We start from the raw sequence: 114,426 nt of genomic DNA on the forward strand, positions 1-114,426 counted from the left end.
CCTTAACCTCATCTCCTTCAACATCCTGCTCACTCCTCAGTCTCCAGGTGCACTGGTCTCTTTGTTGCTTCTCAACCATGGCAAGGGCATGGTGCCTCCACAGAACTCTTGGCACCATTTCTACAGGATATCTCCATTGTCCCATTTCTGTGAACCTACAGATCGAGACATGAAGACCCAGCAAGATAAAATAGCACGTCCTAGGTGTCAGAATCAGAATGAAAATATAGATAGGTACATCTGACAAAGCTGTTTGTCTGGCCCCATGTTCCCCTGTCACCAGCAGATGCATAATTCATTGAAGCATTTAAAAATACTTATTTAGAGCTAGGCACGTGGCACATGCATACACACATCCCAAGACTTGAGCAATGGAGACAGAAGGATCGGGAGTTAAAGCCAGCTACATAGCAAAGTCAGGGCTAGCCTGGGCTACACAAAACGTTGTCTCAAAAAAAAAAAGGCAAAACAAAAAAATGTATTTAGTAGCTACTAAAACCAAGAGCTGTTATTGGGGAAAAGAGTTTCTTATCTTAAAGAGCTTATGTTCTACTGAGGAAAACAAAAAGTGGCAGCTATCGAGTGATGGGAACAGTAAAGGCAGCTGGGGACATGGGACGTGGTGGTATACACCTTGGCCAGGTAATTAGGAGAGGCCCTTGGAATTAGCAGAATTAGTCCTGCTATAAAACTTTGTCCAGAGGGGTTGGGGATTTAGCTCAGCGGTAGAGTGCTTGCCTAGCGAGCGCAAGGCCCTGGGTTCGGTCCCCAGCTCTGAAAAAAAGAAAAAAGAAAAAAAAAAAACAAAAAAAACAAAAACAAAACTTTGTCCAGAAAACCACAATGCTTCTGACTTCCCAAATGCATCCTCGTCCACTGCAGCTCACCCCACTTCAACTTTGATTTGCAGGGTGCTCTGTGGTGTCTCTTCCACGTTTTCTACCCTCTCCAGTGTCTTCGCCAGTATATTCGATAGTAAAATCCACCAAGTACATCTCCAATGTTGCAAAATACACTTATTCTAAGATGCTTTTCACAGGTTGGCACACACACCTCAGAAGTCAAGTAAGCCTCTGCTGGTAGTTGCTACCAGACTTAAGGTCCAGCCCTTCTACTTTTACCCTAGGCTATTCAAATGATAAAAGTCCTTTAAGTAGTATTAAAATTTATACAACTAAGCCAGGCGGTGGTGGCAGTTGCCTTTAGTAAGAGTTGCCTTGGTCACGGCGTCTCTTCACAGCAATGGAAGCCTAACCAGGACACTAAGTTAAGTCTCCATCACCAGAAGTCACACAGTGAAAGAAGAAAGCTCTAGTGCGGAGGAATCTGACACTCTTTTGGCCTCTGGCACCAAGTGTACGTACACATGGTGCACAGACATACAGGCAAACCCATAAACGCTAAATGAATTGAAATTTTTAAAAATTAGAAAGAGTAGCAATGATCACAAACTCATTCTCTGATATAAAGTGCATCATATGTGAGGTAAAAAAAATACAATTTTGTCGAGACAAAATATACACACACATTGTGTGTGTGTGTGTGTGTGTGTGTGTGTGTGTGTGCACGCATGTACCATGATTTTATAGTAAGGCTACTGTTGTGTTGTATTGTTTTTTGTTTTGCCTGGCTAGTACTGATGAAAAAATATTAGAAATGTCCAAATGATTTGTTTAAAGAAAATAACCTAGCCTCGTATAAAGGATCCCACTCACTTATACATTGCGTCAGGGAGTTCCCACGGCCACAGGGATATAGTCCTCCCCTGGGATCCGATCTAGGTAGGGTGTCCCTCTCACCTCTGTGAGGGAAGGCCAGCCTCCAATAGGACAAATACCCTGACTGTTTCTGGACTATGAGGAACCCAATGAGAGAAGAGCCCTGATCATGAACAAACTCCTATCTCTTCTGTCTCTGTGGACAAGCCCTAAGTAACTGTACACGTGGCAAACAGCAAAACTACTTCCCTTTTAGACTGGTGATACATTTTCAGGCCTAGCCACCTCCAGTCTGGCCTTCCAATCCCTAGTCCTTCTCACCAGTATTCATGGCATGCCTCAACCAGCTGGGTTTACACCCCCTTCAACCTACATGACGGACACCTTCTCACTCCTTTCCAAACCCACCTAGTTGTCTCTCCCATGGCCCACCTGTTGAGAACTAGCATGTCTGAACCTTGGGTCCATTTGCATCTCTGAAACTCCAGAGGCTCTTATTGCACTCTGAACCCCAAGTGCCCTGCCCAGTGAGACTGTACTGCACTCAGTAAATGTCCCCTGAAAGCGTGGGCTATCCCCATTCCTAGCCAATTGCTAATAGCCACTCCTGTCACCATTGCTCTCAGGACCACCTTGGTTACTTCTCAGTTGCTGTGATGAGACACTCTTAGTGAGACCACTGTCTTACAATCTGCCCTATTGGTAATGGGCACAAAAGGAAAAGGCATAATAGAAAGTCTCCAGAATGCAAACAGGCAGATCACTGAGCTGGGGGGTTTCTGGAATATTGGCTATCTACCTCTGATAGATATGAATGTTTCTCAATATTGGCTATCTACCTCTGATAGATACGAATGTTTCTCACACTTCCTTGTTTTCTCTAACAGCTGCCTATGTCTCTTCTGAATTCTCTTTCAAGAGCACAGTAACAGACTGCTGCAGAAATCCAGACCACAGAGAAATGGAGAACTCTGCCGCATAAAAGCAAGGACTAACACTGGGAGTTTTAGTTCAAATTTCAGGGCTCAATTGCTTATCTCTCCAACTCTTTAGACCTCACGGCGTGGGACTTCTTTGCCTTACCTCAGACAGTGGCTGTCTTGGCTGGTGTGCATCTTAGTTAAGGGTTTTACTGCTGTGAACAGACACAGTGACCAAGGCAAGTCTCATCCATGACATTTAATTGGGGCTGGCTTACAGGTTCAGAGGTTCAATCCATTTTCATCAAGGTGGGTGCATAGCAGCATCCAGGTAGGAGGAGCTAAGAGTTCTACATCTTCTTCCGAAGGAAGCCAGAAACAAACTGGGCATCCTCAGGCAGCAGGAGGAAGATCTCCAAGCCCACCCCCACAATGATACACTTGTTCCAACAAGGCCGTGCCACTCCCTGGGATGAACATATGCAAACCTTCACAGTGTGACAGCTGTAATGCTTCACCAGGTCCTTTAAATTCAAGGGCTTCCTACTGAAGTCTCAGCAGAATCATAAACACCAGTCTTGTGCTTGTGCTTGTGCCATTCTCTCTCTCTCTCTCTCTCTCTCTCTCTCTCTCTCTCTCTCTCTCTCTCTCTCTGTAGAATTCTCATGTAGAGGTGATTGACATTGTCCCTACAGTGCTACATCACATTTACAAAAGTTACCACTTTTCCTACATGAAGCTACCTGGTTCACAGACGGGAATAGGTGGCCAGACAGAGACTATGGATCTGGACCACTTGAGGTATATTCCGCATCAGTCCAAAAGCTGAGTAAATTGCCCTCACTAGGATTTCCCAGCTGGAGGCAAGAGTGAGACTCATTATGACATAGATTCTGCCTATTCTTCCAATGTAACCCAGACCCAGTCAGCTACCTACAGAATTGGTTTTCCAGCCCACTCCTCACCCGGCTAAGCACACCCAGCGGGCAGCTTGGCTTCCACTCTAGTTTGTCTTAGTTCTCAATTGCACCCTCATTCATTCTCAGCTTATGTTATGTTAAGGCTTCACAGCCATGATTATGGAGTCCAGAAAACAAGCTGCGGTCCCCTCCACAGGAAAATCCTGAACTGTTTTTTTTTTTTTTTAACCAGGCCACCCACTGAGGAATTGTTTAGTCCTTGCAGCCTATTTGCAACAGTAGTCAAGCTATAGAAGGCACTCAAGCATAGAAATAACATTAGAGAATGTGCTAATAGACTTCCTTAAGTCACACAGTGGAATTTAAGGCTCCCAAATACCCCTGAGGTAAGTAGTGTGCTAACCAAGCCTGTTAGCATCAAGTGACATTTACATGCTAGGATGTAAGTGTTTGTTCACCAGGACTCACTGCCCGGTAGGTTCTTCCCCAAAGAACTTGCCTGGAGCTCAAGGGGGCGGTGCAGGGTCACAGTCAGTGTGAAGTCCGGCCTTCATAAGGGCCCCAGGTCTCTTAAGAAAAGCATAATCCTGTCAGACAGACAAGAGGGACGGCAATGATTTGGAAGAACAACACTGCTGTACTTAGGAAATATGCTGCCGACATCTGTGTTGTATAAAATCTCCCGTATGCCAAGCGGCCAGACGTGCAGTCTCCTGTCTCTATTTAAATTGTTCAAAGTGTAACCTGGGGCCCGGGACTGAACAAGAGATTGAAGGATGGCAGCTTAAGTGGAATGCACAAGTCCGGGTGTGTGTAAGTCAGTAAGTCTTCCTTTCAAGGATGGCCATTTTTCGAACACTATAGCCCGGGCAGGACAAACACCATTAAAGAGCTTTTCTTCATCAATCTCTTAAGTGTGCAGAGTGATTCCTCTCTAGGAAGGCATATTATTTCTGTAACAGCACAAGTCTCCGTAGATTCATCTGTCCAGAGTTAAGACTCTCCATGACCAGAAGCTTAAAGCACCTATTTCTTTGAGCCTTTTGAAAATCTTGGGGTGACACCCAGGTAGAAGCCAACTACAGGCATCGCCACATCCTTGTGAGTAATTAAGAGTCTCTTTTCTGGATTCTATGATGTAATTTTACAAGCTTCCTTTTCTTGCTCCCTGGAATTCCAACATGTTCCACTACAGCCTATATTTTCAAAGAGACCTCTAAGACTATTCCTAGACAGAGGTCTCCACATAGCTCAAGAACCCCAGTTTCTATTTCCGCTCAAAAATCCAAATGTGATTGTGCTGGGGCCTCCTTGGTGTCTTTTTACTAGAATCATCTGTCTTTTGAAGCTGACCTGTTGCCCAGAAAGGCAACTTCCTTTACCCAGTCCAGCACTGTACCTGGATGCCCTGCCATCCCAGCACCACAGCCAAGTGAACGTGTCTCCCAGTGAGGAGAGAGCTATAGGAACAGAGTGTGAGTAGATTCCAGAAGGCCAAATGAGACTTCAGCAGAGGGTCTGTCCTATGACAGAAGTAACTAAGAAACTTAAAGCTGTTAAGTTCTCCCTGTTTGGGACTTCTGCCATGGTCTCTGCTACAACTGCACTAGGTTATTGCCAAATAATTGGTTACTGGTGATATATTATCACACAGTATACACAGCTTGGTCTAGCATTACTCCATGGGATGAAATTATAGGAGCCATTCCTCTCCTCAAGCCAAATGGGATAGAGAGAAACAGAGGACGAGAAGTTTGCCTGTGCACCCACAGAATGGGAGCCAGACACACTGTAGGAACCAGAGCTGTGAACAAAGAAACGGTGACTGGGAATTCCATAAAGGCTCCTGTCTTCTACCTTCAGTTTGGAATGTTCTTAGCCCATTTTATGTTGGGTAGACTTTGGTGAACAATAAGTTTGGACAGCCATGTTTGGCGAATAATAACGTAACATCACATGCTGATAAGCAGCACATGAAGAAGAGGTCAAACATGAGGCACGGTCTTACTTTACAACAACCTGCTCCTCTTTATAGCAGCTGATACTGTCCCTTCAGACACACCCATGACCTTACAATCTCTCCCATAAAGCCCCACCTCTTAACCACTTCACAACCTCACAGTATTGTTATGTCAGGGACCAAATTTACAACACATGAACCTTTGGGAAAATATAATACAAAACCATGATGGAGATTTCCCAGTTTTGGCCACAGCATCTCAATCCCTGAAACACAGACCCTACAAGTCATAACAAAAGGACATCCATTCAACAGATGGAGAAAAAGACAGAAAAATCTTCAGTATCTTGTTTAGGGTCCACTCACAGTGGAGACTAATACGAACAAGTCCCCTGTCAGGTGACTCCTCAGTAGGGTGCAATATTACAGAACACATCTGCCCAGAGGGAATTCCAGTTATGAGTTATCTTTATCCCCTGTGTGGGCAAAAACAGCATAGCCTCTGAATTGTGGCCTTGTCTCTTCCTGTCTCCTAGAATGGTGAAGGAGGGAATGAGCAGATCAAACAAACAAACAAACAAACAAACAAATGAATGATAAAACATGATCCTGGGGCTGGAGAGATGTCCCAGCAGTTTGGAGCACTGGCTGCTCATTCCAAGGACCCAGGTTCAATTCCCTGCACCCCTACGGCAGCTAACAACTGTCTGTAACTCCAGTCCCAGGGTATCTGAAACCTTCTGGTCTCTAAGGAATACAGCTGTACATGCAGACAAACACCTATACACAAAAATTAAAAATAGCTAACAGACAAACAAGATCCATGGTTGGCACCCGGCCGTGGGTTTCATTGTGAGTTTTGTTGCTTGGCTTTTATCAGGTATCATCTGTCTCTTCATTTGAGAAGTCTACATTCTTCCCAGAGTTGGATTCTGGGGTGTGTTTAACATTCTAAGAGCCTGAAATGGCAGCGACCACCCCAGGAGTCTCCGCCAGGATTCTTGTGCCCCACCTTCATTGCTAATCAAGAAAGGCTAAGAGACCAGCACTACTCCAACAAGCCTCAGAACCCGCTCCTACTTCATACCTCAAAATACTTGAGAGCATGCTGCTTCCATTCAGATCTCCCAGCCTCTTCCTCCAATGCACCACAAAATTCCTAGCAATGAGCTCTTTGCTGTGGTTGGCAGATGGGGAGCATCAACCTAACAGCAGCACCGGATCATGTTGTCCAGTGACAGTGTCACCTGCATGCAACTGGATCCCTCCACTGTACTGGTTTACAAGGTTCTGTGAGTGGCACTGGATGTTTAGTAAGCAGACACCCATAGCTAATTATATATATAAACTTTTAATTGGAGGGATAAATTAACAAATTAATGCAAGAAGTGTCCGTTGATAAAGACTTTAGTGACACCCTGGAACATGCAGTTGGTGTTGTACTGTTAGATCAGTAGCTTCTCTTGTGCATTTGGCTTCCTCAGAGCACATAATGGAAGATAATTAGTATAGAACAGCACCTTTAGCTCTAGCAGTAATGATCTTGCCTGTTCTCAGACAACCCCACCTCCAGTGGGATGACTTACCGAGGCAAAGCTTATGTCTTTTAAGTTGAATTTGCAATCTGTAAACCAAATATTAATTAGCAAAGGCCCTTGTGTTAAGAAATAAACAAGTTTTCTGAGAGGATGGAAGCCGAGTCTCTGTGGCACTCAAAGGCTTTGCTCTTCTCAGTGGGTGACTTTCCTCCTGAGTTGTAAATGTGTGAACTCAAGAAGTTTCACACCTATTCACGCTGAAATCACCTAAAATAAAAGGCAGATCTTGATGAGATGTAGCTATTTTGACCACAGAAAGAGATATTTTTAAAGGGAGACACTTGTGTTACCAGTCTATTGAAACAATGGACTCCAGACCATTGACATTTCCCCGTGACTCTCATGCCTTAAGGAGGAAAAAGCTGAGACTCGGTGCCAGCCAGAGGAGGACCTTACCTCTTCTACATCAAGGGATTCACACAGTTCTGACCACTCTTCAGACCACCTTACAGGACATAGCTCTGGCCTCCTATTTATGCCTAAACATTGTGTTCCGCTTCCCAAGGTGACCACACCGAATGTCTTTCTCCACCTTTCAGCATTACTTATCACCTTAATTGGCATATTGAGCATGAGGAACCACATTTAGCTGTAGAGAAAGTTTAATCCAGGAACACCCAAAGACCTTCTGGGTCTCTGTGATCTAGCTGGCAAGCAGACATACTCTGGATTACAGTATGATCTGGCTGGAATACAGACACACTCTTTTTTTTTTTTTTTTTTTTTTTTTTGGTTCTTTTTTTCGGAGCTGGGGACCGAACCCAGGGCCTTGCGCTTTCTAGGTAAGCGCTCTACCACTGAGCTAAATCCCCAGCCCCAGACACACTCTTAGTACACACCTTTAAATCTCTAACAACAACGGTAAGGTTAGTTTGTAGAAGGAAGCAGCCATGTTTGAAAATGACATCTAATTGAGGGGCAGACAAAGTGACAAACCAGAGAAAGATTTGACAGAATGAGTCGGAAATAGGATACGTCCAACTCTCACTAGAACGGCACAGGAAAGAGAGGTGACTTTAAAGAACGGCACAGAGTGAGTCAGGAAAGGAGGGGATCTCAGTTTAGAGCAGTTCAAGGTTCCTGCAGTCAGAGGCAGTTTTTCCAAGAGGAGCAATTCAGTGAGAGGCTGAAAGAAGCCAATTTGAATCAGTCAGCTTGGACAGGAGCCAGACAGCTTGAGTTGTATCATCCAGAGCTCAGAAAGAATTAGAAAGGATGAGCTTATTCAGAAGTGAGCCTCTAAGACAACAATTACATCTTGTGAATAAAAGGTACATTTACAGTTAGCCTTATTGGGACTGCCAGAACCTGAGGTTTTTGGTTTTTTTTTTTTAAACGTTGTATTCTTTGTGAATTTCACATCATGTACCTCAATTTCTTTGTACCTGCCCTCTGCCCTTGCAATCTCCCACCCCCAACAAAAGAAAAATATAAATGGGGTAGATGTTAGGTTACCCCAAAGCCCTGAATCTGGGCCTGAGTGATAGCTGAGTTGTTCAGTGTGCCAACTCGTCTGTCCACACCACCAGGGAAAGCTCTCCAGCACTGCCTGGGCTACAGAGCCTGAACTTTGACCCTAAAGTTCCCAACAATAATTTTGGAATATTGGGATAGAGAGATTTCTTTCTAGATAAAAGCATTGGCTGTGTGAGCAGAGGACCTGAGTTTAAACCCTCCACAACCACATAAAAGTCAAACATGACAATGTGGGCAAAGAGGTAGGAGAATCACTTACTAACTGTGAGCCTAGTCCAGATTCAATGAGAGATCCTCAAAATGATAAAGGAGAAAGAAAAAACAGGGTACCATGCACAGGTGCACACATGATTGTTTATACACTACACACATTTAACCACATGCTCACGCATCCCTCCCTAAACACACACAACAGTCTTGGATTGTCAAGCCATGAAAAGAGACATTACATTTGCATTCTGAATTGCTTACAGCAAGTCAGTCCTGAGTGGACCAGATGGAGAGAGAAGATGGAACTGACCCACGAAGCTTTCATGTAATTTCAGCAGCTCTTTCTCTCCACTTCAAGCAATGTCAATTGCTTCCTCTCTATTCAGTGATGCAGACAAATGAGTGGTTGGGGTCTATAGACCCCAAAATTTGACCATTGCTAAGTCAGGGCACCTTAGGATGATGGTCCATCCTTTTTCTTTTCTCCTCCTCCTCCTCCTCCTCCTCCTCCTACTCCTCCTCCTCCTCCTCCTCCTCTTCCTCCTCCTCCTCCTCTTCTTCTTCGTCAGTTTTGGTGTCTTTTGAGTTGCTTGGATTCTATTGAGCCATTTGGCAAACTGCCATTTTATGTCTAGCCTTATCTTTTGGGACTCTTTCGAGTTTTGGGTTCTTTTGAACCATCTGTGTGACCATTATTTGTGTGACAGGCGTCAGTGGCTTGAAAGATCTTTTGAAAGAATCTGGGGGTTCTGGTGAGCTACTTGGACATCTGCTGCTATTGACCAGGAAGCCAGAATTGTGTTGGGAAGTATCTTCAAGGGGCACTGAGAAAAAAGGTGCTAAAAGACATTGTGATTGTGTAACCATGAAAAATGTTACGTCTGTGCCTTCTTGGTGCACTTCGGAAGCATTATAACTGACTAGTCTTTTTTTTTTTTAACTATTTTTGCTTATCCTTTGAGAATTTCGTATGAGTATAAAATAATGCATTTTGTGGCATTTATTCTTCACTCTCACCCACCTTCAAATTCTCCAGGACTAATTTTCTCTTGTGTTTCTTAAGAAGCTCCTGAGTCATATGCACTTGGGAATGGGGTCACCTACTGAAGCATTGCCAACCTACCAAGGACTACACCCTTAAAGAAAACTGACTTTCCTTCCCCTAGCAGCTGCCGACTGTCAATATTTCCTCAGCTAGGGCTGGGGCTAATGACCCCCTCCCTCATCCCGCTGGGATGCTGATTGGCTTGATCTTAAGCTGGTTGTGTGGAGGCACAGATGCTGTGAGTTCCTGAGTGCAGTGGTCCGCATGTCCGGGAGACACAAGTTTTCCTTCCTTGACTCCTGGCTCTTTTAACCTTTCTTTCTCCCCTCTCCTTCATTGTGTTCCATGATCCTTTGGGGGCTTATGAACTCCCCAGACTCAGCTTCCAGAGACACTTCCAGATGTTAAACCAAAGCCAGATCCAGAGTAGGACCTAAATCCAGAACCCGAGCCAATCAGATCCAGGGCCTGAGTTAGACTCTGATGGAGAATGGTGGCCAGAAAAGTGACACAGGAGATGGTCAGTGGCCCAGAGTACATGCTGACTAACTTACTTTAGCTCCAGATCTAACTTCTGTGGACACTGCACTCTAAATACACACACACACACACACACACACACACACACACACACACACACGACCACAGTGTTGCCTACTGCCAAACAGATTACTATGCCTGTCACCCATCAAAATGGTGTTACAACTAATGGAAAGAGAAAAATATTCCATGAGAACAGCAGGCTAAAGGCATTTGTGACCACTAGGCCAGCTCTATCTATAGAGGATACCATAAGGAATTCTTCAGACTGAAAAAGAGACTCCAGGGGGTAAAAATGATACTAGAATAGTAACTAAACAAATAAGAATTAGGATGATAATACACTACAAAATTTTATTTAAGGTAGGAGGCTAGAGAGATGGCTCAGTGCTTAAGAGCATGTACTGCTCTTGCAGAGGACCTGAGTTTAATTGGCAGTACCGGGGTTGGGCTACACACAGCCAGCTGTAACTCCAACTCCAAGGGGACCTGATGCCCTTAGCCTCCACAGTCATGTGTACTTATGTATATGTACACACACACACACACACACACACACACACACACACAGAGAGAGAGAGAGAGAGAGACAGACACACACACACAGACACACAGACACACATGCACACCATACTAAATAACAAAAATAAATCTCTTTTTTTTTCTTTTGTTTTTTTGAGACAGGGTTTCTCTGTATAATAGCCCTGGATGTCCTGGACTCACTTTGTAGAGCAGGCTGGCCTTGAACTCATAGAGCCCCCCTCCCCCCACCCCCGCCTCCCCAGTGCTGGAAGTAAAGATGTGTGAGTTTATGCCTGGCCTAAAAATACATCTTTTTACAATGCAGGAATTATTACCTGCCTTTCAGTAATAATTCAAATATTAATGATCTTAGTTTCCCAATCAAAATACATGGACTAGCAGACTGGTTTGAAAGCAGGAACCAAGAGCTATGGAGATGGCTCAGCAAATCCTGTCCTGTCCTGGTTGGTTTCAGGACAACTTAAACCAAGTGCTAGAGTTCTCTGGGAACAGGAACCTAAATTGAAGAGAAAACCAAACGAAACAAACCTCCCCCATCAGATCGCCTGTAAGCAAGGCTGCAGGGCACTTTCTTGGTTCACAATCGATGTGTGAGGGTGCAGCTCACTGAGGGTGGTGCCACCCCTGGGTAGGTGGCCCTGGGTGGCCTAAGAAAGAAGGCTGAAGCTAGTAAGTGGGAATCCTCTATGCCTCCTGCTTCATTTCCTGCTTCCAGGTTCCTGCCTTGAGTTCCTGCCTCCGTTTCCCTCAGTGACGGGGGGGGGGGGGTAGGAAACCAAATAGCCCTTCCTCACCAAGTTGCTTTCTGTTGTGTTGTCTTATCCCAGCAATAGAAACCCCAACTAAGACAGATGCTTACTGTAAAGACTGATGATCTGTCATCATCAGTATGTAGAGACCCATATAGTGGAAGAGATTCATATAACTGTCCTCTGCCCACACTTATATGCTATGGCTTTCAGATGTGTGCACACGTCTACACACCACACACGCACGCACACGCACACACACACACGGCGGGGGGGAGAGAAGAGAGAGAGAAAAAGGGAGAGAGAGATTGGTTGATAAGGAAGGGAGATCTTTCCATCCTTCAGCATCTTCCTCTCTTTCTTCAGTGTTTTAAAGTTTTTACTGCAAAGGTCTCTCATACCCTTGCTTAGAAGGTTTATCCCACAGCATTTTATTTTGTTTTAGACTCTTTTGTGCTTTTGTGTTTTCTGATATTCTCCTTTATTATTTATTATATAGCATATAGGAAAAACTACCCTTTTTTGTATCCTGCCACTTTGCTGATGTAGGGATTGTGATCCCCACATACATATATTTTACACACACACACACACATGTATATTCATATATATCCATATATAATCATATATGGAAATAGGACACTTTGATTTATTTTCTTATTTGTATCCCTTTTATTTTCACCTCTTGTCTTATTCCTGGCTAGGCACTATAGTAAATAGAAATGTAGAGAGTTGGCATGCTTAATCTTAATCTTAGCAAGAATGCCAAGGACCTTAACACAAGACCTGAAACAAGTGGGAAGATACAGGCACCAGTGAGAACTTCCGAATAAAACTTTAGTCCTTGCGAAATAAGAATAACGGCCTATAAGCGAGAACTTACAAAATCACAACATTTTTTACAACAAAAGAAACTGTCAGTCATGTAAAAGTCAACCTGGTGAATGGGGGAGAATCTCTGCCAGATATACATCCCACAGAATTAATATGCAGAGCAAACAAGCAACAAGAAAACGGACAATTCAATCATGAGGAGGACCCAGGCAGTGTCAGGAGTAGGCTACCTTCCTACAAGGTGCTGGTCAGGGAGGTCCCTAAAGTCCCCAAATGGTTCAGAATAATTGCCTTTGCTACTGGTTACCAACGAGAACTCGATAGTAAGACTGTATTGCTGGGGTTGGGGATTTAGCTCAGTGGTAGAGCGTTTGCCTAGCAAGCGCAAGGCCCTGGGTTCAGTCCCCAGCTCCAAAAAAAAAGAAAAGAAAAAAAAAAAGACTGTATTGCTGAAGACGACACACATCTTGGTCACGGATTACAAAGAAATAAAGCTGAAACTGGCCTGGAAGTTTCCTCCCCATTAGCTAGCCCTCGTGGTGCACCAGTACAACTGACTACCCAGGCAAGATATACCAACTGGTGCAGTAGCAACCAAGTTTGCTTCATGGGTGAGCAACCACTTTCCGGTTGTATTTGGAACCAATTCTGTGGAGGGAATTCATACTGTAAATCTGGTCAAAAATCCCATGATTGGGAAGGTCATAGGACCTAGTGGGGAAGCTACTGATGCTGTTTTGGTAAATAAATATCATGTACCCATCAAATTGAAATTAATTAAGTGGGACTTTTATAGGTCCATGTCCCTCTCTGCTGCTGGATTAATGTTCTTAAGATAACAGAAAACAAACAAACAAACAAACAAAACAGCAACAAAACCCAACAACAACAAAAACTCTCTACAGGACTGTTGAGCTACTGAACCTCCCTGTCCCAGTCAGATTCCTCCTTGGAAGAGTATTTTTTGCTGCACTGTGTCTCTGATCAATTCCTTTTTAAGGGATAGAAAAACCTGGAATCCCTCTAGGGGAACCCTCTAAACTCCAGTATCAACTGATACCCATAAGAACCTTGGTACCATTCTGGTTCTGCAGCTTTGCCATTACACAAAAATAGTGGTTCTCAAAGCATCCAGATGAACCGTCCCTAAAGGCGAGCAGCACTAGGGAAAGCTACTGAATGAAGAAGCGGATGACTTCAGTAGGGACAGTCATTGTTGGCTCAGGTCCAAGGTGTAGATTCCAAGACCCAGGAGGGCTAGCGGAGCAATCACAAAGCCGATGGCTTGATGCTGAGTGCAGGAGGGGGATAGAGAGGAAAGCGAGATGATTCCATTGCCTGCCTTTTATAATCTTCATTTTAAACCAAAACCCAGATAACTTACACCTTCGTCCCAGTCAGGGACTCAAGACACTGGGAAAGAGCCCTGTCACATCGCTCACACCTTCCCTGGCTGTCATGCAAGTGGTATCGTTGTCAGGGGATGAGCCTGCAGTTCCTACCCCTCTAGGGCCCTCATGTATAAGTGATGTCTGAAACGTGAGGCCACACTGTCCTTGGCAGAGAAGACAGAGCGGAGGAGTGTCTGGATAGATTGACGTGCTGCAAACTCATTGCTTCCTCCCCATCTTTCTCCCGGACAAAACCTACCTCTACCTTCAACCTCTGAGGACCCCAGCTGCTGTCAGGTCCGAGGAAGAGGCCAGTGACCATGACAGCATGAAATTACCCCAGGCGGGCAGTATATGAAGACGTCAGCCAGTGTGAGGACCTTGAAATTCTGGTGACCATGAGCCCCCAGTTAAAGAGCCTGGATGGGGAAGGTGAGTCGTCATCTTCATCCTCATGGGTCTTACTTACCAGGCCTCTTGGCACAGTAGAAGCAGTCTCAAGAGGCACGGAAAGGCCCTGCATTTGAGTTCAGATCCTGCAACCTGAGCTTAGCAACTTCAGGATAGCTAGCCTCTTCCGACCCCCGATGGGATGAGGGTGGTTGTCACTTCCTTGCAGGACTCCTGGAGGAACTGAAAATCACCTGGGCAGAGAGTCACGCAGAACCACATTAACGACCTAGCTAGAGCTGGCCACCCATCTGCATGATCCTAAAGGTCACTGTTTGCAGCTGTCTCTCCTTAACAATTCTCACGCACTGTGGCTATCTGTTTTTCTGTTGCATGGGGGAGAAGACGGGAGAGTTCTGAACTTAAGGTTTTTCTAAGGTATCAGGAAAGTGTTGGACTGAGAGCAGCAGCTTGAATAAAGTAACTGGCAGCACCGAGTTCCAGTGTGCAGGCTACCATAGTGAAATGGGGCTGCTGCCAGGTGACTTTCAGAGGGCAATTTGCCTTCTTCCTGTCCTTGGCCACATGGTAAAGAGAGAAAGCCATCAGAACAGCTCTCATGTGTGGAGGATAGGGTCGAGGGGGAGGTGCGGTGTGAAGAAATGATGGGTTGCTGGGTAGTGTGCCAGGCTGATGTTAGCTCTAAACTCCAGCTATTCGTCCTACTCTCCTTCCTCTTTCTTCACCCCTCGCTCTCACCCCCGCCCCCCCCCCTACTCCCTCCCCAGACCCGGCCCCGTCCCCGCCCTGCTCCCGCCCTCTTCCCTTACTCAGTAACTCGCCTGAGTCCTTTCTGGGAAGCAGCCAGTTTAACTGGGGAAGAGGCATTTGCTGCTCGGCCTCTGCTTTAACCAGGATGCTCCCAGAACTAGAGACACACTGAGCTTTGCCTTGGTAAGCTAAGAACATTCATTAGCCCAGGGATTAAGGCAGCACCTAGAAGGTGCTACAGCCAGGGTCTCTCTCCCTCCCAAGGCGCCTTCTAGTCTCCCACACCTCCCCCTGGAAGATGACTACAGCATTTCTGTGAGTCTGTGAAGAAGCTAGCCAGTCAGTCCTAGGAGAAGCTGAAGAGGCCATAGAAGCTACAAAGAAAGATTCTCCTCCATTGCCAGGACTTCGGTTTCTTGTGTCAATTAAACATATCTGACACTGAGGATTGTGCTAATAAGTGCTTAGGTCCTGCCTGCTACCTCCACTTCCTGGTCTCCTTGCAATTACAACTGCATCCCAAGTGATGGGATTACAGCCACGTGCCCCTGTGCCCAGCTCCTTAGAAATATTTTGAAATACTTAATTTGTATAATCATTTATATGTTAAAGCCAATCACATAATCTCCTTTAATCTTTTGAATTTGAATTTTTTCATACAATATATTTTAACTATGTTTTCCCATCCCCCAAACTCCTCTCAAATTCCTCCCACCTCCCTACCCACTCAACTTGATGTTCTTTCTCTCTTTCTAGCTCCCTCTCAAAAAATAAAAAAAATAAATGAATATCAAAACTAACTAGAAAAGCCCAATAAGACTGAATATACCGAAACAAAACAAACTGAAACAAGTACACACACACACTCACACTCACACACAAACACACACACTCACACACACACTCACACATTCACACACAAACACTGACACAGTCACACACACTCACACACACTCACACACACTCACACTCACACACATTCACACACAAACACTGACACAGTCACACACACTCACACACACTCACACACACTCACACTCACACACACACTAACACAGACACATACACTCACACAGACACACTCACACACACGTACACTGACACACACAAACACACATATACTGACACACACTCACACACACATACTCACACACACTCACACACACATACACTCACACACATACACTGACACACACCACACACACACACACACACGGAGCTCATCATTTTGCGTTGGCCAACTTCTCTTGGACATGGGATCTGCCCTGGAGTGTAGTAGATCTATTCAGTGACACTCCGTCGGAGAAGACTGATTTTCCCTTTCTTAGTAGGTATCAATTGCAAATCATGTCTTAGTTTATGGCTTAGATCTCATGTCTACATTTCCTCTCAGTGCTGGGATCCTGTCTGGCTTGAACCCTTGAAGATCTTGCATATGTTGCAACGGTCTCTGTGAGTCCTGTTGTGTCTAGACGACAATGTTTCCTTGCAGTCATCTATCCACTCTGGCTCCTACAGTCTTTCTTCCTCCTCTTCCTCATACATCCTTGAGCCTTGAGAAGAAGGGTTTGAAGAAGACATTTAGAACTGAGTGCTCCAAAATCTCTCAGTCTCTGCACAGTGTCCAGTTGGCCTCTGTGTGGACTCCCATCTACTGCAAGAAGCTTTTCTGTTGTGGACTAAGTGAGGCACGAATCTATGGGTGTAGCAGTATGTCACTAGAAATCATCTGTTGCTATGTCCCTTTACCAAAATAATAGCACCGGGCTTTGCCCCAGGCCCATGACCTGTGTAGCCTCAGGGTAATGGCCACGTTAGCAGCATTGTGCCATCCCGTGGACTCCATTGTTTAGAAGTGGTCCGTTACCCCTATGACATCCATGCCACAATTGCACCGATATGTCTTGCAGGAAGGCTGCTGCTTTAGGGTGCGAGGTTTGTCGCTAGGAGATACTGATGATTTCTTCTTACCTGTGGCAGTGCAGAGTACCTTACAGGTCTACAAACTTTATTTAGTAGGATTGATGTTTCCAGTTAGGCAACAGCTCTACTTCTGTGTGTTGGACGTTAGTGAGCATATTCAGCAGTAGGGTCTTACCATCAGGTTGTAGAGAGCAACCCGTAGCCTGTAGTGTTTGGGGAGTTCTATGGGACCTCTTTGGCCAAAGATCCCACAAGATGTAGCCCGTTTCTGTCATTCAGGGTTTTACTTGGTGGCATAAGAGATCTAGTTTGTGGCATCATCTCCCTATTGTTTGGTGATTCCACTTACATTCCTTTCATAGTGCATGTACTCTAGGAAGTGTCTACAGTGTGGGCTTTCACATGGCTTTTTAAAAGGCCTTTAGCTTTAATTGTCCCTCCCATATTCTCTCCTGTCTCCTTCTTTCCCATTCCTCTCCCTATTTAACCCTCCTACCCTGGTTTCCTCTTTATCTCTCCATAACACTATACTTTATTTCCCCTTCCTTGGCAGAGCCTCTCCTGCCTGCTGGTCCTAACCTCTGTGGTTATTCAGATTGTAACGCATGTACTCCAAGCTTAAATACTAACATCCACACGTAAGAGAAAAATACAGTATTTGTCATTTGGGGTCTGGGTTACCTTCTTCAGGGTGATTTTTTTTCTAGCTTCATCCATTTACCTGCAAGAGTCATAATTTATTTTCTTCCTTGATAGTGAGATTGCTGCTTGAGTGCAACAGAAGAGAGGATTCTTTCTAATCCAATCTGTTATTCTGTGTCATTTTGTTGGGGAATCGAAACCATTAATGCTGAAAGTTATTAGTGAGCCATATCTATTGATTCCTGTTATTCTGTCCTCAAGGTGTGGGCATTTCCCCTTCCTTAAATTTACTGTTCTTAGATGAATCATTCCGGTGTCCTTGGATCTAGTTAATCTCTTTAGATTGAAGCTTTTCTTCTAGTGCCTTCTGTAGAGATGGATTGATAGAAATTGCTCAAATTTGGTTTTACTGTGGCACATTTCTCTTTCTCCATACACTGTGATTGAGAATTTTGCTGGGTATAGTGGTCAGGTTGCAGCATGAGGAAGATTGAGAACTGTTGAGCTGAGACTCTGAGTCTACAGAGTCTGAAGTCACCTGGGAGGTGGGAACCTAAATTGAGGGATTTCTCCAGTCAAATTGGCCTGTGGGCATGTCTGTGGGGAACTGAACTGTCTTGATTATTGACTGACAATAATCCTATGGGGAGCTATCCCTCAGGTACGTGATCTTGGGTGGTATAAAAAGAAAGTCAGCTAGGAGCCTGGTAGAGAGCAAGCCAGTCAGCATTCCTCCAAGGCTTCTGCCTCAGCTCCTGCCTTGAGAGTCTCCCCTGACTTCCCTCAGTGACAGACTGTGACCTGGAAGTAGAAACCAAATGAATCTTTTCTTGTACAAGTTGCTTTTGATCAGTATTTATCGCAACAGCAAGAAAGCCAGCAAGAACAAAACATAAGCTAGCTTACTCATTTCTTTTCTTTAAAGATTTACTTATTTTATTTATATGAAATATGAGTACACTGTAGCTGTCTTCAGACACATCAGAATAGGGCATCGGATCCGATTACAGATGGTTGTGGTTACTGGGAATTGAACTCAGGACCTCTGGAAGAGCAGTTAGTGTTCTTACCCACTGAGCCACCTCTCCAGCCCTAGCTTACTCATTTCTTAACATAAATCCCTTTCTGTAAATGAAATTGTAAGGCAGTTGTATGATGTGTATTGTTTGGGGCTGAAGATGAGAGAGAGGTGCTAATATGTTTAAACTTAAAGTTGTAGATATTCTGACCCTAAATAACACATTTTACTTATTTTATATTTCAAAATCTTTGAGAAATCTTTGGGAAACTGATCATTATCTCGGTAGATAATTTTAGATTTATTAGTTGTGTTGCCATTTCTTGATTTTTAACCACCACGTAATGAAAAGAAGAGGAGGGGACTCTGTCCCTTCCCTTGTCCTCACTACGGGCCTCGTTTTCTTCCCTCAATGCTTCCATATGCTTTCCTACCAAGAGCATTTCACACAGTAAAGGCTGGTGATTCCATCAGGGAGAAACAAGAACATTTTGAAACATGCCCAGAACATTATGTTGTCTGTCCCGGCTGTTTTTATGTCAGCTTGACACAAATTAGAGTCATCTGAGAGGAGAGAACCTCGATTGAGAAAAATGCCTCCCTAAGACCAGCTGTGCAGCTTTTTCTTCATTAGTGATTAGGGAGGAGGGCCCAGGCCATTGTGGGAACCAAAGATTGGGTCCTTTCCCACCCCCTGCTTGCCTTGCACTGGGCTTTTTAAGCCCGTTTTTTCTCTTGCTTCCATAGTTTCTTGAGATCAAAGGACAGACAAAGGGCTGCATGGAAGCAGTTCTCTTACACTTTAAACAGCATCTGGGACTTATTTAACCCATGTGGTAAGATGCATAAAATGAAAAAGACTGTCATAAAGGAACATAGAAGAGGGACTCTCATAAGAGCTTCAGAAACGAAGGCCTAAGGCTCTAGGGAGAGTTGCACTTTTATGAACAGTTATATTGGAGAACAGTAGAGTATGGGCTGATGTTGAACAGACATGGGAAAGTCTGTCTGCCCAGCTTCTTCTTCTTGGCTTCTCTTTTCCTAATATTGTAGAACTGGGCACTTCTACATCAGGGTAGGTCTCCTGGAATATGAAGGAAGGTCAGAGAGCCAGCACCTGTGGGTTCTCAATTTTCTTCAACATAAAACACTCAATATGCCAAGGCGCTGCATTTGAGGGCATCATGTTCTGAGCTCAACAGAGCTAGCAGACTCCGGGAAGCATGTTGACTTTTTGCTGCCCAACCCCCACAGGGGGTGATGCTCTCTCAGGCCGAGTCCTGTAGAGCCACCACTGTCTATATTCTGCTCTTACAGATGACAAGTCAGCAAGGAGACCCACAAGGAAACAAACCTCCATAGCTGCATGTCCCCAAGATGGGCACCGAGCCCAGTCTAGCCGGAAGGATCCTGCTAAGGGTAGCCCCAGACCAGGGTCTTCCCGGAAGAAACAGATGGAGCATGGAAGCTATCAAAAGGGACTGCGGGGACAGAAACCATGCAAAGTGGAGAGGCCTTCCCAGGGGAGGAAGAAGGACCGGAGAACTCCCCTCACGGAGCGGAGAACACCTCCAAGGAAGGAAAGGGAGGTTCTGAGGAAGGAGACAGGCAAGCATCTGAGAAAGCCCAGGTGTGCCGTAGCTCTGCTCAGCTACTCCCTTCCTGTTCCTGGCAGGGTTGGTTTTCACGTTGGGAGAGAAGTAGTCACTGCTCTTGCTCCTACCTCTCCAGACCAGCAGAACAGCCTCTATACACTGTTTTGTTAATAGCAGCTCCTATTGGGAGCGAAGTTCTGGGTGTGGGAGGTGGCCCCAGCATGGGGAGGAGATGAGCGCTCAAGGTTCCTGACTTTCAGCTGGGAACTTCTCTATCGCTCCAGAAGAGACCAGCTAAAATTCATGAATAATGAATACAGATAATGAAGCCATTTGGAAATCACACAGGGATGATACACACTCTTTCCTCTGTGTGCGTGCACCCTTCTCTGTGGGTGTTTGGGTAATTGATTTGGAGTCCTTTGCTCCACTCATATATGGGCGGCAGTTGTGTATATAATAGTAGACAGACAACTTATGAAATTAATGGATCAGGTTTCCTTCCATTCAGTGATTACTGATTTTGATGGCTTCTCTGGCACTCATTAGAGATTGTCTATGATTTACTCTCTTCTAGGGACATTTGGAGAATCCCTTATGATTATGGATGAGGGAGGCTTTTGAAGCAGGTGTGAGAATGAGAATGAAGGCAAACTCTTGATCTTCCTTCTGGGTTCCTGAATGCTTTCTCTGCTCAACAGAGTTAGTTAGGGCCAGAGCCTGGACCCTGACATATTCAATAAGAGAAAGAGAAAGGAGATGTATTAAGTGTGACCACTTTGGGGGATGAACAAAGACATTTGATAGCCACACTCCAAGTCTCTCTTGATGCCCCAGCGTGAAGTTTAGGTTTAAATAAAGAGCAGAAGATATGTATACTGAAGCAGTCCTGGCCAAGGTATGGTCCTGCTCAACATCTGTTCCGGGTCCAATCTCTCCTGCAAGGTGGTCTGACAAACTGTTAGACCTGTGTGAAATCTCTTTCTGTATCTCCTCTGGCTGGCCCAGGGTTCAACCTTCTCCTTCTCTCAGCATGAGATTCCTTGGAAATTCTAATGGGGTGCATTGTTCCAATAATCTTATAACCAGAGAGATACAGTGTTTCATTCCAGGCTACAGAAATGGCTTAATGGTTAAGAGCACTTACTGCTTGTTTTTCCAGAGGACACAAGTTCAGTTCCCAGCCCCTGTGATGAGAAGTTCACAAATGCTTCTAACTCCAGCTCCAGGGGATCCAGTGCTCTTTACTGGCCTCCTTAGGCATCATATTCAGATGCACACGCCACATACTAACACATTGATTTGTGTTCAGAGTTGTACTACTATACAATAGTAACAGGCCTTAGCTCTCACGCACTGGAATTATAATCAAATGCTACCCTGCCTGGCTTTTTCTTTTGGTTGTTGCTTGTTGTGCCCAGGATTGAACCCAGGTCCTTTTGTATTCTCAGCACATGCCTTACCGTTAAGCTACACCTCCAATGAGTTTGAACACATCGATTTCCCTTGTGTATCTTATATTTTAGAAGGAACCAGTACTCTAAATGACATGTACAATATAAGGCGCTACAGATGAGGACTCAGTGGTGCCAATTTTAGTTGACTGACATGACAGGGTTAGAAGGATAAAAAGACTCAGTTCCCCAGATGCTGATTATCTAGCAGGAAAGATGAGACTCAATTAAGACAAGGCAGAAAGCAATGTGCACCCAGGACAAGATTTGATAGTGCTGTACTGCTGGGGCCCTGAGGCATCTAGTTTCCTCTACCGAGAAGGTGAGCATTTCAGTATCTGCAGAAAAAGAAAAATGGAATTTAAATAAAGACAACTCCATCTAGTGAGGGAAAATATAGTACAAAGACTCCAAGACAGTTGTCACTGGGAATGTGTGAAGTATGACCAAAAGTGCCAATGGCTAGGCTTGCCAGATCCCTTAGCATGCTAAGATTTCTTTATTTCCAAGAGGTAAGAAGCTAAAACTCCAAGGTTTTTGTAAACTCGTCTCTAAAACCAGAATTAGCAGTAGTCCTGATTACTCTCTTCATAAGCACCATTAAGGTTATCCAGACATGACGTCTTAGCATTCTACTGCTGTGAAGAGACACCATGACCAAGGAAACTCTTATAAAAGCTTATTTAATTGAAAAACTCATCTAATTGAAAGCTTGCTTACAGCCTCAGAGGGTTAGTCCATGATCACCATGGCAGGAAACAGGCAGGTGTTGCTCTAGGGCAATTGGTGAGAGCTTACATCCTGACCCACAGACAGCAGACAGAGAAAGAGAGAGGCAGTGGGCCTGGTTTGGACTTTTAAAACCTCGAAGCCCACCCACATTGACACACCTTCTCCAACAAGGCCACACCACCTAGTCCTTCTCAAATAGTTCCGATAATTGGGGACCAAGCATTCAGATATATGAGTCCATGGGGGCCATACTCATTCAAACCACCACACATAACCTTTCCTTTCACCTACCCTGTCAGCTACTGTGTCTCTTTATCACTGAGGCTGCACTGAGCACACACAATCATTTGGATCCTGTAGCAGCTGGGCAGGTAGTATTACCAGGGCATGGGGAAGGGCATAGCATGGGGATTCTCTCCAGAAGTTCTCTGTAATTGTGTTAGCCATTGCAGTAACCATTAGGCATTTGAAATATGACCAGGGAGGAGGAAATGACTTTCCAACTTAATTTAATGTAGCATAATTTAAACTTGACATTAATACAACCAGATTGACATAGTGAATTTATTTAACTTGGACAGATATAGTTTTGAAACTGACCTGAACTGGCTTTGGAATCAAAATATTTTGTTAATGATATCAACAGCAAAGAAAAATAACCATATACCACTTGATTTGGAAGCATGTCTAAAGGAATTTGTGTGTGTGAATCTACTTTTTCAAGTATAATTTTACAAACTATAAGTACAGAGCAAGAATATATAATGAAAATTTGATATCTCGATTGACATGCACTATAAATGAAGAATGAACATCAGGTTGTGAAGACAGAGCCAAAAGACTATCAACAGAATATTCTGATGATTTTACATTGATTATGTTAAAAAATATAATCTGATTGAATTGTGTAAATTATTAAATTTTTCCATTTCATGTCACCATTTAAATATGGCTCTTAGAAAACTTTAAATTAGAGTTTCCCAATTTCGTGAACTTCGGGCTGATCTCTGGTGTGTCAGAGAGCACCTCATGCATTTTTGCAAGACCATAGATTCCTGGTCTTGCTGACTTATCTGTAACCTGAACCATAGCCTGGCTCTGAGTCAGCATCCTCAGCCTAGGAAATACCTGCTCTGGACCCTTCGCTGACCAGGAGGACTTCTTTGAGTTCCTTTCACTGACCCTGGCTAGCATCCGGGCTCATGGATAGGCACGAGCTATTCTGATTCAAAGTTCAATCTCATATAATCTGGTACATCTCAATTTCGCTGGTCATTCTCAGTGTCATATTATAGTCAAAACCATTTTACGCAATATTGATACAAGAAAAATCAAGGTCTCCTCTTGGGGCTCCTAGCCTCATTAATAAAAGTACTTAAGAAGAGACTCAAATGGAAACTCAAGGACAATTCTGTGAAGGTTTAAAATAACTGCAGGGTAGGCCAGCTGCTGCCCAGAAAATGGAGGCAGAAAGGGGGAATCTATTGCATTTTGACAGTACAGAATCCAGATACATGGTGGACAGTCATGTGGTGGGGAGGAGGGCTTTAGAGAAAGCATAAGAAAACCCAGAATGGGTAAGCCTAGAGTGCTAAGGAAAGCATGCATGGAAAAGAGGAAGAAGAAGAAGAAAAGAAGTTATGCTTTTCTGGGTAACTCAAAGAAACAAGCAGATTACAAGGTACCTGACTGTAGCCTGGTGAGCTACTATCCTGGGAACCTGGTCCAGGGAGGAGAGGCAGGGGCCATGTCTTATTGAAGGACTAATTATTCTGCCCATCTCTTTAAAGGTGAGCCCACCTTCCTAAGGGTGGTTCCTAGACCAGGGATTGACCCTGCCCAACCGGAATGTTAGGTCTCCACCTAGGTCAGAAATGCTATGAATTTGAACACTTGAGAATCCAGGGGAGGAACATTACTAAGGGACAGCGTGCCCTCATTAGACCATAAAAAAAATCGCATTTCTTCCTGTTCAGTGTAGGATTAAGCTCTAAATTCTGAATAGTGCCATAGTGGTGTAACCTCAGCCCTCTCGCTACTTGAGGACTTTACTGCCTCTTAAAGTGAGACTAATAATTGTGGTCACAGTTTATCATTTTCAACAGGGACTCTTAAAATAAAAAAATATGCTACGCTCTTCATATTTATGAATGATTTATGAAGGACTTTCTCAGACTTTAAATTTGTAATGAAATCATTTAAAATAAATAAAATAAGGTTTTGAGGTGATTAAACAAGAGTATTAGTGTGTGTTTTAGGGCTTCCAGTACTGCCTTTATAAGCACCATGACCAAAAAGCAAGTCGGGGAGGAAAGGGTTTACTGGCTTATACTTTCATATCAGTCCGTCACTGAATGGAGTCAGGACAGGAGCCTTGGAGGGGTGCTGCTTACTGGCTCCCTCCCCATGGCTTGCTCAGCCTGCTTTCTTATAGAACCCAGGACCACTGGCCCAGGCATAGTTTGCGTCTATTGCTATGAAGAGATAACATGACCACAAGAACTCTTATAATGGAAAGCATTTAATTTGGGGCTGGCTTACAGTTTCAGAGCTTCAGTCCATTATGAGAAACATGGAGGTGTGCAGACAGCCATGGTGCTGGACAAGGAGCCTAGAGTTCTGCATCTTGATCCCCCTGGCAGCCAGGAGAGAACAATGTTGAACTTCTGAGACTTCAAAGCCTGGCAGTTTAGTGACACATTTCCTCAGCCAAAGCCACACCTACTCCAACAAGGCCATACCTCCTAAGAGTGTCCTTCCCTATGGGCCTAGGGGGAGACATTTTTACTCAAACCACCACACCAGGGACAGCATCACCCACAATGGTCTGGCCCCTCCCCAATCAATTACTAATTAAGAAAATGCCTTTCAGGCTTGCCCACAGCCCCATCTTCAGGAGGCATTTTCTCTAGTAACGAACTATAGAAATGATCCCTGAAAGTATAGTCTTCAGGAGGCATTTTCTTAATTGAGGTTTCTCAGATGACACTAGCTTGTGCCAAGTTGACATAAAACTATCCAGCACAGTGCATGTGTATGGGGGTGGATGCCCTGGACACATTTGAAGGTCATAGGACAGCTTTTTGAAGTCGATTCTCTCCTTTTGCCTTAATATGGATTCCAGAGATGAAACACAAGTCATAAGGCTTGCACGGCAAGTGCTTTGCCAAGTTAAGCCATCCTGTCAGCCCCGAAATCCTACAAGGAATGAATGAATGAATGAATGAATGAATGAATGAATGAAATTACATTAAAAGTGTCTCAACTTTTATTTCTATTGGACACCACTGTGCTAGAGAGTATATGGGTGGAGAACTCAGAGAAATCTGGTTTGGGAAGGCAACCTAGTCATACCTTAGACTACAGGACAGTTTTGGTCTCCTTTAGCTGGTAGCAGGAGCCACTGCCAGTTTCTGGTGGGGCCAGGCTCGCTCCAGCCTGTGGGTGTCAAGGCGCCTGCCCATCTTTCCTGTGAATTCCTCCCCTGTCCACACCCTTCTAACTCACCTGTGTCAGCCATGGCTCTGCCCGTAGGACTACTTCCTTGGCCTCCAGTGTCTCCACTAGAGAGTCCCTGTCAGAAGAGGAGTTGGCTCAGATCCTGGAACAGGTGGAAGAGAAAAAGAAGCTCATCACTACCATGAGGAACAAACCCTGGCCCATGGCGAAGAAGCTGAGGGAACTCAGGTGAGGGAGCTTCGGAATGAGCTTCTCCTGCACAGGAGGCTCATCTCCTGCAGAACGGGGGAGGGCCTTCCTCTTCTCTGCCCCAGTGAGACAGAACAGGAGAGGAGATTGGCTCTTCCAGCCTCCCTACTGCAAGCACGGCACAGACTTGCCAGCATCGGTCTGTGCGCAGGCCTTCAGTCACTTATAACCATCTCTCCCACGCCCTGCCGCACGCGCTGGTTCTCACCCTCTCTCATAACCCAACACAGAAATGCCCTCCGAGGAAGCTGACTGTGACGTCCCTTCTAGGCAAGGGCAACTGTCTTGTCTGCTTTCAGCACCCACAACCTCCCCTCTCAGCTGTCTCTTGCACTAATGGCTTGTACAGCAAGTGGAAAGGTCTGTTAGCATGTCTCTGTGTCCTAAGGCAAGGCCACACTGGTAATGGTGCTCCATTGGTTTGGGTTTGAATTGTGGTACCGCTCCCTACTTGTGCCATTTCCAACTCACCCTTAACCTTGAATTGCATATGAAAGGCTGACATATCAAAATAACTTTTTTTTAAATTCTTGAATGTCTGCATCAGTTTTGAACTAAACCAGAACTCACATTGCATAATTTCTGGTTATCTACTAGAAAAGCCCCCACCTCCACCCCCACTCCCACCCCCGTGCGCCTCGACTTTGCTGCCCCACATCTGGCCTCCATTTTCAACAACAGCGACTTACTCAAACACAAATTAGTTCATGCTTGGATTAAGCTCCTATTGTTATGGAGAGTGGTGTGGGAGTCATGTCTTGACATTATTTATTTCGAAAAACAAAGCAAAGATTCTGGCCACATTGACAAGGTATGGATCCTGACAGTGGTTCTAACAAGCAGAGTTAACCGCTGCAGGACAAGTTAGTGGGGCCCCAGCTCCCTGCGGTGTCCCCTGACTCCTGCTGCAGAACTTCCTGACATACTAGAAATCCCTCACATCTGTACTGTGGGATACAGTCGTCACTAGCCACATGTGACTCTTGGTCTTGGTCACTAAACACACCTAGTGTGACTAACTGGACTCTTGGGTTTTTTTTTTTAAACTTATTTGAATGTATGTTCAGCATAGTGATAGCAACATCTGTGTAATTGAAAGTTGCTGAGAGCAAATATTAGAAGGCTCTCACTACTAAAAAAAAAAGCTCAGGATTTAATATGTTGATTGGTTTGATGTAGCCATCAGTGTATATACCATAAATAGATACTTTTTTTTTGCCAATTTAAAACTGTGTGGACAGCGGGCTGGCTCCTTCCAGGAGTTCCTCTCCCTGTCCTACAGGCTGGGTTTTTCCTCCTGTACCAGTGTCCTTCTCACAGAACCTTGTACTCATGTACAGCCTAGACACAGCTTCCATTAGCAACAGGAAGAGCATCACTGAGACACTGGAGGAAACGAGGTCTCCAGAAGGCTCAAGTTTCACAGTTCCTGTTGTTGGCAGGGTTGGCAGTGACTACGTCTCCCTCATTTTCATATCTCTGTGTCAAACAGTAGGTCTTGCATGTCCGAACCTCCTTCCTTTTCCTTCTCTTCCCTCCTCCAGCAGGCCTTACTCTAGGCTTAGGCCTCAGGTTTTCCAGCCCCTAAGTTTCCAGCATCCTCCGTGGGAAAACCAAAGTGCTGACTGAATCTTATACACCCACTGAGTCTCAGCCGAGTGTCCCTTCTGGAGGGAAGCCCCTGTCACCCCTTTCTGCATCCAGGGCTACTCTAGCCAGGATCTGCTTAAAGATCTCTCCATCTCATGAGATAGAATGTGCCAGTAATTAGTAACTCCAGAGGTCTCACACTCAATTGTCTCAAACCCAAGATTAGACACAATTCCACAAACAAAAGCATACAGCCTGAATGCAGAAAGGGGTGACAAGGACTACCCTAAAGAAGGGACACTTGGCTGAGTCTCACTGGGTGTATAAGATTCAGTCAAGTGGGGTTCACTTTGCTGTTCCCACAGAGGATGCTGGAAAAGTGGCTACCTTTCTTTCACTAGAGGAGACTTATTCCCGCTTCCTGCCCATTAGTCAGGTCTCAGCTCCTTCAAACATTTTGATTCATCCTGCCACAGGGAGGCCCCTTCTTCACCCTCCTTCAATGGCACAACTTTACTCGGGAGCTGGCCTTGGTGGGGAGGATGACCTTAGCACTCATTTCTGACTGACTCTGTCCCAGCCATAAGGCAGAGTTCTGACTGAGCTTATTCTGTTCTGATGAGGAAACTGTTGGAACCCCTGAAGAGGCACTTCACAGTTACCACGGTCTCCTTCAGTCATCAACTCCTGCTTCCTGCTGTCTTCAGCCCAAGAAACAAGGGAGCACACAGTACAAAAATCTGAAGTGTGGCTTTTTCTGTCAACAGCTTCAAGACCCATCCCATATGGAGACACTGGGTGTTTACTCTCAAGAGCCACCTCTTCAGTCATCTGGAGATGGTTGACACAGACAGCTGCCAAGGCTGACAGGCAGGCCTGTACCAAGGCCTTGGGTAGTTCTCTAGTATCCTCTGAGGGAACACTGAAGTGTGATGAATCCTACCTGACTGAATCTCATTCACACAATGAGACTTGCCCAAGTGTCCCCTCTGCAGGGAAGTTCCCATCATTCCTTCCTGCATTCAGGCTATATGCTCTTGTTTGCAGAACTGTGACTAATTACTATTTGCTGAACATTCCCTAGATGCCAGATCCTACTCTTTTAAGTACAGTGGACATAGCAATCCCATTTTCTCAAAACATCCCTGTGACAGAGGCACTATTATATTCCCAGTGTACCGACAAGGAAACCGAGTCTCAGAATCACCAAGTAATTTGCCCAATGTTTCATAACAAGTTGAGTGATCCAGTCTGGATTTGAACACAGAAACTCTGGCTCTAGAGCCTATACCGTTAATTACTTTTCTGGATTTACCGGATGTTGTAGAATGCAACCCCTTGGCTGCTGCATGACTCTGCCACCAGCGAAGTCTCTGTCCTAAGACACCAGGCACAGCCAAGGCAACTTATAGCATGGTTTCAGAGGGTTAGAGTCCATGATGGCAGAAATGAGGAAGCCAGCAGCTGGAGTCCAGCCCAACAGCTCACCTCTTGAACCATAAGCAGGAGACAGAGACACCCCAAAGCCTGCCCCGCTTCTGCTCAGTGACACACCTCCTCCAACAAGACCACACCTTCCCAAATAGTTCTATTAGCTGGGGACCAGGTATTCAAACATAGGAGCTCATGGAGGCCATTCTCATTCAAACACCACAATCTCCAACCGCAGCCAACTTCCTAGAGGCTACATCCTCTTTTTCAGAAGTGCTGCTATGGGCCTCAGCCTCTGACACACTCATGAGGCTAGCTGGCCCACGCATAGGGACTAGAGACTGTCTCAGGATGACAGGGTACAAAGAACAATGACAGCAAAGCTGAGTGAGCGTTGCCTCCTGCCCCATCTAAGAGGCTCCTTAGTCACTCACACTGGCCCCCTTCTCCTAGCCTTTCAGCTTCACATGCCCTGTGGGATTGCTCCACAAATTCAAAATAATATCAAGGGCCCTAGACAGAATCCATAAACAGGAGTCATTGTTATTATTAAAGCTTGAACATCTTTTGTGTTCAAGGTCAAGAGACTATGTTGAATCCTGAAAGATAAGGTTGGGAATAAAGATGAGTCAGAGAAGCATCTGGCATCATGAACAATGATACAAGGTAGCAAGCGCTATCTGCATATGAAGGTCTGGCGCCCAGGAGTTGATGTTATTTCAATCCTAGTCAGGTGGTTCTTGCTTCATCAGAAGACTGATGTCTTAAAAAATGACCGGAACTGGGTCTGAGAGTGTAGCATGAGAGTTTGTGCCTACTATATAGAAGGCCCTAAGGTTAAGTCTCAGCCAGTGTGAGATTTGTTACAGAAGCAACTGCTCAAGGGAGGAAAGGGTGATTCTGACTCACAGCTCCAGAGGCATCAGTGTATCAAAGGAAAAAAGCAAAGTTGCTGAGGGTGGCAACCAGAGTAAATCCAAAGGCTGCCCCTGCAGCCCTGCTTCAGCCAACCGGCTCCTCTTAAAGGCTCTGCAATTTCCTCTAATAGTACCACCAGCCAGGAAACAAATACTCAAAATGTGAACTTGTAGGGGTCCTTTCAGACTCAAATCACGGCGTTCCCACCACAATTAAAATTCTATGGGACAGCAGGATGTCTCAGCTAGTAAAAGTGCTTGCCACACCGGCCTGATACCCTGGTTTACATCCCCAGAACCCATAGCAGATGGAGAACTGACTCCCCAAAAGTTGTCCCCTGACCTCCACATATGCACAGTGACACACATATATCCATGTACACACACATATCTACAATTTAAAAAATAAAAACAAAGTTTTTCTGCTTTTAGTCTCTCTGACTTCTATCCTTTAACTCTATCTATCTATCTATCTATCTATCTATCTATCTATCTATCTATCTACCTACCTACCTATCTATCATCTATTTACTGTTTTTGGTTTTGTTGAGACAGGGTCTCTTCTATGTAGCCCTGGCCCAGAACTCACAGAGACAGGCCTACAAGCATGTCTCTACCTCCTGAGTGCTGGATTAAATGTTTGTTTGTGCCACCATGCCTTGTGAACCTCCTTTTTCTTCCTTCCTTCCTTTCTTTCTTTCTTCCTTTCTTTCTTTGTCCTTTTTCTTTTTTCTTTTTTTTTTTTTTGAGACAAGATTTCTCTGTACAATCTTGGCTATCCTAGAACTCACTCTGTGAACCAGGTTGGCCTCAAACTCACAGAGATCTGCCTGCCTCTGCTTCACAAATACTGGGATTAAAGATGTACACCACCACTGCCCAGTTGAACCTCCCTGTTTTAATGTTGCTAAACTTCACTATACCTGTCATGTAATCGTTTGCTCACATATGCAACACCAAGGGGCAAAGTCTTGGAGAAAATTGACAAAACCCTGCCTATCAGTATCTACTCTATGCCTGCTAGTGCTGGCGGTAGGAAAAGTTCAGTTGACAAAATGCCCTGATTCATAACATTGGCATTGCAACTAAGGGTACAAGCGTGTAAAGCTTTCGACCTCACCGTCTAGATTTCAGGTTTAACTCTTGTGTCTCCTTACCCTCTGCTTTCTTTTCCTCCTGACCAGGGAAGCCCAAGCCTTTGTGGAGAAGTATGAAGGAGCCTTGGGAAAAGGCAAGGGCAAACACCTCTATGCCTACAGGATGATGATGGCTAAGGTATGTGTGGTCTTCAGACAGCAAACTGTGGGGAGAGCCTGCTCGCCATGGGGACATGGGAACCACCACAAACACCTGGCAGCCTGACAATTAGCACCCCCTACCCTTAGTGGTGTGAATGTGAGGTTCAGTAGAACATTCGGGGTCGTCCAGGGATGGAAACCAGCTACCTCTTGCTAATTATTCCATATTTATCCGTGGGGCTTCCACATGTATGAGATTTGTTTTCTCTCCAGTAAATAAGCTCAGAGAATGACTGATAGTGCACATGACACCATTTATTTTTGTATCCAGCACTCGAATCAAGGCATCTTGATTTGGTGAAAACACAGCCAGGCTGTTGAGTTACCAGACTCAGTGAATAACCAGTGTCCCCATAAAGGGTGGCCAGCTCCCCTTTATTGAGCTGCATTGGAACCGGCTGCAAGGGGCTGGTGTTTTACGTGGGTCTTATTGAGTAGCCTTTCTTTTCTGGAGTCAATTACCTCTGATTTAAAAGCTGTGGTCCCTCATCCACTTAGTCCCTACATGGCCTGTCTTGGGGCTGTTATGATGGGCAACCATTTGACATCATGACAGCTCTGGCTTTCCCCTTTTTCTTTCTTTTTTTTTTAAATCTCTTTTCCTGCTTATGATTCCACATTCATTCTTAAAATCACTTTGACAAATTCCAAAATGGGTCATTAAATTTTTGATTAAAGTTGTAACTATTTTAATTAACACATAAAAGCATTAAAAAGTATTAAATAATTAAATATTAACAGTGTACATTATATGACATTTTAACCAGATTAAATAAATTTAGCACATCTTTATGGTGAAAACTTTGTAGTCTTTTCTTGTAGCCTTTTGCAATATACACAGAAAGCTGGTTTCTATAATCTGTTAGCTGTGTAACTAGCTCTCCAGACATCTCGCTTCGGTCTAACTCAGTACCCACTGATTAACCTTTCAGCCTCTCTCTCTCTCTCTCCTCTCTAAACCTTGCTCTCCCCAACCATCACTCTACTCTCAAGACTTGTAAGTTCAATTCTTTAAATTATACATGTGAGTGTGAAATTATTTTAAATTTGTGGTTTGACTTAATATATTTACTCTCTGCATCTAGAATACTGTTTCTCAAGCTTTATTTTATATCTTTCAGTAAAGTTTGTCATATAGATTTTCCACATTTTTAGGTTTATTTCGACATAGCTTATATCTCACTTTTGTGAATGGTATAATTTTTATTTATATAATAGCTAGTTATTAAGGTATGTGGATAAGTGTTTGTATATTGGTTTTATAACTAGTGCGTGTGTGCATGTGTGTGTGTGTGTGTGTGTGTATTTGTGTATGTGTTTTACAGGAGATGGAGCCCAGAACCTCAGACATGACTGTGGCAAACATTCTCCCACTAATCTTTGCATTCGCTTATTGATTCTGTCTTCTTAATCAGTTTCTATTGATTATGTAGGCATCTTAGGGTTGCCATCCTATGGAGGCATTTTCTCAACTGAGTTCCTCCTTTCACATGACTTTAGCCTGTGCCAAGCTAGCATAGCACTAGCCAGCACCGCTGATCCCTTGTCACCTTGACACACAACACATCTCTCTTAAGTAGCCCATTTTCTTTCTCACTCATCCCCGAGATTACAAATTAATATCTACATCATATTATAAAACATTTCACAAACTAAAAAAGTCCCATAGTCTTTACAAATTCAGATACTTTTAGAATTAGGTCTCTTCAAAAATCCAAAGTCTCTTTAAAAATCTAAAGTCTCTTTAAATTTCAGAGTCTCTCAACTGTGGAGTCCTGTAATATCAAAAGGTTAAACGCTTTGTTACTTCAAGAGAGAAGAACCAGGGTGCAGTACAATCTGAACAAAGCAAAATCATACTCCAACTGTGTAAATGACTCCTTGTCCAAGGTCTGGGATCCACATAAGTTTCCTTGGATCCTCCAGGGGTTTGAGTCACTGCTCTAGCTCCTCCCTCTGCAGCCCATACAACTTGTCTACTACACTCAGTCAGCTCCACTACTGTAGCCCAGCCGTGGCTCTCTTGTACTTTTACCAACAACCTCTCCTGGGCTCTTTTTGGGGACTCTAGCCCTGTCACACAGTGCCAAGCCTCAGCAGGTGTCCATAATCTATCTCTTCATGGCCCAATTGAGTCTTTATTTTTTTTCTTTCCATAATTTTTTATTCATATTATTTCCCAATTGCAAATCCCTCCTCTTCTTCTCTTAGTCCTGCCGTTATAAGTGCCTCCCCCCATTACCCCTTCCTCTTCTCCTCAGAAAAGGGAGAGCTCCCTTGAGTACCACCCCCTACCCTGGGACATCTGATTCCAGTAGGACTAGGCACATCCTCTCCCACTGGGGCCCAAGCAGGCAGTCCAGGTAGGGGAATGGGATCCAATGGCAGGCAACAGAGTCAGAGACAGCCCCACTCCTATGGTTAGGGAACCCAGGTGAAGCAAAAGCTGTTCATCTGCTACAAATATGGAGGGGCTAGGTCCAGCCCAGGTATGCTCTTTTGTTGGCAGCTCACACTCTGTGAGCCCCCCAGGTTAGTTGATTCTATAGGTGTCCTTGACCCCTCCAGCTCCCTAAATTCTATCCCCCACTCCTCCACAAGACTCCCTGAGCTCTGCCTGATGTTTGGCTGTGGGTCTCTGCATGTGTTTCCATCCACTGCCCCATGTCTCCTCTCAGGAGACAGTTATGCTAGGCTCCTGTCTGCAAGCATGCAGAGTATCACTAATAGTATCAGGGATTGGCTCTCTCTCATGGGATGGATCTCAAGTCGGGCCAGTCATTAGTTGGCCATTCCCTCAGTCTCTGCTCCATCTCAGTCCCTGGGTGTATTGTAGGCAAGACAAATTTTGGGTTGAAGGTTTTGTGGGTGGCTTGTGAGTTGATGTCCCCCTCCTTCTACTGGAAGTCCTGCCTGGCTACGGGATGTGACTACTTCAGTCTCTATATCCCCTGCTGGTAATAATCTCAGCTAGGGTCACCCCCATAGACTCCCCATAGCCTCACCCATCCCATGTCTCCAGCTAATCCTAGAGATGCCCCCCCCCATTGATTTTCATTCTCATTACCAGCTCTCTTCTATTCCTTCTCCCCACACCTGATCACCATGCCTCCTCCCCCACCTAGTATCATCTCTCCATCCACCTCTGATGATGAGGCTCTAAGTGGCTCTCAAACTTCCCTGTGAAACATCACAAGCCAGGCTCCTCTGAACATACTTCCAAGGTTCCACAGAATAGCTCACCAAGCTTTGAACACTCAATGGCCTTTCTATACCAAAGTTCCAAAGTTCTTCCAGAATCCTCCCCCAAAATGACATGGTCAGATCTGTCACAGTAACACTCCATGATCCTAGTATCAATTTCTGTCTTATTTAGGATTACTGTTGCTGTTTGGCTTAACAAATCTTAAGTCACAGCCCATTGAGGGAAGCCCAGGCAGGAGCTCAAACTGGGCTAGAATCTGGAAACAGTAGCTGAAGCAAGGGCAGTGGAAGAGTATGAGGTTTGCTCTTAGTGTCTTGCTCAGCCTGCTTTCTTATAGTACCCAGGACCAGCAGCCTGGGGGTAGCATCACCCACAACGGGCTGGGCCTTCATCCATCAATCACTAATTAAGAAAATGCCATACAGGCTTGCCTATAGCCTGACCCTGTAGAGGCTTTATCCCAATTCTAACATTCCTTCCTCTCAGATGACTTTAGTTTGTGTCAAGTTGACATAAAACTAACCAGCACTGTAGGGGAAGGCATTTCTGTTCAATTCCTCTAAGTATGACATGTCATTCCTACCTGAAGTGCAGTTTAATGGTTCTCCAGAAGTTTCAGTTGGCAATGTTTAAAATAGGTCTGTCTGCTTATCACTTTAATGACAATAATTTCATTGTCTCCCACAAAGCTTATAAACGTTGTCAGCCTGAAGTAAACTTTTTCACAATCAAAAACTATCCTCTATTTATAGTTAATAAGATTTTTGTTTTATTGAAAATAAATAGTAGGATTATATTAAATATCTTCCCCTTTCTGCTATGAAGACTTCCTATTATTACCGGGACAACCAGCATTCACTGTAGACTATCTTTAACTTCATAAACATGTTTGTTTTGCGGCATTTTTATGGCCTTTCCAGGAGTTTCCTTTAGATTGATCTGAATTTTAAATCTTGTTTACATTCGTCTATTTATCCGTCTGTGGGGGGTTTGGGGAGAAGGGGGAGTGCGCCACAGTGCACCTATTAAGTCAGAGGACAGCTTGAAAGAACCGATTCTTTCCTTCTGTGTGTCCCTGGGAAAGGAACTGAGGTCATCAGGCTTGGTCACAGGCACCTTTGCCGCTGAGCCATGATGCTGACCTCTACTCTGAATTTTCGTATGTATGTATCTGTACATGAGTGTTCTCTCTCTCTCTCTCTCTCTCTCTCTCTCTCTCTCTCTCTCTCTCTCTGTGTGTGTGTGTGTGTGTGTGTGTGTGTGTGTGTGTATGTGTGTGTTTCAATGTCCAGCTTCTTTCTCTGCCTCTGCCTCTGCCTCTGCCCCTCTGCCCCTCTGCCCCTCTGCCCCTCTGCCCCTCTGCCCCTCTGCCCCTCTGCCCCTCTGCCCCTCTGCCCCTCTGCCCCTCTGCCCCTCTGCCCCTCTGCCCCTCTGCCCTCTGCCCCTCTGCCCCTCTGCCCCTCTGCCCCTCTGCTCCTCTGCCCCTCTGCCCCTCTGCCCCTCTGCCTTCTGTCTCTCTGCCTCCTCTCTGCCTCCTCTCTGCCTCTCTGCCTCTACCTCTACCTCTGCCTGACTCCAGGGCATTTTCAGTACAAGATACCAGTGGTTGCAGAAGGACTCAGCAGTAGTAACTCCAGAAGCTAAGTTTATAAGATTGTTCTAGAAGACCAGATGTTGTATTGCTAATTTACAGGAGAAATAATTTCCGATGCAAGAACCAGAAAACTTGAAGTCCACATCAGCACTGTTTTGCTTGTTGTTGTTGATCTTGTTTTTATTGTTTGATTGATTTAGTTATATGGGAAAGTAAAGCCAAAATACACTCAGCCCAGATGAGCATCAAGGACCCTGTGTGGGCACACAAATAAGCTTAAGATTGAGTATGGAATCAGAACTTGGGAAGGTGGATGAAGCAGGGGGCTGCAGCAGCCTGCATCCATCATCGAGCCTCCCTCCACCTCTCCAGATACTGCCCTCTTACCAAGCGGGACATTGTGTACAGACCCATCTTTTCAACCATCTCTGTCTTCTGATGGGTAGTGTCCTTCTTCGTGTAGTAACCAGCCAAGCAGCATATTGTCAAGTCCAATCTGGGAAATGGGGTCTGGAAGCCTGTCTGATTCCTTCCCATCCATCCTCTACTAGCTTTACAAGGGAAAATGCCATTTCCCTCACAAATAACGTTTTACAGAAGAATCTCTGTGTGAGCTAGTGTACTGGCTGGTTTTGTGTGCCAACTGCACACAAGCTGGAGTTATCACAGAGAAAGGAGCCTCCCTTAAGAAAATGCCTCTGTGAGATCCAGTATAAGGTATTTTCTCAATTGGTGATCAAGGGAGAAGGGCCTAGCCCATTGTGGGTGGTGCCATCCCTCGACTGGTAGTCTCGGGTTCTATAAGAAAGCAGGCTGAAGGGTTGGGAATTTAGCTCAGTGGTAGAGCGCTTGCCTAGGAAGCACAAGGCCCTGGGTTCAGTCCCCAGCTCCGGGGGAAAAAAAGAACCAAAAAAAAAAAAATAAAAGAAAGAAAAAGAAAAAGAAAAAGAAAAGAAAGAAAGAAAAAAAGAAAGAAAGCAGGCTGAGCAGGCCAGGGGAAGCAAGCCAGTAAGCAGCATCCCTCCATGGCTTCTGCACCCACTCCTGCCTCCAAGTCCCTGCTTGAGTTCCTGTCCTGACTTTCTTTGGTGAAGAAAAGCAATGTGGAAGAGTAAGCTGAATAAACCCTTTCTTCCCCAACTTGCTTCTTGGTCCTGATGTTTTGTGTAGGAATAGGGACCCTGACTAAGACAGCTAGAGAGATGATTCAGCCACTAAGAGCACTTACTGCTGTTATGGAGGGCCCAGTTTCAGTTCCCAGTTCCCACATCAGATGACTCATAACTCTATGGGGATCTGATGCCCTCTTCTGGCCTCTGTGGACACATCATACATGTGTTGCACTTACATACATGCAAACAAAACACATAAAACATAAAAATTAATTTAAAAAAATTTAAAGACTATGATCTTGTGATCTGCTTCCCACCCCTTCTGAGCTTACAACTCTCAGTGATGGGTTTTGGTTTCATTTTTTTGTTTCTTTGTTGGTTAGTTAGTTGGTTGGTTGGTTGGAGTCAGTATTTTATGTAGCCCAGGCTGGCCTTGAAACTCTATTCTTCCTGCCTCTACTGGCAGAATGCTGAGATTACAGGTATGAACCTATGTGTCTCAGTTAATTTTCCTGTTACTGTAGTAAAATAGTCTGACAAAAGCATCTTAAACCAGAAGTTTTACTTCGGTTCACAGTAACTCAACACAGTTCCCAGCATGGCATGGGAAGCCTAGTGATGGGAGCTTGAAACAGTCAGGCCTCTCACATCCTTGATCAGGAATCAGAATAAACAAGAGGAGGGGCTTGGCTATGAAGCCTCAGGCCCTAACCCCAGTAACCCACTCTCTCCAGAGAGGCTGCACCTCTTAAGGGTTCCACAATCTTCCCTCACACTACCTGCGGACCATGTGTTCAAACAGGCAAACCTATGGGGATCAGTCACATTCAAACAACAATAGTAGGCAATAATTTACAGGCTGAGCCACATTGCTAGCCATTGAGATTCTGGTTTTGCTCTTTTCGTTTTAGAGGTTTTGTTATTGTTTTATTTTTAAAATTTGTATATGTTTATTGCATGCTTAATTGTTATATAAGGACATTTTGTGCAACTATATATTGCACATTGAGCATGTGTCCCCTACCCTGACCCTTTCTCAACCCTACCCTGTCCCATTAATCCTCTTTGTTTCTCTAAATAAATTCACTTCTACTTTCGTGTTTCATATATGTGTGTATACACATGCATTTTGTATATGTATATGTATGAACACATACATACACACACATATATTCACATATATGTATACAGATGTACATATATCTACATGAGTGTACATATCTATATAACAACCCAGCAACCACACAGCAGAGAAGCACTGTCTTTGTCTTTCTGAAGCTGGCCTTACTCAGTATGATTATCGCCAAACTCTGTTCATTGTGACAGAAAACACCTCCATTGTGCATAGACCACATCTCCTTCATTCATCCCTCTGTCCTTGGATACTTAGCTTGAGTCTGCGACTTTGCTGTTGCGAACAAGTTACAATAAGGGTTGATGTCCAACAACCTCTATGATACATTAACTTAAAGTCTGCTGAGTAATAAGTATTGATGTCCAACGACCTCTATGATACATTAACTTAAAGTCTGCTGAGTAAGTATCCAGGAGTGATATAGTAGATTAATTTCTTGAAAACCCTTTCTATGGGTTTCCGTAGTTCCTGAATTAGCTCATAGTCAAGACCTGCACATGGCTTTCCCCATGCTCATCCTCAGCAGCATTCATTGTCACTTTTTTTCTTAATGACTGCCATTCTGACTGAGACAATGTGAAATCGCAATATAGTGTTAATTTTCAATTCTCTGATGGTTAGTGAACTCAGTTGGACATTTTCTCATGTGCTCTTTTTATTGGTCACTTGTGCTTCATCTTTTTGAAAATTCTATGTTCATTTCATTAGTCATTGATGGGTTGATTTATTGAGACAAAGTCTCTCTATGTAGTCCTCCTAGAACTTGATATGTGGAACTGGGAGACCTCAAACTCAAAAGATCTTCTGTCTCTGCCTCTCAGGTACTGGGATTGAAGACATGTGCCACTATATCCAGACAGTCCATGTCTTTATTGAGCTGCTTGGTTTCTTATTGTCCTGCTTTCCCGTTCTTTCTCTATTCTAGTGATTCATTTCTCTCAGATATGTGACTGACAAAGATGCTCTGCCATTCTATGGTGTCTCTTCCCTTGATGATTTGTTTCATCTGCTGTGAAGATTTTTAATCTCATGAGAGGCGATCTGTCTGATGCTGGCATTGTTTTTTTAGTAGCAGGGATAGCAGAAGCCCTTATCTGTGCCTGTCTTGAAATGCTGTCCTACTTCCCACAGCAGTTTCAGCATCTCATGTCTTATGTTGAGGTCTTTGATCCATTTAGCATTGATTGTTGTAAAAGAGGAGATAGAGTTTCATTTTTCTATGTGTGGATCTCTACTTTTCTCAGCACCAAGGCTGTCTTTCTGTCTTTGGCACCTTTCTCATAGATTATATGACTGAAGCTATGCTAGGTTTGTATCTGGGTCCTTTCTCTGTTCATTATAGATGTCTTCCTTTTATTTGATTAACTATATTTCTAAATAATTAGTATTTTCAGTGTTACTTTTTTTTTTCTTTTTTTGGAGCTGGGGACCGAACCCAGAGCCTTGTGCTTGCTAGGCAAGCGCTCTACCACTGAGCTAAGTCCCCAACTCCTTCAGTGTTACTTTGAATCAGGTATTTTTCCTAACTTCTTTCACTGAGAGTACATTGCTGATATGTGAAGATCATTTTGTTTAAAAAAAATATTGATTTGATACACTGCAACTTCTAATAGTATAGGTAGCTAGGCAGTGGTGACATAAGCTTTTAATTCCAGCACTCAGAAGACAGAGGCAGGAGTCTCTCTATGAGTTCAAGACCAGCCTGGTCTACAGAGGAGTCCCAGGGCAGCCAAAGCTACACCTTGTCTCAAAAAAAATTTTTTAAAGCAAGCAAACAAACCGAAAACCAAAATAAACATGCCAGAAACCTTACAGCCTGGAGCAGGCTGAAACAAGACAGAGTAGGACTCTGGTGTGACTTTAAAGACGGAGGGTCTCTGGATGTTCTAGCTCTCTACCTATAGTGAATGTTATGATAACTTCTAAAAAGTCCTAAAAACTTTCTTGTTAATTCTGAGGGTTAAAAGCCTCTGGATTGGGGTTGGGGATTTAGCTCAGTGGTAGAGCGCTTGCCCCAGCTCCGGAAAAAAAGAACCAAAAAAAAAAAAAAAGCCTCTGGATTAGTCGATTAACACCTGAGCCTAACAGTAGGGTGTGGAGGTGGGGATTAAGTAATGTAGCCTTTGGTTCTATACCCCCAGGAATCATGAGATTCTAACTTTCAGCTGCTAGTTGAAGTCACAAGAAGAAAAAGGAAAATTTTGAAAAGTAATTTTATCGTTTATTTCCAAGTTGTAAAAAGTTTCCTGTGAAAGCTCTCTAAGAAAAAAGGGAAAACGGAATGAATGAAAAAGGGGGGTAAGGGAAAATTTGCCCTCCTCTCTTTGTCCTCAGAATTTATACATCTATCAGAATACATTATCACATGGTAAAGAGGTCATCAAAAGTATATACATAAATTCAAATCATAAATCGAATAAGAAGTTTACAACAGAGAGTGTTTACAAGCATATATCCATTAGGAGTAATTATCTCGTTAACATTAATAACCTGTCACAACTCCACAAGCTCACTGAGAGTTTAAAAACATAACTAAATTATTAGTGGTTTTGTATAGATAAATCCACTCAATATTTTATTTTCTGCCCTAGCAGCTATATAAATCATTAGTTCCCTTTTTATGATCTTTGGTTAATGGTTTTACAACCTCTTGGAATGTGCTCTGAGTAGGAGAAAGTCTGGTTACTATCCAGAAGCAATTAACTGATGACACATGGGAGACTGGCAGAGTTCTCACTGAAGTTCTGACTATCAGAAAAGGACCTAATAGCAGTCCCACTATAAAAGAGCTTAATAAATACAGTTATAATTTTAGAAATTCTTATGAGATCATCATTAAGAATTAAGAAGTTATCTATTTGTTTATATAGCCTCACTACAAGACAGTACATCTTCATAGATCTTCAGAGATCTGCTCAAAAGGGTGGGCTAATGCCTAGTGACTGTTATGTATGTTTTAATAATAACAGGAAAAGCATATTAATAGCAGGAATCTTTCCTAAAATGATTTTCTCCTGGGCCTGGCCTATAGGAGCAAATCTGTCGTGGATTATTATAATCTGAGGCAGAGCATCTCAGGGAGACCACCTGCTATTATTATTAGCTTGTCCTATGATGGCTCCTGACACAAATATGTGTTACAACAACCAGCTTAATTCTTAAATTACAAATAGTAACTCAAAGAAAGGCTAAATGTAAAAGACATCACAAGCTGAAGAGATAGCTCAGAAGTTAAGAGCATTGGCTGCTCTTCAAGAGGACCCAGGTTTGATACCCAGCACCCACATAACAGCTCATATCTGTTCCTCACACCCTCACACAGACATTCACACAGACAAAATACCAATGAACACTAAAATAAATAATAATAAAATAATCTATTTATCTACTTATTTATTTTTTAATGGTATGGCTGTGTTTGTATGTGCACATATGTGTTCAAGGAGGCCAGAAATTGAGCATCAGATCCCCTGGAGCTGGAGTTAGATACAGTTATGAGTCACCTGATGTGGTTGTTAGGAACTCCCAGCAGAGGTTTGTCAATCATTTTTTCACAGTGGGTTCTTGCTTGATTTTGTGTTGCATTCTTTCAATCTGTTACTGTCCTCCTTAATCTGTATCGTTTCCTGCTGTCTAATTTAGGATTGGCTGCTCATTTTCTGAGAGTCTTTGAAGCACATCGTTGGAGTGACTATTTGATATCTCTCAGATTTGTTGTTGCTGCTGTTGCTTTTGTGTTTTGAGACAAGGTTTCTCTGTGTGGCCCTGGCTGTCCTGGAACTTGCTCTGTAGAACAGGTTGGCCTCGAACTCAGATCCAACTGCCTCTGTCTCCCAAGTGCTGGGATTAAAGGCATGGGCCATCACACTGACTGAGTTCTCAGTTTTTAACATGAGGACTTATTACCACAAACTTTCCTCTTAGGACTAAGTTGGGTGTGTCCCAGGTAAAATAAATATGTTTTCGTTACCATTTTTCTTCAGAATTTTTAAATTTTCTCTCTTATTTCTTGGATGACTCACTGTTCATTCAAAAACATGTCTTTTAGTCTCCAAGAATTTATGTCGTTTCTGTAGTTTTTCTTGTATAGATGTCTAGATTTACTTCACTATGGTCTGACACAAGGAATTATCTCACTTTTTTATTTATTTAGACTTGATTCATATCCTAGGATATGATCAGTTTTGGAGAAGGTTCTATGTGCTGCTGGGGGGGGGAGTGTGTATTCCCTATTATTAAGTATAATATCCTGTATATGTCCAAGTCCAGTTCACCCAATATTCTGAAGTTTCTTGGTTTTGTGTTGGGAAGCCCTATCCAAATATCAGAGTGGAGCTTTGAAGTCCTCCATTAGCATTGTGTCAGGTATGAACTGTTCCTTTTATTAAAGTCACAGTGTCCATCTTTATATCTTCTCATTAGTTTTGGTTTGAACTTTAGAGCGTCTGATGTCCAGGTGGCTGAGCCTGTTTCTTTGTGCTTTATATTGGTCTGCTCACTTATTTTGCATCCTTCAGTAGTTGTTTTGGTATCTTTGCCAGATAAGTGTATTTCTTGGAAACATACAGTTGTAATCCAGCCATTATTCTGTATATTTTTATTGGTAAGATGAGGTTTGCATTTAAGGTTATTATAGAAGGTATTTGCTATTTCCTGTTAGGTGGTGCTCTGGTTCACTGAACTATCTATCTATAGGTGTGTGTGTGTGTGTGTGTGTGTGTGTGTAACTGTAACATATTCCTTAGACAGTCAGCTAGAAAAGAGGGAAGGCTATTCAGGCCCAGGCTCACACTCACACCCTCCTAACCCATGAATAACCTCATTGCTTTGGGCCTGTGAATCATACAGCAAAGCAATATTGCACACTTCATGTTCAGGATGCAAAGAGAGAGGGGAAAGGCAAGATCTGGTGATACATGTCTGTAATCCTAGCTCTGGAGGCTGAAGCAGAAGGACCTGGAGTTCCAGGCAACCTAGAATCACCACAAGACCCTGTCTCAGAAAGGTGAACACAGAAAGAGAAAAGGTGAACACTGCAACAGGGAAAGGGGACTAGAGTCTCTGTCAAGTTTGGGCAAACACCCAATGACCTAGAGACCTCTCACTAGGCTCCATGATCTAAAATGTTCACCATCCCTTGTTAGTACCCCTCTGGGAGCAAATCTTGAGCATACATACCACTGGGGGACATTCAAGCTCCAAACTATCAGGGAAAGGAGGATTTTTTTCTTTTTTTTGATTATTATTTTTATTTGAATAATAATACTTTATATCCCAGTCACAGCTCCCCACCTCCCTCCTCTTCTTCCAGTCCCACCCTCACAAATTCCTCCCTCATTCTCCCCTCCCCTTTTCTGAGGAGGAGGGGAAGCCCCTGTTGAGTACCACCCTGACCTGGAACATCAAATTACACCAGGACTAAGCACCTCCTCTCCCACTAAAGCCCTACCAGGCAGGCCAGCTAGGAAAAGGAGATCCAAAGGCAGCAGTAGTGTCAGAGACAGTCCCCACTCCAATTGTTAGGAAGACCCACAGAAAAACTACACTGCACATCTGCTGCAAATGTGTAGGACGCCCAGGTCCAACCCGTGCATGCTCTTTGGTTGGTAGTTCAGTCTTTGTGGGAGATTTCTTTCTTTACTCCCTTCAACCCAACAACATGAGTTATTACCCAGGAAAAGGAGGAGCAGCAGACCTAGACCAAGATCTCTTGGCAGCTTAACAATACTTCCAACAAGCCCAGGCTCTTGGCTTGCTGTCAAATATGAGTGCCTTGTGAGGTTTCTTTTTCTTTGATTTTTGTTTTAACATGAAGGAAATTGTATCAGAGGATCCAGAAAATTTACAGAACTTTAAAATTCATATCAAAATGTCCAAATTTGGATTGTTTTCCACACTACAGACATACAATCCGCCATACCCCTGGCTTCTGCAAATGTTCCCTGACCCCATACACACCACTGCACTACCTCTCTCATCATCCTCCCTCCTGGAGCCAAGCTTCCTGCCCTCAGTATCTGTGCCCTATTCCTTGCTCTGCCCCATGCTTCAGTGTGTACACCACACACACACACATATACACATACCACATATACCACGCGCACACACATACACACATACACACCCCATACACACATATATACAATATACACACACATATATACACACATCACAACATCACACACACACATACCACATAAACCAGGCACACACACATAGACATATACACACAACACACATACACACACATGTACACACATCACATACACACACATATGTACACACACATACACACATATATACACACCATATACAACATATGCATATACATACACCACACACACATATGCACACCCACATGCATACCACATACACACATACACATGCACACTCACCACATACAACACACACACACACACACACACACACACAACCACTGCCCTACTTCCCCCAGCCCCCCGCCCCATGACTGTGCCCCTTGGTGTTTGAAGTCAACATGTTGGTGACTCAGGGTCTTACTTGTTTCGTTTCAGAAATGGGCCAAGTTTAAGAGGGACTTTGATAATTTCAAGACGCAATGTATTCCCTGGGAAATGAAGATCAAGGACATTGAAAGTCAGTATATTTTGGCACCGCTGTTTTTAACTGCTTTCCTCATAGAAGTCTCCCCAAGGCTTGAAATCGGAGAGTACTCAGTCGTCTGGTTATATCATTTCATTGATTCTGTTGCATCAGGAAAGGTGGGCATTGGATGAGCATAGGAACCAGATTCAAATCCAGATTCCTCACTTTCTGGAGTGAGAGCTCAGGTGTCTCTGTTACCCCACAGAGTCTCAGGTTATCTCTCTGCAACGAGAAAACCGAGCCCTGGGTGTTTGTTGGACGGACTGGTATGAAAGCCAGTCATGCAGGCAGCGCTGGTTTCGCCACTGACACGTTTCACTGAGCCACCTCTTCTCTCCCAGGTCACTTTGGTTCTTCCGTGGCGTCTTACTTCATCTTCCTCCGATGGATGTACGGAGTAAACCTCGTCCTTTTTGGCTTAATATTTGGTCTAGTCATCATCCCAGAGGTAAGAACAGACCTCCATGTCCTCAGACAGTGTTGAAGAGGCTGTTCTGCGGCCAGCGTCTTCTCCTACACTTCCCAAATACTCCTTTTACTTTGCTACAATCTGTCTTTTTAGAAAAGGTATCGCTATATAGTCCAGGCTGCCCTCAAACTCATAATCCCCTTGCCTCATTCCTCCCAGGGCCATTAGGATAAGCATGCACCTCATGCACAGCTCTGTTTAAATTCAGCATTCATGCCAATTGCAGTTCAGGACACAACATGGAACCTTTCATTTATGCTTAAAATGAGAGAAAAATTAAGATTTCACTTAATTTTTTTCTTTTGCCCTGGAGAAAAAGAGAAGCAGACAAAACTAAGCAAAAGGTAAATAAATTGTAAGAAAAGACAGGGAGCTCCTCCACTCATGTGTACACACACACACACACACACACACACACACACACACCACTGAGGTTACCTGCACTGTGGCTACACACAGACAAACCACATACACACATATGCATGCCACACCCACACCCACACCCACACATACATACACATACCACATCCACACATGCACAGGCCATACCCACACAGCCATACATACATATACATACACATATCACATACACCTCACACATATACACACACATACCACACACACATACAAGTGCCACCCACCCCCCCACACACACATACACACACACACACACCACTGAGGCTACCTGCACCGTGGCTATACACAGACATACCACATACACACATATGCACACCACACCCACACCCACACATGCACACACATACCACACATACACATGCACACACATACCGCACACACCACACACACATACACACACATGCCATACACACATACATGTGCCACCCACATACCCACACATACACATACACATACACATACACATACACATACACATACACATACACATACACATACACATACACACACACCCCATACACCACACACACACCACTGAAGTTACCCATACTGTGGCTGTACTCAATTTTTTGCATGGGTGCTGGGGACTCTGACTCAGGTTCTCATGCTTACATAGCAAACACTCCTGAGCCATCTCCCCAGATCCAGTTTTGTGGAGTTTTTAAAAGCTAGATGATAGTTGGGCAAAAAGTAGTTAAGTATCATTATTATGACTGACCATACTTATGTATTACATATGCTACTTTAGGTGCAAAATATTTCCCAATAACAGAAAAAGTGAAACTCTGGAAAAAAGGAAACACAAGAGCTTGGGTGACACACAGGCCAGTCAGGATCAGACACAGAGAGGGCTGGTAGGGGATGCGGGGGTGGGGGAGAGAGAGAGAGAGAGAGAGAGAGAGAGAGAGAGAGAGGGAGAGAGAGAAACCTGAAAATATGAACCTGTAAATTGACCAGCAGTGCAGTGAAAACCAACACTGAGGCTACAAAACCTAAGACCAGCGTCGTGTGTCTCTATCCTCAGCATTTTTTTTGAAATTTCTACTTTAGCCAATAAGTCAAAAAATTGAATAGTTTGTATATTTTGTACTAAAAGCACAATTTATCTACAAATAATTTCACTGCAGAAGCCCCCAAATCTATGTATTCTACCAAAAAAGTGTTCAACTTTACATAAAAGACTCTATGAAGATGGTTAGAGTCATTAAAGACACGAAGATTGCCAACAAATCCCTCCACTATTACTATCAGATTTATAATACACTCAGAAACACTGACACAAGAATAATAAATCTATAAAGTAACTAGTAAATATTAATAGTCTAGGAGATCTTCATTATAAGCAATGTAAAGTTTAATGGTCAAAAAAATTAATCTCATATTTTTAAAAAGCCAATCTTGGGTCTAGAGAGATGGCTCGACTGTTAGAGCACCTATGCTCTTCAAGACTGATGTTCTAGCAAGTCAGGGGGCTCACAACCACCTGTAACTCCAGTTTCTGAGTGCCCCCATACACTCAGACACAGAGACACAGACAGACAGACATGTGCACATGCGTGTAGACATGCATACATGCACACACATGCATGGACACACAAATAAAAAATACTTCTTGAAAAGCCAGTGCATCCTAAATCAGTATGTAAATTTGATCCAATTCTGATCTCTCTCCTAAGTAAGGGTGTGAGTGAGGCCAGTCTCCCAGAAGGACATGGGATTTGTTAAATACACGTATGGCTGCTATTCACATTTTCTCCACTCACACTCTATCATCTGTCCCCCGGGAGGTGCTGATGGGCATGCCCTACGGAAGCATACCCAGAAAGACGGTGCCTCGGGCTGAGGAAGAAAGAGCCATGGACTTCTCTGTCCTTTGGGATTTTGAGGTATGAACCATGATGTCAACGAACCTCCATTTCGCCATTATAAAGCTGATGTTCTTCACTCTCAAAGTCAAATTTCAGCCCCTCAGAAATGAGTGACAGCAAATTAGAGTAAGTTCCCAGGGGACCCAGCGACACTGCTCCAAGGGATTTCCTTATCCTCTCTTTCACTCAGGGGTCCCTAGGAAAACATCCTATAGGTAAGTAGGTAATGTGAATATTACACTGAGTTGTTGAGAAGTGATACTTTCTTCAAATAGACCCTTGTTAAACAAAATGCTTCCCCAACCATTTGCCTACACCCTGCTCAATTTATCAGGGCTGCTGTCAGGATGCCTTGCCTTGTGTGTAGACGGTGACATCTCCATTTCCTCTGCTGCCAGAGTGAACTTTGTAAAACGCAGGTGGAGCATGTCCCTGTCCTACTTCAGCTAACTCTTGCTTCCCATTCCCAATGGGAAGTTAAAGCCAATGCTCTTCATGGAGCTTACAAAAGAACCCTGTGTGCCTCTGTTTGTCAAGGCCTCACAAGTCAGTGTCCCATATTACCAAGTCAAGGACATCTCTGCACACACAGCACTGCGGTGCCTCACCCCCTGCTGGTGGACCTGTGCCTGGAATCTTCTTCCTCACCCTCCATGCCTCTCATCTGTAGTTTCAAAGGGTTCCTGGGGTCATGTTGCTTGGCAACAGTATTGCCTACAATGTCATGGGCTGGCATCCTTCAGCTCTAGAGTCAACCTTGAGTCTCCTCAGAAATGAGTAACGAGTTGCAGTAATTTCCCAGGATACCCAGCCACATTGCTGTCAAGGATGGTTTTTACATTTTCTTACCCAGGAATCCCCATTGAAATCTCTTACCTACCAAAAGCAAATGGAATTCATCCAACAGCAATGCCTTATGTTGTATTCACAAAGAAACCTAAATCAGTGCTATTCTTGACTAATATAAGGTCTACTCACTACTCAAGTCAAGTGCACTTAAAAGTCAAAAATAAAACAAGGACAAATGAAATGGCTCAGAGGGTAGGCATACCTGCCAGTGAGACTGATAAACTAGGTTTGGTCCTAAACGCACATGGCAGGAGAGAATTGATTCCTATAGGTTGTCCTCTGACCTCCACATGTGTACCATGGCACTTGTACATCTACAAACGAATGCACACACACACACACACACACACACACACACACACACATGTGTACATGCATGGATGCAGGAACACACATACATAGTTGTCTGGGGTCATTTTGAAATGTTACAGAAGTCCACAAACCCTTGTTTATTTCTGGCCTCCACATATATTGCCTCCACAGTCAGGAAGCAAAGAAATGATTACTAGTCACTTAAGAACCTGGTTATCGAACACAATAGCTTGAAGCTATGCACTCTTGGGTGCACATGCTGGGCAATATTTTCACATACATACACACATTCACCTCTCCTTCCTGAATCTCCATGCACTCCTCAATGGAAGAATGATGAAGGGACAGACGATGACTGTGGATGGCCTCTGGAAACACTATGAATTCAATATTTAGGATTCTTCCTCTGTAGACCTGCTTTAAAACTCTGAGACAGAAATCCTTGATAGAATGGAAATGTACAATTTATCTCTCATCTGAGGTTATAAACATTTTGGATGTCTTTCCTACAGGGCTACATCAAATATTCTGCTCTCTTCTATGGCTACTATAACAACCAGAGGACCATCGGATGGCTGAGGTACAGACTGCCCATGGCTTACTTTATGGTGGGGGTCAGCGTGTTTGGCTACAGCTTGATGATCGTCATTAGGTCGTAAGTATAAGGTTCTTGTGTGATTAAATATAAAAGTGGGGTTGTGTATATGTAAGTTGTATATGAGTAAGTTAATAAGTAGGGTTTGATCTTTCTTTGTTCGAATGACTATCCTCTGACTCCTCTGTGTGTGTTTACTTTCCTGTGATATACTTCAGGAGGAAAGAAACAAGCAGTAAACAAGTACAAAGCTTCTAGTTCCTTGTCACTGCTATAACGAGGTAACTGACAAAGGTAACTTATGGGAGAAAGGTCTTATTTGGGCTCACAGTTCTAGGATACAATAGGTCATGGCAGGGATGCTCTGGTGGCAGGAGCGTGAGGCAGCTGGTCACATCGCCTCCACAGTCCGGAAGCAGAGAGATGATTGCTAGTCACTTGAGTTGTCACCTTTCTGTTTGCCTGTTTCATCTTACCTGACCCAGCCTCTCATACTCCCTGCTGCTCAGCCCCATGGGAACCACAGAGTTCCAATCATGGGTTTCACCAGATAACGTGGGAGTTTTGTGCTCTCCCTGATTCTACCTTGCCTGTGGACCGGACTTGCTGTTACATAGGACCAAGGTGGTTTGGGTTAATCACAGAAACATCCCATATTCATGCTCAAGAATGATGTCCCTTCATCCTACTTCCACTGCAGAGTGCATGAAGATTCAAGGAGAGGTGAATGTGTATATGCATGTGAGCACATGTGCCTAGCATGTGTGCCCAAGAATGCATAGTTGAGTTGCTCCTTTTTATTCAGTCCAGGACCCTAGCCCATGGCATAGTGCCACTAGCAGTTTGGTCTTCCCAACTCCACTAACCTAGTCTAGATAACCCCTTACCAGCATGTCCAGAGTCATGTCTCCTAGGCGATTCTAGATCTTGTCAAGTTGACATTCATTGTTAGTGATCAGACCAAGCCACTGCAGATTGTGAAGTATTCAAAATAAGCCAGCTAATATGTGAAGCTCTGGGAAATGAGCTTTATGAAATGGAAACCCTCTAAATGAGGCAGAACACGGACGGTGGTGTGAAAGTTTGAAGTGTGTGGTGTAAGCAGACGAAGCACAATGGCAGCAAATGATTCCAGAATTCCTATCGGAACAGCCATCCAGTTTCCCAAACTAGCAAAAGGCTACTGTAGCTTGAGACAGAGCATAGGACCTGATAAGGTGGCTGCAGACCTGTTTCTGCTTTTCTCCAGGGCTCAGTCACCTCAGGAATGAATGAATGAATGAATGAATGAATGAATGAATGAATGAGTAAATAAATGTTCCAATACTGTCATTTACACATATATAAATAATAGACCTATATCAGAAGAATTTGTATGGCTGTGTTTAATCATGGCAGTCTCTCTGGCCCTATCTCTACCTTCCTTGGTAGTCAAGATTGGCTTTTATATGTCAGTGTCTCTTTTATTCAGTTTTATATGAAAAATATATATATATATATGCTTTCTGACCAGTGAGCTCTGGGGATCCAGGGATCCATCTGTCTCTACTTCTCCAGCCCTGGAATTGCAAACACACCAGTTCTTTACCCAAGTGCTAGGAGCCCCAACTCAGGTCCCCTTGCCATTAGCAAGCACTTTAACAGTGAATCCACCTCCCCCAGCTTTACCTGTTCCTCTCAATTCATATTCTTTAAAGAAAACAATAGTTCAGACCATGAATATGGGATGTTTCTGTGACAAACCAAAAACACCTAGGTCCTATGGAACAGCAAGTCTAGTCAACAAGCAAGGTAGAATCAGGGGGAGCACAAAACTCCCACACTATCTTGTGAAACCATGATTGGAACTCTGTGGCTCCCACAAGGCTGAGCAGCAGGGAGTTCTGAGAGACTGGATCAGGTAAGATGAAACAGGCAGCAGACAAGGAAGGCCCAGGAACTTCCATCCAAGCTTGCTGAAGATTGTATTAACCAGATCATCTAACCAACATGTTCAAGAGTTACTGAGTTTGGGGGTTGGGGATTTAGCTCAGTGGTAGAGCACTTACCTAGCATACACAAGGCCCTGGGTTCAGTCCTCAGCTCCGGAAAAAAAAAAAAGAGTTACTGAGTTTGTATTGAATATTATTTATTTTATTCATGTATATGAGCATTTTTGCCTATGTGTATGTATGTGTACCAAATGTGTGCCTGATGTCCAGGAAGGTCAGAGGAGAGTATCAGGTCCCCTGGACCTGTAGTTATAAACAACATAGCCATCATGTGGTTGTTAGGAATAGAACCTGGGTCCTCTGCAAGAGCAGCAAGTGCTCTAACCACTGAGATATCTCAGCCCAAGTTGCTGAGTTTTTTTTTTTTTTTTTTTTGGTTCTTTTTTTCAGAGCTGGGGACCGAACCCAGGGCCTTGCGCTTCCTAGGCAAGCGCTCTACCACTGAGCTAAATCCCCAACCCCAAGTTGCTGAGTTTTATATCAGAAAAATACATACCTCTAGCCAAGGAAATTAGATGGCTTAGAAAGACATGCTTGTGTTTAAGAATAAGGTTCCCAGATTCTCAGACACATTTGAGTTTGAGAATCCCAGGTTCTCAGACTGGGACCCAAACTGGTTTGACCCAACTGAGTTGAACCTCAAGATATTCAATGCAAAAACAAAAAACAAGGGAATATCCTGTATCTTTCAGACTTGTTATCTAATTGACACCATGGGTGCTTGTAGGTAACTTTAAATTTTGGGAGGACAGTTCTCTGGATATAATCAAAATTGTCCTAGCTAATGTCCCTTCCCGCCTTGTCTATTCATTAGAGTCATCCTGTGCCCAAGACTGACTTAGGCCAAGGATCCCATTGGCTGTTGTAATAGAAAATAGATAGGTGTAACAACAGTAACTTATGTTCTCTAGGATGGCCAGCAATACCCAGGGTAGCACCAGCGAGGGGGACAGTGACAGCTTCACGTTCAGCTTCAAGATGTTCACCAGTTGGGACTACCTCATCGGGAATTCAGAGACAGCAGACAACAAATATGTCTCCATCACCACCAGCTTCAAGGTAGTGAGCCTGGGGCTATTCCTCCTTCCCAGGGAAGCTCTGGGTCCCTCTAGCCACTGGGAAGCTTCCCCCACCTGGACGGTGGGAAATGGGGTCTCCAAATAAACAACCTGTGAGAACTGTATCAGTACACACCTTCTAAAATGTTACTCACAACAGGGGCACTAAGAATCTTTCTTACATGATAGAGAATCCTGACTTCTGAAGTCTGGTCCTGCCTCTTCCTTCATGACGTTTCTTTCTGGTAGAGTTCATGGAAGGACAACTCACGTCAACTGTCTCTATATGCTAGAATTGCATAAGGAGCTTTAAAACTGTCCTGCCCAGGGCCTTTAAGATTCTTATGTGATTGGCTGCAATGTTATTGTTGCTTAGATTGGCTGCTTGTTCTCCAAGTATTAGATCACCCATTTAAGGATGTGGAAATGTAAGAATTGATGTTGTATTTCTTACAATCTATGTCCCTTATAGTCCTCATTATTTTGTTCCCAAGGAATTCGAAGTGGGCTGGTGAAATATAGTTCAGCCAAAATAAATAACCGTCATGGTGGTATACACTTGAAATCCTGGCATGTGGGAATGAAAGTAAAAGGATCATGAATTTGAGGCCAGGCTGGGCTATTATACAGCAAGACTGTGTCTCAATCAAGCAAACATGAACCAGACAGTAATTAAATGAACAGAGGCAGAAACTAGTATGGGAACATTGCATGTTATTATTGTTTCTCAGAAAAACTACTGCAAGCCTTTAAGACAGGGGTCTCATTATGTAGTTTAGTGTAGCCTTGAACTTGTGATCCTCCTGGCTCAGCTTCCTAAGTGCAGGAATTAGAGGAATGCTCCACTATACTTGGATTTCACTCCAAGCTCTTGATAGCTTCTCCTGCCTGGCTTGGCAGGCTCTTTCCTGATGACTCAGCACTTACTGTACAGCAGCTGTGCTCAGCTCCCTTCTCACTTAGCTCTTCCTCCCACTGTCAACAAAAGATTGGAGCTTACCATCTACCAAATGGGTTTACTAGGCAGGAGTTCTTTCACCTGGCAGTGGGTGGATAAGGCGCCAACTCAGTTCTGTTCTCTCCTCTCAGCCATCTGCAGCCATGGGCAGGAAAGGCTAGAGTGGCTGTGACTCTAGGCCAGACCAAAGGTCATGCCATCCTAGAATAAAACAATTAGGAATAAAGCTTTTTCTACTGAAAGCAGAAGTAATACACACATAACTGGGACCACCAAGACCAGCAGAATAATGATCCACATGAAGCAAAAAGGATGCCAGTTTCAACACAACTCAGTAGCAGATATTAGTTCAAACGTTGATATTCTGGCCCTGATATTTTAGGCATATTCAAACACAGTACAATTTGAAGAAAATTTTTCTGGGAATAACTAACTCAAGCACATGTATAAAATAAAACTTAAAACCTGACAACGTTGTACAGGAGTCCAGTCCAGCATCAGTTCTTTGAGGAAGGCAGCAATGGGGCAAGGCCAAAGTTTATTTATCTTTGGCAATTCTTCTATCTATAACTCTTTGCTATCCTAAGGCCAAAAGCATTGGCTTCTGGTAATAAAATCTTTCTGTTAGCAGCAGGGGATTAGGAAGAAAAAAGCTAAATTGGTAGGGCTCTCTTCTCTCTGGCTCAAGCACCTCTTGCTGGCCAGGCAAGGGGCTTGGATTTGTTAACTCTTTGTGAATCAGGAAGAAAAGAGGGAAAAAAAAAGATAATCTTTTACATAGACAAACAGACATAGACATATATACATTTGGTAGATAAGGCAGAGCCACACAAGCCACCACTTTATTTCTTCTCTCTAGCCTTTTTATATCTTCTTAGACAAAAGTTCTTTTGAAAATTACCTCATAGATAAAATATAACATAAAAGGGGAGTTACAGGGGTTGGGGATTTAGCTCAGCGGTAGAGTGCTTGCCTAGCCAGCACAAGGCCCTGGGTTCGGTCCCCAGCTCCGGGGGAAAAAAAAAAAAAGAAAAGGGGAGTTACAGAAAGATGTTGATAGTTAAGTTCAAAGCAGTGTTTCATTCTTTAAGCTCATTATAAGTTCAAAGCCACAGTTTCACATGGCCTTGCTTTATCATAGTGCATACCTGTGGTTTTATCCTTGGATCTGACCTAGAATGAATGTTTTTACTTGATCACAGATTTGTCCCAAGCTTCTTTTTCTTTTTAGTACAATCTATGAAAGTTCATTGTATTCTTTATTATGCAGTTTTTACTTACTATTCTATGAGGAGTGGGCACATTTTATTCTTGATTTTAACTTTATTATATCGTTCTGACCAAAAAAAAAAAAAAAAAAAAAAAAAAAAAAAAAAAACCTAAAATAATCTCTTAAAACATTTTTCCTAAAATTAGGAATTCTATAAAATCTAGACAGCATTAAATCATGAAAGTTTGACTTTATGTTGATCTGCAAGAAATCTGCCCAATAGGGTGGGCTGATGCCCAGGAATCATTAGCCATGTAATAGTGACAGGAAAAGGCCTATCCGTAGTAAGAAACAATCCTGGGACAAAATCTCTGAAGGCCCTGAAATTCAAAGCTTGCCCATCTCAGCCATGCAAAGTGGTGAGCCATCCCCAGAAAACCTACTTGCATGCCTTTAGCCGTTCCTAGATGGCTCCTGACAACATTGAAACATTGTACATGTAACATCATCCAAGATGGGCCCTATGTGACTGGCTACATGTGACTTTTCAAGAGTCTAGGGGAAGATCCGGTGTGGTCTTAGTCATATAGATGTCACAAAGGTCACCAGGATATTAACCCCCTCTGCCCAGCCTTCTGAGCAGAAAACAGATTATACATTTTTCCCTTTGAAGAGACAACCCTGTGTGTTTAACATTTCTAATTTCCCTAGTGTTCACATGTGAGCACAAGGATGTCTGTGCCTCCTACACATAACAGGGTAGAGTTGAGGATTCTGTGAGCTAACATACACTAGTTGTCTGATGAGTTAGCTAAACCTCAGAGTGAACACAGTAACTGGAGATTGGTAGATAGAGAAGTCTTCTCCCAGGCACTGGGTCCAGGAGACCATGTTTTCCTACCAAGTCTCCCCATTACTGCACATATCTTCATAGAGAGTTACTGATACAGGACATAAGCATGATAAAAAATCAATTATATTTTTATACTAACAGAAAACAAACTGATTTAAAACTATATTTATGATAGTCCCCAAAACATAAATGTTTAGCCATAAATTTAAATAAATTTAAACTCTCCCTACCAAAAAATATGAGACACACATACAACCCCACACACACAAACAAAACAAACAAACAAACAAAAACAGCATTTACTATTAAGAGACCCTAAGAATAGAGATTGGCAAAATAGAGTTTGGGGAGAAAATCTAAAGTGCTACATACTTTTGTAAATAAAACTTTATTGAAACAAGAACATACACGTTTACTTACATATTGTCCATGGTTGTTCTCCTGCAGTACTGCCATGGCAGTGATGAGAAGTGAGAGAGACACATGGACTGCAGGCTCACAGTGTGATTCTACTGTGTGAATTTTATAGGTTATTTGACAACTCCTGTATTTGAAAGCTCAAGATTAAAATTTTAATCTGAGGGGCTGGAGAGATGGCTCAGAGGTTAAGAGCACTTCTCTTCCAGAAATCCTGGGTTCCATTCCTGGAAGCCACATAGCTGCTCACAACTGTCTATGACTCCAGTACCTAGGGATCTGACACCTGACACAGGTACTAGGCACACATGAGGTGCACACATATGCTGACAAAATATCCATAACACATAAAAAATAATAAAATAACAAAAAATGAATTAATGTTTCTCAATTTAAATTTACTTGGTCTATTGATCTAAAACAACCCTAGATAGCTCATTGACACCATTGTGGGCCTTTCTATATGCCATTTGAGCAATAATACTAACCGTCCTATTGGCTCACTGTTAGATTAAGAAATAGTTTGTGGAAAACACTTAGTACCGTGTCTAGCACCTAGCAAATCTCAGTTTTCATTATTACAAAATAACCAAACCCAAGATAACAATAACAGCAGAATATATATGTTTATAGACGATATCTATAACTCTCATAGGGTATTATGCTACCTTCTGTATTATTTATGGGAATATAGATACAACAGCCGTAGGTAGCTGGTCCTACTCACCTCTCTCGTTTTCACATGCTAAGGAATCTATAGTGGATGAACAAGAGAGTAGCAAAGAGGGGAATATTCACCTGACAAGATTCCTCCGTGTCCTGGCCAACTTTCTCATTCTCTGCTGTCTGTGTGGAAGCGGGTACCTCATTTACTTTGTGGTGAAACGGTCCCAGGAGTTCTCCAAAATGCAGAATGTCAGCTGGTATGAAAGGAATGAGGTAAGATGGGTGTCACCAGCGATGCCAAGACTGAGGGAAAATCCTGAAATCACTCTTTGCTATAAGCTGGGTGCCATTTGTGTGTGTGTGTGTGTGTGTGTGTGTGTGTGTGTGTGTGTGTGTGTATCTTTGTGAGAGAGATTATTAATAATCTGTATAAATTAATTCTGAAAATTAATATAGTGGCAGTTATTCCTTAACCAGCTAGTTCCACACACACACACCCAAACAACCGCATAGAGACCTTTTAATATTTCAAAGTTAAGTCACTCATCAGAGTCTCTGAAAGTCTGAATTACAAGCCTTGTCTTAAAAAGCAAAATTAAGCCCATCATGGCGGCATCTTCTTTTAATCCCAGCAGAGACAGGAGGATTTCTAAAGGTTTGAGCCAGGCCGCTCTACATAGTGAGTTCGAGGACAACCAAACTCCACAGCAAGACCCTGTTTCAAAACAAGTAAATATCACAGGGTAGAGAGATGGTTCGGGGTTAGTAACACTCTGTAGAAGACCCGTATTTAGGTCCCAGCATTCACATGGTGGCTCACAACCATCTGTAACTCTAGTTTTAGGGGACCAAGCATCCTCTTTTAGCCTCCACAGGCACCCAAGTATGCATGGATATACATATATACATGCAGGCTCAAACACTTAAATTTATTTCTAAAAATAAATGAGGGCTGGAGAGATGGCTCAGTGGTTAAGAGCACGGACTGTTCTTCCAGAGGTCCTGAATTCAATTCCCAGCAACCACATGGTGGCTCATAATCATCTGTAATGAGATCTGATGCCCTCTTTTGGTGTGTATGAAGACAGCTGCAGTATACTTACATAGAATAAATAAATAAATCTTTAAAAAATAAAAACAAAAATAAATGAATTACTTTATAAAGGCCAGTGATACTCTCTAATTTTCTTTTCCTTATAAATGAATTGTTTCTATTGCTAGAAGAATTTTCCTTTTTTAAGTTCAATAACTTCCCTAGAATATATTGTGGTGTATGTTGTTCTAGGTTGATATTCTCAGTTACATAGGAAATACATTCTGAATTTTTAAATTTAGGTAATTATATTTTGTTTTTATATTTAAAGAGTGGGTGATTGAATCATACTTTTTAAAGATTTATTTATGTATATGAGTGCTCTATCTGCATGTACACTTGTTTGCCAAAAAAGGGCATCAGATTCCATCACATATGGTTGTGAGCCACCATGCGGTTGCTGGGAATTGAACTCAGGACCTCTGGAAGAGCAGCCAGTGTTGTTAACCACTGAGCCATCTCCCCAGCCTCCCAAATCATGAGTTAGAAATTTTGTTTTGTAGACTTTTTTGGGTCTTCGCTTATCTAATTTTTTTCTAAAGATTTTAATATCTATTTTTGTTTATCTTTTATTTAAAAACTCTCAAATTTTCAGGTGGAGATCGTGATGTCTCTGCTAGGGATGTTTTGTCCTCCTCTGTTTGAAACCATCGCCGCCCTGGAGAATTATCACCCGCGCACCGGGCTGAAGTGGCAGCTGGGCCGCATCTTTGCGCTCTTCCTGGGAAACCTCTACACGTTTCTCCTGGCCCTCATGGACGATGTCCACCTTAAGGTAGGCATCCTCCTCCTCCGTGCCTGCCGTCCACAGTGTTCCATTTTAGAATGTAGTAACTTTACCGTGCATAATTTCTATTAATTAAATAAATGTTAGAAGTTTAAAAAGGGAAATTAAAAAGAGATTCTTCCAGAATCTGTAACCGGAAGGCAATGGCTGCCCCAGTCCTTTCCTGCACTTTTCTAGGTTGTCTTTCCCCATACCACGTCTCTATCATTTAGTACTCTCGGATTCTGTACGCAGGTTTTCTATGTTGCTTCACAGCTGTCGGAGCTAGTCAATAACCAAGTAATTGTCCACTGATGTGATGTGTCATGGTTGGCCAGACTGCTCATCAGTGCTTGTCAGACGTGTATAGGACGACTGCAAATTAGGCCCTTGGGTACAGCAGGGAATTAGACACAGTCCCGTTCCAAACGGCTTCATGCTCAGGGTCAGGAAACAGATTCATCCAAAACAACGCTCTGTGAAATATGGTTCAGTGGGGGCGAGTCCAAGGCAGTGAGTCAGAGCACTGGGGGTGGGGGAGCGCAGATCCTCAGCTCGGGGAGTCTCAGCAGATACTGAGAAAGCATCCTGGTGCCAACAGGGAACAACAGGATGGCTGGAGAATGCAGAGGAGGGAAAAGAACGGAGACAGTGGAGGGACAGATGAGTCTTCCTCACTCCTCCACCTCATTACTGCCTTGTTACTACTCTGCAGGAACTTCCCCCTGAGGCTGCAGAAGGGTTTTGGAAGGTTCTAACAATGCAAGTGAGTGGCACTGGTCCACAATCCTTCTATCCTCTTTGGCTTCTCTAAGAAACTGCTCCACCCACCCCCCAAGCCTCATATTTTACTCTGGGGTGTAGATACCACTCGACTTCCTCTGAAAGTAGCTGACCAGTTCCAGCCATCACTACTTCAAAGGAGTCCTCGTGGGTGCTCCCCATCGTCTGATGCGGGTGCTCCCCATCGTCTGATGCGGGTGCTCCCCGTCGTCTGATGCGGGTGCTCCCCGTCGTCTGATGCGGGTGCTCCCCGTCGTCTGATGCGGGTGCTCCCCGTCGTCTGATGCGGGTGCTCCCCGTCGTCTGATGCGGGTGCTCCCCATCGTCTGATGTGGGTGCTCCTCGGTCCCCAGAGACAATTCCTACAGCACATCTCACTTTGTTTTCTCATTGTTCGGCTCTGTCACTAGACTATGAACTTCCTGAGAGAAAAACCCTTTTGGTAACTCTTCTGTCACCACTTGACTTATATACGAACAGATTAGACCATGAATTCTCGAAAGGAATAGTTAGGTGAGTGGGTGGGTGGGTAAGTGGATGCTAACTTAGGGAGAAAACTTTGTGGAAGAGGTCAAGGGACTTCAGCCCACTGCAACCTCTCTTGGTAGATTGAAAGCCTGAGGAAGTTCTCGTCTGAAATGACTGTCCAGTGGTGAGGCAGAGGCCGGAAGACAAGGCTGGAGCTAGTTTTACTTGTTCCCATGGAAACAGCTGGACTACCCCCAGCTCCATCCAACTTCTAACTGCCATGTTCTCTTCCAGCTTTCTAATGAGGAGAAAATCAAGAACATCACTCACTGGACCCTGTTTAACTATTACAATTCCTCGGGTGGGAATGAAAGTGTGCCCCGGCCACCACCACACCCTGCAGACGTGCCCAGAGGTTCTTGCTGGGAGACAGCTGTGGGCATTGTGAGTAGTTAGACTCTCTGAAAAGGTGACCCTTGTTCTTGGGGTTTTTGTTGTTGTTGTTGTTGTTGTTGTCCCTTCTTTGATCTTTTCATTTGAAAAATAATCCTGAAAACTCAAATGCCCATCAAGCAGGCATTTCCTAATCATCTTGGAAAGTTACATCCTAGAACTTCACATGTATCTGCTGTCTTTAAACTTGTGATGAAATTGTTGTGTGACAAGACTTTTCCTAAGGAGATATGACACTCGTGGCTACTCAGATAGGGTGCTCAGAGCAGATCAAAGTATAAATACCACCAAAGTCCAGCTAGTGAACCAATGAGTTTTATGGAGGTCACTTACAGGAATGTCAGTGAGGATTACTTACAGGAGCAGAAATGAGTCAGTCAGCTGGCTTCATCACCAAAGCTCGCCTACTGCGCAGCCTGCAAGCAGCTCAACAAGCAGGAGAATATCCTTCTGTGTGCTTCAGTTGGTTTAAGCCTCCTATTGGCAGCAGCTGGACTTGGGGTCTTCTTTACAGCTCACCTTCTTTAAGAGTGACTCTTAGAGGTCTTTATAGCTTCCTCTTGGGAAGGAGGAGTCTAGTGAATCTGATAGGTTTCAGGAACTTCCTGAACTTCCTTAGAATTGTTTGCCTTTTAGTTTAAGAAGCTTCACTGCTAGTTGGAATGTTTCAATCTCCTAGGAAATGCTACGTAACAGAGATCTATAAGCTCTTTTCCATTTAAAAAGACAAACAAACAAAAAACAAAAGCCAACCAGTTCTTTATACTTTATGTAAGTAGAGAAGACCTTGTTCTTTTGTTTCTACAATGTGGCTTTTTGGTTTATTTTCTCTATCAAGACAAATTTTTGATTAATAGGAAATATTGGCCCAAGTCACAGTGGGGGCAACCAGGATATCAGAGCAGATGGGAAAAGCAAAAAGTGAGCCTTCAGATCCTAGTAATGAAAAGTATGGGGCACTGGTCATTACTAATAAACCAGACAATTTGCATACTTGACAGAAGGTCTTCCCAATAACTCAGTAAGCACGAACTCCTTGAAGTTCAGATGTTATTCTGAAGTTGTTTAACTAATTAGTGACTTAGAGTGCTGAGGCTTAAATTACACTTTCTCCAAAGTCTGAGGTCCTTTCTCTGTACCACACTCTGCCAGGAAGAATTGGGCCACAAAAATGGAGTCAAGTAAGTGGGAGAGAGTATTATGTAGCTATGATCACTTGAGCGAAGAGGAAAAGTTCACATCTGGCCACTTCTGTCTTCCTGTGTTCCTCCCTGCAGGAGTTTATGAGGCTGACTGTGTCTGACATGCTGGTAACGTACCTCACCATCTTGGTTGGGGATTTCCTCCGAGCTTGTTTTGTCCGGTTCATGAATCACTGCTGGTGTTGGGACCTCGAGGCTGGTTTTGTAAGCTCTTCCTCATATACTCTGCACTAAGGTGCTAGTACCACCCTCTCTGATATTTCTACTCAGATACACTCTTGTGCATTTCATGTCTGAGGATGCTTAAAGCAAGTCACTGTCCTGTGAAGTGTGTTTAACCATATTTACTTAAGAGTCCTCTTTGCATTCACCAAAGCAACTCCACCTTTTCCCATCGTGACCTTCATCTAGAAAATGGAGGTGTGGGAGTTGAGGCAATGGCTCAGTGGTTAGGAGCACTGGTTGCTCTTCCAGAGGACCAGGTTCCATTCATAGCACCCACTTGGTAACTCACAGTTACTCCAATTTCAAGATATCTAACACCCCCTTGTGGCCTCCACAGGCATCAGGCACTTGTGTGGTACACAGATTACATGTGGGCAAAACACAATACACACAAAACTCTAAAATAAAGTGTGGCAAGGTGGACTACATTTTTCGATGCTGAGCAGAAGGCCAGTGGAGAACTACCTAACTGACCTCTGTGAGAAAGGCCGACATCTTAGGATGCATGAACATTTTAGAAATCTCTGAACAACCACGAACCTGACGCCCTTTTCCCTGACTTCTGATTATGCTTTGAGAAGACTCTTTAACCCTCATCGCCTCCCCCTGACACCCCTCTTCCCCACCTACCTGGTGAAGTGCTCATCCCAAGCGCACGTCAATTTCTCACTAAGGTGACTTTCTATGAGTTGTCAGAACCTCAGGCCCACTGGCTGGCCCAGTGAATACCTCTCCCATAACCTCATCGTTCTTCTCAGTAGTCAAGTTGGGAAAAGGAAGTCTCCTTAGCTGAACTTCTGGTGAAGGACTCCACATCCTGACTGTTTATGTAGCCCTCACTCTGGCCTGTCGCATGGCGCCTGACACCTATGGGCCACCGTACAGGTTTCTGGCATACGTTCTAGATAATCCTATTCGACCCTTCCTCAGTACCTGCAAACCTTGGGACCATGCCTGAGAACAATAGTGAAAGAATGGTGACCTAAAAAGTGATGACCTCTTTGACTTTTGCAAAGTCAAAGTAAAATCTGCTCAAAAACAAGCCTGTGAATGCATAGTAATGCTCTTCAGAAAGAAACAAAGATCCATACCCATCATTCTCACAGGGTAGGATACGAAGCCAGGCTTAGCAGCTGGAGAGATGGTGGTTCAGTGGGTAAGAGAACTTCCTACACAAGCGTAAGTACCCACCCCAGGTCAGATTCCAGGGCACGTAGAAAGGCAGACAGGTCACATGGACACCTGTAACCCCGACATGTGGGTTGCCAAGGATTGCTGACTGCCATCCTTAGCTTCAGGCTCCATGAAAGCCCTGTGTCAAAGGAGTGAAGCAGAGTGATAAACGTGCAACACACAGGTGCGCACACACGCATGGGCAAACATCACACTTCGTGTAGATACATACAACAGAAGAAGCCAGAAGATCAGCAGCTCGAAGCTAGCTTGGGTTCTGTAGCGAGAGCCTGTGCCAAACTGGGAAGGAATGATGACTGTAATAACTGAAGCTGGCACTGGAATAGACGTCTTTGCCAATGCAGCAGAATGCAAAGTGCAGACGCTGATGTGATCTATGGGAAAGCTGTTGATAACATAATAATATAATATAATGAGATGTTGTTTCAAGTCAGTAAGGAAAAGTGTTGTCTGAAAATGAGCTGTAGGGGGCTGGAGAGATGGCTCAGTGGTTAAGAGCACTGAATGTTCTTCCAGAGGTTCTGAGTTCAATTCCCAGCAACCACATGGTGGCTCCCAACCATCTGTAATGAGATCTGATGCCCTCTTCTGGAGTGTCTGATGACAGCAACAATGTACTCATACATGAAATAAATAAATCTTTTTAAAAAATGAGCTGTAGAGGGGGCTGGAGAGAGATAGCTCACTGGTTAAGAGCACTGGCTACATTTCCAGAGGACCTGGGTTCAAGTCCCAGAACCCACATCGTAGTTCACAGCTTTCTGTAACTCCAGTCCCAGGGGATCTGACACCTGCTTCTGGCCTCTGAGGGTATCAGGCACACACACAGTGTACAGACATATATACATGCAGGCAATATAGATAAATAAAATGCTTTTTAAATTAGCTTTTTAAATGGGCTATGGATGGGGAGAGGACCTCTTTACCTTGATTATAATCTTAAGGCAAATTTCTGATTAAAACATTTCATTAATGTTAAATTTCTTTCCAAAACAGAGAGTCAGGCTTTATCCTGAGATGGTAGATAACAATTACAGGTTATTGTTGTTGTTGTTGTTGTTGTTGTTGTTGTTGTTGATGATGATGATGATGATGATGATGATGATGATGTCATCTAAAGCTTCAGTGTTTTGTCAAAAACTTCAAAGCTTTGGGGGCTGAGGAGCTGAGGAGCTGGTTCAGCAGTTAAGAGCACTGCTGCTCTTGTAGGGAACCTGAGCTCAGTTTCCAGCCTACAAAGTGGCTACCAGTGTTCGTTCTGGGGGATCTGATGCCCTCTTCTGGCTTCTTCGGGCAATACACATATGTGGTACACAGACACAGACACAGACACCCACACAGAGAAAACACCTATATACATAAAATAGAAATTAATTAAAAACTTCAAAACTTTTCTTTAAAAGTTTAAAACAAGGTTGTGGGTATAGGCCATTTGTAGAATACTTGCCTAGCATGCCACAGGCCCTGGGTTCAATCCCCAGCACTGCCTAAGCCAAGTATGGTAGTGCACACCTCTAATCCTAGTACTTGGGGAGGTGTTGGCAAGGGAATCAGAATCTCTATGTATCAAGTTAGAGGGCAGCCTGGGCTACATGAACCCTGTCTATAAACAAACAAATAAATGAATGTATGTATGTATGTATGTATGTATGTATGTATGTATGTATGTCAAAAGCCTAGTGAACAGAACCCTACTACCAGGTATGATGCTTTAACCTCAGAGTTTGAGAAGTTGAGACATAAGGATCACCATAAATCTGAGGCCAGCCTGGGCTATATAGCAAAACTATTGAAGATTAACAACAACAAAAAACAAACAAACAAAAAAAGCAGGATCCTAAACCTAAGGCAGGCATTTTGGGGTGAGTTGGATTGGATCCAGTGGCGTCACCTGACGTTTGCTTGCTCAGACCCTCTTCCCCTTCCTTTCTCTCCAGCCCTCATATGCCGAGTTTGATATTAGTGGAAATGTACTGGGTTTGATCTTCAACCAAGGAATGATCTGGTGAGTTTCCAGCTTCATCTGAGAATCATATAATGTGGGGATTTAAAGAACTAGAGCCCCCCAACTTCGTCTCTAGGCGAGCTTGGAGGGGGCCAGCAAATCACCTCCCCTCTCTCAGCTCCCGCTTTCATTAGAAAGCCAGAGAGCAGGGCGGGATGAGAAACAGAACAACTTAGAGGTAACGAGTGTACTGCAGAGAAAGTAGGAATGGAGAGAGAGGGGAAGGGAGAAGGAAAAGGGGAAAAGGAAAGTGGGAGGGAAGGAAGGCACTTCCTCCTCCGGAGGCTGCATGAAGTCTGTAGGACTATCTGTCAGCCGGGTGGGCAGCTCCTGGAGGCCGGAGACCATGTGATCTGCTGCAGGGAAGCAAAGATAAAATCTTAGCCAGGGTCCCAGCCAGGACTGCTCGGAGTTATCTCCCTCTCTTAGGGACGCGATGGCTCCAGCTTGATGGCATCTATCTTGGTTAAACAGCAGGACTCTGCTCTTGGGCCCTTGGGGAAAGTAACTTGACTGCATGCCCCTGCTCCGCCCATCCCATTACCTCCTATTCGCCCTCCCTCGCCTTTCCTGCTAGCACGTCAACCAGGTATCCTGTCTCTGAACTTTCAGGATGGGCTCCTTCTATGCTCCAGGACTCGTGGGCATCAATGTCCTGCGTCTGTTGACCTCCATGTACTTCCAGTGCTGGGCAGTGATGAGCAGCAACGTTCCCCACGAGCGCGTGTTTAAAGCCTCCCGATCCAACAACTTCTACATGGGCTTGCTGCTGCTGGTGCTCTTCCTCAGCCTCCTACCGGTGGCCTACACCGTCATGTCTCTCCCACCCTCGTTTGACTGTGGCCCCTTCAGGTGCACTCTTTGTTCCTGGGGACAGTTCTCCTCCTGAGGCAGTCTGTCCACAGATCCTGGGTCATGCCAGCCTGTGAGAGGCTATGGAGTTTCAGGCAAACCATTAAAACCGTTCAGCAGGTTTTCTGTAAGGAGAAAGATGCTCCAGGTGATAGCAGGCAGCTACTTATAGCTACGGGATTCTCAAAATGAAAGCTGGGAAACCTAATTTCTCATGGTTTTTTTATTGTAATTAATTTTGATTTTAGTAACCACAAGTGACTGACTACCATGTTAGATGGTACAAGTATAACCCTTTAATAGTAGATAGTCTGCTATGATTGTCTTAGCACAGGATAAACCATAGAGGGTAGTCTAACCTCCATCCAAATATGAATCAGGAGTAGTTCGTCTTGACTGAGACTCTCAACTGGGTCCCCATACTCTATAGAATTCTGCTAGTACTGAAGGTTGGTTATAAATAAAAGTTCTTTGGGAGATTGGATATAGTTATATAAGGAGGTAGGTCGAGCAATGATGTATGCCTACTATTATCTTTATAAATATATGATCCACTAAAAACAAATTCCTCTACTTACTAAAAAAAATAATTCTAGGAATACAGATATTTGGAGCATGGTACCCCTTTATCAGGTGTCTTCTCATTTAAAAATCTTTTCTGTGTCCTCCTTGAGAATCTTACAACAAGCTTTTAAAGATAAACTAGTGTCTCCATCCTTCTAGTCACAGACTAGAAACAGGGTAAGGCAAGTGAGAAAGGCCATGCATAGCCCTTGCATGGTCCTGAGTGCCACTGTCCCCTCCAGCTGTGCACTCATCCACTCTAGGGCCAGCCCATGTGCCTGTGGTGTGCGCTGTGGGGAAGGCTGGTTGTCTCCTTTCCAGTGCATACCTAGAGGAGGTATTCAGTGGAATGTTCTGTCAGAGCAGGATCCAGTCACACAAGAGTCTGCACAGAGAGAGAAGGTAGCAGTCAGGGTGCAAAGCTGTGAGCGACTAGAGAGCCAGAGTGAGGAACAAGCACGTGAAAGAAGACTCAGCTGGCTTCTTTGTAAGTGACTGGGCACAGGTGCTGCCACCCCTCTCTCACACTGACTGCTCCCCTGTACCCAGGAAAGGTGACTTCTCGGCCTTGCTGTGTCTGTTCCTTGACATTTGTGTCCCTTTTTGCTGGTCTGGGTCATGCCTGTTCCTTTATGTGTCCCTTTTTGCCACATTCGTTTTCCTGGGTGTCCCTGGCAACCTCTGTCAGATCATAGGAAAAGAGGCCTAACCTGAAACTTATGGAAGAAATGTGGTTACAGCTTCTATGAAGCTGAGCTGATGAAGTCCAACTTCTCAATGTGGGTTTTGCTAGAGTTCTCAGCTGAAATGCACCCGTGTGTGTGTGTGTGTGTGTGTGTGTGTGTGTGTGTGTGTGTGTGTGTGTGTGGTGTATGTGAGAGAGAGAGAGAGAGAGACAGAGACAGAGAGCACACGTGCATGCACGTGCACACACACACACACACACACACACAACTTCTGTTTATATCCTTTTTTACCCATCATGTGTTTCTTGGGGGACATGATGGCCACTCAGATGGCTACGGTGGAGAAGCATGACTTTAAATTCAAACCTATGTCAAAAAACAAACAGACAAAACATGTTGTGCCTTTTCCTTGTTTGTCTTATTACATTCTCCCAAAGGACAGAAGGTCCATGAGGAGATGGTGTTTTTTCCTTTCTCGCTGTGTCCTACTCAGTGTCTGGAGGAAAACAACCGCCTTATGCTTGATGTTCACAGTAGACGGCCGCCTCACAGAACTTCAGTTGCACAGGGACCAGGTTAGATTTGGACCACACTAAACGCCTCAGGGTCCTGGCCGGCAACGTAAAGGATTCAGATGATCAGCAGGACATAACATACAGTCCCAAATGGGAGTTGGTGAGCCATGGCTTTTACAGACCCAGAACAGCATCTGGTTTGTAAGTGAAGCTGTATTGGCGCACAGCCATGTCGATGTGCCTCCATATACTCCATGGGGACTTCTTCATTACAGCAGCCGGATTGAGGAGCTGAGGTGGAAACCAGCCTACCCACAAGTAAAAGTGGAATTATTTAGGTCTTTGCAGGAAAATCACCTGTTTTAGAGAGCATAGCTAAGAACCAACTCACTCACTCACCAGTGAGTGAGCTCTGCACAGGTTCATTTCCTTAAAGATAGAAATGCTGGCGACATTTAGTTCATAAGGTTGTTTTGAGGATCTAATATGGTGTTTTTGACTTAGAGAACCATGTTGGTCTTTTTTTTTTGAGTTTTTATATGACTTTATTTTATATTACACACACATTCAGAGGATATGCAGATGACAAATTCTCTAAAAATCTTACATGTAAAGTTTTTCAGATTTGCTTGAGAGCCTGGGCATGTGATGCTTCCTTTAATCCTAGTAATTGGGAGACGTAAGCAAGTAGATCTGAGTTCAAGGACAGTCTAGTCAAAAGAGGGAGCTCTAGGATAGCCCGGGCTACACAAAGAAGCCTAATCTCTGACTAAGGGGGGAAAAACATGTTGGTCTTTAGTAAAACTTTCAGTGACCCCGTTCAGCCAGAGCTCTGCCCAAGTCGAGGACCGTGGGCGTTCACCTCAGCCAGCTGTCACCATAAACAACATGGCCCGTCCCCGTAGACTCTTTAGAACCTCATAAAAATCTGAACACTCATTTGAAGCCATATACTGCTTTCAATTAAAAATTCATTCAAAATTTTAAAACATTCTGCATCATGCCACAGAACACGTCTGTGGACAAGGACTACATCTTGGCCAGTCTTTGATCTGCTTCCATCAAAGCAGCTCGTAGGTATTTGGTGTGTGTATATCTAGGTGTGTGAATCAGGGACACAGTGAGGGGAAGTTAGGAATGTTTGACTATGGGCTTGGCTTTTCCTGCTGCCTGTGAACCAAGACTTTGGCCATCTGCAGCAGACTTAGATCAGTGTGAGACTCTGATTCTGAGGCTTGCTGCTCACTTCTGTCTCAGCAACATGGCATGTTCATGTCGGTTTTGATTTCTTCACTGATTTTTGAGAGAAGAGGAAAGGCAATCCTACAGCACACGGAACTTGGGGAGGGGCTGCAGTGTTGGTCACGGGAGAGAAGTGTTGGCCTTGGACCCCCAGGTCCTTTGTGGTTGCAGCTCAGGTCTTGTTTGTTTTCTTTTACTTGTAAGGGAGACCAGTGGCTCTGATTTACTTCTCTCTCTCTCTCTCTCTCTCTCTCTCTCTCTCTCTCTCTCTCTCTCTCTGTGTGTGTGTGTGTGTGTGTATGTCTCTCTCTCTCTCTCTGTGTGTGTGTGTGTGTGTGTATCTCTCTCTCTCTCTCTCTCTCTCTCTCTCTCTCTCTCTCTCTCTCTGGATTTGTTGACATCCCACCAGCATTCTTTGCTGGACCAGGAGGAAGACACCAAGGAAGAAAGGTACCAAGGGCCCCAAATGACCAAGGGCCCCAAATGCTTGCCAGGGAAGGCATAGGTAGTTAAGGTATTCTGAAAGCCTGATTTGTTACAGTCACTGAAACTAATGTTGAAATCCAGCTGTCATTATGTCAATTTGAGAAAAGCCTGAACTTTAGAAGGTAATAAAGCAATTAAATGGCAGTAAGGTCATCCTCTCATGACATTGGTATAGCAGTCATGGTTGCGAGTGAGTTCTCACTCATGGTATTGTGTAATATTTAATCCCAATCCAGAGTTTCTATCCCACCTTTAACCATTTAGTTCCTGGGTAAAAGACACATAACCTTTATATTTACAAAAAGTCTTAATCAACACAAGAGCGGTCCTCTCTGCTATTCTGTCTGTCCCCCCAGCCAATAATCCCATTATGTAATTTACCATGTTTCGTCTGGGCTGCTCTTAACTCCAATTAGGCAACCCACATGGCCATTATTTCGTGACTCACCTAACCCCTGGTGGCTTCCTCCTCTATTCCTTCTCCCCCTCATGGTTCTCCTCTGACCCCATGCCTGGGAACCCTAAACCCTGCTGCCTATGTCTCTTCTGCCCAGCTATTGGCTGTTGGCATCTTTATTCACCAAACAGAAATAACTTGGAGGCAAGGTCACATAGCATTACTTGGGTCCAGTGTGGACTCTCTTATCTCTGGGGCAACAGGTCTTGGGGGTCTCCAATAGCATTACACTACATAGCAACAGACCAAACCTCAACACCACAGGACTGGATTAGTAAATAAGAATAAGTTGTTATAAAGCAACCCTGTCCCTGTGTTTGTCTCCTCATAATGTATCTGTTCCTGCCTTAATTTCTACCATGAATGACAGTAGCCCACCACAGTTAGCTCCCTCCACAAGAGGGAAAATCCATCAAATAAAAACAGAAGGCAGGGTGACTGTGAAAGCAGAAAAAGGTTTGACAATCCCTAGCTTTATAGATGAAAGAAGGGGACTTGAGCCAAGGGACACAAGGAATGCACTCCTCTGTGGCCTCCCTCAGGGTATTGTGGCCCTGCCAACACCTTAGGTTAACCCAAAGAAACCATTTCAGACTGCTTGTCTCCTGAGCTGTAAGACAGCCCATGTATATTGTGTTAATCCACTGATGTTAATTTGTCATAGCAGCCACCACACTAACACTTCAAAGGCAAAATAACCACATTCAGCTTGACTTAAAAATATAATATTTGAAGTTCTCTTTTCTATTATTTCTATATGATATATACTAATAATAAAAAATAAATAGACCAAATATCATGACATGACTAAAATGTTGCAGACTGGTGTTCAAGATAGAATGTCTTGGGGTTGGGGATTTAGCTCAGTGGTAGAGCACTTGCCTAGCAAGCTCAAGGCCCTGGGTTCGGTCCCCAGCTCCGAAAAAAAGAAAAAAAAAAGATAGAATGTCTTTGCCTACACAGGCAAGGTCTGCATGATCCTCTTGCCTCAGCTTCCCAGATGCTGGGATTGCTGGCATGCAACACAGTAGTGCTAAGCAGTGAAATAGCTCAGCTCTGCCATTATAGGAGGATACACACACACAAGCACATGCACGGGGGCACACACACACACACACACACACACACACACGTGAGAGTGTGTGTGTGTGTGTATAATTGCATATACATTATACATTCATATATGATACATGTCATTATAGCTCAGCCATATACACTACACCAACGAATGAGTATGGCTGTCTTCTGGCAAAAAATCACACTTCACTTTTTATATGTCACAAGATATTTATTTCTAACCACTTTAGAAATGTAATAAGAAAAAAGAAAGAAAATTATTTTAGCTTACAGGTGACAAGCTGATTTGTCCCTGAGGCATTATATGTCAATCTGAGCTTTTCACAGAGAAAACTAAATCTGCTGACTACAAGACTACACGGCACAGCTTAGCAGTGCTATGCTCAGTACCTGCTGACTACAACTGTTCCCCTCTCACTGTGTTAACATTGTGCCTTATTACCTACAGAGAGGTGTGGGGATTAGAGAAAAGAAAAATTCAGTCGCTTCTCCAGAGGTCAAAGCTCAGCACATGCAGTAGAAAGTGTGCAGTGATGAGGGCAACCCTAAATCCACTATTCTAATGCTGTCTTCCTAACACAGGACTGTGAATGAACACTTGAAATATTAGTCTAAAAACAAATTTTCACTTTAATTTTTATATTATTCTAATAGTCACATTTGATGGTACAACTCTAGTGGAAAGAAGCAGGATATAAATGTAGTTGTAAAGAGAATGGGGAGATGCCTTGGCCTTTAAAATGTTTACTGCACAAGCCAGGTCCCCAAGAACCATAAGGACTACATAGGCATGGCTTCTTATGGAATCCCAGACCCTGAGATATTCTCAGAGAAAGCCAGTTAAGTAGACTGGCCATATTGTCTAGCTCTGTCTTGAATAAGTGGAAGAACAGACATCAATCTCAGACCTCCATATGCACAGGCACACACACGCCAATGCTATATACATGCAGGAAAAGAAGATAGATGGATGATAGGATGATAGAGGGATGGATAGATAATTGATAGATAGAAGGTAGGTGATAGGGATTGGGGATTTAGCTCAGTGGTAGAGCGCTTGCCTAGCAAGCACAAGGCCCTGGGTTCGGTCCCCAGCTCCGGAAAAAAAAAAAAAAAGAAGGTAGGTGATAGGTTGATAGATCAGTAGATACGTGAATAGATAGATGAATGATGGATGGATAGACAGAAAGACAGACAGACAGGCAGGCAGGCAGGCAGGCAGATTGGCAGGCAGATCATAGTGTTTTATAGAAGAAAGAATTTGAACCAGAATTTTCAATCATCTAAGTCTACTTCATAAGCACCAAAATTAATTACCATTTAATATCCACCAGTATCTAGGTATCACTGGAGAGCATTTTAGGAATCAATCTTCACAATAATTCTAAACAATTAGAATGAAAATAAATCTACTATTAAAAGTGCAGAAACACATCTTGGGGCAATCCAGATTCCTGGTTGGAAGATTAGTTGTAGGTGTGTTTTAGAGTTACTGTGATGTTTCCACCACATTAACTTTAGGAGGACTGCTTCCGGGTCAATGAGCCCAGAAGACTCAATGCTTATCTTATAACCAAATCATAGACAATTTTCTCCTGGCAGAATGCATGCGAAGGCCTGACATGAAGATCTGTGCCTATGGTGCCAGTCACTCAGAGGCTGAAGTAGAAACATCACTTATGCCCAGGAGATCGGGAATAGACCAAGCAACATAGCAAGAGCCTATCCCTAAAGGAAAGGAGAACACGTGAGGAAATCTACTATTTTCTTGCTGAAGAAAAGTGTCAAACCGAAGAACAGTGTAGTTTGAGAGCTTGAGAGGCACTGAGGGCAGGAAGCTAGTAAGTACTGTACAGCCAGCCCCCAACAATGACTGTTCTAACCAGAGTGGCGGCTCCTCATGGGCTCTTCTTTCTTAGTATTTTTGAAACAGAGCTCTGGCTCTCTCGGAAAGGCAGTGGTGAGTGGCAGCTTTGGAACCATGGATGTGTGTGCCACAGGAGCGTGGCACATACTATATAACCATCTTTTCCTCTCTCTAGTGGGAAAAACAGAATGTATGATGTCCTTCATGAGACCATTGAAAATGATTTCCCTAAATTCCTGGGCAAGATCTTCGCATTCCTCGCCAATCCGGGCCTTATCATTCCAGCCATCCTACTGATGTTGTGAGTGACCCAGAACCTGGCTCTGCCTCGTGGAAACTTCTAGGAGCTGAAGCTTTCTAGATAGGAGCCTCCATTTCCCTCTCTTAGTCTGGCTTTCCCAGAAGCAGACCCTGAGACAGACTCAAATGCAAGTAGTTTGTCTGGAAGTAGGGAGGGTGAGGGATATGGCTACTTCTGCCATGGATGAGTCTACTGTAAATCTTTCTAGAAAACCCAAGGACACAAATGTGTCTTGTCTAAGGGTAAGCAGTCTCAGGCATTTGCAACCAACCAGGTTGATTGGAAATACGAAGCTGTGGAATCTGATCTTCTCAGAACACCGAGTGTGTGTTTGTTATGCTTGGATGTGTGGTGTCTTCTAAGGACCACCGTTGAAGCGTTGGTCCCCAGCCGGTGGCACTATGTTTGAGAAGACCTAGAAACTTGAGTTGGGGCTGACTGGAAGTAGTAGTTCATTGGATAGATTACTACCTGGTCACCATGACCACAATACCAAGTGTTGCATGACACTATTCCTGAGGAACTGTGAACAAACATCTCACCCGCATCAAAGTCCACCTCTGTGAACCAGTGAGTTGGTTAGGATTACTTATGGGAGTAGGGGTGCTGGACCTACCTACAGAAGCAGTAATGACTCAAAGACACCTGCATCATCAAAACACAGCCAAGCATGGATGGCAGTTCACAAAAGCTACAAAGGTGGAGCTCACTGCACAGCCTGCAGGCAGCTCAACAGATTGAAGAGTCTCTTTCAGGCAAGGCTGCTAGTCTCTGCCTCTTTTAAGCAGCTTGATTATCTGAGTATCTCTCAGCAGAATCTTCTGAGTATCTGCTCGGAAGCTTGGGGAGGCAAGCCTAGTTTATCTGGTTTGTTTTAAAAAACCAACTACAACAACATCAACAACAACAAAACAGTATATGACCATGTAGTGTTGGCTGGCCTGGAGATTTCTGGGTAGACCAGACGGTCTTGAATTCATACAGATCCACCTGCCTCTGGTTCTTGAGTGCTGGGTCGTCCTAAAGCTTTTTTGAGTTGTTTATTTCCTTTGTTTTGATAGTTTGTCAGCAGGATTAACTGTTTCACCTCTGTAGACACCCTCAGTCTTGAATCACTTCCCTGCTGGATGGGCTGTTTCACCTCAGAGGAAACATTTGCTACCCAATGCTCAGCAGAAACAACCTGAGGGAGAGAGGGTTTACTTTGCTCCTGTTTTAGAGACATAGCAGAATGGTTCCTATCATAACCAGGAAGTGGGGAGAGTGGGACCCAGAGCTGTGCTTTCTCCATTTTCTCCCTTCTTCAGCCCATTCACCCCAGCTCACCAGATGGCATTGCCTACATCACCCTCCCTCACTCACACCAGAGGTGCGCGCTGCACCATCTCCTAGGTGATTCTATACCAGGTCAGGCTGACACGGGGCATGTGTCCTTGGTATTTGTGTATTGTCTGAGCCCCTGGCTGTCTTTTTCTTTGCTTCCCACCCAGCGTTATGAAGTTGTTGTACACCCTCTTTGTCAAGGTAGGCTGATGTCTCTGAAATCATGAATCCTTCCTCTTTTAAAATAATTTCTTTCAGATACTTCATATGAGAAACAACAAATAACAGAAAGGGCAGTTCAGCCTGACCTTTCTGCATAAAAAACAATCAAATTTTCCTCCTGGTCACTTAAGTTCCAGAATAAGGACTCTAAGACTAATCATTTATTAATGAATGCTTAGGCTATAAGCTTCAGTTTGCTCTCTGACTTGCTCTTCATTTTTTTATCCCTTTTATTCTAACCTGGGTTCAGCTACGTGGTTGGTTTCCTCTCCTTGTCTTCTTATTTCCATCTCCTCAGAGTTTCTGTGGTGACTCTCCCCTTTATTCTATCCTGAGTTCAGTTACCTGCTGGTTTATGTCCATTTCCTAAGTGGTCCCTGGGCAAACTCCCCAGAATTCTCTCTCCCTAACAAATACCCCACCCTCTATTTTCTGCCTCAGCCAATAGCCATAAGCTTTTTCATTGACAGATGATGCTTATAAAAGATTCTCTCTACATGTGTAGGTGGTATGAGTTTGCTTTTTGTTGCTATGATAAACACTATAACCAAGAGCACCTTTAAAGGGAGAGTGTTTGTTTGGCTTACATGACTCCATGTCCAAAACTGAAGGGAGTCAGGGTCAGATCTCAAGCAGGACCATTCACTGGAGTCATAGAAAAATGTTCTGACTGGCTTGTTCCCTGTGGTTTTCTCATTTTTCACAATTTGACCAGCACCGTTTGCTGTCTTTTTTTTCCAGTTTGTGTTTCTGCCTTTATTAAAAAATCAGGTTTGGACTTATTTCCAGGTCTTCAATTCTATTCTACTGATCTGTTTTTTGTGTGTTTGTGGGGTTTTTTGGTGCCAGTACTGTGCTGTCCTTTTTTATTGTCTCTGTAGCATAATTTGAGATGGGGATGGTAGCATCTCCATCAGTTCTTTTATTATTCAGAATCATTTTAGCTATCCTATAATATTTTTCACGTTTCTATATGGAGTTGAAAAATGTCCTTTCAAGTTCTGTGAAGAATTTCATTGAGGTTTTGATGGAGATTGCATTGAATCCGTAGAATGCCTTTGGTGGGATGACCATTTTTGCTCTATTCATCCTACTGACCCATGAGCATAGGAGATCTTTCCATCTTCTGAGATCTTCTTCAATTTCTTTCTTCAGTGTCTTACAGCTTTTATCATTCAAGTCTTCCACTTCCTTGGTTAGAGTTACCTCAGGATATGTGATATTTTTGAGGGCATTGTGAAAGGTGCCATTTCCCTGATTTCTTCTCAGCCCATTTGTCATTTGTAGTCGGAAGGTTACCATTTTTTGTGTGTGTTAATTTTGCATACTGCTACTTTGCTGAAAGTGTCTATCAGCCATAGAAATTGCCCAGTAGAATTTTTAAGGTCACTTACGTATACTAAATCATGTAGTATGCAAATAAAGGTACTTGGACTTCACCCCTTCCAATTTGTATCCCCTTGATCTCCTTCAGTTGTCTTATTGCTCTAGCCAAGTCTGTATTGACCAGGTTTGAAAAGAGTCAACAACCTCATCGTGTTCCTTATTATAGTGGGAATTCTTGGGTTTCTCTCCATTTGAGTTGATGTTGACTCTGACCTTGTTATAAATTGATTTTATTTGTTGAAATATGTCCCCGAAATCCCTAATCTCTCCAGGCCCTTATCATGAGTAGGTGTTAAATTTTCTCAAAGGCCTTTTTTGCAATCTAATGAGGTGATCATGTGTTTTTTCTCCTTCCATCTGTTTATATGGTGGATTACATTTCTTGACGTACATATGTGGAATCATTCCTGCATCTCTGAACAAGCCTGCTTACTTGATCATGGAGGTTGAGCTTTTTTTTTAAGTTTGTTTGTTTGTTTGTTTGTTTATATATTCCAGATTTTATTCCCCTCCCAGTCCACCCCCCCAAGAGTTCCACATCCCATACCTCTTCCCTGCCTCCCCACTCCCCCCCATCTCCACAAAGATGTCCCCACCCCACCCATCCCACCAAACCTCTAAACTTTCTGGGGCTTCCAGTCTCTTGTGGGTTAGGTGCATCTTTTCTAACTGAACCCAGACCTAGAAATCCTCTGCTGTATAAGTGTTGGCAGCTTCATATCAGCTGGTGTATGCTACCTCATTGGTGATCCAGTGTCTAAGAGATCTTGGAGGGTAGGGGTTCAGGTTAATTGAGACTGCTGGTCCTCCTACAGGGTTGCCCTCCTCCTTAGCTTCCTCCAGCTTTTCCCTAATTCAACCAGAGTGATCAGCAGCTTCTGTTCATTGGTTGGGTGCACATATCTGCATCTGACTCTTTCAGCTGTTTGTTGGGTCTTTTGGAGGGCAGTCATGATAGGTCCCTTTTTGTGAGCACTCCATAGCCTCAGTAATGGTGTTAGGCCTTGGGGCCTCCCCTTGAGCTGGATCCCACTTTGAGTCTGTTGCTGGACCTTCTTTTCCTCAGGCTATTCTCCATTTCCATCCCTGCATTTCTTCCAGACAGGAAGAATTATGGGTCAGAGCTTTGGCTGTGGGATAGGTTGATCTTTTTGATGTATTCTTTGGTTCAGTCTGCAAATATTTTATTGAGAATTTTCATCTAAGTTCATATGAGAAATTGGTCTGTTGGGCCTTTATGTGGGGTAGTGTGGAGTAGATATCAGGATAACTATGGTCTCATAAAAAGAATTGGGCTATGTTCCTTCTGTTTCTATTTTGTGGAATAATTTGAGAAGTATTGCAATTAACTCTACTTTGATAGTCTGACAGAATTCTATGCTAAAACCAACTAGCCTGGTGTTTTTTTTGCTTTTGTTTTTTTTGGTTTTTTTTTGTTTGTTTGTTTGTTTGTTTGTTTTTGTTTTTTTGGTTTTTTGGGTTTTTTTGTTTTTGTGTTTTTGTTGTTGTTGTTGTTGTGGTTTTTGGGGGGGTTGTTTTTTTTTTGGCTGGGAGACTTTTAATTACTGCTTCTATATAACTAGGGGTTACAGGTCTGTTTAAATTGCCTAGCTGATCTTGATTGAACCTTGGTAGATGGTATATTATGCCCAAAATCAATAAAATGGAGAGGGCGTCCAGAACCTGAGGTGGTAAGACCAGCTCAAACTGCTTTGGTATTTCAGGGATCCTAGGGGGTCCCAGCTCCTGTCATCTTCATATTACCCCAGGGTGATGGGAGGTCCTGTCATCTTCATATATCCCAGGGTGATGTGAGGTCCTGTCATCTTCATATATCCCAGGGTGATGGGAGGTCCTGTCATCTTCATATATCCCAGGGTGATGGGAGGTTCTGTCATCTTCATATATCCCAGGGTGATGGGAGGTATGCTTTTTTCTTTTAGTCTGGCCATCTACTACCTGAACTCAGTTTCAAAAAGTCTTTCGAGAGCTAATACCCAGCTTCGAAAGAAAATCCAAGCGGTGAGTATCTCAGGGGCTACATCCTGTGTTCTTGTGAGTGTCTTGGGGGCTACATCCCTAAATGTCTTCTTTTTTCTTGATGATTTGCTCTGTGATGTCAGTCGTGTTCCTTCGATGCTTTCCTCATAAGCCAAATCCCAACGTGCCTGCACTACAGGGAGCATCCTGTGGGGTTCAACAGCATGCATATACGGTATGGAATATTTGAGAGGCTGATGTACAGCTTAGTGGTAGAGAAAGCGCTTAATAGTCACAAAGTTTAGAGTCAGTCACTAGCACTCATACATAACACACACACACACACACACACACACACACACACACACACACACACACACAGAACCCTTAATAGTTTAGGTACTAAAAGATGAGCAAATAACATATTGCTGATCCTTAGCCTAAGATGTCTCCTTAGTCTCCTTGATAAACAAGCAGCTTCTCTCAACTGATATCCCAGTTGATGATATCCAGTTGATACTCCAACTGTTCTCCCTGGACAGACAGACAGATACACACACACATCACATATACGTATATATATACACTCACACACACACACTCACATACACAGGGATACACTCACACATACACATTTACAAACACACACTCTCACACACATTCACACACATACACTAAACACACACACACAGAGACACACATACACACAGAGACACACACTCACACATATACACACAGAGATACATGCTCATACACATACACACAGAGACACACACTAAAGGACAAACTCTAATAATCTCTGAGTCACACATACAGAAACGTTCTCACATACACACACACATATACCTCCCACACACACTAGAGGACAAACTAACAACCTCCGAGTCCCGTCATCCTCATTTCCTGTCACACTTCTGAGCTAACTTTACATGTCTTGCTGCCAGTTCCCCACCCACACCGCCTTCTGTCCAGATACAGGAGAACACTGAGGTATAGGATAGGCGGAGCGTCAAGTGCCGTGTGAACCTGGGCCCCACACCACACTCTCCAGTTAGTTGTAGAACCAATAACAGGCAGTTGAAGGTGGTCAGCAAGAACCGTAAACACAGTCCTATGTCACCTCTCATGATCCACGGCTCTAAGCATCGGATATCCATACCCTTCACTGGCATTAATGATTCCTTTTTTTTCCCCCCAGCTCCGTGAAGTTGAGAAGAACCACAAATCCATCAAGGGAAAAGCCACAGTCACATATTCAGAGGACACAAATAAGAACAGCTCCAAAAATGCCACCCAGCCACATCTTACTAATGAAGGTATTTCCCACCATAAAGACATTTTCCAAGTCCACGTGGAAGTTGTAAAGAATGTCCAGCGTGAACTCGGATGGGTCTGGGTTTAAGATAAGGACACTGATAACTACTTAGCAAGGTGAAGCGCCTGCCTCCTGGGATGGCAATGATGAAAGTGGAGCCCTGGTGCACAGAGCAAACCAACACATACTTGCCAGAGGTAGTTTGTAGTTTCTAAAGGGAGACATGCTAGAGCTGGAGAGGTAGCTCAGAGGTTAAGCACGCTGGCTGCTCCCAAAGGATCAGGGTCTATTTCCAGCACCCATATGGCGGCTCACAGTCCAACGCTATCTTCTGGCATCTGTGGTCTACACACGCGGCCCATAAACATACATGCAGGGAAAACACTCACATACATAAATAGTGATAAAAACTTCTGCCAGGCAGTGAGGGCATGTACCTTTAATCCTAGCACTCCTGAGGCAGAGGCAAGCAGATCTCTGTAAGTTCGAAGCTAGCCTGGTCTACAGAACGAGTTCCAGGACAGTCAGTACTACACAGACAAACCCTGTCATGAAAAAAAAACTATTAATAATAATAACTTTCAAAGAGACATACCATATAGAATAAGCTGGTGGGAAAGGGAAAAGGTTTCTCCCAGAAGAGTCTCAGGTCTCTAAAGAGTGATCACAGATAGACCCGGTTCTGATGTTGGGGACAGGAAATGGTGGGATTAAAAGACTATGTCTGAGGTTATCTCGTTGTCTGGGGACTAATATACCATAGTGCCGACCTTGGATGAGAGAACTGTACAAGATGCACCATAGTCAATAATCTAAGAGTTAGAATTTTCCTATGTGTTCCAATTTAATAGCAGTTGCATTTTTTCACATTTTTTTCACCATTATTTTTAGACATTAACCAGAATACTACCATCTGCTATGACCAACAAGTCCAAAATATCTCATTACATCTCACTCAATGCAAAATCCATATGGGGTGTTTCCACTTAGTGGGCACAAGTACAGGGAATGTTGGGGTGGTCAGGGGCTAAGGCTGGGTATTTTCAGGTATTGAAAAAAATATTCTTATTTTTCAAAAGAACCAGAGATAAGGCTCACACAGCTTTACTGAAGTGATAAGAGAGCTTTACTGGGAGTGAAGCAACAGTACTGATCAGAAAGGAACACTGCAAATAAAGATTCACAGCAGAGGACATGAGTGAAGTCTGTAGCCCTGGCATACAGTCTAGAGTCTCATTTTGTGGGGGAGTAGTGGCTGGTTACCAAGAGGCATGGTTTGGTGAATTTCCTGTTTCAATCATAGATTAATTCACATGTTCTTTTTTTCTACTGTAGATATTTGCCTTACCGTGCATGTGCCCAAAACAAGTTCAGAATGAATCAGCGCTTCCATTCATCATACCCAGATAGATGGGGAATAGACTTGAGCAGAAACTGTCTAAACGGAATTGTTGTTAGGGGCAGAAAATGTATGCTATCGTTCAGAGAGGGGGTTCTGAGGTTGCTAGGTGCATTGTTCAAAGATGCAATGTTAACAGTGCATTCAGGTAAAGGAGCCGAGCTGTCAAATGCATAAGAAGGGGTATGGTGTGCACTAACTCAAAACTAAATAGGACCCCAGAATACTATACTATTCCCTATGTTTGTCTGCTTTGAAAGGAAAACATGAATCCTTCCATCCCATGGGTCTGCCTGTATCAAATGTCTGAAAGAAGGGAAGTCTAGAAGTCATAGCTGGTGGTGGTACATCCAAATGCACAGAGGAGTGTTGTCTACTCTGTGTTCCGTAAGAAGAGGAGCTGAGCTTAGGAAGGAGCATGTCCCCATCTTGGAAACAGGAGGAGGGAGAAAATATGTAAGCAAAAGACCTGGAAATGAGGCTGTTTCCTAGGGGTTTGCATACTCTCCTCCTCCCTTCCATCATCAGATTGGACCTGGCCATCATTCTGAGAGGCTGCTGCTACTATGGTCCCAATTTCTACTCTGAGAAACTGAGAATAAAACTCTACCTTGTGGCTGGAGGGGCAGCTCGGCAGTTAAGAGTGTTTGCTGCTCTTCCAGTGGCCACACGTTCCCCCAGCACATGCACTGGGTGGCTTATAACCCCTGTAACTCACAGCTCCAGGGGATCTGATGACTTCTATCCCCCGGAGACCCCTGCACACACCTGACTTGCATACACACATAAATAAACACGTTTATTTAAAATAAATCTTTTAAAAAAGCCTCTAGCTTAAGGCAAGAGTTCAAACTGTAGTTCCCAGGCAGCAGATAAAGTTCTTCCTATTCAAGTACATACCAGACCCCAGGGGTAATCTGACAGCTCCAAAGGGGACTGGAATCTGCATATATAGCAGAGCAGCTCCAGAAAGCTCCAATGGAAACACAGACAAAATCTTCTACATCTCTTTTCTTGCCTCTTTTTTCCAGAGCCCACATCTTACTCTCCCAGCCAAATCCAGACTCTGGACAAGAAAGCGCGGGGCTCCAGCACCTCCAGGACTGATGGTGGGGCCTCACAGTCTACCTCCTGGCACCATGTTGGGTCTCAGCCACCAAGAGTCAGACAAGATTCTGGCCAACCCCAGTCTCAGACTTACACAGGCAGGTCACCTTCTGGAAAGAGAACCCAGAGGCCTCACAACTGATGGCTGGCATTCATGGGTGTCCCAGTCCTGGCCTTGATCCTCAGGCTCTTCTGTTTTACATATCTCTTCCCTTCTTGTCTCACATACATACGTGTTTCCTTATGGCACATGTAACATATGAACTTTAATCCTTGGTTCCAAACCTTGATTGCTAACCAAAGGGGATAGCAGTGGCTTCCCCTGATTTGGGGAGTGGCAGGAGCTGAAACCTTGTTTGAACTAACTGGCCCTCTCAATATCTTGCTGAGGAAACTCTGGACCTCACACGCTAGTAGTTTCCTTTGCATCCAGACTTGGGAAGGCAGGGATGAGGCCATGACTCCCTGTGTGGAATTTTTCCATGGTGTATGTTTGGATCCAGTTTCTACAGCCCCTCTAAACAGAACTATGGTATGGAGGAGCCTACAGATCTTACATCAGCCCCATCTAAAGGAGGCTAGATAGTTCAAATGGCAGGTACAAGCAAATAAAAACAGAAGTGGATGAGGCAGAGTCCTCCCAACAGAAAGATCTGCAACACCCAGGACCCAGCCTGGGGAAGCTGACGCCAATCAAACACAGAGACTGCACTGGAGCCTCCTAGCAGAAGACAAACACACAGGCAGCATGGTTCTTCTGATCCAGCTGAAGAAAACTTGAAGACTGCTCAGGGCAGGAAAATCTTTTTCGAGCATAAAATTCTAAAAGCAATTAATCTGTTTCCTGTATAAGGGTTCTTAAAGATGGTAATTCTTTGCAAAATGTATTCTAGTGGGCATAAGTGAGGGAAGCCAGACTGTTAAGAAGGCTTTGCTAGAAGCCAAAGGCTTAGCAAGGTGGAAGTTTAGTTCAGGATTCTCTAGAAACCCTAAGTGTAAGGAAGAAGTACTTTCCTCTATATTCCCAGACACGGGTGAGCAGCAAAGCTTCGGGCCACGGGAGCATCTCACCCCATGTCTCTGCGTATTCTGAAGTTCTTCTTTTAGCCACTTACAGTTTTGTAGGTATCACCTGAGTCCTCAGGGGCCCTCAGAACTCTCTCTCTCTCTCTCTCTCTCTCTCTCTCGTTCTCTCTCTCTCTTTCTCTCTCTCTCTCTCTCTCTCTCACACACACACACACACACACACACACACACACACACACACGCATTGAGCATCAAGCAAAGTCCTAGTGGTGAGAAGATTTCACAGCTACTCATAACTTACACAAGTAATGCACTTCTCAAACTGGATTTCAGACATAAGCTACAATGGGATGGAAATGAAGACATATGAGCAGGAGAAACAGGGTAGTTACCTTCACCTCAGTTCATCCTAACAAAATGAAGAGCTCCATGAACCCCCAGTAAGCCTCCAGATCTGACACTGCCTTCAAGTCACCACTGCCATCTGGGGACAAACATTCTGGCTGTAAGCTTACCTAAGATATCAACACAGGAACTCAGGCAAGCTAAGCCACACCAGCCAGCAGACCCCACAGCACCTTCCATGTCCTCAGCTCATCTTGGCTGCGTCATGCCAACTCAGAAACAAGAACTAGTGGAGGTCCCTCCTGAGCCATCAGTCTCTGTTACTGTTGGGCATCTGACAGCTAACAATACACATAAGCACCTATTACAAACCATTACAAATGGACTAAACCATCCATTTTGAGGAAGCATAATTTTATGTAAAGGAATACATTTGCTATCTATTGCTATATACCAAATGAGCCCTTAAACTGATGCCTTAAAGTGGGTTGGGCATAGTGGCACATGCCTATAATTCCGGGCACTCAGGAGGCAGAGACGAGGTTTGCATCAAGCTCAATGCCAATCTAGTTTGCATAGTAAATTTCAGACCAGCCAAGGCTGTCTCATGAGAACCTGTCTCAAAATCCAAAAAGAAAGTAAGTAAAGTATATTAAACATCTGTTATATCAAATAGTGTGTATGGGTCAAGAATTTGGGGGTGGGCTGGGGATATAGCTTAATTGGTAAAGCACTACAGTGAAAGTATGGGGACCTTAGTTTGAGCCCCATGGAAAAGTCAGAAGCACTATCCTGTATCTATAACCCAGTGCTTACTGGCAAGGGGACATGGAGACAGACAGATCCTTGGGACTTGCTGACTGGCCAGTGAGCTCCAGGTTCTGTGATTCTGTGTCAAAAAATAAAGTAGAGAGGGATGGGGGAGGCAGTGGATGTGGATCTCCACATCATGTGTATACACTGGAGTGTGTGCATTTATATACAGAGTGGGGGATCCTCATCGAGAGGGAGACAACTCCTCAGTTAGGATCCCCAGGCTGATGGAGGAATATCTACATACATGTGCACCCTATGCATGTGTGCAAACACACACACACACACACACACACACACACACACACACACACACACGAATCTGTTCTAGTTCTGGGCATTGCAAGCAAATGAAGCTGAAAGGCACAATCCCATAATGGGTTCACCCACATGGCTATGCTATGAGCTGGAGGCCTTAATTCCTCTGGTACTGACAGGAGACCATGGCTATTCTCCCTGTGAACCTTTCCACAAAGCTGTGTCAAAGTCAAAACTACAGAGGCAGATCTTCAGTAAGGGGGGTTCTGTCTGTTAATAAGCAAAGGTTAGGATTGCAATCTGGAATACAGCACCCACAGGCCAGAGAGGACTATGTTATGTGTGGAAAACAAAGGATAGGTTGACTGTTTCTTAGAGAGATCTACACAAGAAAGTCCTGTGGCATCGTATTTTCAGGAGCTAGATGTTCACATTGGCAGTGCTTAATGTATAAAGCCAGTCTTGGGTTTTTTAAAGCTTTATATTTTCTCTGCATGGGTGTTTTGCCTGCATGTGTGCCTATACACCTTATGCATGCCTGGTGCCCATGTAGTTCAGAGGAGTGCTTCAGACATTGAAGAACTCGAGTTATAGACAGTTGTTAGCAACCATGTGGATGCTGGGATTCAAACCCAGGTCCTCTGGTAGAGAAGCCAGTGCTCTAACCATTGAGCATTTTCCCTATCCCTCACTGTCTAGTAAATCTTCACTGCTACTTGAGTGAGCTAAAGAATGAGGCGGAGGAAGAACACGTGGGTGAGAGAAAAATGTTAAGGTGATGTGGGCTTACAAAGGACATTATTGTTCAAAAACAAACGAAGGTGGCAGGTGGCCATCTGCTCTGCCTTCTCAGGGGTGACTTTCCAGCTACTCCATCTTACTCCCTGAAGGCATCACAGCCTGCGGAGGAGGGCTGGCAGCAGAGCTGTGTGTAGGGCATGGCCACCCAGGTGGCATTGTCCACACTGTGGATCTGGCCAAAATGTCGACCTCTGTAGACAGTTCAGAAGGAACTGGACCAATGCACCCCACCCAATTACCAACCTCAGAATCAGAGAGGTGCAGTGTGGTAACACTCCTAAGGTGGCTGTGTCACTATCCTGGCCCTCCAGCTGTGAGAGATAATCTTGTCAGGCTCCCCAGGTCTCCTCTCATACCTGAGGTTGTACCTACGAGCATTTACACTTGACTTACAGTCTCAGCCTTCTTGGTTACCTGCCACTGCCACCTTCCAGTGCCCAGAAGATGGCCACCAGCAGGCAAGGCTGGTGTAGCAAGAATAGATTCTTTGGATAGCTAGGGAGAGTTCTGACTCTGGTGCCTCCTGTGGTAGAATTGGGATACAGCAAGTTCTAAACCTGCAACCTGTTACCACACAGACTAGGTACTAGGATGTTAAGGCCTAGTTGGACTAGACAGCTTAACTCATGTGGTAATTGACAAATACAGACTGGAGTGGCTTGCTATCTCTGCCCACCCTGACTTTCTAGCAGGTTACCTGGGGTTTATACTTATGAATGGCATCAGAGGTCCTACAGAGAATAGAAGTGACAGGGCTTCTTGAACCCTGGGGTTAGAGCAATGTCATTCTGCTGCATTCTCTACCCAGAGTCAAAAGGTAGAAAAAAAACTACATCTCTCAATGGCAGGAACACCAAGAACTGGGAGGCATTGTTCATCCATTACAAATGAGTGTTGGTGGACAGATAAAAGTTTTTGTCACACACACACACACACACACACGCTCACTCACAGGGCCTCATCTTGCTCAGTCTGAGCCTGAGACACTGCCCAGCCCTCGGGGACTAGGGAAAGAGGTGACAGATAGCATTAGGCCCCCATTATCTCTGTGGGGTGGGTCCCTCAGCAGAGGCTTCTCTTTGTTTACACTGTGGGTTGAGAGTAAGGATGGCTTCTGTAAACCACGAGACCTGGGGATCAAGAAGAAAGGTGCAGAATGAGGCAGGCCTTGCTACCATCAATCTTAAGGAAGCCAATCACTTAGTGTGCTCATGCCTCAGTTTCCACAGCTCACTATTGAGGATGACAGTTTTCCCACTGTCACTCTGACTTGTACATTCACTGATTGTCCTAGTAGGGTTTTACTGCTGTGCACAGACACCACAACCAAGGCAAGTCTTATAAGGACAACATTTAATTGGGGCTGGCTTACAGGTTCAGAGGTTCAGTCCATTATCATCAAGGGTGGAACATGGCAGCATCCAGGCAGGCACGGTGCAGGAGGAGCTAAGAGTTCTACATCTTCATCTGAAGGATGAAAGTTTAAAGGCCACTCCCACAGTGACACGCCTACTCCAACAAGGTCACACACATTCCAATAGGGCTGAGCATGTACAAACCATCACACTGATGCTAGCAGATGATGTGCTAGCCAGGGAAACTGACCAGGGTATAGTAGCACACAGCTTTTACCTAGCACTCTAGAGACAGATACAAGTGGATCTCTGGGAGTTTGAGGACAGGCTGATCCACAGAATGAGTTCCATACCAGCCTATATAGGGACTCTGTCTTAAAATAATTTATTATTATTATTATTATTATTATTATTAATAAATTTTAATTTAAGCTTTTCTTGTTATAAATGAAATTATGGGGCTGCCAAGATGCAGCCTGGATTAGTAGCACACACTTTTAATCCCAGCATTTAGGAGGCAGAGGCAGGCATAACTCTGGTGAGCTTAAGGCTTATGTAACAAGTTCCAAGCTAGCCAGACCTACAGTGACACTCTCTCTCAAAAATGAAAGAAAAGGTGACTTAGCCAGGTAGTGGTGACACACATCCCAGCACTCAGGAGGCTGTCCAATCTCTATGAGTTTGACGCCAGCCTGACCTACAGAGTTAGTTCCAGGGCAGTCAGGGCTACACAAAGAAACCCTGTCTCAAAAAGCTGAAAGGAAAAAAGGGAGGGAAAAAAGATGGCTGAATGGATAAAGGCACTTGCTGCCAATCTTGATGACAGAGTTCAATCCCCAGGACCCACATGGCTGAAGAAAAGAACCAATTCTCACAAGTTGTCCTTTGACCATATGTGTACCATAGCACACTACACAACTAATAAATTTAAATTTATTTTTAGAAGAAAACAAAGGTTGGAGCATGTGGTACATGCCCTTAATTCCAGCATTCTTCAGGCAGACCCAGGCAAGTTTCTGAGTTCAAGTCTACACAGGGAGTTCCAGACTAGGCAGACCTACACAATGAGACCTTTGAGGGTGGGGAGTCCATTGTTTAGATTTAGAGAAACACTATCAAAACTAAGATGTGAGCCAGACATGGTGGTACACGCCTTTAATACCAGCGGTGGGGAGGCAGAGGTAGGCAGATCTCTGAGTTTGAGGCCAGTCTGAACTATAAAGCAAGTTTCAAGAACGCTAGGGCTACGCAGGCTACACACACACACACACACACACACACACACACACACACCAAACAAACAAACAAACAAAAACAAAACCGGGGCTGGAGAGATGGCTCAATGTTTAAAGCACTGACTACTGAGTTCAAATCCCAGCAACCACATGGTGGCTCACAACCATCTGTAATGAGACTCTGATGCCCTCTTCTGGTGTGTCTGAAGACAGCTACAGTGTACTCATATATAATAAATAAATAAATCTTTTTTAAAAACTGGGGAAAAAGATAGATAGATAGATAGATAGATAGATAGATAGATAGATGGATGGATGGATGGATGGATGGATGGATGGATGGATGGATGGATGGATAGATGAGATGGGGGACCAGGTACAGTGGGTGCCCAGGTCTCAGGAGGCAGAAACAGAATGATCTCTGAAACTCTGAGGCCAGCCTGATCAACATACTGAGTTCCAGGACAGTCAGGGCTACACAGTGAGACCCCATCTCAAATAGACAATAGATAGATAGATAGATAGATAGATAGATAGATAGATAGATAGATAGACAGACAGACAGACAGATAGATAGATGGATGGATGATAGGCAGACAGATTACATACATACATACATGCAAACATACATAGACCAACAGGAATAAATAAGATGGGGGACCATAAAAGAAGAAAGACATCCAATATCAATGTCTGGACTCTGCATATGTGTGCATACTTACACACATGTGTACACATGTGAAAACATATTCTGCTATTAAATACTACTCAGCTATTAAAAACAATGATGTATGAAATTTGCAGGCAGATGGCTGGAACTAGAAAAGAATCATCCTGGTTGAGGTAACCCAGACCCAGAAAGACAACATGGTATGTACTCACTTATAAGTAGACATTAGCTATTAAATAAAGGATAATCATGCTCCAGTCCACAGACTTAGAGAGGCTAAGTAACAAGGAGGGCTCGAGGTGTGTGTGTGTGTGTGTGTGTGTGTGTGTGTGTGTGTGTGTGTGTGTGACATGGATCTCCCTGGAAAGAGGAAATAGATTTTGCAGGTTGACAGGGGGCAAATTACTTTTTTTTTTTCCAAAGAGGGCTCGAGGTGTGTGTGTGTGTGTGTGTGTGTGTGTTGTGTGTGTGTGTGTGTGTGTGTGTGTGTGACATGGATCTCCCTGGAAAGAGGAAATAGATTTTGCAGGTTGACAGGGGGCAAATTACTTTTTTTTTTTCCAAAGAAGAAGGAGGCTTAATAAGACCGTTTAAAGTAGAAAGGATGAAGATGTTAACAATCAGCAAATTTACCATCTAAACGGATTTTCCAATTCCTGTCATTTAGACAATGAAAGTAAATATTTACCTACCGCCTCTGGAAGTTGAATGGTACTGGTAACTGTGTCATCATGTGAAACGCAATTGTATTTAGAGACAATGTGTTATTTACACATGTAAGTAAATGATAAAAAGTGAATGAGGGTGTGTAAAAATTGGTGTTAGGTCCAAGTGGATCAAGGACCTCCACATCAAACCAGATACACTCAAACTAATAGAAGAAAAAGTGGGGAAGCAACTTGAACACATGGGCACTGGAGAAAATTTCCTGAACAAAACACCAATGGCTTATGCTCTAAGATCAAGAATCGACAAATGGGACCTCATAAAACTGCAAAGCTTCTGTAAGGCAAAGGACACTGTGGTTAGGACAAATCGGCAACCAACAGATTGGGAAAAGATCTTTACCAATCCTACAACAGATAGAGGCCTTATATCCAAAATATACAAAGAACTCAAGAAGTTAGACCGCAGGGAGACAAATAACCCTATTAAAAATTGGGGTTCAGAAGTAAACAAAGAATTCACAGCTGAGGAATGCCGAATGGCTGAGAAACACCTAAAGAAATGTTCAACATCTTTAGTCATAAGGGAAAAGCAAATCAAAACAACCCTGAGATTTCACCTCACACCAGTGAGAATGGCTAAGATCAAAAACTCAGGTGACAGCAAATGCTGGCGAGGATGTGGAGAAAGAGGAACACTCCTCCATTGTTGGTGGGATTGCAGACTGGTACAGCCATTCTGGAAATCAGTCTGGAGGTTCCTCAGAAAATTGGACATTGAACTACCTTAGGACCCAGCTATACCTCCTAGGCATATACCCAAAAGATGCCCCAACATATAAAAAAGATATGTGCTCCACTATGTTCATAGCAGCCTTATTTATAATAGCCAGAAGCTGGAAAGAACCCAGATGCCCTTCAACAGAGGAATGGATACAGAAAATGTGATACATCTACACAATGGAATATTACTCAGCTATCAAAAACAATGACTTTATGAAATTCATAGGCAAATGGATGGATCTGGAAAATATCCTGAGTGAGGTAACCCAATCACAGAAGAACACATATGGTATGCACTCATTGATAAGTGGCTATTAGCCCAAATGCTTGAATTGCCCTAGATGCACAGAACACATGAAACTCAAGACGGATGATCAAAATGTGAATGCTTCACTCCTTCTTTAGAAGGGGAACAAGAATACTCTTGGCAGGGAATAGGAAGGCAAAGATTAAAACAGAGGCAGAAGGAACACCCATTCAGGACCTGTCCCACATGTGGCCCATACATATACAGCCACCCAATTAGACAAGATGGATGAAGCAAAGAAGTGCAGGCCGACAGGAGCCGGATGTAGATCGCTCCTGAGAGACACAGCAAGAATACAGCAAATACATAGGCGAACGCCAGCAGCAAACCACTGAACTGAGAAAGGACTGAAAGAGCTTGAAGGGGTTCGAGACTCCATATGAACAACAATGCCAACCAACCAGAGCTTCCAGGGACTAAGCCACTACCCAAAGACTATACATGGACTGACCCTGGGCTCCAACCTCATAGGTAGCAATGAATGGCCTAGTAAGAGCACCAGTGGAAGGGGAAGCCCTTGGTCCTGCCAAGACTGAACCCCGAGTGAATGTAATTGTTGGGGGGAGGGCAGCAATGGGGGGAGGATGGGGAGGGGAACACCCATAGAGAAAGGGAGGGGTTAGGGGGATGTTTGCCCGGAAACCAGGAAAGGGAATAACATTTGAAATGTAAATAAGAAATACTCAAGTTAATAAAAAAAATTGGTGTTAGGAAATTCTTATATAAAATGATATGCTATTTATTGACAAATGATCAAAAGAGTGAACTGGAGAGACAGCCCAGTGATGGAGCACTTGCCTAGCATCCTTGAGGCCCTGGGTTCAATCACCAAAATCACATAAAGAGAAAGAAAAAAGCTATTACACAGATATTACAAAAGTCTTGCATATTTTGTTAAAGCACTCAATAATTTTTTTTTGTTTTTTGTTTTTTTTGCAGAGCTGGGGACTGAACCCAGGGCCTTGCGCTCTACCACTGAGCTAAATCCCCACCCCAGCACTCAATAATTTTAAGAAGAAGCTGGGTGTGGTGGTGTACACCTTTAGTCCCAGCATTAGGAGGAAGAGGCAATTAGATTTCTGTGAGTTAAGGCCAGGGGTCTACCTAGTAAGTTCCAGGCCAGCCAGAGTATAATAGTAAGAACTCGTATCAAATAATATTACAACAATAAAAATGACCCAGAAAGCAAGATGAATGACTAGCATTTGAGTGCCCACCACATCAGACACCTATCTATTTGAGAGCTGCCCCAATACCCTTTGTTAAAGGGATGAACGAATCTTTAATCTTTATTCTGAAGTCTCAAGTTCAGGTGATTAATTTCTGGCCACACTGTAAGTCACAGAGCTTGGGCTTTATCCTTTATTTAATAGCTTACTTTGATTCATATTTGTTGTAGCTTTATAAGCCACCCATAAATGTAATGGTTTTAAAGCCACAATTCTGCGAATAGACGGGGTACACATTGCCCTTCTTGTCACGTCTAGGGTCTCATGCAGCTGCAGTCAGAGTGGAAAGGGCTAGAATACAAGTCGACTGTTTTGTCAGAGATAGTTGGAAAGCTTGACTCTACCTCCATGTAGTCTCCGTAGGACTCGTCAGCACAGAATCTGCACTTCTTATGAGCAACTTAAAGTCTACAGGCATGCAAAGGGTTGAGGTTCAGAAGTGGCAGGCTCAGTACCTGTGTCCGTGGGGCCATAGTCCTGGCTCTCAGGAGGCATGGACCATTATTGGCCCTTCTGGAGAACAACTACTACAAGTGCTTATAGAATACCAACACCTATAATTCTCTTATGACTTCATTCACTAGGAGAAACCATAAACAAAACATGAATTTCAGCTTTCGAAATATTCAGGAAGTATGGCGAAGGATAACTTGGAGACAAAAACCAATGACTTTATAAAAGTCTACTTCGGTAGGAAAGGTCTGTCTGAACCTGGGCAAGAGCAATTAATCTATCAAAGGACCTAGGGAAAGGAAGAGACGGTATCTGATATCACAATCTACAGATGCCTGCTAGGCTCAGAACTATACATATTGGACTTTTTTTTTTTTTTTTTTTTTTGGAAACAGGGTTTTACTATGTAACCCTGATTAACCTGGGGCTATCAATATAGACCAAGCTAGTCTTGAATTCAGATATCTGCCTTCCAAGTGCTGTGATTAAAGGTGTGTGTCACCATTCAACTCCAGGGGTGACATGAAGTGATGGAGGTGAGGACTCCAGAGGAATATCTTGTTGCTTGTTTGTGCTGTATGTCCTCATCTAATCACAAGCATTTATAGCTCTTACTTTTCTTCAAACAGTCTCACTGGGTAATCTTGCCTGCCTTGGAATTTACTATGTAGCCCGGGTCTGTCTCTGACTCCCAAGTACCAGAATTAAAGGTGTGTTCCACCATGTCCTGCCAAGCATCTGTAGCTTCCTAGTTGTAATACATACACATTTCTTTAACTATTCAAGTCTACTTCATTACCCAAGGCAGCTTCATTATAGACCGTTTACAGCCAACTTACTCCATGATTCTTTTTGCTCACTGCTCTCACGGCTTTTATATTCTAAATTTATACAAAATTTACACATATATGAATATGAGATATGCTATGTGTGTCCAAGTACGTACAGCTAAGACAACAAGATTTACAACCAATTTTCCATACAACTGTGACATGACCTCCTAGTCTCTATATCCTACTTAATATTGCCCATGAGCTACCAAATTAACTCTGTAACCTACTAAGAGATTCTAACCTCTTACTAGAAACACATTCTCTAGTAGTTAAGTACCTCTAAAGCCATAAAGATTTAGGGTTAAGTTAAAAAATAATGGAGTTACATGGTGTTACTATTTCCCATTATATTCTGGAATCATCCATTTGACCATGTATGGCAATAATTTGCCCTGTTTAAGAAATTAAGTTTTCAATAGATTAATTTTGTCATTCCACTCTAAAAAAATGTGAAATGTGGGGCTGATGAGATGGCTCAGTGGGTAAAGACATTCCTTACCAAGTCTGAAGGCTCAACTTAATCCCCGGAACCCATGTGGTAGGAGAGAACCAACTCCCACAAGATGTCTTCATCTACACACGCAGTGCCATGCACACCCACAGAGAAGCAAACACACATACACAGTAACATCTTTAAAAATGAGACAAGTAGGGCTGGAGAGATGGCTCAGTGGTTAAAAGCACCTGACTGCTCTTCCAGAGGTCATGAGTTCAATTCCCAGCAACCACATGGTGGCTCACAACCATCTGTAAAGAGATCCAGTGCCCTCTTCTGGTGTATCTGAAGACAGCTACAGTGTACTTATATATAATAAATGAATAAATCTTTAAAAAAAAAAAGAGACAAGTAGTGACTTAGTTTTGAGATCATGAACCAAAATGCAGTAATAACCATATCTGTAAACAATACTGAGATTATTATGATTTAATCAGTAATGCTTAATATAGATTTATAAGTGCAATAAAATGAACTATGTGCTTCCAATTTTTTGCTGTTGAAACACTTTACTCAGAGGGCTGGGGAAAACCTGGAGAAATCCTGTCTGCTGTCCTGCATGGGGCAGACCTTGGAGATCTCCCAATCTCTCTGTGCTTCAATATTTAAAATGTTTATGTGTATGAGCATTTTGCCTACATGTATGTGTGTGTACCACATATATGGCTGGTACCCGTGAAGGCCAAAAGAAAGCAACAGATCCCCAGGAACTGGAGTTACAGGTAGATGTGAGATGCTATGTAGGTGCTGAGAAGTGGACCTCGGACCTCTGGAAGAGTCATCAGTACTCTTGACCACTGAGCCATCTCTCTACCCGACGAATGAATTCAGTAAATTCACTGAGTTGAGAAAACAAATCAGATACAACTTATAAATGTGCCTTATGGTTATAAGAATTTTCAAAATCCCTTTAGGAGTTGCAGTAGAGTTCAGCTGGTGGAGGCCCTGCCTTGAATTCGCTAACAGATACACAGGACTGGTAGAGGTTCAAAGAGCATACACGTAGTCAGCTACAGAGCCGCCAGAAGGTGGGGGGGAGGGGTAAGGAAGGGAGGAAAGGGAAGAGGGAAAAAGGAAGAGTGAGGAGGTGAGGAAGGATGAAGGAAAGGAAGAGGGGAATGGAAAGAAAATGAGGAGGGAAGGGAGGTAGAGGAGAATCCCCTTAGCATTATTATTTTCTTTAAGGCACAGACTAAGAGGCAATCAAGTTTGGGACTTAAAATGCTAAAACTAAAGTTATGTGGGTTTTTTTTCCTCTTTAAAGCAAGAGTAATTTTAAATTAGATACCTTGGTGTGCCAACAAATGACATTGTTAAACAAGAAAGCAGCTTCTTGGAAGGATTCAGGGCCCACTCAGCCATGAGCACCACGTGGTGCCGAGCAGAGCTCGGTTCTATGAAGCAGGGCAAGGAAGAGAACTAGCAAGAGGTAAACCGCCATTATCTACGCCACTGCCCGCACCAACACTTTTTTGAACAACAAAATTTAAGAGGAAGACGCAGGCAGCAAGGAGCCGCCATTTCTGCAGCGTCGGGGACCGGGTCCCAGGCGGAAGGCGAGGACCAGGACTGTCTGGGCAGCGGGAAACCGACAAAGTTCATCAGGGAGCCTTTCGTTCCCTCACCGAGTTCCGCCTCCCGGCACATGGGTAAAAAAGCACGAAAAACGGAGAAGAATGATCTCCAGGCTCTGCGGCCTGCCGGTAAGACCGGCGCCATTCATTCCCGACACAGTCTCAGCTCGCTCAGGCTCAGAGGCCCAGATGGGCAGGCCCGCTCGCGCCCGCGTAATCCAACCCGCCCGACGGACGATACCACACCCGCAAATCCCTCCGAAGACCTAGTAATGGTTCCGTCCCCAGCCTCTGATTGGTCCAACAGGAGAAGGCGTGGCCTCCGCAGTCTGGTTCCGCGCGCCAGAGCGCGCTACCCGCATTGCGAGCTGGGCACGGAGCAGGCGCCATGGTGAGGAGTGGTTGTGGGTTATTTGCGTTGTGAAGGCCTCAGTGTGCGTCTGGGTTTGCATTCAGGTTTGGGCTCGGAGTTTGGGCCAGGGCCTGCTCTAGCAGCGGCCCAGCGGACTCGGAAGTTTGACTAATGGCCGCGCGCCGGTTCCCTTTTCAGGTTCTGCTGCACGTGCTCTTCGAGCATGCGGTCGGCTACGCGCTGTTAGCGCTGAAGGAAGTAGAGGAGATCAGCTTGCTGTTGCCGCAGGTGAGTGGAATCGGTGGGCTCGTGGTGCTGCAATGCAGCCCCTAAGGCCGCCAAACCCCAGCATGCACCGCGTGTTCCCACGTGGCCGACCGCACCGAACGGGGAGGGGGGCAGAGCTGTAGAACGAGGGGACTCTAAGGCTAATCTATATAATAGGAGAGGTTGTAGATCAACATCTCATACTCTCATTTCTTAAGAATTAGAGTCCGGATGCGGGCCTAGGCACCAATTGCTACAACAGCTGGTGTTCCTGCTTTACTGCGCGGTAGAGGCCAAATTCAAAGAAAGCCCATTCATCCTCTCCACAGGTGGAGGAGTGTGTGCTTAACCTTGGCAAATTCCACAATGTCGTTCGTCTGGTGGCCTTTTGCCCCTTTTCTTCATCCCAGGTTGCCTTGGAAAATGCTAATGCTGTGTCTGAAGGTGAGCTCCCCCCCCCCCCCAGGGATGCGTGTTTCTGAATGGCTGATGATTTTCTTCTAAGCTTGATAGATTCTAGGCATTATTTGAGACCTACAAGATGGCAGTTTAAAACAGTTAAATGCTTCACAATTGTGCTCCCGGACCTGTGGTTGAGTCAGGCTTTGCAATGATGACTTGAAAAATCTGTCAATCCCCTGAGTGATCGATGATGACTCCATGTTTCTGAGCAATGCCTGAAGGGATGGGTGTTCCTGTATGGTCGGAGTGGAGGCACAGTCCTTCCTCTGTTACAGTTGGGACATTCTTCGTCGCGTTAAGAGCTGTGTTCTTTGTTCCAAGGTGTTGTTCATGAGGACCTCCGCCTGCTCCTGGAGACATACCTGCCATCTAAAAAGAAGAAAGTACTTCTGGGGGTCGGAGACCCCAAGATCGGTGCTGCTATACAGGAAGAGTTGGGGTACAACTGCCAGACTGGTGGTGTGATAGCTGAGATCCTTCGAGGTAAGAGTCCTGTTCAGTGTGTTGCCTCTACCATGTGGATGAAGTACCACAGAGGCCAGGAGAGGGGCTGCTGGTTTCTAGTAAGCAGCTATGAGTGGTTATGTGGGTTCTAAAAGGTCCTTAACCATAGTCCTGCCTTCTTTTTAGGGGTTCGTCTGCATTTCCATAACCTGGTGAAGGGTCTGACAGATCTTTCTGCTTGTAAAGCCCAGCTAGGGCTGGGACACAGCTATTCTCGTGCCAAAGTTAAGTTTAATGTGAACCGGGTGGACAACATGATCATTCAGTCTATAAGCCTTCTGGACCAACTGGATAAAGATATCAATACCTTCTCCATGCGTGTCAGGTAAGGTGCAGAAGCCACCAAACACTGGTTTTCTTCGGCCTAGTTTAGCTAATGCAAACTTAAGGTCAAGCAAGGCTGATAATTTGTGGGTAGAATCATGGACCAAAGCCAGGCCTCCTTGTGCTTACCACAGGCTGTGTTCCTACACTGACTGTATAGAAAGAGGAGGCAGAATAAACTACCCTGTGTACACCTCAGCCTAGGCCACCATGCCTGGTCTGTATTGTGAATGGGTAGACAGTGATTTGAGGGAGCCTGGGACCTGAGATCAGGTTTGACAGCTGGGTCAAGGTGTGATTGTCCCTCTGCAGGGAGTGGTATGGGTACCACTTTCCAGAGCTGGTGAAGATTATCAACGACAATGCTACATACTGTCGCCTGGCTCAGTTCATCGGGAACCGCAGGGAGCTAAATGAAGAAAAGTTAGAGAAGCTGGAAGAAATTACAATGGATGGAGCCAAGGCTAAGGCCATTCTGGATGCCTCTCGGTCCTCCATGGGTCAGTGCGGAGCGAGGCAGCCCGTATAAGGTACGAGGCTCCTTGAGTATCTGGTCCCCCTGTTCACACTAGGTGTTTCCTAGGCATGGACATATCTGCTATCGACTTGATAAACATCGAGAGCTTCTCCAGTCGTGTGGTGTCTTTGTCAGAGTATCGCCAGAGCCTACACAATTACCTTCGCTCCAAGATGAGCCAAGTAGCCCCCAGCCTGTCAGCCTTAATTGGGGAAGCGGTGCGTCATGGGGAACACAAAAGTGGGGGAGTAAAACATAGCATTCTGTACCGCTATACTTGTGGCTAGCATGCTGTCCCTAGTTGTTGCATGGTGGGGAGGAGGAGAGGGGAAAGAGTGGTAGGTCAGGTTTCTGTCCACTCACCTGCCCTCCTTGGGTCTCTCTCCAGGTAGGTGCACGTCTCATTGCCCATGCTGGCAGCCTCACCAACCTGGCCAAGTACCCAGCATCCACAGTGCAGATCCTTGGGGCTGAAAAGGCCCTGTTCAGGTACCAGTGAGGGCGCCTGCCCATGTCAGGTGCTGCTTCTGGTGTCCACTGCTTTGTTTGGGGATTACAGTGATGGCTGACCAGGACTACCTGACCTATAGAGGCCTCTACTATGGGAGTGATGGCCAGTCCTAGTGTCTGAGTGATTCCCAGGGCCCAGCAAAAAGGGACCAAGTTTCCAGGTCAGCAAATTGAATGCCTTCCCTCTCTGTCTCTGGGAGCTAGGTTGGCGCACGTTGAGGTAGAAAGTTCAGCCAAGTCTGGTGGGAAATTGTAAGAGGGGAACTTGACCGTTTAGGTCAAGTCTTCTGACTAAACTGTTCACTGAATATTCTCACAGAGCCCTGAAGACAAGGGGTAACACACCAAAATACGGACTCATTTTTCATTCCACTTTCATTGGCCGAGCAGCTGCAAAGAACAAAGGCCGTATCTCCCGATACCTAGCAAACAAATGCAGTATTGCCTCAAGAATTGATTGCTTCTCTGGTATGGATGGGGAGGTTGGCATTTGAGTGAAGGGGTTACATTGGGGGGGGAAGCAACCTACCTTGGCAGCTTCTACAATGATGGTAATATTTTTCGTCAACAGAGTTCACCTAGTGAGTGTTGACACTTTGGGTCTGAGTGAAGCTGAGGGGAGAGGGACTGGAGAGTCATTTGTCTTGTCAAGAGTTGTAATTGGCTTTGTTTATACATACACATACATCTAGAGGTCCCCACAAGTGTATTTGGGGAGAAACTCCGGGAACAAGTTGAAGAGCGGCTTTCTTTCTATGAGACTGGAGAGATTCCACGGAAGAACCTGGATGTCATGAAAGAAGCTGTGGTACAGGTCAGTGTGCTTTGTTGTGGTAGCTGAGTACCCCAAAGATTACTGTTGGAGATGATGAACTGACTCAGCCTGACCTTCAGAAATGGAGGTGATAAAACTGATTTAATGAGCCTGATCCAGCAAGACAGAAGTGTTATGGCAAGTTGGAGGTTGTCTGGTTTTTTCAGCACTTTGCTTTTTTGCCAGGCAGAGGAAGCGGCTGCTGAAATAACCAGAAAGCTGGAAAAACAGGAGAAGAAACGCTTGAAGAAGGAAAAGAAGCGACTGGCTGCACTGGCCCTGGCCTCTTCAGAAAACAGTAGTACTCCGGAAGAGTGTGAGGTCAGTCCTCTGCACACATCCGAGGTTGTAGGCTTTCCAAACAGTAGCACACAGGGCATCAAACCATGGTCTGGAGCTTGGGCTTTTTGGACCAAACACCTAAAACTACCTCTTGATTCTATAGGGAGGAGATAGGTGCTGAGAGAACTTGACAAGAGCCCAGAATGCTGGTTGTAGCACATGGCCCATTCCATGGCCGTGTGCTCTGTCCTCGGCTGCCTCCCAGGAGTCCTCAACAGGGGTAGTGTGAATTCCTGCTCTCCCTGTTCTGTGTCTGGAGGTGATAGTGTCTCATGAAGGGGGGTGGGGGCAGGGAGGTCACCAATGTGACCATTTAGAATTGTCCCCTAGGGCCTCTTAAATCTTAGCTACTAGTGACTTTCATTTCAGGGTCCCCTGGGAGCTCTGCATGATGTCCATCATGACCAGCATACAGGGGGTTTTCTCTAGGGTTAAGAGGGCCAGGGAAATTCTAAATTTGAGAGTAGATCACCAAAGTGCCCTTGCATTATTGAGTTACCAGAAGTACTAGGTCTGCTCTTCTGCCTGAATTCTGATGGGAGCTGTGGCTAACAAATGTAAGCAACATATCCCATGTCTGATTCCCCCTTCAGGAGGTAAATGAAAAACCTAAGAAGAAAAAGCTAAAACCCCAGGAAACCCTACAGGAAAATGGAATGGAAGACCCACCTGTCTCTTTGCCTAAAACCAAGAAAAAGAAAGCTTTTCCCAAGGAGGAGTTGGCCAGTGATCTTGAAGAGATGGCTACTAGCAGCATAAGTGTTCCTAAGAAAAAGAAGTCCTTACCTAAAGAGGAAGTGGCCAGTGAACCCGAAGAGGCAGCGAGCCCCATCACCCCTAAGAAGAAAAGGAAATTTTCTGAGGAGCCTGAGGCTGCTGCAAGCTGCACAAAGAGCAGCACAAAGAAAAAGAAAAAGTCGCAGAAGGCCCGGGAGGAGGATTAGAATGGACCTGCTTGGTGGGAGGGGCATACTTTATGGTGGCAGTTCCTCCTGCCCATGATAAACCCCAATAAAAACGCAAAACCAGATAACATGTGTTTGTCTATATTTATTTTTATTTTTACATGGGCATATAGGATTTATGATAGGGCAGTAATAACAGCTTCAGTGAAGTCATGACATGTGGCATAACCACCCATATCTGAGGTTCGAACCTGTGGGAAAAAGTGATAATCTTACAGTCTGGGCCCTGTCTCAACAGCCCATCCTGTGAGGTGGTACCCTTAAAGCCAGCCCCCAGGACAACCTAGCCTCTGCCAGAAAAGCAGTTATTTATTGTCTACTGTCTAGATGGTCTCTTCTGGTCCACTGTACTGAAGGGATGTATTCGAAGCATGATCCTTTTGAAGGAGGAAGTAAAGGGCTCTAGCCCCCATGGGGGTGCAGATGGCCGATGACGGACTTGATGAAGTCAGTTGTGGTGCTGTAGCCTCCCATGTCTCGAGTCCGGACCTACAGCCACCACCAGCAATAGCCGTGGGGGAAGAAGAGAGAGCCCATGAAGGAGATGGGGCAGCATGATGAGATGGAGACCAAGAAAGACAAGATGTGGAAAGAGTGGAAGGGAGTAAGCAGGTGTGGTCAAGGACTGCCCACCTGAGCAGACAAGGCAGTACCGGAGCACAAGACAGGAGGAGGAGCACATCAGAAGGGATGAGATGAGGTTACCTTGCAGGAAATGAGACCAAGTGGAAGGGAAACCAGGCTGCTAACCCTGCCTGCAATCTCCACCCTGGGCAAAGCTGCAAGGTCTGTATTCAGATGGCCCAAGGGCAAAGGGTGGTGCAGGAAAAGGAACAGCAGATGGAACTAAGGTAAAGGAGACCAAGAGGATGAAACAGCCAAGAGGGGAAGTGAAGAACAGCCCTGAGATCTGAGATCACAGCATATTGTGGGGGCCTGGAGGAGAGAGGTCCCTCAGGTCCCCACAATAGCACAGGATAGCACAGTGCTGAGTCCTTGAAGCCTTCGGAACTTACCTTGCCAACCTTGATCACCTTCTTCACTGCATCTGCAATCATGCTGGAGTGATACTCAAGGCTGTCAACAGACAGAAGCTGAGAATGCAACCAGAACACTCCCACCCTTGTTTTCCTTCCCACTGTGTTCCCCTTCCAACACCCACCCTCCACCCGAGAGCCCACTTCAGCTCCCTATAACCTACTTGAGATGCCGTAGCATGTTGGAAGCTGACAGCAGCATGGCTGTGGGATTGGCTATATTCCTGCCCACTGCCTGGGCAAATGGGTGCCGAGCGCCCTGTGGGAAAGAGCAAACCAGAGTCACTGGAAGGAGACAGGCATGTGCAGAGGAACAGGTCTACAAAATATATTATGGCACAGGAGGAGGACAGGCTAAAGTGACTTGTAGGGTGGGAGAGGAGGCAGCCATAGCTATTTACAAGTGAGGCACTGGGACAGGATACAGCAGACCTACCTGAGGTCAGGAAAGGGTAGGTACAGGTGACACCTGCCTCTGTCTCCACCTCCCAAGTACTGAATTAAAGGCATGCATCACCATGCCCAGGGAAAAAATAATCTTGCTCACCGTCTCAAAAACTGCATACTCTGCACTGTAGCTCTCACCAGGAACCACACCAGCTCCCCCAACAAGGCCAGCAGCCAGATTGTCGATAATGTTCCCATAGAGATTGGGCATCACAAGCACATCAAACTGGTAAGGATTCTGCACCAGCTAGGAATGAAATATGAGAATAAGAGTTCCGCGGGGGAGGGGGAGGGAGGGAGGGAGAGATGGATGGATGGATGGATGGATGGATGGATGGATGGATGGATGGATGGATGGATGGATGGACTGGCTTCCACTCCCAGCTTTCTGGAAACTCACAAAGGGCCTTACCTGCATGCAACAGTTGTCTATGATCATTGTTTCAAACTTGATTTTAGGGTACAGTTCAGCAACTTCCTCACAGCACTGCAAGAACAGCCCATCTCCAAGTTTCCTGTTCACAGGTCAGAGAGACAAAAATCAATCAACAGAGTTCAAGGGAATGCCTCTCCAGGAACCCAGCCCACAAAAAAAAAAAAAAAAAACCGATGCCTCACATGATGTTGGCTTTATGGACAGCTGTGACCTTGCTCCGCCCTTTTTTGGTGGCATAGTCAAAGGCAAACTTTGCAATCCTCTGAGACTTGGTTCGAGTGACGATCTTCAGGCACTCAATGACACCCCTTGCACTCTGGATAGGAGGGAAGTGTCGGATGACACTAGGGAAGAATAAGGAGGCCTACCTCTCGCTTGTCTCTCCTTGTCCTCCCTAGTTTCTGGGCCTTACCTCATGTTCCAGAGAGCTATACTCCCCTTCTGTCTGTTCTCGAATGATCACCAGGTCTAGATTGTTGTGCCGAGTCTTATATCCAGGAAGTGACTTCACATGGACCACGTTGGCAAACAAATCCAACTTACGCCTGAGAGTAGACAGTCATGAGCTTTGTGCCAGGTGATCAGCCCCTCAGACCCACGCCTACCTATCTACCTACCTCAGTTGCATATCATAGGAGGCTAGTTCACCCTTATACTCCATTGGGGTGTAGATCTTTCCTGTGACAACAAAGTACAGGAGAAGTAATGCTAGACGAGTGTCCCCGTTGATTTCAGACAACCTAGACTCCCATCTCACACTCCCGAATCCCTCAAGCCGTCTATTGACAGTGGCAAGAGACGAGGGAGAATAACTTGATTAAAACTAGATAAACTGAGCATAATGCTTTAGTTTTAGACACTCTGTTGAAATTTCTGAATGACCTAAGGGCTATTTAAAAAGAAAAAAAATCAAAGAACCTGGGTTTAATACCAAGCTGAAAAGCAAGGCTAAGGAGTCAATGGCTTTCCTTATATTCCTGTGTCTACTGACTTTGTGTTTTCTCAGCTACTTACTGAAAACTGACTATGTACGTAAGGCCAACAGGGATATTAATCAACACCTCACAACTCCTGCCCTCAATGAGTAAGCTACATTGGGAAAGACACTGTAAGTACTGTAGGGATGAGAGTAACAGCAAGCGTAGGAACACAGAAGAGGAATCCCCTCTGATAAAAACAGGCAATGTTACAGAAAAGCTGGCACTTAGTTTAGTTAATTCTTTTTCAAGTACATTCAGTGGGTTGACCAGTGATCCCCCAAATGATAGGCCCATGCTCTTACACCAAGAAACCATAAACATGACTTTACTAGGGGGCAGGGAGAAACTATAAATGAGGATTTTGTGGTGAGAATTTTGAAATATTATACAAATGTTTTTCTTTTACCCCCAGGTGTGAGATTCAGGCCTGCCTCAGACTGTCCATAGCAGCCGACTATGGTTTGCCTTATGCTGGGCATGGTTTTGCCAGGATCAGATAGTGTTTGTGGTTATGTAACGTTTGGAACTCTGGGAGCTTCCCAGAGGGTGTATAAACGCTAGGGCCTGGGGAGACAGAGAGGGGTTGTTGGTTGACAGTAGTCATGCACAAAGAAGAAACAAGGAGAAAGCAGATATTCTGACAGTGAGGATCAACCTTGCCCCAAGGAACGCAGAGGGACTGTAGCCCCAAGAACTCAGTTATATATATGTGCTGTTTTCCATAGCATCCAATGGCAACCATAGAAAACTAATGCTACAAGTGAGTGAGGATCCTGACAGGTGACAGAGTGGCATGTATTCAGGACAATGAGGACAGCTGATTGTGAGAAAAGCACAGAACAAGTTGTAGAAAGGCAAACAGGAAAGCCACGGCCAGACTATAAAGAACTGACTTTCCTCTTCGAAAGCTGGCCCTTGGAAGTCAGGCTGTCCACGAAAACAGATTAGAAAAATGGCCTATAGGGGAAAGCCTAGAAGCAAAAAATTAATTAATATTCCAATATGGGGAATAAAACACAGCAAAAGAAATGGAGTGGTTAGAATGGGCAGTGCACACCGGGTTAGGGCGGCACATTAATCTCAGTCCTTGAGAGGCAGAGGCAGGCAGATCTCCGTGAGTTCGAGGCCAGCCTCGTCTACAGAAAGTTTCAGAACAGCCTGGTTTACACAGAGAAAGCCTACCTGTAAGAACAAACAACAACGAAATAAGCAAACAAAACAAAAACCAAAAAAGAAGGGACACACAGACACAACTAACAGCATCTGACCACGGTGACACAGACTCAGCAGATCCCAAACCCTTCCTGACCTCACTAACTCCTGGTTTCCCACTGAGAAGAAAAAAAATCCTGAGTGTCAGTAGAGGACAGTCTGGAAAGCTGATATATACACACTGCAGAGAGAAAGGCTTTATGAACACTGCTCATTTGAGTTTAAATGACAAGAGTGCCATACGAACCAATGATGGCAACTTTGTTCTCCTTCATGGAACTCAGCACCTGCTCCAGCTTCTCCTCAGAAGCCATATTCTGCACCTCACTTAGGTGGTGCTCCTTGAATTCCACAGGGACAGCAGCAGCCTTCAGGGATAAGTCCAAGCACAGGACAGGCAGGGTCAGGTCTGAACTTTCCAACTCAACCCATCTATACCTGTAGCCAGATCCACCACCCATTCCCCGCCCCGGGCCACTCACCTTGAACACTTCCTTGACAGCATGCATGAGCTCTGGCCCCACACCGTCTCCAGGTAGCATTGTCACAGGAAAGGCACCCTCCACCCTCACATCTTGTGCCTGTGAGTGGGGCCAGCAGGGATGGAGCAGAAGTGGGAGTCAGAGAGAGAGCGAGGTGGGGAGGGGAAACCCAGGGGAGTGGCAAGGAGGCGAAACGGATAGGCGAGAACCAAGCCGGACTCGAGCGTACCTGACTCTGTGAAGCGGCTTGAGCCGAAGCTGCTGTTCGGAGACCTCTCCATGCCCCGGAGTTCCGAGCGCCGAGCACCGCCTGCGACAGACACAAGGTCAGATTGGGGACACCCAGACCCCTTACACCGCGATGACCTTGCCCTCTTTTGGAAACCGCAGAAAAACCCTCTGTTCTCACGCCCACCCCTCTGCCCAGCGCGTCCCGGGCCTCACTCGGGTCAGCCAGCGGACATTGCTCAGCGCTGCCATGTTCTGCCGAGGGAGTCGCCGGGGAAGTGACGCCGGAAGCGAGCGCGGTCGTGGGAGCTAGACTTCCTGTCAGACCTGGCAAGCTCGGTGATTCTTTCTCCCCTACCAATGTCAGGGTGTACCGATTCATTTAGGTTCTGCCCTTCGGTTTGGTAATGTACGGTCACAGAACACACAACCAGTTTGTCTGTCTGCTTTATTTTCATTCGTCAGATTTAATTTCTCTTGAAATTAAACATCCAAGAATATGTGGCCATTTATTGAACAAGAACGTGAGTTTAACAATAAAATTGAGAAGTCTTGGGAATCTGAATGTTTCTGTTATGCATTATTCTCTTAACTAGTACTCACTGTTAGTCACTTAGAAGCACTGTATGAACACACATTGCATGGGAGATGTGTCTGTTTTCTCCTTTAATTCAGCTACTGGGTATTTATGTGTCTGCGTTGTTTGTTGTAGGTTTCAAGGATTGAGTTCAAGTCAAAGGCTTAGCAGCAAGCACCTTTACCCATTGAGCCGCCTCATCCACTCCAAGCTAATTTTCTTATTATCATATACCAACACAATGAATTTTCTTTGTAATCTGAAAGATGTGTTTTATCCATTTGAAAGGCCTCTAAGATGTGATCTATGAGTTTCGGTGTTCTTCCAGAGAAGTCCTTGGCACCCAAAGGTTTCTTCTGTGTTAAGTAAGACCTGTTCGGTCTTTTCTCCGACAACCATGAGAAATCAAAGGAGTGATCCAGTGATGACGATTTCTTTTTTTTTTTTTTTTTTTTTTTTTTTTTTTTTTTTTTTTTTTCCGGAGCTGGGGACCGAACCCAGGGCCTTGCACTTCCTAGGCAAGCGCTCTACCACTGAGCTAAATCCCCAACCCCGACCCGATTTCTTGAAGATGGAGTCTGAGAGGTTTTTGGAAGAGGGAGAACTCCATCTGTGATTGTGGGATAAACTAGTGTTCACAGAATCAAATATACTCAGTCTAGAGGAATGCAGATTGGAGGCAAAAGTGGTGTCTTTGCCTCACCAGAGTCAGAGATGAAGAGAAGTCATTAAAGTGACTTAGGAACCGTGTTCTCAGACGGAATGTTTCAATACAGGGGAAAAAAAAAAAAAAAGTGGGGCACGGGAGGGTTAGTTCAGCAAGAGTGACCTCTACTGGAGTTTCCCCAGCCTGACACTGGAGAGCAACGAAATGTGGGTAATGTCTCGAGATCATTCTTCCTCGAGTGGCTCTGCTCTTATAAAACATGGGCCAAGGACAGCTTTCAAAGGAGGGAGTTGGCAGCAGTTAATAATGACCAGCAGCTGAGCTGAGGCAACTGTGGGCTGGGCAGACCAGCTAGCCAAGAGGATCTCAGCAAGGCAGCTTCAATGCCATGCAGGTAGGGCTGTGAGCACCATGGCTGAATCAGGAGAATGGACTTGTGTGAAGAGAGGAAGCACATGGGATGAGTAATGAGGAGTAAGGTTAGTGTATGTTCTAAACCTGAGGAAAAGGAAAAGAGAGATTTATGAGCAATACTGTTGAGTCTGGTGACCATGTAAATGATCTTTATTTAGTTGTAGGTGGCTTCATGGAGAAAGCAAACATTTGGGTTCATTTAAAAGTGCCATCTTCAGGAGGATCTCTGAGTTCAAGGCCATCCTGGTCTACATAGTGAGTTCCAGGACAGCCAGGGCTATGTAAAGAGACTCTGTCTCAAAAAAAAAAAAAAACCAGAAATTAAAAAAAATAAGGGTCATCTTGCCAGAAAGATAAACTCAAAGCTTCTGACAAAATGGAAAATGGAATTGGGAGATAAGTGAAAACAGTCCAAAAGTTCTAATTGAGAGGCAAGTGAGAAAAGAACCAAAGGTTCCAAATTATTCAAAAAGTAGCACTTACAGGAGTCTTTGAGTGTGAAAGATAGAAGTGTTGCACGTTGAACAGATGTCAGTAACAATGAAGTTGGGGCCCCTACAGATGAGGACACAGTCCCACAGTACTGATGGTCATCCTTGATGCAGTGTGCCAGTTAAACTAGAAAAGGCCTGGGAAGATTCCGTGCACAATTCCAGGAAGTCAGACATGACGAAGAGTGAGGATTATACCAAGGAAGAGCTCTTCAAAGCAGACATTTTTCTGTTAATTAATTTTTTACTCAGGGTCTCACTATGTAGTCCTGGCTGAACTGGAACTCACTGTGAAGACCAGGCTGACATTAGGCTCACTGAGATCTGCCTCGTTTGTTTTAACTAGTATTTAACTATCCAGAGTATTTTGATTAGTGACTAATTACAGCAGTTCTCTTAAATACATGAATAGTAAAGAAGGGCAAAACTTGTCAGTCAAACCACAGGCAGCCAGCTGTGTCCTTCAAAAGCTTCGTAGTGTGCACACATGCGGACATGCGGAGGGGAGAGAGAGAGAGAGAGAGGGAATATAGTATTGGTTTTAGTGTATGTTTCATAAATAGTTTCATACTTGATATGCTTACCTTTGCATAATTTACTATTTTCTCTCAATGCTAATTTACATGTCATAGGATGCTATGTCATAGAGAATGTGAAAACCCATTCCTTTTTTCTTCTTCTTTTTTTCTGAGACAAGGTTTCTTTGTGTATTCCCAGCTGTCCTGGAACTGACTCTGTAAATCAGGCTGGCCTCAAACTCATAGACTCACCTGCCTCTGCCTCCCAAGATCTGGAATTAAAGGTGTGCACTACCATGCCCTGAAAAAAAAAGCTAATTCTTTTGCTCCACTGTATAGTATGTATGCTGCAATGGAAATGTACTAAATGAATCTTTTCTTAAATGGGCAGATACCTAATAAGCAGTCGATTTGGGCTCTTCTCAGGAGCACCGCTGTGTACACAGGTGGTGTATGTGTACAGTATGCGACATAATACCAAGTTTCAAGTTGATCATGGACTGGTAATTGGCTCCCAGACAGACCTCAGCACAACTGCGTCCATGGTGGAAGTGCCACTCTGGCCATAAAACTCAGTCAACACATACACAGCACCACTTGCCAAAGGAAAAAAAGACCTAATCCATCAAATGCCTTAGTTCTGGGGAAGTCTCTAAAATGTACTAACCTTGTTTTTTGGCTACTGTAGTTTCACTTCTGGCTAACTGTTCTTGTTAGCTGATGTATGTCAACCCAGGATGACGTGTGTGTGTGTGTGTGTGTGTGTGTGTGTGTGCGCGCTTAAAAGCTCACCCTGAGAAAGGCATGGTGCTGCACACAGTATAGTAGTCACTAGCCTGCTAATAAAGACTTTCCACCCGCCTCCCCGTGACCCGGAAGTTGTACGGCTACACGACTTTCCATCCCACAATCCCTCACGCCCTTCTTTTCCAACTTGGAGTGCTCCGGCAAAGAAGGGTGGCGAAAAGAAGAAAGACTGTTCTGCCGTCAACGAAGTGGTGACCCGAGAATGCACCATCAACATTCACAAGTGCATCCATGGAGTGGGCTTCAAGAAGCGTGCTCCTCGGGCACTCAAAGAAATTTGGAAATTTGCCATGAAGGAGATGGGGACTCCAGATGTGTGCATCGACATTAGGCTCAATAAAGCCATCTGGGCCAAGAGAATAAGGAATGTTCCGTACTGCATTCGAGTACGTTTGTCCAGAAAGCGTAATGAGGATGAGGATTCACCAAACAAGCTCTACACACTGGTAACTTACATGCCTGTTACCACATTCAAAAATCTACAGACGGTCAATGTGGATGAGAACTAACTGCTGAATGTCAAATAAAGTTACAGAACTGCCGAGAGAGAGAGACAGAGAGAGAGAGAGAGAGAGAGAGAGAGAGAGAGAGAGAGAGAGAGAGAGAGAGAAGAGAAGAGAAGAGAAGAGAAGAGAAGAGAAGAGAAGAGAAGAGAAGAGAAGAGAAGAGAAGAGAAAAGAAAAGAAAGATTTTCTAGTGGCTTAAACCCATGTCTAAGTATTCTTTCTGGTTGATACCCTATAATACACTTATCACCCACGTGTCCACGTGTCAGCAAAAAAACAGAGAGGGAGAGAGAGAGAGAGAGAGAGAGAGAGAGAGAGAGAGAGAGAGAGAGAATGAATCACCCACATATGGAATGTATGGGCAGAACCTGGGGCCTCGCTATCCAACATTCTGCTCAAATAAGAGCACCTGTCATGCTTTTTCCCCTGCCGCCGCCAAGTTCTGCGGAGGCAGAAGCTCGGGTGCGTTCAAGATTCGGCGTCACCCGTAATCCACCGCCATGGCCGAGGAAGGCATAGCTGCTGGAGGTGTAATGGACGTCAACACTGCTCTACAAGAGGTGCTGAAGACCGCCCTCATCCACGATGGCCTAGTACGTGGCATACGCGAAGCTGCCAAAGCCTTAGACAAGCGCCAAGCCCATCTCTGCGTGCTTGCATCCAACTGTGATGAGCCCATGTATGTCAAGCTGGTGGAGGCACTCTGTGCTGAGCACCAGATCAACCTGATAAAGGTTGATGACAACAAGAAACTAGGGGAATGGGTAGGCCTCTGTAAAATCGATCGAGAGGGGAAACCCCGGAAAGTGGTTGGTTGCAGTTGCGTTGTAGTTAAGGACTATGGCAAAGAATCTCAGGCCAAGGATGTCATCGAGGAGTACTTCAAATGCAAGAAATGAATAAATAAAATTTTGGCTCAAAAAAAAAAAAAGAGCACCTGTCATTACCCTCACACAAGCATACGCTGCAGTCAGATCACATAGGCTCTGGAAACTTCTCGTGTCTAGAGTCTTTCCATCTCTTTCCATCCCGTTCAGTTATACCACATTGGTCATTCGAAGCAGTTGGGGTAGGAACTCAGACATCACACAAATCAGTAGATTCTGCAAACTGGATTTAATGTTTAAGAAGCAGCACTGAATACTTATCATAACATGACAGCCCCCCCCCCCCCAGCATCCCAGGTATCCGTGAGGTAACTGAAACTGGGCACAATTAAAGCTACCTATTCACATCGGATCTCCAGTCCACAGGTCCACTCTGTGGCACTTTTCAAAGGCTTGGCTTCCGCAGTCCATAAAGCCTAAGGAGAAAGAGATCTTGTTTCCTTTCTAGGGAGGGGACAGAGCAGCAAGATGAAGTGGGACTAGGGTAGCTGCGTGAGCCCATCGAGTTCATCTCTCTGGGATAACCTATGTGACATCACACATCCAACCGGGCACGAGCTCTTGACCTCTGCACCCTAGACAAGTCTGAATTCCACAAACATTTGCTTACCAGGCACCTTTCTATGCACTATGGATGCAGAAGAGCAGGGAAAAAAATCAAAAGACAAAAATCCTTGTCTTCAAAAGCTACAGAGTAGTAAGGGGCATATCTCACTCTCCATTGACCCTGCCTTAATTGTTAGGGCCACAGAGGTCTCTGTACTCACAGAGAAGCACTAAGGGAACCAGGAATGTTAATCATGCAGGAGTGTCTCCTTAGTGGGGGAGATAAAGATCAAAATCCCTGCATTCTCTCCAGAAGACTGAGAGTGGTATTGCTAACAACCTGGTGACTTTCTTCCTATCGCTGGAGGCAGACCTTGCCCACCTTTCGATATAGAGCAGACCTCATCCAAATTCCCCAGAATAGTCATCCCCACCTCTTCTCTCCGTAGACCATTACCCACCCTTAGGGAAGATGTCTCGAGCACTCTGTAGCCTGCTATCAGTTAGACCACACCTTTTAGCTGTAGAACCCACCCTCACGATTTCATGAACTTTGTAGAAGTCTCTGTGTACTCACACCTTAAGCCTTATTGTGCACATGGAATTGGACTGATTCGATTGACTGTTGCCTGGAAACCTTTTCCCAAACTGTACTGTTTTAAATGTGCTGACAATGAACTTCCCAGCATTAGACTCCCCAAAGTCTGACCCAGGTTGAAAAAGCCAATCCTGCTGTGGGTTTTCATTGTTGTCTCTTCCCACTGCTCAACTGCCTGTTTGACAGCAAGGGCCCCTTCACCTAAGTGGTGTTGTTTGTTTTGCTTTGTTTTGTTTTTGAGACAGGATCTCTCTACGTAGCTCTGGCTATCCTGGAACTCATTACGTAGACCAGGCTGGACTTGAACTCGCAAAGCTCTACATAAGCCGTCATGCATAGCTAATTTATGTTTTCATTATCTTGGACATACACTGTTCTTATTTAACTCTAGGTACCATCAGAAGATTTAGTATGGGGTTGGAGCTGAAGTTTATTTTCGGAGGGAATGGGTTCTTTAAAAACTTACAATTATGAATATTATAATTATATATTACATACATATTTGTGGATTCAGGATATATATGTATTCATGTGAATATACCACAATAAATTCTCAAAGAAATTGGAGAGAGCCTATGAAAAGCCTCAGGAAAAATTAGGCTCTGCTACATCCTTTCTCTATTTTATCCAGACAAGAAAAGCAGCCTTTCCTACACAGTCCCATACTGTACACGGCCTGCCCCACTTCTAGGTGACAGCTTCCTTTCCTGTTGCTTTCCAGAACGTGAGTGTATGTGTGCTCACACACGCACACACACAGGCATACACGTACACACAGACATACACACATACACGCACATACAGACACAGATACACACACACAGACATACACACACACACACACACACACACACACACACTTTTCTCCATAAAGGTAAGGAAATAGCCAGGTGTGGTAGTACACACCTTTGATGTCAGTACTCCAGAGGCAGAGGCAGGAAGTTTTCTGTGAGTTAGAGGCCAGCCTGATCTGCATAATGAGTTCTGGTACAGACAAAGCTACGTAGTGGAAGAGCCTATCCCATAAACATCCAAAAGGAACAAAGATAAGGGAATGGGTAGCTTGGTCCTCCATCCCGGGTTAACTGATCTGTAAGTAGTACTGCCTACGCCTTAAAATGTAAACGCATACACGTTTGTTATATTTGCTGCCACGCCATTGAAGTTAAGCCTGACCACAGCAAGTAAGCAAACAGTTTGTAATCAGAATATAAACAAGATAATTCATGGATTTACTTCTATTTTTCCTTCCGGGACAAAACCTACTAGTTCATACACACAGATATTACTACAAACAAGAGTCTGACCTCATCTGCCTAAATTATAGCCTTGGCCTCTGAAAAAAAAAACAAACAAAAACAAAACAGCAACCATGTAGAGCTCCTCAACCTTAAGAGGTTTTTTTTTTTTTTTTTTAACACTGCCTTTAACTAGCTAAGAAGCAGCTGTCCAGAGACAGTGCTAGGTGTCATTCTCCAGGAAGGAGGTGAGTCAGCGTGGCTCTGCACAACAGCACAGAATGGACAAACATTCCTCTCATCATGAGGGAAAGTGGTCACTTCCTATTTCCCAGAGAGATTGAGGCTGGCTTTCTTTGACATTCATCGTGATTGGCAGGGCTGTGGACGGCCTAGAATAATGAGGGGGAAGATCTTGCCTTTGTTTCACAGCAATGAAATGGGATCTCACCTTTTTCACCAAAGGCTCCAATGTCATGCCTCCCACTGTTTTATTATCTAGGACTGAATGGTTCAGATTAGACACCAGGCCAGGCCACAGGAAGGGAAAAATCCCCAGGCAAGACCCGATATAACGGGTTTTTTTCTTGAAGCAACTGAGGAGACTTCAGGAGTCAATAGCAAGGAAGACTGAGAGCTGAAACATAGCCTCCCGGCAACTTTCTGAAATTGCCCTTCTCTTCACTTCCTGGGATGTGCGAGAAGCCATGACTAGTGCATGCTTGAATTTTTGTTTTTATTTTCTAATTATCAGGTGACTTAAGAAGTGAATCCAAAAAGCGACCTAACACTCTGGAGACTCCAGGGGGCACTATAGCACAATAGACAGACTGCTCAAGCACTAGTCAGCCTAAAATGACTTTGTGTCTGAGTCTCACAGTTTTCACTGGGCTGGGGTGTGAGCAAAACAGCTCTTCTGTTTAAACAGTACCATCTCAAGACCAGACTTACAAAAAGAAAAAAAGCCAACGCTAAGCTCCTCAGCATGGTGAGGGAGGTACCAGCATGGCACCCCAGGCGCTGGGAGCTGCCACGTTTGAAGTGTAGCCAGTCTTCCAGTTCCACAGGCTCATCCTTCTATCTCTCCTCCCAGGCCTGGGCCCTTCTGCGCTCATCTCATCCCTCCTTCTCTTGACAGTCCAATCCTCTGGGATAACATTGATGTTTATGCGCCTACCACCGTGAGCTTCAGGAGGGCACCGCTCAGCTCTGTTTTCCACTTATGCTCTAGGACTGGGCACAAGACAAGAATCTTTTTGAACATGAGCATGAATGTCCGTGAAGTAAAAAGGTGAGGTAAGAGGTTCTGACCTAACTGTTCCAAAAGTGACACCTTAATTGAGCCAGAGTAGGGTAAGGCACTTTCTATAGGCTCAGACCAAGCCTCCTCTGTCTGTTACCATGCTTCCATAACCCTTAAATTCTTATCTATAAAGCAGTCCTAGTAAGTAGAAAGGGGTAAATCTTTCCCCAAAACGAGATAAGTAATGTAAAATAAAACATCATTACAAGAAATAGACTAATAGACTTTTGGCTGCATCTGGAGAGATATTTGACTCTGATCCCAATGGCTACTCTAACATTTGTCCAGGACATACCCCAAGTCTTCCAGAAGGTTCAGCAGCTCTAACCCAGAAGCCCTTCACTGAGGCTGCAGGGTCTGCTAGGTCTTTTTTTTTTTTTTTTTTTTTTTTTTTTTGGTTCTTTTTTTTTCGGAGCTGGGGACCGAACCCAGGGCCTTGTGCTTCCTAGGCAAGCGCTCTACCACTGAGCTAAATCCCCAACCCCGGTCTGCTAGGTCTTAAACATCATCCTGCCTAGTTCCTGTCTATTCCATGGGGTTAATTAGGATAGAGTAGAAACTACACAGGAAGTCCCCACTAATGCCCGCTACCTCTCCATGCTACCTTCCCAGGTCAGCCTATTCCACCATTTTCCCAGGTTATTTCTGAGCACTTGTCCCTCAAATCTTTTTAGAACCACAAGGCACCACCAAAAAGGCACAGGGACTCACTCCACTGCGCCCTGGAAAGAAAAGCATTGCATGCCTAAATTCGAGTGCTCCTCCTGGAGGGGATGGCAGAGTGAAAAAACAGCCCAGACTATGGAAATGACTTCAGTCAATGGAGAGCTCTTTGTCAGGTAAGCAAGACACCAACACAGCAAGGGGAATAATACTGTCTGGCGAGAGATACTGGATCAACCAGCAAAGGGCCTGGAATGTCCCTAAATGGTCCCTCAATGTGAGAAGCCACGAGAGATGCTGAACTGCAGAAGGATGGAGGGGGTTAGGGTGGACACCCTGGAGACAGAAGAGGGAGTCTAGTGTTGAAGTGTGTTACTATCAGATTTGCTGAGGGGACTGGGGCAGAGAGAAGGGCATGGAAGACCTGACAGAGGCAGCTGTAGGTAGAAGAAAAGTGTACCAGAGATTACCTACCCCATCCCAGTCCAAAGCCCGGGGGCTGCCAGAGGGGCTGATGTGTGACGACACACACAGAGGGTACATTTGCTTGTGAAGGACGGTCATGTGGGAACTAAATTGGGCCACTGTGGCCCAGGAGCCCAGTCACTTGTGCAGGGGGCAGAGACTCTTCTTGCTCCTCTCCTGCCCCATGGTCCAGCCCAGCTCTAATTTCCCCAGTTGATGGTCAGCACAGACAGAAGACCAAAGCCCAAGCTAGGATGTGGTCTTCTCAAACACGGCCTCACAGTCTGTGGAGAACACATGGATTCTAGAACAACAATGAGGGGGCGGGGCAGACTCAGCAGCCCAGCATC

The 114,426-nt window shown here is 44.4% G+C and overlaps 5 protein-coding genes, 5 non-coding genes and 1 pseudogene across 15 annotated transcripts; 9 read left to right on the forward strand and 2 right to left on the reverse strand.

The window, feature by feature from the left end:
- Nucleotides 1–14,183: 14,183 nt before the first annotated feature.
- On the forward strand, nucleotides 14,184–82,133 carry Tmc2 (transmembrane channel-like 2). The gene is made up of 19 exons (NM_001106510.1): nucleotides 14,184–14,336; nucleotides 19,966–20,278; nucleotides 25,964–26,116; nucleotides 31,260–31,350; nucleotides 44,953–45,034; nucleotides 45,385–45,491; nucleotides 47,717–47,815; nucleotides 49,471–49,613; nucleotides 52,456–52,603; nucleotides 56,791–56,979; nucleotides 58,395–58,574; nucleotides 60,111–60,260; nucleotides 61,547–61,675; nucleotides 64,828–64,895; nucleotides 65,508–65,747; nucleotides 72,817–72,942; nucleotides 77,817–77,895; nucleotides 79,052–79,169; nucleotides 81,599–82,133. The coding sequence occupies exons 1-19, from the start codon at nucleotides 14,303–14,305 to the stop codon at nucleotides 81,814–81,816; spliced, it is 2,667 nt and encodes an 888-aa protein (NP_001099980.1). The 5' UTR covers nucleotides 14,184–14,302; the 3' UTR covers nucleotides 81,817–82,133.
- Nucleotides 25,293–25,379, reverse strand: LOC120102118 (small nucleolar RNA U3; annotated as a pseudogene).
- An 8,724-nt stretch (nucleotides 82,134–90,857) lies between the features above and the next one.
- Nucleotides 90,858–99,642, forward strand: Nop56 (NOP56 ribonucleoprotein). 3 transcript variants are annotated; one of them, XR_352612.5, is made up of 13 exons: nucleotides 90,858–94,908; nucleotides 95,068–95,157; nucleotides 95,466–95,580; nucleotides 95,920–96,081; nucleotides 96,229–96,427; nucleotides 96,739–96,926; nucleotides 97,010–97,161; nucleotides 97,332–97,432; nucleotides 97,773–97,921; nucleotides 98,146–98,267; nucleotides 98,454–98,588; nucleotides 98,713–98,829; nucleotides 99,203–99,261. XR_352612.5 is itself a non-coding variant. In XM_063284165.1 (12 exons), exons 1-12 carry the CDS (start codon nucleotides 94,906–94,908, stop codon nucleotides 98,728–98,730), a joined length of 1,434 nt encoding a protein of 477 aa, XP_063140235.1. In that variant the 5' UTR covers nucleotides 90,858–94,905; the 3' UTR covers nucleotides 98,731–99,639. The 3 variants fall into 3 exon arrangements, 2 of the variants coding, with proteins under 2 accessions (XP_063140235.1, NP_001020903.1); XM_063284165.1 differs by having other exon boundaries at nucleotides 98,713–99,639; NM_001025732.1 differs by lacking the exon at nucleotides 98,713–98,829 and having other exon boundaries at nucleotides 94,850–94,908; nucleotides 99,203–99,642.
- Nucleotides 95,742–95,810, forward strand: Snord110 (small nucleolar RNA, C/D box 110). Its single transcript, XR_005503116.1, has one exon. It is a non-coding gene; the product is annotated as a small nucleolar RNA SNORD110 (small nucleolar RNA).
- On the forward strand, nucleotides 96,539–96,670 carry LOC134478803 (small nucleolar RNA SNORA51). The gene has a single exon (XR_005503063.1). It is a non-coding gene; the product is annotated as a small nucleolar RNA SNORA51 (small nucleolar RNA).
- Nucleotides 97,495–97,580, forward strand: Snord86 (small nucleolar RNA, C/D box 86). The gene has a single exon (XR_005503113.1). It is a non-coding gene; the product is annotated as a small nucleolar RNA SNORD86 (small nucleolar RNA).
- Nucleotides 97,994–98,063, forward strand: LOC134478802 (small nucleolar RNA SNORD56). The gene has a single exon (XR_005503051.1). It is a non-coding gene; the product is annotated as a small nucleolar RNA SNORD56 (small nucleolar RNA).
- Nucleotides 98,314–98,385, forward strand: Snord57 (small nucleolar RNA, C/D box 57). The gene has a single exon (XR_005503050.1). It is a non-coding gene; the product is annotated as a small nucleolar RNA SNORD57 (small nucleolar RNA).
- On the reverse strand, nucleotides 99,642–104,946 carry Idh3b (isocitrate dehydrogenase (NAD(+)) 3 non-catalytic subunit beta). Of its 4 annotated transcripts, none has more exons than NM_053581.1 (12): nucleotides 104,613–104,661; nucleotides 104,398–104,478; nucleotides 104,169–104,267; nucleotides 103,934–104,054; nucleotides 102,112–102,172; nucleotides 101,907–102,039; nucleotides 101,677–101,810; nucleotides 101,471–101,573; nucleotides 101,159–101,305; nucleotides 100,776–100,870; nucleotides 100,591–100,651; nucleotides 99,642–100,063 (listed from the first exon to the last, which is right to left on the reverse strand). In NM_053581.1, exons 1-12 carry the CDS (start codon nucleotides 104,646–104,648, stop codon nucleotides 99,977–99,979), a joined length of 1,158 nt encoding a protein of 385 aa, NP_446033.1. In that variant the 5' UTR covers nucleotides 104,649–104,661; the 3' UTR covers nucleotides 99,642–99,976. The 4 variants fall into 4 exon arrangements, with proteins under 4 accessions (NP_446033.1, XP_006235110.1, XP_063140819.1 ...); XM_006235048.5 differs by having other exon boundaries at nucleotides 99,645–99,765; nucleotides 104,613–104,946; XM_063284749.1 differs by having other exon boundaries at nucleotides 99,645–100,651; nucleotides 104,613–104,946.
- Nucleotides 104,947–107,558: 2,612 nt separating this feature from the next.
- Rpl31l6 (ribosomal protein L31-like 6) lies at nucleotides 107,559–108,431 on the forward strand. Its single transcript, XM_039106587.2, has 2 exons — nucleotides 107,559–107,566; nucleotides 107,866–108,431. The coding sequence occupies exons 1-2, from the start codon at nucleotides 107,559–107,561 to the stop codon at nucleotides 108,377–108,379; spliced, it is 522 nt and encodes a 173-aa protein (XP_038962515.1). The 3' UTR covers nucleotides 108,380–108,431.
- A 364-nt stretch (nucleotides 108,432–108,795) lies between these two features.
- On the forward strand, nucleotides 108,796–109,307 carry Rps12l3 (ribosomal protein S12-like 3). The gene has a single exon (NM_001408856.1). The coding sequence runs from the start codon at nucleotides 108,877–108,879 to the stop codon at nucleotides 109,273–109,275; it is 399 nt and encodes a 132-aa protein (NP_001395785.1). The 5' UTR covers nucleotides 108,796–108,876; the 3' UTR covers nucleotides 109,276–109,307.
- The last annotated feature ends 5,119 nt before the right edge of the window (nucleotides 109,308–114,426 follow it).

The sequence above is a fragment of the Rattus norvegicus genome, chromosome 3 (genome assembly GCF_036323735.1).
Source record: "Rattus norvegicus strain BN/NHsdMcwi chromosome 3, GRCr8, whole genome shotgun sequence".
Classification (NCBI taxonomy): Eukaryota; Metazoa; Chordata; class Mammalia; order Rodentia; family Muridae; genus Rattus; species Rattus norvegicus.

Bases quoted from the DNA above. Each gene is read 5' to 3' on its own strand.
- Tmc2 (NM_001106510.1), top strand. From the start codon at position 14,303: ATGAGCCCCCAGTTAAAGAGCCTGGATGGGGAAG. The intron at 26,117-31,259 runs GTGAGGGAGCTT...CCTCCTGACCAG, and splicing joins AAGAAGCTGAGGGAACTCAG to GGAAGCCCAAGCCTTTGTGG. The intron at 31,351-44,952 runs GTATGTGTGGTC...GTTTCGTTTCAG, and splicing joins ACAGGATGATGATGGCTAAG to AAATGGGCCAAGTTTAAGAG.
- Nop56 (NM_001025732.1), top strand. The intron at 97,433-97,772 runs GTACCAGTGAGG...ATATTCTCACAG, and splicing joins GCTGAAAAGGCCCTGTTCAG to AGCCCTGAAGACAAGGGGTA. The intron at 97,922-98,145 runs GTATGGATGGGG...ACATACATCTAG, and splicing joins AAGAATTGATTGCTTCTCTG to AGGTCCCCACAAGTGTATTT.
- Idh3b (XM_063284749.1), bottom strand. From the start codon at position 104,648: ATGGCAGCGCTGAGCAATGTCCGCTGGCTGACCCGA. The intron at 101,811-101,906 runs GTAAGGCCCAGA...CCTCCTATCCAG, and splicing joins ATAGCTCTCTGGAACATGAG to AGTGCAAGGGGTGTCATTGA. The intron at 100,652-100,775 runs GTAGGTTATAGG...GTCTGTTGACAG, and splicing joins AACATGCTACGGCATCTCAA to CCTTGAGTATCACTCCAGCA.
- Rps12l3 (NM_001408856.1), top strand. From the start codon at position 108,877: ATGGCCGAGGAAGGCATAGCTGCTGGAGGTGTAATGGACGTCAACACT.